Source organism: Scyliorhinus canicula, chromosome 11 (genome assembly GCF_902713615.1).
Source record: "Scyliorhinus canicula chromosome 11, sScyCan1.1, whole genome shotgun sequence".
NCBI classification, from domain to species: Eukaryota; Metazoa; Chordata; class Chondrichthyes; order Carcharhiniformes; family Scyliorhinidae; genus Scyliorhinus; species Scyliorhinus canicula.
In genome coordinates, this window is record NC_052156.1 from 81,161,399 (window position 1) to 81,305,577 (window position 144,179).

The window sequence follows — 144,179 nt, forward strand, 5'->3', positions numbered from 1 at the left end:
TGTTCAGGGTGCTGTGGGTGCTGTTCAGGCTGCTGTTGGTGTTGTTCAGGGTGCTGTGGGTGTTGTTCAGGGTGCTGTGGGTGCTGTTCAGGCTGCTGTTGGTGTTGTTCAGGGTGCTGTGGGTGTTGTTCAGGGTGCTGTGGGTGCTGTTCAGGCTGCTGTGGGTGTTGATCAGTGTGCTGTGGGTATTGATCAGGGTGCTGTGGGTGCTGTTCAGGGTGCTGTGGGTATTGATCAGGGTGCTGTGGGTGCTGTTCAGGGTGCTGTTGGTGTTGATCAGGGTGCTGTGGGTGTTGATCAGGGTGATGTGGGTGTTGATCAGGGTGCTGTGGGTGTTGTTCAGGGTGCTGTGGGTGTTGATCAGGGTGCTGTGGGTGTTGATCAGGGTGCTGTGGGTGCTGTTCAGGGTGCAGTGGGTGCTGTTCAGGGAGCAGTGGGTGCTGATCAGGGTGCAGTGGGTGATGTTCGGGGTGTAGTGGGTGATGTTCAGGGTGCAGTGGGTGCTGTTCAGGGAGCAGTGGGTGCTGTTCAGGGTGCAGTGGGTGATGTTTAGGGTGCAGTGGGTGCTGATCAGGGTGCAGTGGGTGATGTTCGGGGTGTAGTGGGTGATGTTCAGGGTGCAGTGGGTGCTGTTCAGGGAGCAGTGGGTGATGTTTAGGGTGCAGTGGGTGCTGATCAGGGTGCAGTGGGTGATGTTTAGGGTGCAGTGGGTGCTGTTCAGGGTGCAGTAGGTGCTGTTCAGGGTGCAGTGGATGCTGATCAGGGAGCTGTGGGTGATGTTTAGGGTGCAGTGGATGCTGATCAGGGAGCAGTGGGTGATGTTCAGGGTGCAGTGGGTGCTGATCAGGGTGCAGTGGGTGATGTTCGGGGTGTAGTGGATGATGTTCAGGGTGCAGTGGGTGCTGTTCAGGGAGCAGTGGGTGACGTTCGGGGTGTAGTGGGTGATGTTCAGGGTGCAGTAGGTGCTGTTCAGGGAGCAGTGGGTGATGTTTAGGGTGCAGTGGGTGCTGTTCAGGGAGCAGTGGGTGATGTTTAGGGTGCAGTGGGTGCTGATCAGGGTGCAGTGGGTGCTGATCAGGGTTCAGTGGGTGATGTTCGGGGTGTAGTGGGTGATGTTTGGGTGCACCTTGGGTAACCACAAAATCTGATTTCTATCAGTCCCCTCTTTGATTCTTCTAAAGATTAATAAGATGAATCAAAATAACAAAGAGAAATTAAAGAAGAAATGCAACAGGATAGAAATAAGCGCAGGGAGGAACTCATTCACATTGTCTTTAATTGTTGAGGACAGCCTTCAACAATGGAACGGGCAAAGCTCTGCAAGCGTTACAAGTATTCTGGAAGTATTTTATTCAAAAAAGGTGATGATATAGTACAATAACAATTCATTAATAATTGAAGTTGATTCTATGATTCAGTAATGATTGGTTAATAATCCAATAATAATGCAGTAAATAACAGTTCCATAGTATGAGCCTTTTTCAATGTCATGGGCTGTTGGTGCAGTTGGACTACCATGAACCACTTTGATTGGTGGGGCATTATGGGTAGCCATACATTGGTCAACGCATCTGATCAGTGAGATCACTGCGTAAATGACAAGTCCAACTATGCAAAATAAGGGAAGTCCCTGAATGATAGAAATTCCTGTGCCTCCCTACCATCCGGAAACCCATCCCAAAGAGTGTTGTCAGAGGGTTGGTAAAGTTTCCTAACTTCTTCTAGGATATCTGTTGCTAAGCTTTTGATTTCTTCTGAGTTATCTGGGATGGAGGTTCAACACTTTTTCGGCTCGCAAAGAGTCAAGTGCCATCGATTCTGTAAAGCCACAGTTCGAATGGCTAGCATCTCGGCTAAAATGCTACTGAGGGCTTGGGCAGTGTCATTGGCTATTTTCTCTCAGGCTGCGGCCAATTTAATGTATTCTCTGGCCAATACGATGACGCCATAGGCAGGGATAAGAGCAGAGAAGAATTTCTCAGCCCCTGTGATCTTACGTTTAGACCTTTTGATGATATTGGTAGGTAGATATCTGTCAAACTGTGGGATGAGATGTCCATATTTTGAGTTTGCGTTCACAACATCGGCTAGAGAAAGGGAAGGGGAATGGCGGATGAAGGGGACAATGAATCCTAAATAGCATGTGTTGGGTAAGCTGGGTCTACGAGGACTGCGTTTGCTGCAGTAGTGAGAGAGACAGGCTTCCAACACTTGAAGAAATGCAACTCGATTTTATTGAACACTTAACTATAATACATGCTTTAACTGTGGGTTGACACTATGCTGACTTGACTGGAGACCTGAGGCTAACCTGACCAGACTATCTGACTACCACATAGTGTTTGTTCTAGTTACTGCTCACGAGCTCTGACTGTCTCAGAGGCTGGATCCCGAGAGAGCGGGAAAACTAGTACCCTCTGGCTTTATAGTGGTCGTGTCCTGACACGGATGTATATTATGACATCTCCCTCCCGCCCTTTTTTAAAAAATGTGTTCAGGTCAATAAATAGTGAGTATGTGTACAGGAACCTGACTATATACAGAATATTCTAACTTATATACATGGGAAGGTGTCTAGTGCACATAGAGGGCAGATAACACAAAAGAAAAAAAACGATATGTACAGATATGTAAACGATGAGATAACAAGGTAATGCAACATGCAGTCTATAAATTCAGTCTCTGTGGCGGGCGACGAATTCTGGTTGACTGAACGAGCATTTGGCTCTGCTGAGTCGGAGGCCACGCTCGTGGATCCTGTGGAACACCCGCTTGAGGTGATCGATGTGCTCATGAGGAGTTGTGGACCAGATAATGATATCATCGACGTTCCCCGCACCCCCTCGATGCCCTCCATCATTTGTTCCATTATGCAGTGGAACACCTCTGAAGCGGAGATGATGCCAAAGGGCATTCGGTTGTAACAGTAGCAACCAAACGGGGTGTTGAATGTGCACAGCTTTCGACTGGACGCGTCCAGCTGTATTTGCCAAAACCCCTTGGAGGCATCCAGCTTCGTGAAGAACTTGGCATGAGCCATCTCGCTGGTTAGCACTTCTCATTTAGGTATAGGGTAGTGTTCCCTGATGATGTTACGGTTCAAATCTTTGGGGTCGATACAGATTCGAAGTTCCCCTGACGGCTTTTTGACACAAACCATGGAGCTAACCCAGTCCGTGGGTTCCGTGACCTTAGAAATGCGCCCTGGTCCTGGAGGTCTTGCAGCTGCTGCTTGAGGCGGTCCTTAAGGGGTGCCGGCACCCGACATGGTGCGTGGACCACAGGGGTGGCATTTGGCTTCAACAGGATTTTGTATCGGTAAGGGAGTGTGCCCATATCTTCAAACACGCTATGATATTGCGCTATGATGTCATCGAGTTGAGCCTGGAAGTTAACATCTGGCGAGGCCGTTGCCTCTGCGGACGACATGGTGTGAACCCGCTGCACAAGGTTCAGGAGTTTGCAGGCCCGAGCACCGAGCAGGGAAGATCTGTTGGTTCCTACAATTTCAAAGCGCAGCGTTGCTTTTGAAGAACGATGGGATACCACAAGCTGGCATGAGCCACTGGCAGCAATGGCATTGCCATTGTAGTCGAGGAGCTGGCAGGCCGGTGGAAGAATGCTTGGCTTGACGCACATGGTGTCAAGGTCACTTTGAAATGAGGTTTGCTGAAGCGCCAGTGTCCAGCTTGAGGCGTATGCGAGCCTTGTTAACCGTAAGGGTGGCACACCACTCGTCGTCCAGATCAATGCTCATTATTGGGAGTTGTTTCACCATCGTTGCGAAAGGCAGCGTATGCTTGGTGATGATGCCCACCCGGAATGGGGATTTGAGGCCCTCAGTGTCAGGATCTGTAGACTGTCGGAGTCTGTGACGGGTTGCTGTACTGACTGAATGCTCCTGTGCTGTGGCTGGGATCGCTGTGTGTTGGGCAGTGGAGCAGATCTGCAAAGGGCTGCGTAGTGGCCAAGCTTGCCACACTGGACACAGCGTCAAGATTTTGCAGGACATTGCCGCTTTAAATGGGCGGAGCCTCAGTTGGAACACGTCATGGTGCCGATGTCAGGACGTTCCGTGCGCCACCACGCATGCGCAGTGCGGTCGAACGACATACGCGGTCTCGCCGTCACCTCGGTCGTGGCACGCATGCGTTGGATCCTGGGAAAGGTGTGTGAAATGGCCACCCTCATCCAGACTCAGGCCCTGCATTTGATTGATGTCCTGCACCCGTTCCGCATCGTGGGGGTTTTGCCGTGCCGTTTCTGCCGCCCTGATATGGGAGTACCGGTTATTAGCGTGCTCGTGGAGGACGCAGGTCTCGATGGCGATGGTAAGGGTGAGCTGCTTTACTTTTAGGAGCTGCTGGCGAAGAGGATCGGAATGGACCCCGAAAACGATCTGATCCCGGATCGTGGAATCAGTAGTCGAGTCATAGTTGCATTACTGCGCAAGGATGCGGAGATGGGTTAAAAAGGACTGAAAAGGTTCATCCTTACTCTGAAGCCTCTGCTGGAACACATAACGTTCAAAGCTCTCATTGACTTTGATGTCACAGTGGCTGTCGAACTTCAGCAGGACTGTTTTAAACTTTGTCTTGTCTTCGCCTTCAGCAAAGGTGAGGGAGTTAAAGATGTGGATAGCGTGGTCCCCGGCTGTAGAAAGGAAGAGAGCGATCTTCCTGGCCTCTGATGCGGCCTCGAGGTCAGTGTCTTCAAGATACAGCTGGAACTTCTGCTTGAAAATCTTCCAGTTGGCACCGAGGTTGCCGGCGATGCGGAGCTGCTGGGGAGGGCGGACGCTGTCCATGTTACCGGATGGCTGATCGCTGGTCAAAGGCAGATTATCTCAAGGTAGGTCCGTCAAACACGAGCATGACTCACTGGTACCATGATGTGTTGGGTAAGCTGCATCTACGAGGACTGCGTTTGCTGCAGCAGTGAGAGAGACAGGCTTCCAACACTTGAAGAAATGCAACTCGATTTTATTGAACACTTAACTATAATACATACTTTAACTGTGGGTTGACACTATGCTGACTTGACTGGAGACCTGAGGCTAACCTGACCAGACTATCTTACTACCACATAGTGTTTGTTCTAGTTACTGCTCACGAGCTCTGACTGTCTCAGAGGCTGGTGATGTGAAGATAGAGTTTTGTGCAGAGTCCGTTAAAGTGAAATAAAGGTGATTGTGGAAAAGGAGCAGAAACTTTGACTCTTTATACAACAGCAGCTAAACATCTAACACTCCAGTTGGCTCTTTTTGAGATGTCTGATGGACCATGTGACTTTTCCATTCTCAAAATTAAGAGAAGAATTTAATTGAGCTAATATATCCATGCCCCAGGGCCTGGGTTACTGGGTCTATCCAGATGGAGGCCATTAGTTCATGTGGGCCCAATTGAAGCAACTTGGGCTCTGTTTCTTGAAGGGTTAATGGATCACCTTCTGCTGCTTAAGCTTGAATCACTTGTCTTTTTAAGGGAAACAAGTGAGAACATTTTTGCAGAAGACAGGTTAATTCAGCTCCAGCGTCAAGAAGAAATTCTATTTGTTGGCCTCCCACTCTCAATGATATATACAGTCCATCCTTTCTGTTCTCAAGTAAAGCATGTAACGCTACATGAATGGACTCAGTGTGAATGGGATGCGTTAGTTTTTTGCTGCGTCGAGCAGCGCCCTTTTGTGTCGTGGGGCTAATCTAGTGACCCTGTCAATAAAAGCGTCATCGAGTTTGTCTCTGCGTGGTGTAAGTGGGCGGGGCTTATGTTGGTCTCTGTGAGACGTGTTTTGGGGCAGATCCCCGAGTTACGGGGCGGGTCATGGTGAGTCATGGGGCGGATCTCAGTCATATTGAGTCAGGGGGCAGGTCTCAGTAGTATGAGTCACAATTGTAATCATGTCTTTTGTCCCCCTATATCTTGAAACGGCATGATTTTGCCCAATGGTGTTCTTTTACTACAAAAATGGCATTTCCCTATTTCCTTGGAATCCTTTAGCGGAGCAGCAAGAACAAGGGCCGGGGTTGGTGTTATCGGAGGAGGAGGAGTAGGATTTTCTGCTGGGGTTTCTGCGCTACTTGCAGCGGCTGCCGCTATGGGCTAGGGCTGAGGGCTAGGACAGAGAGCTCGGACTTTAATTTCCAAGCCACGGTCCAGTTGAATGCATCATTCTATGAAGGTTCTGAAGGTAGTACCCACTAGTTCCCATTCAGGAAAAAACATGTTTAGGGCATTAGACACTTCAGGTCTCAAACCAGCGACAAAAGCAGTCTTGAATAGTTCTAGGGTACTTGTATTCCAAATCCTCTCTCCTTCCTGGAGTTCCATTCCAGAAAGCTCCTTCCAAACTTTCCTCATACTCTGAGATTCTCCAAATGCTTTTGAACACAGGATGTTATTTTACCCCCGTCAGTTTTAGGTGGGTTGAATCTTAATAGCCACTCTTTAATTGCCTGCCACCCCGCTACCAGATTTTGTAAATCATCGCCAAGGGCTGCCTGAACTTCTTTCGAGAGTATTTGACTATCGCGGGCATTAATCATCATGGACAAAACCTGTACACCATCTGACTAATGGAGACTGTAAATATTCTGTCAGCACTCTAGCTGATCCCAGGTGGATACCCCCCCCCACCCCCATTTTTAGGCTGCGGGAGTTCTTTGGACCATCGATCAACTTTATCGGGGTCTGCCGTATCATGAACACAATGTCGAGTGTATTGAGATTTAGTGATTGTTACATTGTTTTCGGTTGTTTCGGCCTCTTCAACCGTAACCCGTTTGGTGCGTAATAGGGCGATTCGTAATGTTCATGTCCTGCCACTAGGTTCGTTGTTTGCATCACCGTCATCGTCCGAGCTAACTAGTTTGCTTTGTTCAGCGCCTCGTGTAGTGATAACAATCTCGGAGCCTGCTAAAGCTGCCCCGGGAGGCCATCGAATCGGGGTTAGCTGGGTGTTTTGGCCGACTACACTCGCATTGTAGGCGGCTGTGGTGGCAGGCTGAAGTTGAGCGTTCGTGGGAACAAGGGCCATTGAACCCGGAACGGACATGGGGTTTTGTTGGCCGGACCACAGTTGTGGAATCTGTGTCAGAGGATTCATAGTTGCCATGGCAGCAGCGGCTGGCGACAATGCCATTGGATTTAATTTGGTCGCCATGGGCGGACTAGATGTACTAGATGTAGGTATAGTCGGGGTCTGAATTAATCCTGACTCCACATATGGCGGAATTGTTTGGGCTGGAGAATTGAGAAATAGCTGAGGGTTTGCCGGCTTCAGAGCCGCCAAATTTTCTCTCAGCAATCTGTTATGACTCATTATGTCGTCCATTTTAGTCTCCAGAGTATAAGTCTCATTAAATAATTGGGTATTTTCCTTTTGTAGCCCGGCATTTTGGGAATACAATTCATCAATTTGTGATAGTAATTGTTGAACTCTGGAGTCCGAGTCGGTTAATGAAGTTTTAGTTTTTTTGTGTTCGCTCAATACGGTTTCTAATTGTTCAAGCTCAGGTTTTGATTTCTGCAATCGCTCACAGACTACCTGGACTTGACCTTTGGCAGTTTTAAGTTCGCGATCATGCTTTGTGTTGGCGATTGTCTCCTGTCGCCTACTGAGCTGTCCCATTACCGCAAGAAACCATATAACATGCTGATGGACCATTCGGGTAGTTTCCCCCCAAACTCTCTTTATATTTTCAAGGGTCCGTTGGGCCTTGGGAATGTTTCATTTTAATTCAATTTCCGTATTTGTGTCGGACAAATCAAACTGCCGATTAATAGAAGATTTACGATCTCCGAACATATCATCAGTAGACACGTCTGGTGGAACTCGGCTGCCTTTCGAGGTTGTGGGGTGCTCTGCTCCACCCTTGGAAGCAGTGGGGACATTTGTGGGAGAAGTACTCCTGTCGCACTTTGGACTATCGCCCCCCCCATAACTCTTCCGAAAAGGTTTCTGACCTGGGCTGCAAATCGTGGACTCTGTGAGTCGTAGGTCGTAATTTGTATACCTGTAGCGCCGAACCATATACCAAATTACACCGAGATAATACGTCTGATAATAGATTTGCACCTTCACTCAATTGCACAATCTTTTCTTTTAAGGTTCTTTCGTTGGTAGGGGGAAGTTTCGTGAGCCATTGCGGCTTAAGACTTTTAATGAGGTAAAGATGATTTTTGTTTTCATAGAATCATAGAATTTACAGTGCAGAAGGAGGCCATTCGGCCCATCAAGTCTGCACCAGCTCTTGGAAAGAGCACCCTACCCAAGGTCAACACCTCCATCCTATACCCATAACCCCTCCCAACACTAAGAGCAATTTTGGACACTAAGGGCAATTTATCATGGCCAATCCACCTGACCTACACATCTTTGGACTGTGGGAGGAAACCGGAGCACCCGGAGGAAACCCACGCACATACGGGGAGGATGTGCAGACTCCGCACAGACAGTGACCCAAGCTGGAATAGAACCTGGGACCCTGGAGCTGTGAAGCAATTATGCTATCCACAATGCTACCGTGCTGCCTCAATCCCGCCGATCTTTGGATTGAAGTCAAAGTTCGGTCTTCCGGTCAGCGATTCTGCCTTCAGGCCTTGTCGTTAACGATTTGCTTCTCGTCACTGGCACGGTCTTCGGTCCACTTCTCCTGCCATTCGTCTCACAGCTCCAGTTGGCGTGTTCAGCTGCTCGCAGTGCCAGTTGATGGATCTGTGTGTCTATTCGGAACCCTGGAAATGCGTTTTCCCTTCTTAATTCCCAAATAAACAGAGATTCAGGCTGTGATGTTTTGGCAAAGTTATGTTGAACTTTATTGTCAGCTTTTAGTGTCTACTGGTAAACTCTTGGTTACAATGCAAACTTAGGTCAGATTAATTGTCTTTAGCGAATACAGTGGTTGAGTTTAAAATACAAATCGTGGTAATTCTTCAAATCATGATACATAGTACAAAATTACGATTGATTTAAACAAAAGAAAAATGCCGATAGGAAAGGCAGCAGCAAGACATAGGTTTCAGAAAGTGATAGATTTATTCCGGAATGAATTTTTCCATCTCAACAAGAGATTTTTAAGAAGACCATTATCTTAAAGTTTTGCCTTCTTTACAGCTGTGATTGGCTTCAACTAATTTATAATTCACTCAATTCGACTAAACTGTCTGTCTGTCAATTCAAGAGATAAATGTCTTGGTGTAATTTTCCATACCATGGCTTGCCATTTATGCCTCTAACATTAATCAGATTAATACAGTTTTCAAAAAGTCGTTATATGACCCTGACTGACTGTAACGTTGGAAACGCAACTGTCCAGGCCTGGGAAGACAGCTGCATGAAATGAAGTGGAATCTTTTATCACTCGCCTTGGTCTCTGGCCAGTCTAGAGCACATTGCAAAATGTGAGAATTTAGAGCCGCATCTGATTAATTCCCAGCTAGTCAGCTTTCCTCACTAAGATTTCCTTAATAAGATTTAGTCAATTACTCTCAATGATTTCTCAATTAAACCTTTTATTTATCTCATCTATAGCTAACCACAAAATGTGATTTCTATCAGAGCTGTTCAGGTTGCTGTGGGTGACGTTCAGGGTGCAGTGGGTGTTGTTCAAGGTGCTGTTAGTGATGATTAGGGTGCAGTGGGTGTTGTTCAGGGTGCTGTGGGTGCTGTTCAGGGTGCAGTGGGTAATGTTCAGGTTGCAGTGAGTGCTCTTCAAGGTGCTGTGGGTGCCGATCAAAGGGCAGTGGTTGATGTTCAGGGTGCAGTGGCTGTTGTTCAGGGCGCAGTGTGTGGTGATCTAACCACTGTATATATGTGTGCTCGCAGTGGGGGGATGTATGGCCGTACCTGTATTACAGGTTTCTCCGGTCAGCCCCTGCCGGCTAGCTCCGCCCACAGGGAGCTGTATAAATATTCGTAAGTTTCACTGAGATGCCGTGAGGAATAGCATCTCACTGTAATAAAGCCTCTCTTGTACTGCTCTTGAGTCTTTGTGTACAATTGTTAGCGCCACAATTTATTACAGTGAGATTTTCCTTACACCATGGACATCAGGATTAAACCTGACCGCCTGCAGCTGGATCTGCAGTCGCCGCACGCCAGGAAAGACTTTGTTCACTGGCTTGCAGTTTTCGAGGCCTACATCTCTTCAGCGGACCCTCCACCTTCGGAGGCTTAAAAAACGACAGTTTCTTTACTCAAGACTCAGCTCCAGCGAGTTTCCGCTAATTCGAGACACACCTAACTATGCCCGGGCCATGGAACTGCTCAAAGAGAACTACGCACAGTCGGTGAACACCCTGTTTGCGAGACATCTACTCTCTACTCGCGTCCAACAGCCGGGTGAGTCGATTGAGGACTTTTGGAGGGCCCTTATACCTCTAGTACGAGACTGCGACTGCCAGGCCCTCACGGCCACAGAACATTCCGATTTACTCATGCAGGATGCCTTTGTTACAGGCATTGAATCGGACCCCATCCGGCAACGACTGCTGGAAGGGGCCGCTCTCGATCTCGTGGCTACAAAGACCCTGGCGCTATCAATGACGGCCGCCTCCCGTAATGCGTTGTCCTACCCCGCTAGCCACTCGGCCCACTCGTCCTACCCCTCGTGGACCCTGCAACCGCCCCCCCAGCAGCCGCCCCCACGCACTATGCCTGCGCTGCTCGCCGCACCGCGCACCCGGGGGACCCCGCTGCTACTTCTGCGGTCAGCAGAAGCATCCCCGCCAGCGCTGCCCAGCCCGCACCGCGACCTGCAAAGCTTGTGGCAAGAAAGGCCACTTTGCAGCGGTGTGTCAGTCCCGGACGGTTGCCGCTATTGCGCCCGTAACCCCCCCCCTCGCCTCAGCTGATCGCACAATGGGCCCTGCCATCCGCTGCCCCCGACCCCACGTGCGATCAGTGAGCGCCGCCATCTTTCGCCGCCCCCGCTATGTGCGCATCATGGGTGCCGCCATCTACACCCTCCGCCTCCATGTGCATTCCATGGGCGCCGCCATCTTGTCCCGACCCACAATGTGCGCTCCATGGGCGCCGCCATCTTGCCCGCCGCCATCTTGTCCGCCGCCATCTTCTTCCTCACAGGTATTCCAGACGCCGCCATTTTGTCCTCCGCTTGGGACGGGACCACGGGACCCGGGTCGCTGCCGCTACTCGTCGGACTCGTCAGACTCGTCGGCCGATCGCCCGCTACTCGCCTCCATGACGCTTGACCAGTCCCGTCCTCGCAACCTGGCACCCTCTTCCACGACGGTGCTCGTCAACGGCCACATGACCTCCTGCCTCATCGACTCCGGGTGCACTGAGAGCTTCATTCACCCGGACACGGTAAGGCGCTACTCCCTTGCGGTCCGGTTCCCACTCTATCCCGATCCGGGGCTTTTGCCTGTTTAAACTCACTGTACAGGGCGTGGAATTCGACTGTTTCCGCCTGTACATTCTCCCCAACCTCTGCGCGTCACTCTTACTGGGCCTGGATTTTCAATGCAACTTCCAGAGCCTCACCCTCAAATTCGGCGGACCCCTACCTCCACTCACCGTTTGCGGCCTCGCAACCCTCAAGGCTGAGCCTCCCTCGCTCTTTGCCAATCTGACCGCAGATTGCAAGCCCGTCGCCACCAGAAGCAGACGATACAGCACCCAGGACAAGGCCTTCATCAGGTCCGAAGCCCAGCGGCTGCTTCGGGAGGGTATTATCGAGGCCAGCAACAGTCCCTGGAGAGCCCAGGTGGTAGTGGTTAAAAGTGGGGAGAAACACAGGATGGTCGTGGACTACAGCCAGACCATCAATCGGTACGTACTCGACACGTACCCCCACCATGCGGCCGGCCACGTGCGACTCATGGGGGCCGCCATCTTGGACACCATCTTCCTCGCCGCTCACCACGTACGATCCACGGGCCCCATCTGCATCTCCATGCTCAGAAAGCTCATCTGAAGAATACGACTTCCCCGGGCACTCATCACGTGGCCCGCAACTCAGCGCAGCGATCCTGCATCAAGCTCGCCAGAACGTACCGGCATCTACTCGACCGGACGCCCACTCGGAAGACTACGACTTTCCCGGGCACTCATCACGCGGCCTGCAACTCAACGCGGTCACCCTAGATCACTCCCGCCCCAAGCACCTACGAAGTTCGATGGTGGCGGTCCAGATTAACGGGTACAGCACGCCATGCCTCTTTGACTCTGGGAGCATCGAGAGCTTTATACATCCAGAGCTGGTAAGACGCTGTTCGCTTTCTATTTTTCCGGTGAGCCAAACTATCACCCTCGCTTCGGGCTCCCACTCAGTCCAAATCCAAGGACGCACCGTTGCTACTCTCACAATTCGAGGCGCTAGTTATTCGAAATTTAAACTTTATGTCCTGCCCGACCTCTGCGCGCCACTCTTATTAGGCCTGGATTTCCAGTCCAACCTCAAGAGCCTCACCCTCAGCTTCGGCGGGCCCCTTCCCCCACACACTATCTGCAGCCTAGCCACGCTGCGCATCTCCCCCCCTCCTTTCTTCGCCAATCTCACTCCAGATTGCAAACCAGTAGCTACTCGCAGCAGGCGATACAGCCTACAGGATAGGGTCTTTATCCGTTCGGAGGTCCGACGGCTGCTCAGTGAGGGGATCATAGAGGCCAGTAATAGTCCCTGGAGAGCTCAGGTGGTGGTCGTCAAGACCGGGGAATAATTTTGCATGGTCGTCGACTATAGCCAGACCATAAATCGCTTTACGCTCCTAGACGCGTATCCCCTCCCCAGAATTGCAGACATGATTAATCATATCGCCCAATATCGGCTATTTTCCACGGTGGATCTGAAGTCTGCATACCACCAGCTCTCAATCCGCCCGGAGGACCGACACTACACGGCATTCGAGGCCGATGGTCACCTCTTTCATTTCCTCCGGTTCTCTTTCGGCGTCACTAACAGGGTTTCGGTGTTCCAACGAGCAATGGACCGAATGGTAGACCAGTACGGGCTGCGGGCCACGTTTCTGTATCTGGACAATGTTACCATCTGCGGCTATGACCAGGAGGACCACGACGCCAACCTCCACCGTTTTCTCCAAACGGCACAGAAATGAAATCTCACTTATAACAAGGAGAAATGCGTTTTCCGCACAAACAGACTGGCCATCCTCGGCTACGTCATGGAGAACGGAGTCTTGGGTCCAGACCCGGACCGCATGCGCCCCCTCTTAGAACTCCCCTTCCCTCATTGCCCCAAGGCCCTCAAACGGTGCTTGGGGTTCTTCTCATACTACGCCCAGTGGGTCCCTCAATATGCGGACAAAGCCCCCCACTCTTTAAGGCCACACGATTTCCCCTGTCAGCTGAGGCGCGCCAGGCCTTCAGCTGCATCAAGGAGGACATCGCCAAAGCAGCCATGCGGGCGGTGGATGAATCCACTCACTTTCAGGTTGAGAGCGACGCCTCAGAGGTAGCTCTAGCAGCCACTTTAAATCAGGCAGGGAGGCCCGTTGCATTTTTCTCCCGTACCCTACCCGCTTCAGAAGTCCGACACTCCTCAGTCGATTAGGAAGCACAAGCCATCGTGGAGGCTGTTCGTCACTGGAGGCACTACCTCGCAGGTAGGAGGTTCACCCTCATCACCGACCAACGATCGGTTGCCTTTATGTTTGACAACTCGCAAAGGGGCAAAATAAAAAATGATAAAATCCTTCGGTGGAGGATCGAACTCTCCACCTATAGTTACGATATTAAATATCGACCGGGGAAGCTCAACGAGCCCTCGGATGCCCTATCCCGCGGGACATGCGCCAGCGCGCAGATCAGCCGTCTGAAAGCCATCCACGTTGACCTCTGCCATCCAGGGGTTCTAATCCTACAAGCACGTGTCCGTAGATTGGTTGGTTCCAACAATTAGAAAGATTGTTCAGTTCCCGTACAAATTCGGCTAGCGTTTCTGTAGGCCGCTGACGGCGAGTCGTAAACACGTGGCGTGCATAAACCTCGTTAATGGGCCTAAAGTACATTTTGTCCAATATCGCCAGCATTGCGGTGTAAGAACCGGCCGGATTTAGCTGTGTGGAGATTCTGTGGCTTACCCTCGCGTGCAGTAGGCTGAGTTTTTGTTCCTCCATTGTTCTAGCGGCGCTGGCTTCTGCCAGGTAGGCCTTAAAACATCTCAGCCAGTGGAAAAAAATTTCTTTAGCCTCTGCATCCTGCGGGTCGAGTTCTAGGCGTCCGGGCTTGAGGGCTGCTTCCGTGATTTACTTTGACTGTTTCGTAAGTATATTAAATTGATGGAACCATGTGAACTGGCTGGCTGACTCTGTGGCACGGATTTTTATACAGCAGCTCCAGGGCGAGGAGTTCTGGGCGGAGATAAGGGGGGAGCCCAGTACAAACTCTCGAGTACTCCCAGTGCTACCCCCCCTGGTGGTCAGGTAGTGCAACTGCACTTACAATATTTATACATATATATACTTGGAACAGAGTGACATTGGTAACTTATAATACCGTGTGAATCTCATTCACCACAGTTCTTTTCTTACTACGCCCAGTGGCTCCCACAATACGCGAACAAGGCCCGCCCACTGATCCAGTCCACACAAATTCCCCTGACGGCTGAGGCACGACACGCCTTCGATCGTATCCACTCAGACATAGCCAGGGCCGGGATGCACACAGTATGCCCTTCCAAGTAGAGAGCGACGCTTCAGATGTCGCCCTTGCCGCCACTCTAAACCAGGCCGACAGACTCGTGGCATTCTTCTCCCACACATTCCATGCCTCCGCAATCCGACATTCCTCTGTTGAAAAGGAGGCACAGGCAATCGTTGAAGCTGTGCGACACTGGAGGCATTACCTGGCCGGCAGGAAATTCACTCTCCTCACTGACCAACGGTCAGTAGCATGTTTAACAACACGCAGCGGGGCAAGATCAAAAACGATAAAATCGTGTGGTGGAGAATCGAGCTCTCCACCTACAATTACGAGATCTTGTATCGCCCCGGCAAGCTCAACGATCCCCCAGACGCCCTCTCCCGAGGTACATGTACCAGCGCACAAGTGAACCAGCTCCGCGCCTTGCATGAGAGCCTTTGCCATCCAGGGGTCACTCGGTTGTACCACCTAGTCAAAGCCCGCAATCTGCCCTACTCCGTTGAGGAAGTACGGACAGTTACCAGAGACTGCCAGATCTGTGCGGAGTGCAAGCCGCACTTCTACCGGCCAGACCGCCCCTTTGAACACCTCAGCGTGGATTTCAAAGGGCCCCTCCCCTCCACCAACCGCAACACCTACATCCTTAGTGTGGTCGATGAATTCTGTAGGTTCCCCTTCGCCATCCCATGCCCGCATATGACGTCTGCCACCGTCATCAAGGCCCTTGATTCCATATTCGCTCTGTTCGGTTTACCCGACTACATCCATAGTGACAGGGGATCCTCATTCATGAGCGATGAGCTGCGTCAGTTCCTGCTCAGCAGGGGTATCGCCTCCAGCAGGACGACCAGCTACAACCCCCGGAGAAACGGGCAGGTAGAAAGGGAGAATGGGACGGTATGGAGGGCCGTCCAGTTGGCTCTATGGTCCAGGAATCTCCCAGCCGCTCGCTGGCAGCAGGTCCTCCCTGACACGTTCAATTCCATTCGGTCACTGCTGTGCACCGCGACTAACCACACACCCCATGAACGTGTTTTTGCCTTCTCTAGGAAGTCTACATCCGGGGTGTCGCTCCCAACTTGGCTCACGGCTCCGGGCCCGGTCCTTCTTCGTCAGCATGTCAGGCACCACAAGGTGGAACCCCTGGTGGACAAGGTACGCCTGCTCCACGCGAACCCCCAGGATGTCTACGTGGTGTTCCCCGACGGCCGCCAGGACACAGTCTCGCTCTGGGACCTGGCTCCCTCGGGTGCCGATTCCATGCCCAGGCCCCTTCACCCCCCGCGCCACCCTCCTTTCCCCCGGCGCCCCCGTATCCATCCCCACCAGGTCCATCCCTCATTCCCCTGCCCACGCTGGAGGACATGGAAGATTTTGGCTCGCTCCCGGAGTCATTCCGCCATTGGCCAGCACCAACACCGCCAGCACCTGCACCGTCGTCACCAACGCCGCCTGTGCAGACGTCGCCACCACAGCTACGTCGCTCGCAACGGAACGTTCGACCGCCGATCCGACTCAACCTGTGACCGGGTTGCTTATGGACTCGTGGTTTTCTTTTGTTTTGCCCTTTTGTAAATAGATCACTTTATGTATTATAGTTCCACGTCACCCCCGCCGGACTCATTTTTTTTACAGGGGGTGAATGTGGTGATCTAACCACTGTATATATGTGTGCTTGCAGTAGGGGGATGTATGGCCGTACCTGTATTACAGGTTTCTCCGGTAAGCCCCTGCCGGCTAGCTCCGCCCACAGGGAGCTGTATAAATATTCGTAAGGTTCACTGAGATGCCATTCTACAGCTGCCGCCAGTGGAATAGCATTTCACTGTAATAAAGCCTCTCTTGTACTGCTTTCGGGTCTTTGTGTACAATTGTTAGCGCCACACAGTGGGTGCTGTTCAGGGATGCTGTGTGATGATGAGAGTTTTGTGGGTGATGTTAAGGTAGGTTCTGGTCAGGGCGCAGTGGGTGATGATTAAGGTGCAGGGTGATGTTCAGGGTGATCTGGCTCCTAGTGCAGATGTTACGTGCGGAACGTTTGTTTGTGTCTCTTGTTAGGAGGCGGCCGGTTGTGGTGAGGGACAGCTTTCAGCCTGCCACGTCTGAGCGGAAGCGGAAGCGGCTGTGGGACCCGGGTCGGGAGTGGAGCGGCTGCTGGAGGAGCCATGGTGAGTAGTTGTTGGATGGTCCCGATCTACACGGGAATCGGGAGGTCAGAGTGGGGCCGGCCCGGCGGGGGATTCAATCGGAGATCGGACCATGGGGGCGGGGGCGCCGATGAAAAAGTTGTAACCATGGAGTAGAGGGCGAACCCTGGGATCCTGACTCTGCCACCCCCGGGATCCGTGCTCTGCCCCCTCCCCCAGGGGATCCGTGCTCTGCCCCCTCCCCCAGGGGATCCGTGCTCTGCCCCCTCCCCCAGGGGATCCGTGCTCTGCCCCCTCCCCCAGGGGATCCGTGCTCTGCCCCCTCCCCCAGGGGATCCGTGCTCTGCCCCCTCCCCCAGGGGATCCGTGCTCTGCCCCCTCCCCCAGGGGATCCGTGCTCTGCCCCCTCCCCCAGGGGATCCGTGCTCTGCCCCCTCCCCCAGGGGATCCGTGCTCTGCCCCCTCCCCCAGGGGATCCGTGCTCTGCCCCCTCCCCCAGGGGATCCGTGCTCTGCCCCCTCCCCCAGGGGATCCGTGCTCTGCCCCCTCCCCCAGGGGATCCGTGCTCTGCCCCCTCCCCCAGGGGATCCGTGCTCTGCCCCCTCCCCCAGGGGATCCGTGCTCTGCCCCCTCCCCCCGGGGATCCGTGCTCTGCCCCCTCCCCCCGGGGATCCGTGCTCTGCCCCCTCCCCCAGGGGATCCGTGCTCTGCCCCCTCCCCCAGGGGATCCGTGCTCTGCCCCCTCCCCCAGGGGATCCGTGCTCTGCCCCCTCCCCCAGGGGATCCGTGCTCTGCCTCCTCCCCCCGGGGATCCGTGCTCTGCCCCCCCCCCCAGGGATCCGTGCTCTGCCCCCTCCCCCAGGGGATCCGTGCTCTGCCCCCTCCCCCAGGGGATCCGTGCTCTGCCCCTCCCCCAGGGGATCCGTGCTCTGCCTCCCCCCGGGGATCCGTGCTCTGCCCCCCCCCCCCTCCCGGGGGTCCTGACTCTGCCCCCCCCCCTCCCGGGGGTCCTGACCCTGCCTCCCCCCCCTCCCGGGGGTCCTGACTCTGCCCCCCCCCCCCCCCCCGGGGGTCCTGACTCTGCCCCCCCCCCTTCCTGGGGGTCCTGACTCTGCCCCCTTCCTTCCCGGGGGTCCTGACTCTGCCCCCTCCCCCCGGGGATCCAGACTCTGCCCCCTCCCCCCGGGGATCCAGACTCCCGGGGGTCCTGACTCTGGCCCCCCCCCCCCCCCCCCCCTCCGGGGATCCAGACACTGCCCCCCCTCCTGGGGATCCTGACTCTGTTCCCCTGGGGATCCTGACTCTGCCCCCTTGGGACCCTGGCTCTGCACCTGGTGGACCGAGCTCTGACCCTGGGATGGATGACTCTTACCCCCCCTCCCCCGGATCCTAGCTTTGCCCCCAGGTTGGGTGACTGCCTACAGGCTGGGAAGGGATGCTTTGTGTTGATGTGCTGGGGAGCAGGGTCTCCGGCTGAGGGAAATTGGATTCAGTCCCTGTTGTTTACAATTCCTGGTTCGGAGTTTTTTTACACTCTTAAGCCCCTGACACATAATCTCTCCCAGTACCAACTGGCACCTCTCATTCACTGTAACTCCTCAACTGCTTTCTGCCGTCCCCTAACTTCTGCCCCTCTCCTTCTACTCCCCATCAAACAATCCGTCCCATTCCTGACAGATTTCTGATACGAACTCTGTTAAGGTCCCACAATCACAGAAAAAACATCGTCAACATCTCAATGGCTATTCGTAGATCATTACAAGCCAGGGTAACTTCAGGTTCACTTTCTAAGGCAGTACTGTGTTGCTTTATGTGGTGTTGGGCCAATCTTGGACTCAGGAAGGGCAGTGGTAAAAACTCCTAACAACTATCTAGTGATACCTGCACCCAGAGATGAAAGGTAGCTGTCTAACCCATCATGTCCATGCTTTGAGGAAGAAAAGGGAAAGAAATTGTGTCCCATATTCTTAGGACATTCTAGTGTCTTACTCGCCATGGAAGCCCTGAATGGTCGTGGTTTTGAAAGGTTGTGGGTTCAAACCCAGTCCATGACTTGAGGACAAAACTTGGCTGGCACTTCAGTACCACTGCACTGTTTGAAGATCTAGCAAATCAACACTGCAACATATTCACATGGGCACAGAAGAGTGGTGGAAACAGCTTCATAGAATTCTAGAATGAGACAGTGGAAGGAGGTTATTTGGCCCATCATGCTTGTGTCTGTTACTTTCACAAGAGTTTTAGATCTATCCATGCAAAGGAAATATTTGCAGGTCTATGGGGGTGTAGGGATGGATTTACTGAATGACCTAAGTTGAAAGACTGTATTGTATCACTTTGTATTAAGAGGGGCAAGTATCTTGAAGGAATCTTGATAAATCTTATTCCATGGTAGTTTCTGCAGAGTCGGAGGCTTCAGAAATGTAATTCAATGAATCTGTTGGACTCTGGTCTTTCACCAACTGGACAAGCTTCAAATCTTAACTCCCACTGAGGATAAGGGCTTCCTCCGTTGGCAGATGATAAGGGCTCCCTCCGTTGGCAGATGATAAGGGCTCCATGTGAAATGAGTTGATAGGGTAGGTGCAGGCAGGGACAACAGAAATGTTGCTGCTCTTTTGCAGCCTTTTCAGCAAGGCCACAGGATCTCTGGAGTACAAACAAAAGAAATCACACAGGTGAATAGGAAGCACTGTTCTGAGGTTGTAGTCTGGGCATTTAATTGGAAGTGTTAGAAACTGGGACCGGATGGGTGTACCTTGTATGAGAATGGAATAAACATCCTTTGTCTTCCTTAGAAAAGATTCCATTAAAAAATGTTCTGGTCGGGTGGCCATGATTGCTGCCTCACAGCGCCGAGGTCCCAGGTTCAATCCCGGCCCCGGGTCGCTGTCCGTGTGGAGTTTGCACATTCTCCCCGTGTCTGCATGGGTCTCACCTCCACAACCCAAAGATGTGCAGGGTAGGTGAATTGGCCATGCTAAATTGCCCCTTAATTTGGAAAAAAATAATTGGGTACTCTAAATTTAAAAAAAAATGTTCTGGTCATTTCACTAATCTGTCTTTTTAATATTTTTTCATAGGTTTCTGTAATTAATACTGTGGATACATCCCACGAGGATATGATCGTAAGTGGATTTGCCATTCTTATTACAGTGTGAACTCTCAAAAGACTGCAATTTGCTTAAATTGCAACATCCAAATATTCAGAGAATGATTCACTTTATAGGGAGTAGTTGGGATACAGAGGTTTCTTTTAAGATATGCTTGCACGTCTCTAAATGCTTGAATCTAGATATGTGTAAACTTCTGGAATGGAGATTGGGACATTTCCGAATGGTTCTGTTCCTACACTGCAGAGCAAAGTCCTTCAGCAATAAAACTGTTCATACGTATGTGTTTTTAATTGTGTCCTGTGTTTGAATATAGTCGAGCATCTTATCTGGGAATATTTAGGAAGCATAGGAAGCTTTATTCTGTATTCTGTAGACAGAATAAGCAGGTGGTCAAAAATCTGGCAAATGAGAATATTGTGGGAAAATGTAAAATTATCCGTTTTGACAGAAAGAATAAATGAAAAGTATATTATCTAAATGATCAGAGATTGCATAACTCTGAGATGCAGAGAAATCTGGGTGTCCTACTGCATGAATCGCAAAGGCCAATATACAGGTATGGAACGTAATTGGGAAAGCTCATAGAATGTTATCATTTATTACAAGAGGAAATGATTACAAAAGTAGGGGAGGGGATATGCTTCAGTTATACCGAACACTACCGGCCATATCGTGCCCTAATGGAATCTACCCAAGTCCTGTGAGGTGTGAGGATCAGGAACCTGCCCACAATGGGCGGTATCAAGCTGCACTGACGTAAGTCGCCTTAAACTTACTTAAGGCTTACTTACCCTGTATCTACCGGCCTCCCCAGGGAGACCACAGCCAGGCGCCGTTCAGTACTAGTCCACACAAACGTGGAACAGCACCCGGGGATGGGGGGGGGGTCTCCCAGGCCATCAGAGGCTCCTGGGTGGCCAGGGATAATGCAGGGTGGCCCCCTGGCCCTCCCCGTGCAACATGGGCACCGTGGCACTGCAAGGATGGCACCCTGGTACTGCCAAGCTGGGTGGGGCAGTGCCAGTGTGGCACTCCCAAGGGTCAGGGACCGAGAGGGGCCGTGCCCATGAAAGGAGGGTAGGAGGGATATGAATGGAGGGGGGTTGCAGAGCAGGTAAGGGGCCTCTGGGAAGTTTGGGGGGCCTGAAGAGGGGGCCCCCAGGAACCCCGAAGCAGGGCTTCCTCACTTTGGAGGGGGGGTAATGCCCATGTATGTCAGCGGTAACACTGCCCATGGGTGGGGGTCGTGGGGGACCCACAAGCTCACTTAGAAATCGTGACACCGTTTCAAAATGGCAGCCCAATATCGGAGTTCAGCTCTCCAGTGATGAAAAAAATTCAAAGTGTGGGCTAAACCGGTGAGAAACTCACCAGGGCCCAAAAAAGGTGACTAGGTGTCATTAGATAGTGGTGGAAAACGCGCCGGTAGAGCAGGCGGTAAACTCCCAGTAAAACCCACCACAAATGACACTGAGAAACCTTGCCGTTAAATCGCGCCCTATATCTGAAGTAGTATGTGCAGTATTGGTCACCTTATTTAAAGAAGTATGTAAATAGGTTGGAAGCAGTTCAGAAAAGGTCACCACGACTAATACTCAGAATGGCAGATTAACTTACGAGGAAAGGTTGGACAGGCTGGGCTTGATCCTCAGATCCTGAGGAATATTGGCATGGATGTGGAGAGGATGTTTTCTCCTGTGAGAAAATCTAGAACTAGGGCTGGTTGTTGAAAAATAAGGGGTCCCCCGCCCATTTAAAACTGAGATGAGGAGAAATGATTTTTACTCTTGAGGGTCGTGATGTTGTATTCTATATTTTCCCCGCGTCTTGACTGTGATAGAGAAATTCAAACAGCATTCATTAGATAAGCAAAACTGAACTTTATTCACTAATTAGAACTGCTAGCAGAAATTGGCTGATACTTGGAAAGTCGGAAGGCAGTCAATTACAAACTGCGGAGTCCGTCCCAAGTCTGCGATAGTACAGAAAAGAAGGCGATTCTTATACATTATAGGATCAAGATAACATGAATACAGCTTGGTCAGGAATTTGGTCAAAAGTAAAACATAAGTAATAATCGTTACCATGGCGGCACCTTGCTGACCGCCAGGGGACGTGAGTTTCATATTATTATCTTGTCTTTGTTTTAAGTAAGGGAAGAAGTTGTTTAGGAACAGGAAGAGATAGTTGTTCAGCTTGTTATGTATTACGACTACTTCGGGCTCCAAGCCTTATCTAGACTCTCAGAGTCACCCGGTTCCCATAGACAGGCTGTCTCTGTTTCTGTGCCTTAGGTTATATGACATTAGTTTAAATTCACTTGTACCAAGAAAACTTGACTACTTTTCCCATCATGCCATTATTTGCTTCATACAATACCGCACTCCCCCCTTTTGTCATATCATGACAACCAGCTAAATAGGTATATCCATGATTCGTTTGAAAATGCATTTACACAAGCAGGCAAGCAATTCTATCCCTAGTAGTATTAGTAGCAGTAGAAGAAAGGCCTTAAAGATCCAGTCAAATAATCCATGACCCAACCATCCTAGCCAACCCGGCGGGTTATAGTCGTGAAATTCGCTGCCAATTTCCTGAATTTGAGCAGCTTGTTTCCTAATATGGTCGGCCAGGTTAGTGATATTTTCAAAGCCATCTGGAATGTAAGTACAGCACTCTTGGCCTATGATAGCGCACGTTCCTCCCTGCGAGGCTAACAGATAATCCAAAGCCAGTCGATTTTGCAATGCCACGGTCCGGACAGCCACTAGCTCAGCAAGACCTCGGCCAGTGCCTGTCTAGTGTCCCTGGCTTCTGTTGCCGTTACGTTTGCCAGATTTTCCAATGCTGAGGCCATGTAGATCAGTTCGTTCATGCCTTGCCCGTTACGTTTTAGAAATTGTTCTTTTTGCTCGCGAGGGGGAGTGCTTAAGGGTGCTTAAGGGTGGGTCGATGATGCATTTGGGGTATGACATATCCCAAAAAGCAGGATCCTGTCCAATCAATGGGGAGCCACGGATATGCTTTAGTGCCACATATGAAATAGGTTCCATTGTAGGCTGTAAAATCATCAGCTGATGTCATCCAGGGGATTGTATTGGTAGGTTGCATCTACTTTGCCCCATTAACTTTCCTTTCCCTGATTTATTAAAACATATGGAACCTTGAACATTATACGAGTGGACAGTGAGGGAGGGTGGAGTTAGGGCATGATTATAGTTAGGTTGATATGAAGCTGAAAATTTAGTCATGTCATAGCCAGCAGACTTCCATATTTTCATATTCCCCCTATCTCCCCTGATTCCTGTTTGATTTTGTCGTAAAATCCATTCAACTGTTTCTGCGGTATGAAAGGGGAGGGATTGGAGAGGTATTCCTTCCCTTGAATGGACAGGAATGTGGGTACAAACCCAACACTTGCTAATATTCAATTTTTCGGCGTAAAGATATGACATATGTAAATAGGTATTGGAAGGCAGGTCTCGTTTAGTTCGTTTTTTTACTACCGAGTGGCCATTGAGGCTAAATAGTCCAGAAAGTCCAAAAATTATACTGAAGATCTTCATCCTGTGTTCTCGTCTGGATTGGAGACTATCTTCTTGCAATCGGATAGATGTATCCAACTTGAACGTCCTTCAAGTTTGACCGATGTTGGCGTCGTCAGTAGTACGAGGAAGGGTCCGCTCCAGCGTTGTCCTAGTTTCTTTCTGTCCCAGTTTTTCTACCAACACGAGGTCTCTGGGTTTGACCACTGGATATCGAGGGACGGCTGTCCCTGTCATTACTGGTAGATGTACCTGTTTTACCTGTGAGTGAAGAAACTTCAAAGAAAGTGTTAATTGATTCAAATAGTTCTGCATTTGTTCCCCCATCACATGGAGGTCTACTCCCTCTAGGGGTTTTTCATGGGCATCCCAGGGAGTCCTCATTGGCCGACCATAGACTATCTCTGCAGCTGACAGTCCGGTCCGCGAATGGGGAGTCACTCGCATGTGAAACAGCGCCAAGGGTAATACTTTTAGCCAATTTAATCCAGTTTCTTCAGTTAATTTAGATAATTTTTCTTTTAAAGTCCCGTTGGCTCTTTCCAGAATTCCTGCTGCCTGCGGGTGATATGCGCAGTGCAGTTGCTGTTTAATTACAAGGGCTTTGCACAATTCAGTATTAATCCGAGCTACAAAATGTGGTCCATTGTCTGAGCTCACCATTTTGGGTACCCCAAAACAAGGAATGACTTCCGTTAACAACAACTTCACTACTGTATGTGCCGTACAATTAGTGGTGGGGAATGCTTCAATCCATTTACTAAACACATCAATTATTACTAAACAATATTTATAGCACTGTGCTTTTGGCAATTCAATAAAATCAAGCTGTATACAAGCAAAAGGATCATCTGGCAAGGGGGTGGTTCCCGGAGGACCTTTACTCTTATTATGTTTCATGCAAATGACGCATCGATCCAGCGGCGTGTGCGCTGCTGTATTCAAATCTGGGTGCCACCAAGCTTTTAGGAGTAGCTGTACCACTCCCTCCTTACCAAGATGGGTACAAGAATGCAAATAATCAACAAGTAACGGCAATAAAGAATTCGGAATACAAACTTGACCAACTGGAGTCAGCCAGAGGTCTCGTGTCAAGGAGTGCGAACACCTCATTGACTTCCATAGTGTTCACTCAGAATCAGAGGCGTCCCTCTGTAAATTTTGAACTTCAGCTATCTCTGGCATGCCCTTCGTCCGTAATGCAGGTACCTGGTTTAGAGCCTGATTAGCCCCACTGGGAACAATTAAAGAGGTTGATGAAGCTGCAGTTTTAGCAGCTGAATCAGCACGGGCATTTCCTAATTGAACAGGAGTGTCACCCTTCGTGTGCGCAACGCATTTAATAATTGCCAATTGACGGGGAAGCTGAATAGCATCGAGGAGATTTTTAACCCAAAGTGCATTTTGAATGGGAGTTTCCACAGAGGTGAGAAAACCTCGCTGTTGCCAGAGGCGGCCGAAATCATGGGTCACGTCAAAGGCATACCTAGAATCAATGTAAACATTAGTACTTTTGTCTGTGGCTAAAATACATGCTTGAGTAAGGGCGAATAGCTCGGCTTTTTGTGCAGAGACAGGGGTCTGGAAGGCTGCTGCTTCCTGCACGTCAGTGTCGGTTACCACGGCATATTTCGACTGTGGGACGGGAAATGGGGAAATGGAAGAACTGCCATCAACATAAAAAATTAGATCTGGATTATCAATAGGCCTGTCTGTTAAATCCGGGCAAGGTGCAGTAAGGAAGTGCTTCTGAAGCAAACAATCGTGTGGTGGTTAAGGTTATCGGGGGGCTGTTCGAGGAACACAGCAGGATTTAAGGTTGAACAATAATGAAACGAGAGGTAGGGGTTTTGCAATAGTGAAATCTCATAGAAGCTCAATCGCGCTTGAGTCAGATGCTGGGTTTGCTGAGACGTTAGGAGAACCATGATAGAATGTGAAGTATGCACTTGTACTGGTTGGTGAAGGGTTAGATTAGAGGCTGCCTGGACTAACAAATGGACAGCGGTAAGAATTTGGGTGAAAAGGTCTGTCATACATAGGTCGTGTGCTGGGGCGATAGCCAGGGTGTTTTTCAGGGTAATAAAAGATTGCTTTGCTGAATCAGGTAGATCAAACTTAAGAGGAGCATTTTGAGAGGAGTACGGAGTTAATTCTTTAGTATGTACAGTAACATTAGGAATCCATTGTCTGCAAAAGTTCACTAATCCTAAAAAAGCTTGCACCTGCTTGGGCGATGTAGGAAATGGGGTCTGCAATATAGGAGTAATGCGTTCTTGAGTAAGGGAGCGATCAGTAGCACTAATTAGGACATCCAAAAATTTGACTTGTCGTTGGCCTTTATGAACTTTAGCGGGCGGGATCACATATCCCCATGAATGGAGACGGATGAGCAGGTAAAAGGTGTCACGCTGGTTAGCGATGAAATCAGGGCTGGCAAGGAGTAAGTCATCAACATATTGAATGATGGTGGAGCCACCAGGAGGTGCTAATGTCGCTAACTGGGAGTGCAATGCCTGTGAGAAAAGGGTTGGAGAATGAATGAAGCCCTGTGGAAGTCGAGTCCAAGTGTATTGCATCTTCTTAAATGTAAAGGCAAACAAATACTGTGATTCAGGGGCGAGGGGTATTGCAAAAAAGGCATGTTGCAAATCAAGAAGGGTAAAAATAGTCGCTTCCGGTGGGACATTGCTAAGGATTGTCGCTGGATTTGGGACAATGGGATGTAAGGGTTTAATTATCTGATTAATAAGCCGGAGGTCTTGGACTAAACGCTATTCGGATGGTCTTCCTATCTTAGGAACTGGAAGAATCGGGGTGTTACAGGGCGATTGGCACGGTATCAAAATCCCCTGTTGAAGGAACGATTGAATCATGACCGAGACTCCTTTTTCAGCCTCGGGCCGCAAAGGGTACTGTGAAATAGAGGGCAAGGGCATATCAGGTTTGATTCTAATAACAACAGGAGGGACATTAGTGAGACCAACTTCGTGTTTGGAGGCTGCCCATAAATCTGTGGGCAGTTCAGGAGTAGTAGATTGGGTTGAATGATGATGGTGCAGTGTGCCAATGTGGACAAATGGGCGTTTAAAATATTCTAAAGTGCCTGCGGGTAGGGTTTGACTATCATTAAGGAAAGGATCAGCTTGTCCTCGTAGTGCAGCTGCCAGAAATCCCAAGGACTTGGCATTGTAGCCTTCGTTGACAGAAAGGGTCATGTGGGGTGATACAAGTCTCGACTGATGCCATAGGCTGTGGGGTAAATTGACAAGAAAGGCAGACCTTTCTTTTGTCTTGGTAAATGCTCTCCAAATCGGGCGAGGTTACTGTATGATCGTAGCAAAGAGTGACATGTGGATTGGGAATATCTAAGGGAGGTGAAAAGTGTGAGGGATCAAAATCAATCGTCCACCACTGTGGAATAGTGAATAGGGGAAAGTTTCGAAGCTGGGCCTGCGGGATAGGTGATATGGTAATGCCGTTATCAAGTCTTGGGTCACTATATTCTCTCATCTGGACTCTATCGGGTGTTTTAAACAGTGGTACTCAGGGTTAACATTAGCTGCCAGCATAGAACACAGAGCAATCAGGCGCAGGCACAGAAGTTATTAAATTCTGCAGCTGGTGACCTCGTATTTGAGACAGTTCTATAAACATACCATTATCAATGCATGTATTACCGCTCCGAATTTGCAGTGTCTAATCAGCAACTTTCTAATCAAGGTGGATAGCCTAACTTGGTTCTTTTCCATATGCGCATTCCGTTTTCAAGACTTGTCAATTCTCTACTCAATTTTAATTCTTTATCCTGCCAGCTGGCTAACAAGGAAGCATCCTTCAATTTTGGACAATATTCCCTCCATAGAGCAACTAACTTTTTAGCAGTTGACGCCCTATTATTTTCCTAAATCACTTGTTGAGCTTCTATTACTGTTGATAGGCCTTTAGTTGTTCACACAGCGTTTGCAGTACGCTGCCATTTTAAAAAGTTGTATCTAAAGTTTTACCCATTGCACACTTTGTCTGATGCCAGATGGTCCTTCCGATTACAATTTTAACAATTGATTAAGGAAATTACGTGTGTGATGTTTTATGTCAGGGTCCGCACGCTTTTTGCCCTGTTTATGTGTTATTAAGCAGAGTTATCCGCATCTGCAGGAGATTATAATTTAAATCACGGAGTAATCGCGCTCCGTACAAACCAATTAACAGCTCGAAGGTGACACTGTAAAGATTCTATGCCACCCGCCTTACAAAGTTAACAGGAACCTTTTATCGCGAAGGTTTCAGGTAATAACAAGGACCATGTTGGCATCGATATCTCTTTACCTCTTTCAAATCATCACAGCTTGAAACTTAATTTTTAAAGTCAAAGTCTGAAAAATGAAATATGAATTCTTTCCCTCTCTCTCTTATCTATCTCTCTCCCTCTCTACATAACTCTGTCTGTCTTTGGAACTCTTGTTGCTCTTTCTCTTTATCTGCCTACCTCTCCATCTCTGCCTCTCCCGGGCTCGCTCTCTTTCGCTATCTCTAACAGTTCCTGTCTCTTGTCGCTGGCTCTCTCTCTCTCCTTCAATCTCTTTCTCTGTCTCTCTTTCTCTCTCTTGGATTCAGCCCTTGTCCTTGCGGACAAATTTTGAACAAAGATTTTTCATTCTCTTTCGAAAACTTTCTGTGTTATTCCATTTAAGTCAATTTGCACTGATTAATTTTAGAGGTATTAGCTATTCTTTGAGAAGTATTTTTTCTTTGTCAATTCAGAAAAGACCAACTGTCTGTTGAAATGGTTAATGTTTCCTGCAGAATCTAAGGGGTGGAGAACTTGGCGTGATGCCATTTACGTCTTTTCACGCAATCTAAAAACTTATTCATATTTCAATTACTCTTATTTGTAAAGTTACTTTCTTTTAAACTGATATAGTGTGAACTGAACAACTTTGGGAACATTTGCAAGAGGAATTATGAATGTTTTGCCATTAGTTTAAAAACAATTCGAATATGCATATTGTTGTCCTTCAGAAGAACCACTTGTTATCATAATAAGGCCAGTACAACATTCCAAGCAGTAGTTAGTTAACATCATCTGATCTACTAAATTTCATTCAAAAGCAACATTAAACTTTAGTCATTATTGCCAGCATGCTTCTAAATTGGTAACTTATTAACTTCACTTTTATAATTTCCTTATTGTGGATCTTTTAATCAACACCTTTTAGTCAATTATCATGTTTTCCATAGAGAAGGGTTGTTCGATATTTACGGCTTGCGTCTGTGACCGAGTGCGTGTCGCTAAGGGGGATACGTTAGCAGGAGTTTCATTGGTAATGGGATCAGAAGTGGGAGTCAGGACTTAGGACAGTGGAATTGCAAGATCGGGGAGCGCAAAATGAGGGTGGGGTCCAGGGTTCAAATTATCCTCGTCTTCCGTATTGCTTGAATATGGGAACATCGGCATGCCAGAGCAACTGGGAGGATCCTCCTTTCCTATAATCTGATTGGCCAGTCCTACTTTTCTGCCGGCAGGAGATTTGATATTGCCGAATTGCTTTTTATCATTTTGATTGTCTTTATCCCAAAGCTCACATTACAATTTTAAAGTCTCCCAATTTTTCGCTTTACCGTTCACACACTCATTAATATCTCTTTTGCGGGCGTTATCTCTCCAACTCATTGTGATTGTTCGTTGCGTTAAGTGGACTGTTTTTTTTTCCACTGTAAAATTAAACAATTTGAAACCGGCATATTTTTTTTCCAGATTGCTTTTTTCTTCTGCATCAATGTTATTGTCAAAGTTCCAAGTTCCCTGTGTTACCTACTGGCCAGATATCGTTACCTAATTTATTGTTTAAAGCAGCGCTGCAGCCAATCTTCGAATATTACGTTCTTGAGAAGGGGTTTCTAAACACATGAAAAATAGAGGGGAATTGCCGCTAGTTTTGTCTAAAGTTTGTCGCATAATGTCAGTAAAATGTGCCCCAGGCAAAAAAACGCTCAAACAAAATTTCTGGTACCAAATCAAATTGGAGGGTCCCCGACCCCAAAACATTACTGACAGGGTCCCTGACCCGAAAACATTACTGAGAGGGTCCCTGACCCCAAAACTTATTGACAGGGTCCCTGACCCCAAATTTATTGACAGCCTGTATAAATCTGATGCGGATGAAAAACGAGATCAACAAGGTCCCTGACCTGCGGCTAATTACACAAAAAAAATGTACTCACAGTCAAATTTAGATTCGAGAACCGTCACCTGTTTAGTTACTTCCGTCAGGGATGAGGGGTCGCAGCACAGATCCGAGAGAGAGAGAGACCAAGGTCAATCTTACCTTGTGCCGGCGTCTGTCTCTTTACTCCGGTCATGGCTTTGATCACTTTTTCTCAGTCCCTCATGGAAGCTCACTTCAGGATATCGGACTTTTTCTCGCAGCGCCAAATGTTGTATTCTATATTTTCCCCGCGTCTTGACTGTGATAGAGAAATTCAAACAGCATTCATTAGATAAGCAAAACTGAACTTTATTCACTAATTAGAACTGCTAGCAGAAATTGGCTGATACTTGGAAAGTCGGAAGGCAGTCAATTACAAACTGCGGAGTCCGTCCCAAGTCTGCGATAGTACAGAAAAGAAGGCGATTCTTATACATTATAGGATCAAGATAACATGAATACAGCTTGGTCAGGAATTTGGTCAAAAGTAAAACATAAGTAATAATCGTTACCATGGCGGCACCTTGCTGACCGCCAGGGGACGTGAGTTTCATATTATTATCTTGTCTTTGTTTTAAGTAAGGGAAGAAGTTGTTTAGGAACAGGAAGAGATAGTTGTTCAGCTTGTTATGTATTACGACTACTTCGGGCTCCAAGCCTTATCTAGACTCTCAGAGTCACCCGGTTCCCATAGACAGGCTGTCTCTGTTTCTGTGCCTTAGGTTAGATGACATTAGTTTAAATTCACTTGTACCAAGAAAACTTGACTACTTTTCCCATCATGCCATTATTTGCTTCATACAATACCGCAGTGAGACTTTGGAACTCTCGACCTCAAAAGGTGGTGGAAGCAGAGTCTTTGAATATTTTTAAGGCGGGGTGAATAGATTCTTGGTAAGCAAGGGAGTGATAGGTAGGTGGGATGCAGATTTGAGGTTGCTATTAGATCTACCATGGTCTTATTAAATGGCAGAGCAGGCTTAAGGGGCCGAATGACCTACTCCTCTTTGTTCTCATGTTCACCTGCCTGATTTAAAGAAATCTTGATGCTAATATGGGGGGGAGGCGGGTAGTGGAACCAATTTTAATTTCAGCAGGTTACCCTCATTTGGAAGATTGTAAAAGTTCCCAAATTGAGGGAAAAACACAAAAATGGGATGAAACCACCACACGATAATATGTACATAAGTAATAAATAGATGTCTTCTGGTGAGTCAAGAGACTGCAATCTAATCAGGTTTCAGATTGAGACTTCCAGTGGCGGAATGTAGGGAAAGGTTGTGCAATAGGTAGCTCCCACCAGGGCAAGTGTTTCGCCCTCCAGGCTCTGGGAAGCCTCAACGACGGTTATTACAGGAGAGGTAATGGACACAGTCTTGCGGCCATGCTGCGCCTGAAAATCTGTGCGCCGCGTCGCAACGTGTCTGGTAAATGGCGGGAGACCCTACTGCGGGATCTAACCAGCTCGCTATGCCTTGGGGGGGATCCAACATGATCTTGCGAGATGTTGTCATGTGAAGTCCACTCATTGTGGGTGGGATCACTTTTTGGCAAATCTGCATAATTTTAATTTTTTTCTTAATTTAGAGTACCCAATTCATTTTTTCCAATTAAGGGGCAATTTAGTGTGGCCAATCCACCTAGCCTGCACATCTTTGGGTTGTGGGGGCGAAACCCACACAAACATGGGGAGAATGTGCAAACTCCACACGGACAGTGACCTAGAGCCAGGATCAAACCTGGGACCTTGGTGCTGTGAGGCAGCAGTGCTAACCAAATATGCATGTTCGAACAAGACAGCTAGTCTCACTCTAACATGCAGTTCCCTGAGGTAATCAAGGCATTGGGATCTATCCCCTTCACCTTGAAGATCTCGGGCAAGTGCTACTCTCCACAAACGGAGACCAGACAGAACAGCACTTGTGGGGTCTCCCAGGGGATCGGAGGCCCCCAGGTGCTTTCCCTCTGGCACCCAGGCATTTCTGGAGCCTGGCAAGGTACCCAGGTGGCATTGGATGGGGCACTGCCAGGTAGAAGCTACAGGTGTTTAGCACACTGGGCTAAATCACTGGCTTTTAAAGCAGGCCAGCAGCACAGTTCAATTCCCGTACCAGCCTCCCCGAACAGGCGCCGGAATGTGGCGACTAGGGGCTTTTCACAGTAACTTCACTGAAGCCTACTTGTGACAATAAGCGATTTTCATTTCATTCATTTTCATTTCATTCATCTGTTGTCCACGGGCAAGACGGTCAGCCAGCTGCGGCTTTTGAGGTTATTTTTATGAATATGGGTAGAAGGCTACCCGGTTTTAGCCCATCAGCTGAGGTGGCAGGCGGCTTCCCAGGAGATTATTCAGGTTAACGATTCAGGATGCAGCTTGGTTTCCACCCTAAATAAAGTCAATGGTGCGTTTGAGGCTTTCTACATGGATCTCTATGGGCCCGAACCCCTGGTGGGGGGGTTGGACATTTTTAGATGGATTGGCTTTTCCAGTGATGGGGGGGGGGGGTGAGAGACGGAAGGAGTTGGGAGGTCCCGTTAGGCTCTGAGGAGATTTTGATAGATATTGGGCGGATGCAGACTTGTAAAGCTCTTTTCAATGTCTTCCTGTTTTTCTCCCTAAATATTTTTTGTTAAGGTTAATATCATCGTTTATATGGGTGGGCAGGGCCCGAGGATATGCAGGACAGTTCAAAGGGACAAGACAGTTGGTGGGCCTAGCATTGCCCATTGCTTTTTATTATTGGGCGGTCAGTGTTGAGACGTTGCTGGGGTGGTGTATTGATCCGGGTTCCACATGGGGATCGATGACGAGGTCACGTCAGGGATCTAGTTCGGGGGCGTTGGTGATGGCCTCACTTCCGTTTTCTCTGGCACAGTACTTTTCAAACCCAGTGGTTGTGTCCATTCGTAGAAATTGGAGACAATTTAGGCATAACTTTAAGCGTGGATCTATATCGAGGTTGGCCCTTATTTATGCTAATCATTTATTTGAGCCATCAAGACTAGGCTGCAAGGAAGGGAAGGGGCTGGAGAGATTTGGGGATTTGTTTGAGGAGCGACAGTTTGCCAGCTTGGAGAAACTTGCGGTGAAGTTTGGACATTCGGGTTTCTCCAGATCTGGAATTTTGTCCAAAGGGCTTTTCCTGAGGCTCCGTCTCCTTCTCTGCTGGAGAGGATCCTTTCTCTAGTGGGGTCAGTGGAGTGTAGCATGTCTGGCATCAATGGGCGGATCCTGTTGAAGGAATCTCAAAGGGAACAACAATTTACACTGCATGAGAAGTACCAATCAGCCCCAGTTCAACTTAATAAGTAGCGATGAGATGAGCAGTTACAAGCAAACAAAGCTCAAGGAGTTTACAGCAATCTGAAACCTTATAAAAAAATATAGTTTTAGTAAAGATTTTCCATTTACAATAAATTTTATAACAAAGCCAACATTTCAAACAGTGGATGTAACACAGAATGTAACAAAAACACAACCAACCATATGCACCTCACCCACAAAAGAAAGGGAAATTAAAACCCAACCCCCTCCCAAGCAACTTAAAGTAGGCAATGAATGGCTGCCATCTCAGGTAGAATCCCTCAACTGACCCCTAACAGTGTACTTTACTTTCTCGAGGCACAAGAATTCCATTAGGTCACCCAACCATACCGAGGCACTAGATGGAGTAGGAGACCAATAATGAAGGACGTCCGCCGTCACCCGTTTGCAGCCCCGGCGAGTCAGACACCCTGAAAATGGCCACCAAAGGACAAGGGTCAAGATCAATATTCAGAATCGCCAACTTAGTGTTAAAGGAGATCCAAAAGCTCAGCAGTTTTGGACATGACCAAAACATGTGTGTGTGGCTGGTTGGCTCCACGGCGCAAAGAATGAGTGGATGAGGTGAAAATGAACTGGGAGGGGGAGTTGGGAAGCATAGTGGATGATGAAGTGTGGAGTGATGCCCTTCGTAGGGTGAACTTGTGTATTCATGTGCCCGGCTCGACCTAATCTAGCTAAAGGTAGATTAGGCCAAGGCTAAGGTGAGCAGCTTCTTTGCGCCGGGGGGCCAACCAACCACACACACACATGTTTCCGTTGGAATTTTTAAAGACGTCTGCGGACCAGCTTGTAATAATAATTTTTATTAGTGTCACAAGTAGGCTTACATTAACACTGTAATGAAGTTACTGTGAAAATCCCCTGGTCGCCACATTCCGACACCTGAGGGAGAATTCAGAATGTCCAAATTACCTAACAGTATGTCTTTCGGGACTTGTGGGAGGAAACCGGAGCACCCGGAGGAAACCCACGCAGACATGGAGAGAACGTGCAGGCTCCGCACAGACAGTGACCAAGTCGAGATTTGAACCCAGCTGCCTGGTACTATGAAGCAATTACTCTTCGGCCTGGATTCCCTTCCTGTGCTGCTTGGGCAGGCATCCATCTCTCTTCTGAAAAAGGACAAGGATCCCGCGGAATGTTGGTTGTATCATCCTATTTCACTGCTTAACGTCGACACTTAGCTATGAGCTAAGGTTCTAGCATTAAAGTTGGGACCCTGTCTCCAGGAGGTAGTTGGGGAGGACCAAACGGAATTTGTAAAGGGCCAAAGACTGTCGTCAAGTGTGCGGTGACTGTTGAATGTGGTTCTTACCCCAGTGGACTGGCCGGAAATGGAGATAATTGTGTCATTAGATGCAGAAAAGGCATTTGATAGGCTGGAATGGAGGTACCTTTTTGCAGTTTTGGACAAGTTTGGGTTGGACTCCAGGTTTGTGTTGTGGGTATGTCTGCTGTACAAGGCTTCTTTGGCCAGCATTCGTACAAAGACTATGAGTTTGGGGTTTTTCCAGTTGTACAGGAAGATGGGTCGGGGTGTCCTATGTCTCCTCTCCTGTTTGCATTAGCAATTAAGCGACTGGTTATTGCCCTGAGGACTTCGGACAAGTGGAGAGGGATAGTTAGGGGTGGAGTGGAACATAGGGTGTCCCTGTCTTAAATGATCTTTTGTTACATGTGAAGGACCTGGTGCCCACCATAGGGGACATAATGAGGATACTTTGGCTCCTTTTCTGGGGTGGCACAGTGTTTAGCACTGCTGCATTACAGCTCCAGGGACCCGGGTTCAATTCTGGCCTCGTGTGAATGGAGTGGAGGAGGCCTTGTCACAACACAACTCACCTTGATGGGTGAGGAGCTGCAGAGGGCGGTGGACGCCAACAGGAGTCTGTGAGCCAAAGTGGAGGACCTGGAAAACAGCTAGATGGCAAAATCTGAGGATTGTGGGCCTGCCCGAAGGGGTGTAAGGGACTATTTTGCCAAGATGTTGGCGGAGCTGTTGGGGGAGGGGGGAAGATCACTCCTGGGCTCGTAGGGTGTGGAGGCCTGAACCAAATGGCCGCCAAGAGCAGTGATTATTTGTTTCTGTAGGTACCGCGTGAAGGAGAAGGTCCTGAGTTGGGCAAAGCAGAAGTAGGAGGTGCAATGGGCTGTGGTTGTTGTACGTATATACCAGGACTTAACCGTGGAGGAGGCGGGAGGCTTCAGCCGAGTGAAGACGGCACCTATAACAGCGGGCTGCGGTTTGGCATTGTGTACCCAGCTAAGTTGAGGTTGACCTACAACTCCAAAGACTTTTATTTTGAGACGATAGAAACGGCAGAGGTGTTTGTGAAGGCAGAAGGACTGGGGCAGAAGTGAGAAATGGAACTGAGGATTGGTCTTGGACTGGGGGTGGGAGGGGGGGGGGGGGGGGTGGGAGATGCAGTGGAAGGTTGTGTGTGGCTCTTTTTTGTCTCATTTCGTTATATGTGCTAAATGAGTTGAAGTTGCCTATTTGGATAAGGTAGAGTTGGGATTTTCTTTTGTAATGATGGCTCTTTGGCGTTTGTGTGTTTACACTGGGGTTGTGTGTTGAAGGTGATTTCTTTGTTTTCCTCGGGCAGGGAGGGGATTGGAGGGGAGTGGGGCCTGGGCAGAGGCCTCCACATTGGCTACCTCAAGCTGGCCAGTGAACAGGAGTGTGGTGGGGAGAGGGACTGCGGCCATCGAAGCCTGGTAGAACAGGTTTCGATGGGCATAGGAGCTGTTAAAAAGCGGGAGGAGGGGACTGATGGTTGAGGTGTTTTCGAGAGGAAGTGGATGGGAGGATTCTGGGAGGGGTTCGATGGTAACAACGGGACAGGGCGGGCCAAGCCCGAGTGGGCAGGGTCCGGAGGTATGATGATGGCGGACAGGAGGGGGGGGGGGGGGGGGGAAGTGAGAGACCCCCGGTTAGGATAGTTATGTGGAATGTGAGGGGTTTGTTGGAGGGAGGTTTTTCAGAGTCATCTCGGGGGTAATGCTCATGAACGTGGAACCAGGCCCCTTAGAAACCATTTTCGGGGGGGGGGGGGGGGGGGGATTTCTTTGACTCTCGGGAAGGTGAAGTCTCAGCTGGTGGGGATGAAGGAAGGGTTTCACAGTTCATGGGGGCTGTTTACGATGCACTTCCGAGAACTGGTTACTATTGAACATTGGAGGGGGGAAGGGGGGGGGCCTGCGGCATTGTTGTCTTTGGTTACACTGTTTGATTGTTAATTGTTTTTTTCCCTGGACTGTACGGGTGGATGCTTTGGTCTGTATATTGAGCGGGGTGCAGTTGGGGTGTGGGGGATTGTTATTGTATTTATTTTTGTTTGTTTTTTCTCTGGTTGTTTATTGATGAAAATGAGGAGAATAAAAAGATTTATATGAAAAAAAAATAAGTGTATGTAACCGATCTGCTTCACAGGTAGTGCTTGTCACTCCCTGCATCGGCCAATTAATAGCATTCCTGGGGGCGGCCTTGGTTCTCTTTGCAGATGTGACTGGCACCTGGATCTCAGGGAAAATGGAGCATTTGGGGCTGACACTTGTTCTTGTCACTTAAACCCAACTACACTTAAGCCCACACTGCAATTATTTCTAATAGCTGGCTGTCCATTGCATATCCCACAAACTGCAGTGCTGTTTGTCTCATTTCTGTGCATCACAGTACAGGCTCTCACTTTGCGAGAGGGTCTTCTGAGTAATTATTTTCAGTTTTGCCAGCATCTTAAAGGGGGTATCAGGTAGGTGGAATGGTGGTCCAATGAGGGAAATTGGGCACAGATAAATTCAGTAATTTTGGAAAGGGGAGAGTGTTAATTCCTGATTCTTTGTGGCCGGTCTGGACTCAATAAAATCTGAGATGGATTTGCAGGTATCATATCATTTAATAATAACTAACTTGCAAAGCTGACTCAATCCATAGGACCTCAGGACACACACACTGTCTTCTAAGAGCCCAGGATAAAGAGAACCTCAGGACAAAGGAACACTGGAGATATACTTCAAATTACATCAGGATTCGCATACAAACGTCCCATTGGTCATTTTACACACCTCCTGACCTGGCCATATATCCTGATTGGCTCACTTCGCATTTTCCCAATCCTGGCCTCTTGTTACCCAGCATCTTTTTCACTATTCTCTCCACGAGGCAAAGCTCCCCTTCCCCTTCCTAGCCATGCTGTGCTCATCCCTTTGTTCTCTGTCTGTGAACACATTACCCTCAGGGTCCTACTGTCCATCATATTCGTTTGTTCACTTCCTCAAGAGAGGTAACAAACAAACAAATATGATAGCACTCTATAATTTCGCAAGGTTTATAACAAAAATCTCAGCACTCACGCAAGTTCACTTGGTTAAAGGCGATAAGACCCTGAATGAGCTTGACAAGATGGACATGGAAATGATATTTCCTCTTGTGGGTGAGTCCAGAACTCGTGGGGGGCACTGTTTTAAATTCAGGGGTCACCCTTTTAGACAGACATGAGGAGAATTCTTTTCTCTTGAGGGTTGTGCGACTTTGAAACTCTGCCTCAGAAGGCAGTGAGGGTTGGGTCTGAATATCTTTAATGCGGAGGTAGATAGATTCGTGTTAGGCAAGGGAATCAAAGGCTAATGGGAGTTGGATGGAAATATGCAATTAGAAACACAGACAGATCAGGCATGATCCTATTGAATAGCAGGGCGGCACGGTGGCACAGTGGTTAGCACTGCTACCTCACGGCGCCGAGGACCCGGGTTCGGTCCCAGCCCTGAGTCACTGTCCGTGTGAAGTTTGCACATTTTCCCCATGTCTGCATGGGTCTTGCCTCCACAACTCAAAGATGTGCAGGGTAGGTAGATTGACCATGGTAAATTGCCCCTTAATTGAAAAAAAAAGAATTGGATAGTCTAAATTTACTTTAAAAAAATTAATAGCAGAGCAGGCTCAAGAGGCTGAACGGCCTACTTCTGCTCTTGCTCCTTATGTACAAGACCATAAAATAAAGGAGCAGAATTAGCCACCCAGCCCATCAAATCTGCTCTGACATTCAATCATGGCTGATATGTTTCTCATCCCGATTCTCCTGCCTCCTCCCCGTAGTAGAGAGCAGATGCTTGTGTGCAAGAGATATGCTGGAATATATTCGAGATTTTTGCAGTGGTCTATCCAGTGAATACTGGTTGCTCAGGAGTGAGGTGCAGGCTGCGCTGTAATCAGTGATATAAGCAGCTCTGTGATTTTAATACTTGGTCCTCATCGTGAGATTTTAAAAAAACTTGTCAGTCACATCTAGAAAGAGACAAACTCCCGACGAGAATTTTAGACTGAGGAAAGGACCAAAGTGACATGAGCTGTGTGTCACCCCTATCAGTTACCAGCCTGCTCTCACTCTCACAACAGCTACAAGATGTCTTTATACAGTGCCGAAAACACATTAAAACATTCAAAGCTGCTTCACGGGGGCATTAGGAAACAAAACTGAACACCAAACCACGCAAGGAGATATTAGGACAGATGACTAAAGGTTTGGTCAAGAGGTGGGTTTTAAGAAGTGTCTTGAAGGTGGAAAGATAATTGAAGGGCTTAAAGGAGGGAATTCTAGAGCTTAGTACCTGGACAGCTGAAGGCACGTCCATCAGTGGTGGAGCAATCAAAATTGGGGATGCTCGAGGGGTCAGAATTAGGAGCACAGATTAGTGGAGAGTTGTGGAAGCTAGAGTGAATTGCAGAGAAAGAGAGGAGACCATGGATTTTTTTTGAATTGGAAATGTTTTTATTATAATTTTTAACCATTTTAATACAAGGCATGCAATAACAACCAAACAGTAAACCCCCTTTACAACACTATAAGCTCACCGCTAAACCCCCCTCCCTGCCCTAACCCCACGCCCCCTAACAGCGACCAACTCTTTGAAGTACATTATAAACGGCTGCCATCTAAAGTAAAATCCTTCCACCGACCCGTTCATGGTAAACTTGACCTTCTCGAGGCGCAAAAACTCCAAGTCACCCCGCTACGCCGAGGTGCTTGGCAGTGTAGTCAGCTTTCAGCCCAAAAGGATCCGCCTCCTTGCCAAAACCATGGAAGAATTTGAGGATGAGAATCTTATAATAATAATCTTTATTGTCACAAGTAGGCTTAGATTAACACTGCAATGAAGTTACTGTGAAAGCTCCTCGTCGCCACATTCCAGCGCCTGTTCGGGTACACAGTGGGAGAATTCAGAATGCCCAAATCACCCAACAGCACTTTTTTAGGGACTTGTGGGAAGAAACCGGAGCACTCAGAGGAAACCCATGCAGACACAGGGAGAACGTGCAGACTGCACCACACAGACAGTGACCCAAGCCGGGAATCGAACCTGGGACCCTGGAGCTGTGAAGCAACAGTGCTACCCATTGTGCTACCGGGCTGCCTGTGATTGAGCTGTGATATTGAAAAAAATAGGAGTGATCCGTGTTTTTTTGTGAGGCTGGGGGAGGTGTGAAGATTGTTGCGATTAATTTGTACTTGTTTACCATCCCTCATTCTCTCTGGTGTTTATTTACATTGCTCAATAAAGATTAGGACTGCACTACATGGTGCCCCCTTGCAGCACAGTTATTAAGTTTGTAAGTCGAGTGAATGGGGGTTTGTGGACAGAAACTGTGATCATTTCATTGCACAGCCTATTAAATCTTTCCCAATATAGGGCAGCCTAACTTGGCATCATACTGAGCAATGATGAACTTGTCTCTGCCAAAACATCTTTTTTCTCCTTTCCTAAAAGCCCTGGCCAATTTTGCAGTATAATTTCATTGAATGCTATAGTGAACAGCACTGCATGCATATTTCCAGCATCATGGTTGGAAATGGAAGTATTTACTCTTTGTCTTCACCTTCCCTGCCCATTGCAGACATATTAAGACCAACTGTAACTCTTCCTACTGTTTTTCCTGTCAAGTAACTCTGCATAAACCAAGGATTGAATCTGTGACCTACCTCAATACAACACTCGATGCAACCCAACTCAATACACCAGAGTTATATGCTGCTTTCCCATTCATTTGTGAAGTGAACATGAATTGTGATGACACTAACCAGGAGTGATCTAAATGAACCAATGGAAATAGTTTCTCAGATACTGACCTGCATATCTGTGCCCACATCATCCACAGGGAGTTCATCCTCAGCTTCAATGCTTTCATTTTCTTGATGATTCATTTCGTATGTGGGCAGTTCATCCCAAGGCCCACAAATATAATATATACGCAAGCAGTACAGTCAGCATCATAATGTTTGTTCCCATATGTGCTCTTTTGTCACAATTGCACACATATCACTCATCGAAATTTGAGCACAGAAGAGAGCGCATTTTGTGTCCAGGGTCTCAAACTCTAGGAGTTTCATCCCACCACAATGTGACCCCTGCCCATGTTCCCGCCATTGGTCAACGCTTATCCTTGTGGTGCACCCACCCACATCAGTTAGAACTGACTCTTCATCACCGATTGGATGATTTGTGACTGTCAGTGGAATGACTATTTCCTGTCGCTGATATTTTTTTTATAACAAATGAATGGGTTCCAAGAAAATCACTTAAGTCCCCCTTTCGCAACTTGCTCACAGCGTTGCCTAGGAGATTCACCTTCAGTTCCGGCAAACTCCACTGCAATTCTGGAGGGCTGACCACCTTATTTCTGACCTTCATACCTGGGTTTGTCATATGAAGAGAGGTTGAACAGTTTAGGCCTATACTCTCTATAGAGTAGAAAAATGATGGGAGATTAAATTGTGATATACAAGATGTTAAAAGATATGGAGTGGATGCTTCCTCTTGTGGGGCAATCTAGAACATTCTAGGGCCTTTGGATAAGAGGTAGCAAATTTAAAACAGAGTTGAAGAGAAATTACTTCTCCCAAAGGGTTGTGAATCTGTGGAATTCGCTCCCCCAGAGTGTGGTGGATGCTGAAACAGTGAGTAAATTCAATGAGGAGTTAGACAAATGTTTAATTGGTAATGGGTTGAAGGGTTATGGAGAACAGGCAGGATGGTAAAGTTAAGGCCAGGATGAGATCAGCCATGATCGAATGGTGGAGCAGACTCGATCGGCTAAACGGTGTAGTTCTGTTCCTATATCTTATGAAGTTATGTATCACTGCTAGCTCCAATCTGAATCCTCTTCCCTTTCCCTGCTGTTTCCCATTACTTTTAATATTTTTCTGTGTGTTTATCCAGTTTCCTCTTTGCTTATTTCAAATCACCTCAATAGCCACTGCTAATGTATTCCTTATGCCAATAGTTTTTTGCACGGAAAGGAATCTTCCTTTTTGCTTCTAGTACTGATCTTTCATGGCCCATTGTTAGCAATTTTCAGGCAGAGAGAATCAGATAAATGCTTTTAAACCCTTTTGAATATTACTACAAGACCTCTCCTTGATCTTCTGTATGTCAGTAAATAGACCTTTTGGTTTCCAAGTATGTTCTCAGAACCTGTATATTCTCATGCCTGTTATCCTTGGAAATAAATATAAAAGTTAGAAGCTAAAAGTACTTCTGAATAATAATAATAATCCTTATTGTTACAAGTAGGCTTACGTTAACACTGCAATGAAGTTACAGTGAAAATCCCCCAATCTCCACATTCCGGTGCCCGTTTGGGTACACAGAGGGAGAATTCAGAATGTCCAATTCACCTAACAAGCACGTTGTTCTGGACTTGTGGGAGGAAACTTGAGCACCCGGAGGAAATCCATTCAGACAGTGACCCAAGCTGGGAATCGAACCTGGGATCCTGGCGCTGTGAAGCAACAGTGCTAACCACTGTTCTACCGTGCCTGATTGTGACTCTCAAAGCTTCAAACTTGGACTTTTCCAGCCGGAGGAAATCGCATAGGTCCCCCAGCCAGGCCACCACTCCCAGTGGCGTTGTTGACCGCCATTCCAACAGAAAGAGAGGCGAAGGCCACAACATCAGCCCTCCTCCCCTCCATCAGCTTCGGCCTGGCCTTTACCCCCACGATCAGCATCCCAAACACCCCCTCCCAGTATCTCTCCAAGTTCCCGCAGCCCCAGAACATATTGGTGTGATTTGCTGGTCCTCACCCACACTTCTCATACTCATTGGCCATCTCCTGGAAGAACCCAACTCCTCCTCGCCTGAGCACCACTTAAATTGAATCAAACTCATCCTCGCACATGAAGAGGTCGAATTCACCCTGTGCAGTGCTTCACTCAACACTCCCCCAGCCACCCATATATATATTTCCAATCCTGCCCTCCCCTTCCACACCCGGGAGCAGCAAACGCTCCAACAGGGGATACTCCGGTAGCTTGGGAAACCCTCTGCATTCCTCCTGCGTAAAGTCCCTCACTTGCATATACCTGAACTCGCTTCCCTTCGGCAGCCCCACCTTATCCCACAGCTCTTCCAGACCGACAAACCGCTCCTCCAGATATAGATCCCTCGCCCTCACCAGGCCCACCTCCCTCCACTTCCTATAGGTTCTATCAATCTCCCCCAGCTTAAACCCATGGTTCCCACACAATGGTAACAGAACCAACATACCCTCCATCCTAAAGTGTCTCCTCAACTGGTTTCACACCCTAATCATGGACTGTACGACCGGGATCACCGTGAATCTCCCCAGTGCCAGCGGAAGTGACGCCCTCACCATGGCCCTGAGGCTAAACCCTCTACAGGACTCCTCTTCCATCCTAACCCATTCTAACCCTCTCCCTCCCACCACTGCCTCATCGTCTCTGCATTTGCCACCTAGCAGTAATGCAGCAAGTTTGGCAACGCCTCTGCAACAGGGCCCTCTTCACCCTCTTCCTCACCCATATAAACTCTGAATTGCTGCATCCAGTTTCCAGAAAAAGGCCTTTGGGATCAAGATCGGGATGGTCTGGCGTACATACAGGAACCTTGGCAGAACATTCATTTTAACCACTTGGACCCTCCCCGCCAATGTCAGGTGCAGCATACCCCACTTCCTAAAGTCCCCCCTAACCTCCTCCAACAACGTTGTCAGGTTCCACTTGTGCATTGTCGACCACTCCCGTCACCTGAATCCCCAGATACCTGAGCCTGTCCCTGGCAAACCTAAATGGCAAAGCCCCCATATTGACTCCCCTGACCCGCCGCATTCACCGGAAAGACCTCACTCGTTCCGACATTCAATTTATAGCCTGAGAAGGTCCCGAACCTCTCTTGTATGACCAGAATTCTCCCTATACTCTCCAATGGGTCTGGCATGAACAGCAGCAGGTCATTTGCAGCGACATCCGGTGTTCCCTACTCCCCCTCACAATCGCCTGCCACTCTACTGACCCCCTAAGGTCCATCGCCAAGGGCTCTATCGCCAGCGCGAACAACAACTGCGACAGCGGACACCCCTGCCTCGTTCCCCTGTGCAACCCAAAGCTCCGTGACCTCATCTCATTTGTCCGTACACTCACCACTGGGGCCACATACAACAGATGAACTCACACGGCAAACTTTGGGCCAAACCCAAATCTTCCCAGAATATCAAACATGTACCACCACTCTACCTGGTCGAAAACCTTCTCCCTGTCCATAAAGACCACCACCTCCAGTACTCGTTCCTTCAGTGTCATGATCACGTTTATTAGCCATCTGATGTTACTGGAAAGCTGCCATGCCCTTTATGAAACCCGTTTGGTCCTCTGCGACCACCCCCAGAACGCATCCCACCCCCGCCACTAACTTGGCCAACACTTTCACTTCTGTGTTTAGCAGTGAAATGGGCCGATGTGGGCAGCACACTGCAGCGCTTAGCATTGCTGCCTCACGGCGCTGAGGACTCTGGTCAATCCAGACCTCTTGTCACTGTGTAGAGTTTGCACATTCTCTCCGTGTTTGTGTGGATCTCATCCCCACAACCAAAAAAGATGTGTAGGGTAGGTGGATTGGCCACGCTGAAATTGCCCCTTCCTTGGAAAATTAATAAATGGGTACTCTAAATTTAAAGAAAAGAAATTGGCCGGTATGACCCAAACACCAACAGGTCCTTGCCCAGCTTCGGGATTAGTGTGATCAACGCCTGGGTCAGTGTCTTCTGTAGTTCCCCCTTCTCCAGTATCTCGCTAAACATCCCCGGCAAATGTCGTGCCAACTCTGTCGCAAACTCTTTATAGATCTCCGCTGGGTAGCCATCTGGCCGCGGTGCCCTCCCCGACTTCATCCCTTTTATACTATCCATCATCTCTCTCAGCCCTAGCAGTTCCTCCAGCATCTGCCTCCATCCTCATCCAGCCTTGGGAATTCCAGCTCATCCAAAAACGCCCCATCTCCACTTCCTCATCATCTGGCTCAGCCCTATATAACTTCCAGTAATACTCCCTAAACGCCTCATTAAGTTTCCCTGGCTCCGACACTGCCTCCCCTTTCCCTGCCCGAATCCACAGAAATCCCCAGGATGCCGCCTGCCTCCGTAGCTGATGGGAGAGAAAACGACTCACCTTTTATCCATTCCCGCACAGCACCCCCCCCCCCCCCCCCCGCGCACCCTCTGTAGCTCCCCCACTGCCTCCCCGCCATCAACCTATCAAACTGCCCCTGTAACCTCTCACTTCATCAACCCCTTTTTGGTGGGGGGTCTCAAATATTTCCTGTTCACCTTGACTATCTCGTCCAACAACCGTCCATATTCTGTGCGCCTTGAACGGGATAACCTCTCCCCCCCCCCCCCCCCCCCCCTCCCCCCCCCCCCTCCAGTAAAACGCCTTCAACGCCTCCCAAAATGTAGCCATCGATACCTCCCCATTCTGATCCAACTCCACTGTCATGGTTCTGTCCCTTTAAGAAATGTTTTGCATTACCCATGGCTTCAGTGATGTCATTATGGGTGGAGCTCTGAGTTTTACTTTCACTTTGGTTTGGGTTTGTTTTGTGGCCCTGAGTGTTTTGCTTTCATTTTTACATTTGGGTTCTGTATTCAGACAGACAAGTATCTTGGAGTCTCTCTCTGCATTTTAAAAGCTGCTTGCAGATGACTTGATAACTTGAAAATAAATAACTGTTTTCTGGAAGGAATCCAAACCTACTGTTTTGAAAAGAACAAGAAGTATCCATATAAAAGCAAATTACTGCGGGTGCTGGAATCTAAAAGCAAAGAGATTTCAGCATCCGCAGTAATTTGCTTTTATCCAGTGTTTAACTCGCTGCCACTTCTCTTCCAGGAATGCCTACCCTGACGAAGTACTGCTTCTTCTCTCCGACAGGATTTCCATATGTCCCTCCCCCACTATCCACCTTCACTATTTTCCATTTCTCTCTGTTATAGCTTTGACAAAGGGTCATCTGGACTTGAAACGTTAACTCTTTACTCTCCCTACAGATGCTGCCAGACCTGCTGAGATTTTCCAGCATTTTCTCTACGAAGTATCCACATCACACTCTTAAAGATACCAGGTCTTGAGTGCTGTGTGCTGGACCACACCTTTGAAAAGGGGTTTCTGGGATCCTGTTACTAAATTGGAACAGCTTAAAGGGGGAAATTTAGTAAGGGTTATACATAGAGTACTATAGCTGTGTGGGATATTTATGTTTGTAGTTGATAAAAATGCTTACTGGGTGTGTTTATAAAAATGTTAACTAAATTTGCAGAATAAACTTTGTTTTAGATTAAAAGTACTTAAGGCCTCTGTTGAATAACACCTGAAAGGTAGGCCCTTGTGCTCCCTGTAACCAAAATTAATAAACTGTTGTAGGTCAGATGAACTCCATGAGATGCTTTGGAGTTTTCTAAACCCTGGCCGATAACACCACCTAGGGCACGATTCTCCGCTCCCCAGGCCGGGTGGGAGAATCGCGGGAGGGCCCCCCGCGATTCTCCCACCCCCCCACTCGGAAGAATCGGCGCTTGTCGTTTTTCACGGCGACCAGCGATTCTCCGACCCGGATGTGCCGAGCGGCCTGCCGTTCGCGACCGTTTCATGACGGCAGCAACCACACCTGGTCGCTGCCGTCGTGAAAACGCCGTGAGATGCCCGTTTGGGGCTTGTAGGGGGCCTGGTGGTGACTGAGAACCACGACTGTGCTCGGGAGGGGACAGCCCGCTATCGGTTCCCACCGATCGTCGGGCCGGCGTCTCAACGAGACGCACTATTTCCCTTCCGCCGCCCCGCAAGATCAAGCCGACCCATCTTGCGGGGCGGCTGAGGGGAAGACGGCCACCACGCATGCGCGGGTTTGAGCTGTCAGCCGTCGTGACGTCAGCCGCGCATGCACGGGTTGGAGCCGGCCAACCTGCCCATGCGCGGCTGACGTCACATAGGCGCTGCCGTCGCTTCATTCTCGGCGCGCCGCCTTGACGCAAACGTCAAGGCCTGGCGGCCGAGAATAACGGAGCGCCGCTCCTAGCCCCCCGGGTGAGGGTGAATACGGTGAGAGGAGCGGCCGAGTTCATGACGGCCTTCACGATTATTCCCGGGAGCGAAGAATCGCGCCCATAGTCTTTGATCATCAACCACACCTTCTCACAGAACCCCTTGTCCGCCAAAAGCCCCGAATCCAACCTCCATCCCGGCCTCTGCTCCTGCCTCGAGCAAAGTCAACTTCCAGCCAGTGCAACACATGGTCAGAGATCACGATTCTCACCCCCACCAACATCGCTCGGCTCACTACAAAAAAGTCAATTCTAGAGTATACCTTGTACACGTGCGAGAAGAAGGCATACTCCATGTTCCTAAATCTCCTGGGATTCACCCTTCCCATCCTTTCCATAAACCCTCCCAGCTCCATCACCATCCTCAACCTTCTCATTGACTTAGGGCTCAACCTATCCACCCTCGGTTCCAGAGCACAGTTAAAATCACAGCCCATAATCAACCGATGCAAGTCTAGGCCCGGAATCATTCCCAGCAACCCTTTCACAAACCCCACGTCGTCCAATTTGGCACATAAACGTTCACTAGCACCACTGGCGTCCTCTGCAACACCCCGCTCACTATCACATACCTCCCACCCAGGTCCCGCACTTCCTTGGCGCCTACAAACCCGTCCTTTTGCTCAGCAAGATGGACACCTATCTTTGAGTCAAACCAAGAGTGAAATACCTGCCCCACCAATCCCTTTTCAACCTAACCTGATCCTTCACCTAGAGATGCTTCACTTGCAGAGAGACCCCCTCCGACTTCAAGCTCCTCTAGTGCCTGAAGACCCGAGACATCTTCACCGGCACATTCAGTCCCCATATATTCCATGTTCCGAACCGTGCTGGAGGATTGCGCCTCCATTCCACTCTATCATCCGCCATCAATCCCTTCCAATTCTACCACCTTTGATTTCGCCCTGAACCGGGCCCATCCAAGATAGCTCCCTTCTCCGCCCATAACCATGCTCATTCACCATCACTGCCACGTTGCAAACCCCCCCCCCCCCCCCCCCCCCCCGCCCCGCCCCCACTTGGCCATGCCCACAGCCACCTCCCCCACTTCACTTCCGTTCACCAGCATTACCTGTCAGCATGGCAGCTCCTGCCGAAGGCCCGTCTACTTACACCCCCCAACCCTTCTCTTCTTGGTCTGTACAAGAGTCTCCCCGTGGATCCCACCCTCCCGCACACAAAGAAAGACAGTTGGAAAACCACTGGTCACCCCTTTCAAAAAGAAAAACCACACCACAAATGGGGGGGGGGTTGTTAAACTGGTGCACCTCTTCGCCAGCTTTGCTCCGATACCATGATACATCCGGACCCTGTTCCCTTTCCAGTCACAGTTCCATTTTCCCCTAGCCCATCGCAGCATCTTACCCCTCTGTACAAACCTATGGAACCTCACAATCACAGCCTCCAGCGGCTCCCCTGCTCTCAGCTTCTGCCTTGGGGCCATGTGCGCCCCTCCTGCATCTACTTTTGCTGCTGGCCGAAATAATCTCTAATAAATGCCATCAACTGCTCTATTTGGGGTTTTCCAACTTGCGACAACCCCTTCCCCATCACCATCTTCCCAAATGCTACTGCGCCACAGGTCTCCTCCAGTTCCTTGGCCAGATCTTTCACCTCCTTCTGCCGGGTCTGGTAACCAACAGACATGCCACTCATGGGGGGGAACCTCTCCTCCAGACCTTCAGCTACACTTTCCTGTCGAAATTACCCAACATTCGGGTAAAAAGAACTCAAACCAACACCTTTGAGCCGGAGCTGCTCTTTGTGCGACCACTCACTCCATGGCTGCCGCTGCAAGTCTGGTGCTGGGCAATGCTGGCAAAATCACACTTTTGCTCATCTTTTATTGCCCTGATATATTTAAATGATATGTGCTGTAGGAAATCAGACATTTGTAAAAACAATTTTGTGCCCCGCAACTCCTTTCCTAGAGGATTGCAGTGTGCCCTGGGAAATGGTTCCAGAGACACTGGCCACCATTTAGTACCTTACCTGAATTCTCATTTTCCAGCTGCAAACCCAACCAGATCACAATCTCACCCAGCATCCACATCAAAGCACTTTGAGGAAATGTCACTGGTTGGCAGGTAAGTTAGTTACGAATGGGGTGCTGCAAGGATCAATGCTGAAGGCTCACCATTTACAATCTATATTAATGATGTAGAGAAAGGTGGGATTCTATCACCTCACCATTTGTTGAATACTTAGTTCTGGTTAGGTTCCCCTATGCCTCACCACAATGCAATGATATATTCAAATGATATTTAAAAAGTGCCAATTTTTTTGTGGGGGTGAATGGAGACGGATTTGTGTAGGGGCTCGAGTTTACGAGCTTTGGTAACGACTTTACTCCCTTTCTCCCTCGCGAGATATTCCTCGAACTTGGTGGTGATATCTACTTTAAGGATATGGAAGCAGTAATGTGGAGAAGGTGCGGAGCTGGGTCAGAGGGTGGATTCCCAGGGTTAGGTACGTTTTGGCGCAGCCATTTGGGCGCGGCCGTTTTGGCGCCAACCGTTTTGGCGTCAACATGAGGGAGGTGTGTTCATCAAATTTAGTAGTCGCACAAACTTTGTTACATTTTGTTTAAAAACCAGTGTTCTTACTCATACATGATACAGTAGTCCCCCTTTATAACGCGTGTGTTGGGGTCCAAGACAGCCACCCGCGTTGTATCGGAGCCGCGGATATCCATGATGGGTGTTTTAAATTTATTTTAAAATCTATGCATGCGCTTCCCATTGAGAGTCTACGGGGGGGCGGGGGGAGAGGTCAGACCCCCGTAGACTCACAATGGGAAGCGCTAGTATAGATTTTAAAATAAATTTAAAACCCCCATCGTGGATCCAATTAAAATTTCAGCGGCCGGCTCACTTTGATCCGGAGATAGAAGCTGCTCTCACTGAAATCAGCCGGCCGCTGAAATTGACACTGCCCGCTGCTCTCCCTCCAATCCAACTTTTAAGTTTTAATGTTTCTGATTGGAGGGAGAGAGCAGCCGACAGTGTCAATTTCTTTTTTTTTCCTCCGGCTTGCCCCCTCTCCCCCCACATCCTCCAACTAGACCCCTCTCCCCCCACACCCTCCGGCTCGCCCTCATCCCCACACCCTCCGGCTCGCCCCCTCCCCCCCCCCCCTCTCCCCCCCCCCCCCTCTCTTCCCCCGTCCCCCAACACCCGCAGGGCCCCCCTCTCTCCCCCAACACCCGCAGGGCCCTCCCCTCTCCCCCAACACCCGCAGGGCCCTCCTCTCCCCCCCAACACCCGCAGGTCCACCCTCTCTCCCCCACACCCCCAGGGGGGTCTCCCCCACACCCGCCGAACTCCTCTCCCCCCCCCAACACCCGCCCCCCTCCTCTCCCCCCCAACACCCGCCCCCCTCCTCTCCCCCCCCAACACCCGCCCCCCTCCTCTCCCCCCCCAACACCCGCCCCCCTCCTCTCCCCCCCAACACCTGCCCCCCTCCTCTCCCCCCCCAACACCTGCCCCCCTCCTCTCCCCCCCCCAACACCCGCCCCCTCCTCTCCCCCCCCAACACCCGCCCCCCTCCTCTCCCCCCCAACATCCGCCCCCCTCCTCTCCCCCCCAACACCCGCCCCCCTCCTCTTCCCCCCCCAACACCCGCCCCCCCTCCTCTCCCCCCCCCAACACCCGCCCCCCTCCTCTCCCCCCAACACCCGCCCCCCTCCCCTCCCCCCCCAACACCCGCCCCCCTCCTCTCCCCCCCAACACCCGCCCCCCTCCTCTCCCCCCCAACACCCGCCCCCCTCCTCTCCCCCCCCAACAACCGCCCCCCTCCTCTCCCCCCCCAACACCCGCCCCCCTCCTCTCCCCCCCCAACACCCGCCCCCCTCCTCTCCCCCCCCCAACACCCGCCCCCCTCCTCTCCCCCCCCAACACCCGCCCCCCTCCTCTCCCCCCCTCTTCCCCCCCCCCAACACCCGCCCCCCCTCTTCTCCCCCCCAACACCCGCCACCCCCCTCTTCTCCCCCAACACCCGCCCCCCCCTCTTCTCCCCCCCAACTTCTCCCCCCCAACACCCGCCCCCCCCTCTTCCCCCCCAACACCCGCCCCCCCCCTCTTCTCCCCCCCAACACCCGCCCCCCCCCTCTTCTCCCCCCCCAACACCCGCCCCCCCCTCTTCTCCCCCCCCAACACCCGCCCCCCCCTCTTCTCCCCCCCAACACCCGCCCCCTCCTCTTCTCCCCCAACACCCGCCCCCCCCCTTCTCCCCCAACACCCGCCCCCCCTCTTCTCCCCCCCAACACCCGCCCCCTCTTCTCCCCCCCAACACCCGCCCCCTCTTCTCCCCCCCAACACCCGCCCCCCCCTCTTCTCCCCCCCAACACCCGCCCCCCCCCTCTCCCCCCCAACACCCGCCCCCCCCTCTTCTCCCCCCCAACTTCTCCCCCCCAACACCCGCCCCCCCTCTTCTCCCCCCCAACACCCGCCCCCCCTCTTCTCCCCCCAACACCCGCCCCCCCCTCTTCTCCCCCCCAACACCCACCCCCCCTCTTCCCCCCCCCAACACCCCCCCCCCCCTCTTCTCCCCCCCAACACCCGCCCCCCCCTCTTCTCCCCCCCAACACCCGCCCCCCCCCTCTTCTCCCCCCCAACACCCGCCCCCCCCTCTTCTCCCCCCCAACACCCGCCCCCCCCTCTTCTCCCCCCCACCACCCGCCCCCCCTCTTCTCCCCCCCAACACCCGCCCCCCCCCCCTCTTCTCCCCCCCAACACCCGCCCCCCCAACACCCGCCCCCCCCTAACACCCGCCCCCCCCTCGGCAGTGTCAATTTCAGCGGCCGGCTGATTGTTTCAGTGAGAGAGCAGCTTCCCTCTCCGGATCAAAGTGAGCCGGCCGCTGAAATTGACACTGCCGGCTGCTCTCTCCCTCCAATCCAACTTTTAAGTTTTAATGTTTCTGATTGGAGGGAGAGAGCAGCCGGCAGTGTCAATTTCAGCGGCCAGCTCACTTTGATCCGGAGAGGGAAGCTGCTCTCTCACTGAAGCAATCAGCCGGCCGCTGAAATTGACACTGCCGGCTGCTCTCTCCCTCCAATCAGATACATTAAAACTTAAAAGTTGGATTGGAGGGAGAGAGCAGTGGGCAGTGTCAATTTCAGCGGCCGGCTGATTGCTTCAGTGAGAGCAGCTTCCCTCTCCGGATCAAAGTGAGCCGGCCGCTGAAATTGACACAACTGACAGTTCAAAATAGTAAATTGAATGTTTCAACAACAAATACAATAGTTTTCTGAATACAAGAATTTCTGTCGTCTGCGCCCAAACGGCCGCGCCAAATTGGCTGCGCCCAATTGTCCCATGGCGCCCAAACGGCTGCGCCCAAACGGCCGCGCCAAAACGGCCGCGCCCAATTGTCCCATCCCCGGATTCCCAGTGGGTCAGAATGAAGGAGAGTTTGTGTAGGGGGTCGTGATGGAAGGTGAAGGAAGCAACAGTGCCGCTGCCGATGGCCCCGGGGAAATACTCAGGGAGTCCGGTAGTAATAGCATCATTGAGAATTTGGAGGCAGTTTCGCAAGCACTTCAGGTTGGGGGCAGGGTCAAGGGAAATGCCGATTCGGGGAGAATCACAGATTTGAGCCAGGGAGGTGGGATGGGAATTTTCGCAGATGGGAGGAGAAGGGAGTTAAGGCATTAAAGGAATTGTTTCTAGGAGGTCGGTTTGCAGGATTGAAGGAGCTGGGAGCGAAGTATGTGCAGGAGCAGGGGGAAATGTTCAGATACATGCAGGTTCGAGACTTTGCCAGAAAGGAGTTACAGAGCTTCCCGGTGGAGCCGGCCTCCACATTGTTGCTGGAGGAGGTGCTGACGACAGGGGGACTGGAGAAGGGGGTAGTGTCGGCAGTTTACGGGCTTATTTTGGAAAAGGAGAAAGCACCACTGGAAGGGATCAAAGCAAAGTGGGAGGAAGAGTTGGGAAAGGGTATGGGGGGGGGGGGTGTTTCTGGTGCAAGGTGCTCCAGAGTGTGAACGCCTCCATCTTGTGCGTGAGGTTGGGGCTGATACAGCTTAACGTGGTATACAGAGCACATATCACAAAGGCGAGGATGAGTCAGCTCTTTGAGGGGGTAGAAGATGTGTGTGACGTGTGTGTGTGTGTGTGGGGGTGTGTGTGTGCGTGTGTGCGTGTGTGTGTGCGTGCGTGCGTGCGTGCGTGCGTCCGTCCGTCCGTCCGTCCGTCCCCCCCTAAGCTGTCTTGCTGGAACAGGTGATGGCGAAGTGGGAGAGGAGGCTGGGACCTTTGTTAGATGAGGGCATGTGCTGCGAGGCCCTTCATAGGGTGAGCACTACTTCCTCCTGTGCGCGGCTCAGCCTGATTCAGCTTAAGGTGGTGCATAGGGCTCACTTAAATAAGGCTAGGATGAGTGGGTTCTTCACGGAGGACAGGTGTATGGTGTTCTCGTGGGCCCGCTAACCACACCCACACTTTCTAGTCGTGTCCAAGGATGGTAAGCATTTGGGTTTCCTTCTTTAACACCACAGCATGTCAGTGATTCCTAACATTGATCTGGAATCATGTTCGTTGGCCATTTCGGGCTGTCGGACTCGCCAGGGTTGCAGACTGGGGTGAAGGGGGATGTTCTTGCCTTTAGCTTGTTGATAGTTCGGAGGTGAGTTCTGCTGTGATGGGGATCCTCTACTCCGCCCAGCGCCTCGGTCTGGTTGGGTGTCCTCATGGAATTTTTATATCTGGAAAAGGTCAAGTACACTGTTAGGGTTGGTGGAGGGATTCTACCTGAGGTGGCGGCCATTAATTTTTTACTTTAAAGAATTAGTCACCATCAATTATTAATGGGGGTGATGGAGGGGGTGGTTATTTATTATTGGGGTTGGTTATTTATGTCTTGTCTTTCTTTGGATGGATTATCAGATGGTCGGTTATGTGTGTTTTTTTTCTGTACAATGTCGTACCTGTATGACAGTCAATTTCAAATCCAGGGTTACGACCTATGGGTGGGTCATGGGCGGGTGTCGGGAGGGATGCGGGGCCATGCGTCGCAGCAATTCTGATTGTGGGAAATAGTGCCCAACGGCCCCTACCGGCTTTTAAAAATGACGGCTGTGACTGGCTTTCCGGATGCCAGCCGTCGCGCCCATGCGTACCCCCTCAGCAGAGCCCAGCGGGGTAAACTGCCTCCTCCTGACATCAGCACGCTGACCCAGGAGCAGATTTTAAAAAAAAAAAATCGATGGAGCCTTCCTGCCTGGAGCGGTGGCAGAGAGCAGGTCACTTGCCCCATACACTGACTTCACATGCCTTGGGCTGAAGAGAGACTTCTCCGTTTTGTCAGCAGAAAGCAAGTAACAGGATTGAATAATTTAAAATGGATCATTTCGTAATAAGGAAGAGAGGGCCAGAGACAAACAGGCCAGGATATCACAACTAAACCTGCTTGAGACAGTAGCTCAGGCGAATCCACAACAGGACAAAGCAGTGCTGGTGTGAGCTGTTCAAGAGGGTCCACAACAGGACAAAGCAGTGCTGGTGTGAGCTGTTCAGGAGAATCCGCAACAGGACAAAGCAGTGCTGGTGTGAGCTGTTCAGGAGAATCCGCAACAGGACAAAGCAGTGCTGGTGTGAGCTGTTCAGGAGAATCCGCAACAGGACAAAGCAGTGCTGGTGTGAGCTGTTCAGGAGAATCCGCAACAGGACAAAGCAGTGCTGGTGTGAGCTGTTCAGGAGGGTCCACAACAGGACAAAGCAGTGCTGGTGTGAGCTGTTCAGGAGGGTCCACAACAGGACAAAGCAGTGCTGGTGTGAGCTGTTCAGGAGAATCCACAACAGGACAAAGCAGTGCTGGTGTGAGCTGTTCAGGAGGGTCCACAACAGGACAAAGCAGTGCTGGTGTGAGCTGTTCAGGAGAATCCGCAACAGGACAAAGCAGTGCTGGTGTGAGCTGTTCAGGAGGGTCCACAACAGGACAAAGCAGTGCTGGCATGGGCTATTCAGGAGGGTCCACAACAGGACAAAGCAGTGGTGGTGTGAGCTATTCAGGAGGGTCCACAACAGGACAAAGCAGTGCTGGTGTGAGTTATTCAGGAGGGTCCACAACAGGACAAAGCAGTGGTGGTGTGAGCTGTTCAGGAGGGTCTACAACAGGACAAAGCAGTGCTGGTGTGAGCTATTCAGGAGGGTCCACAACAGGACAAAGCAGTGCTGGTGTGAGCTATTCAGGAGGGTCCACAACAGGACAAAGCAGTGCTGGTGTGAGCTATTCAGGAGGGTCCACAACAGGACAAAGCAGTGCTGGTGTGAGCTCCAGGGCCTCTGGTGAATAGCCCATTGAGAAGAAGCTGAAACCAGGGACAAAGCAGTATAAAGCCTATTTTTTTTAAGGTATGGCTTTATTAATTGTGCCAATGCAAATCGGCATGCAACGCCCATGTGTATTGTAAGCTGGGAAATACTGGTAAATGAAAGTTTAAAACCCTCAAAACTTCAAAGACATTGGCGAGTTTGAGTACAAACAGCATGTTTTTTTTTCAACGGATGCAGGGAGAACTTAAATCATAGCTAAAATCCTTAGCAAAAATGTAACATTGAATGACGAAGGAAGTGAGATTGTGAGGACCAAGCAGGCTCACTTGTCACATTAAAGGTAAGTGAAAATGGTGGGTTGGGCAGGTCAGGCGGCGTGGGTCGCAAAGGTCAGCCAGCGTGGGTCGCAAAGGTCAGCTGGCGTGAGGTGTGAAGGTCGACCGGCGTGGGTTACGAAGGTCGGCTGGCGTGAAACCTGAAGGATGCCCAGTTGGTAAAAATGGGTTCGGGCAAGAAATATTTGGAAAAACACTGCTATATGATATTTGTTTTCTGGGGAGTTAATGTCATGTTTGTTATCAATGAAAATTTTCAATAAAAATAAATTTAAAAGTATTAACCTTTTGAGGGAAAAGTTTTTTTAAAAATGTAGTTTAATGCATTCGGCAGATTGCAGAGCTGGCATCTCAGGGTGAGCACCATGTTCCTAATCAAACTGCTTTCATCTGTAGTGAATGTAATCCTGAATTTTTTTAAATGCCAACACAGCAGGATCTTTTTTTTCATTAATTGCCATTTCCTTTGAAATCCTCTGTCCCTTTCTGATTGCATTTTGCTGGAAAATAAGAAAAGATACTTCTTGTTTTAAAAAAAACTTGCCTTGATATCTTGACCTTCATGCCTAAAGTCCTACACAGCTAGAGAAATACATTTGAAGTGCATTCATGTTTATAATGCAGGAGATGTCAATTTGTTCATGGCAAGCTCTCACAAACAGCAATGAGAAAAGTAGCCAGATAACCTGTTTTAGAGAAATTGGTTGATGGATAAATATTGACCAGGACACTGAGGACAACTCCCTGCACTTGCTTGAAACATGTCATGCGACCTTTCACACCCACCTGAGAGAGCAGAGTTCCGGGAGCAATCTGGAAAAATAAATGCTGAGCCTGTGACGGAAATATTAGGGGGATGACCTGAAGTTAAGTCAAAGCACTGTGTCTTTAGGGGGGTCTTAAGGGAGGTGGGGGAGGAAGTTACAGTTCCATAAAACCTAGGAGACTGAAGGTATAGCTCCAACGCAGTGAAGAGGGTGATGATTGGATACCCAAGCAGATGCAGGCAAAGGAATAGATTTTGAGGTGAGCTGTATGGCTGGAGGAATTATTGGCGAAGGAGGAGCAAGGCCACAGGGGACCTCATACAAAAGGATGAGAATTTACATTTTAGATGTTAAGATCCAATCTCCATTGCAGTAGGTGAAGACAGGAGTGATTGTTGAGTGGCACTTGACACAGAATACGACAAGGGCAGCAGAGGTTTGGCTGAACCAAAATTACAGAACATGAAATGGAAGATTGGTGAGCATTGAAACAATTGAGTCGAGAGGCGACAAAGGCATGTTAGCAGCAAACAGATCATTTTTATGAAGTAGACAGAGCTGGTCTTTGTGCTGGAGAGGATATGAGATCGGAATCAATTTGGGTTGAACAAGGCTGAGGTTGTGAACAATCTGGTTTGGCTTGTGACAGTGATCGGGTAGGGTAATGGGAGTACATCATGGTGGTGCTAGTTTGTGACGGGGGCTAGAGATAAGAACATAAGAACTAGGAGCAGGAGTAGGCCATCTGGCCCCTCGAGCCTGCTCCGCCATTCAATGCGATCATGGCTGATCTTTTGTGGACTCAGCTCCACTTTCCGGCCCGAACACCATAACCCTTAATCCCTTTATTCTTCAAAAAACTATCTATCTTTACCTTAAAAACATGTAATGAAGGAGCCTCAACTGCTTCACTGGGCAAGGAATTCCATAGATTCACAACCCTTTGGGTGAAGAAGTTCCTCCTAAACTCAGCCCTAAATCTACTTCCCCTTATTTTGAGGCTATGTCCCCTAGTTCTGCTTTCACCCGCCAGTGGAAACAACCTGCCCGCATCTATCCTATCTATTCCCTTCATAATTTCAAATGTTTCTATAAGATCCCCGCACATCCTTCTAAATTCCAATGAGTACAGTCCCAGTCTACTCAACCTCTCCTCATAATCCAATCCCTTCAGCTCTGGGATTAACCTAGTGAATCTCCTCTGCACACCCTCCAGTGCCAGTATGTCCTTTCTCAAGTAAGCAGACCAAAACTGAACACAATACTCCAGGTGTGGAGCTGGAGACCAATTATAGTTGAAATCGTGATGTAAATGTAGGAGTGATTTGGAGCCCCTTTGGCTATGTGCTATTGAGTCCAGAGGATGGCAGTATTGATCAGGATAGCGAACATCAGGATAGGATGGCTGAGTGCTATCTGTATCATATACTGTAGGTTTCTCTGCTCTTGAGCTATTTGTTGACCATGTATCAAAATTGGATAAGAGTACAAATTCACTTATGCTTTATCATTGTTGATTAGGAAGGGTTATTTACACTTCAAATAAAATTGATCAATTCAGGTTAGCTACAAATCAAAGCGCATTGTGAAATGGAATCAAGGGTGTGTTGATTAAAATGCAGAGAGGAGTCGGATCCATCAATCGTCAGCAATGTTTAGGATTAGCTAATCATCAGCAGCATGACTGTCAATGTGCAGAATTAGCTGATTACATTTATCAGTTTGCACTGACAGCTTGCTCCTCTTTGTTTTCCACCAATCACATCTTTTTCCTTCCAATCATCAAACTTCAAAGGCTTCATTAAGTGGCTCCCTGTTCAAGTTGCACCTTCTAATCCATGCAAGTAACTTGCTCTATGGAATATTGCATTTATATACTTTCATACTTCCCTCTTTGCACCATTGCCTGGTTGGTAACAGCATCATTGGTTTTGCGCTAAAGCCAGACGTGTCACAAGGGCCCTGATTTGATCTTGGTCCAAGCTGACTAAGCAATCACAAGGGTACCATTTGAGGCATCTCAGTTGGCCTCAACCACTCTTGGATATCGAAAGGGATGGAGAAAGAGAAACAGTATTCACTGAATACCCATTGCTAGGAAATACTGTTTGTGTGGGTGGAATGGCTGATAGGATCAAGCTCGGCTGCGACACCTTATATAGTTGAATAGTCTGCTGATGTTGCATGAATAGTGGTCATTTAGCTGAGGAACTGGAGACTAGCCAGAAGATGATCTGTATCCCAACCTGAGCTGGTGAGGAAATGGACAACAAATGCCTCGCTCATCATCTATTTAAAGTTCCAGTCAATAACCAGTCTCTTAAACGTTGATATGCTTTGCAAATGTACCTAAGGAAATGCAGATGTGCTGACTTACCTGCTCTAACCTTTGTACCCAAGGACTTGAAAATAATTGCTTCATATTTTTGTTGGATATGCCTCCATCTCAATAACTGCAATATCCCGACAAGGGATTATTGGTTTATTAAAATTCCTAATCACATTGTTTGCTTTGACAATAGTTACTGATAGAATTCAAACAGTTACGGCATGCAGTGTAATTTACTAACCACTTTCCCCACCTATTTACATGCAGCATGATGCGCAGATGGATTACTACGGAACCCGTCTTGCAACCTGCTCCTCAGACCGATCTGTGAAGATATTTGATGTTAAAAATGGCGGCCAGATCCTTGTTGCTGACTTGAGGGGGTAAGTAGAAAGTTTTGATTATCACGAGGTCTTCATCACCTCGAGATATTAGCATGTGTTCAACTTTATTGAGAGCATTCAGTAACGCACTTACCATTCATTTCCCTTTATTCTGGATAGATTTAACTCCCACAACTTAAACTTACTTCATACGATGATAGTAACTTGTGTTTGTGTAGCGTTTGAACATGATAAAACATTCTAAAACACTTAACAGGAGCATTAAAAGCAAAATTTAACACCAAGCCACCTAAGGATATAATAGGACTGGTGGCCAAACACTAGGTCAAAGGGCGAGGTTTTGAGGAGCATCTTAAAGGAGGAAAGAGGAGAGAAAGGTTTAGGGAGAAAGTTTCTGAACTTAGGGCTTTGGCACTTAAGGGCAAGGCCCCCTGTGGTGGAGCAAATAAATTTGGGATGCACGAGAGACAAGACTTAGAAGATACATAGAACATAGAACAGTACAGCACAGAACAGGCCCTTCGGCCCTCGATGTTGTGCCGAACAATGATCACCCCACTTAAACCCACGTAACCCGTATACCCGTAACCCAACAATCCCCCCATTAACCTTACACTACGGGCAATTTAGCATGGCCAATCCACCTAACCCGCACATCTTTGGACTGTGGGAGGAAACCGGAGCACCCGGAGGAAACCCACGCGCACACGGGGAGGACGTGCAGACTCCACACAGACAGTGACCCAGCCGGGAATCGAACCTGGGACCCTGGAGCTGTGAAGCATTGATGCTAACCACCATGCTACCGTGAGGCCCCTGCAAAAAGAAAAATCAATTGCCAAAGCAATTGCCAAATACATCTGAGGATTGTGCAGCTGGAGGAGATTACAGGGGTAGGTGAGGACAAGGCCGTGTAGAAATCTGAAAATAAAGATGAGAATTTTAATATTGAGGCAATGCTTAACAGGGAACCTTTGTAGGTCAGCGAGCAAAGGGGTAATGAGTAAACAAGACTTGGTTTGAGAAAGGACACAGGCAGCAGAGTTTTGAATGATCTCAAGTTAAGAGAAGGCAGAATCTGGGAGACGGCCAGAAGCGCGTTGGAGTAGAGGTAACAAGGGTATGGATGAGGGCTCCAGAAAGCAGCAAGTTGAGTCAGGTGATGTTACCGAGTTGGCACTAGACAGCCTCAGTGTGCAGCCTGTGGTTGACTCTTAATGGCCTCTGAAGAGTCTCAAAAAGTCACTCAATTGTAAAATTAATTGCTTTTAGGAAAGCCCACTATTGCCTTCCTAGGGCAACAAGCGTGGGCAATCAGTGTGGTCTTGCCAGTGTTGTCCAGACCCTGAGATCTTTCCCATCCCTCTAGGGATACTGTGGTGAATGGGATCTGTCATTTCAAACTATTTGGTTAGTGCCAAATATGTACACGGAACTGTCCAATTTATGGCTTTAGCATTAGTTCGGCTTGAAAGATGAGCATTGTTTGGTTCACATTGTCTAGTTTGGTTCTGAGGGTAGAGCATTCCTGTAAACCCTCCTTGTTCCTCTTCCAGCTGCTTGCCCTCTGCTGAGGGGCATAATCACCTCTTTTTCAAAATATAAACTGCTCCAGCTTTGCCTAGCAATCTACAATGAAACCTTGGGCAGCGAGAAACAGTCCTCCTGCAAAAGGAGTCAAATTGAGCAGACTAGCAGCGGTATCTGGATTGGCTTGATTCTGCTTGAATATCAGGTGAACAATTTGTTATCGGATGCTGATATAATTTGATTCTCATTGTTCTGATATAAGCATCATTGCTGACGGGTCCAACAAAAAGGCTAGTGGAGTGGGTGCCTTCCACTTGAGAATCCCCAAATCTTCAGGCCATGACAGGCAATTATTGCATTGTGCAATCTGGTTATGAGAATTTCCTGCTGTTTAGTATCTTGATCCACCAATCATTGCTTGGGCCAAATTACCTGTTTTCAGTTAAGTGACTGCACACTTGGAGTCCACAGGAGACGTTTCGGCCAAGCTATGTGGAAATGGCTGGTCAAATGACTAGTGTCCAGTTTTGGTTTTAATGGGCAGCACGGTAGCACAGTGGTTAGCACATTTGCTTTACAGCGCCAGAGACCCGGGTTCGATTCCCGGCTTGGATCACTGTCTGTGCAGAGTCTGCACGTTCTTCCCGTGTCTGCGTGGGTTTCTTCCGGGCGCTCCGGTTTCTTTCCATAAGCCCCAAAAGACGAACTATTAGGTAATTTGGACATTCTGAATTCTTCTGCACTGTATGTTCTATGTTCTAATTGTCCCTCAGTGTACCCGAACAGGCGCTGGAGTGTGGCGACTGGGGGATTTTCACAATAACTTAATTGCAGTGTTAATGTAAGCCTACTTGTGACACTAATAAATATTATTATTATTTTTTGTTTGGTTGAAATCAGAACCTTTATCACCTAGCTGTTCCTGGACATGGGTCTGTGTCATGCCCTTTTGTCTCAGAGGCTCAGAACAGTTGAAGTCTTTATTTAAAAATAGGTACATTTGTTTTAAGCGAGTGGAAGACTTCTTGGCATCTTCCCTTCCTCATGACCTTTCCTCTCCGCACTCCACAAGTTAACACAACCAATGGTCCCGTTTTAGGTCCAACACCTTCGTCCTGATTTAGATCACAGAGCTCTAAAAACTTGCGCTGAATTCTTTTCATAGGTTGACGGCTTGACATGTTTGAGAAAGGAACCTGCCCATACTGACTTGGAAACAGAAAATGCTGGTTATACTCAGCAGATCTGGCAGCATCTGTGGAGAGACGCAGAGTTAACTCTTAACAGTTCTGTGGAAGGATCGTTTAGATCCGAAACGTTGACAGTGTTTCTCTCTCCACAGATGCTGCCAGAACTGCTGAATTTATTCACCATTTTCTGTTTTTATTTCAGATTTCCAGCATCTGCAGTATTTTGCTTCTACCTACCCACGATGTACCTGGGGAGCTGTAGTGGGTTGAAGCACCCATTCAACATAAAGCAGTTAATTTATAAACCGGCGTAAATTGAAAACTTGGATCGATTGTATATTTAAATAATTAAATCCTTGTTCAGCCATGAAGGTCCCGTGTGGCAGGTGGCATGGGCTCATCCAATGTACGGCAATATCTTGGCCTCTTGTTCCTATGACCGGAAGATCATCATCTGGAAGGAGGAGAATGGAACTTGGGACAAGATGTATGAATACACAGGCCACGACTCCTCCGGTAAGCTTTGCTGAATATAGAGTAAAAATAGTCTTGGCAAATGCATCATTCCGCCGGGTGCATTTCCTACTGTGTTTTGTGTGAGACTGCTGAGGTGATGCCACTTTTTTGCTAAGTTGGTCAGTTAGCTTGTTGTGGTTGTTTAATGTTTAAACTGACAAAAATCGCTCCTTTGCGCCCATAAGCTGTTGTTTACCTGCACCGGGGTTTAAGTCTTCTAATAAATTGAGGTAACATTTAAGATGGGGGTAAAGAAGAAGTCAATAACTGTATTTTGGATATGTCACCAGAGATCTCCGAATGGCCCATTGACTGCAGTGGTATCTGAGGCCTAAAGACCAGGTCTGTCCCGCGTTAGATCCCAGCTGATCTCAGCTGGATGCTGCGAGGGCTACTGAGGCCAATTATAGCACCTCTAGGGTCAGGGAGGAGAAAATTGACCTGTCTCCTACCCTCGTCCCTATCACGAGTCGTCAATCTTGACTGGAAATTCAACACCCAGCAATGTAACAGGTCCTTTTCTGTTCCTTAACTCTAACCCTCCAGTATATCATTGCCCTGTACAATTTAATATTATCCTTCATCAATACTGCTACCTTCCCCTTCTCTATCTTTTTCCCTCTTGATCCCTCTTGAATATATTATAACCAGGAATGTTTAGTTTCCACTCCTACCAGTTTAAGCCAGATCTCTCTTTTTCGCCACTATTTCATGGCCACACGTGGCAATTTATGCCTGTATTTGTCCATCTTATTTGTGGCACAACTCTCATTGATACTTGCATTCCAAGATCATGCTATTCAGCTTTGCCCTTTCCTGCATGTAATTCCTGTTCCTTTTCATAGAATCATAGAGTTTACAGTGCATAAACAGACCATTCTGCCCATCAGGTCTGCACTGGCCCTAGGAAAGAGCACCCTAATTAAGCCATGCCTCCATCCTATCCTCATAACCTAGTAACCCTAACTAACCTTTTGGACACTAAGGGGCAATCTAGCATGTCCAATCCACCTAACCTGCACATCTTTGGACTGTGGGAGAAAAGCGGAGCACCCGGAGGAAACCCACGCAGACTTGGCAAGAAAGTGCAAACTGAACACTGTTACCCAAGGCCGGAATTGAACTGGGGTCCATGGAGGTGTGATGCAGCAGTGCTAATCACTGTGCCACCGTGCCGCTCCTTACACTGATCTTTTTCCTCGGTTTCAATGCACTTGTTGCTTTCTGTGGCTATGTTCCGATGCTTCTCCCCCTGCCACCACACCACTAGTTAACTTCCCTGTAAGGACATTAGACCTAGCTTTGTTCAGATGCAGCCTGGTGGCTTGCACACGGGGTGTGTCTCTCCCCCCCCCCCCCCCCCCCCCCGGAACAGCCCCAGAGCACAAGGAACCTGAATGCCTCCCCTCTGCCCCGCTTTTTCAGCCATGCTTTCACCTGCACTATCTTCCTGTTTTGTATTTACTGGCATGTGGCACTGCGTAATCCAAAGATTACCATATTTGAGATCCTGCTCTTCAATCTTTTTTTTTCTTTGTTTCTGAAGCTCTGCCTGCAAGACCTCAAGCTGTTTCAATTTGGTCATTGGTTCCAACATGGACTACTATTTCTGGCTGTTCCCCTTTCCTAGCAGAATGTCCTGCACTATAGCATCATATTTAGTATCATATTTATATAGTAATCCATTATAAATATGATGATGCTATAGTGTAGTAGAAAGGTTGAAAGATATGGTCTGCTGTAGTTTTACAAAAGTGTTGAATTGAAGCACAGCGATACAATATTGTCAGTTAACTGAAAGTTCGATTACAAGTTTTCCTGCATGGGAATTGGAAAATGATCACACTTGTATAGTAATAGATGCTTTTCCAAGTAAGGGGCTGAGTAGAGGGAACTTTGAAACTAAAAGCAATTAGCAATAGATAATCTGAACACAAGAAGCTTTATTCTTTAACAATATTGAGCTGACTGGAATGCCTGCTGCCAGCACTACCCAAAGATGTGCAGGTTAGGTGGATTGGCTTAGTGTTATAAAGATATGTGGGTTACATAGGGTTACAGGATAGGATGGGGGAGTGGACCGAGGTGGGGTGATACAGAGATACAGACTCGATGGGCCAAATGGCCTCCTTCTGCACTGTAGGAATTCTATGATTCTATGAATGTGAAGAGGCTATTCCAAAAAAAATTTGTTCTTAAAATAAAAGCACAGATAAGCAAACACGAACATAGATATGCTGAAACAGGAGACTTTGCCAACCATTTATTCTGTGCCAGGAGGGAAGTTGCTATGACCTGCGCATCTTAAAATAACTTCCAGCCAGACTGTGAAAGTAGAAATGAGCTCCGAGGACCCTGCTTATGTAGGTTGTGACACAGCATGGTGTGGCTGTGGAAGGTTCTGATTCCATTGATGCGAAACATTAACTCTGTTTCTCTGTCTCCACAGATGCTGTCAGGCCTGCTGAGTATTTCCAGCACTTTCTGGGTTTCTTTTCAGATTTCCAGCATCTGCAATATTCAGCTTTTTGTACTAAAGATGATCATTGATTATTAAATAATTTGATTTAGGAAGAGTATAAGACATAAAGAGTTTTTAAGAACAGAGGAAATCAATTGGACTCAACACACCTGTTTCTTTGGAGAATGACCCTTCAAACATTCCAGAACCATTTCTCCATCCAAAAAGCCAGCAAGTTGTTTCTAACCCATTTCTACTGTGCACTTAAGTCACCTATCAGCTTGATTACCAACTCCTTCCAATGCCCCTTCTTATTCCTGACTCTCTAATTTTTAACCTCTGCCTCCTGGAATTTGATCACACAACATGGTGAGCAATCGATCTGGATCATTTTGTTAGTTCCTTTCTATCTATTATTTATGGGTGCATCCTTGATCAAAGACATTTCAAAGCCAGGCAAAATGATTATGTTAATATATAGAATATTGATTGAAACCTATAAGATCCTGAGAGACCTTGACCGGATGAATGCTGAGAAGATGTTTTCTCTTGCTGGAGAATCTAGCACTGTTTAAAAATAAGGGGTCATCCATTTAGGGCAGAGATAAGTGGAGAACATTTTTCTCAAGAGGGTCGTGAGTCTGGAACTTTCTTCCTCTAAGGCAGTGGAAGCAGAGGTAGATAGATTCTTAATAAGCAAGAGGGCGAAAGGTTATCGGGGTAGGTGGTGGCAATGTGGATTTGAGGTTACAATTCGATCAGCCATGATCTTATTCAGCAGCTCAGCAGGCTCAAGATATTGAATATCTGTTCCAAAGATGCTCTGAATTAGATTGATTCCTGATACAAGCATATGGAATAGGAGCAGAAGTAGTCCATTTGATAAGACATTGGCTGATCTGTTTGTGTTTCAAATTCTACATTCCCATCAACCCCTAATAACCTTTGATTCCCTTACCTAACAAGAATCTATCCACCTCCACCCTGAAAGTATTTAGTGACCCCATTTCCACCACATTCTGAGGCAGAAAGTTCCAAAATTACATAAGCCTCTGAAATGCAACATGGCGGAAAATGATGTGGCTTGGGATCGGAATCCGGTCATGGAGCTAACTTGATATCAATACCTTCTGCTTTCTTTCGTTAATACCTGACATAAGTAGCTGTTTCATCTAGGTTAGTGCCTGAACAGGCTATTGTCTAAATATTTTATACTTCTGTCCATGCAGGCGCTCCAATGTTATAAGATTAAAGGAGCATGATCTAGAACTGAGAGATTCTGTTTTTTTTTTGTCACAGTCAACTCTTTATGTTGGGCGCCCCATGAGTTTGGTTTGATCCTCGCTTGTGGTAGCTCGGACGGTGCAATCTCAGTGCTTTCGTACCCAGGCGACGGTCAGTGGGAAATGAAGAAAATCAGCAATGCACATACGGTACAAAAATTATTTATTTAGAATGACTGTTAACACGAATGTGTCAATGAGTTGGAGAATGGAGTTACAGATAACAATCTATTTTATAACAAACAGAATCTATTTTATAGCAAGCAGTATATTTACTCAGTCTCTACAAACTATAGAAAACTGAATCTGTGACCGAAACCACAGCAAAATCTCCCAATGAAAACATAATTAATTATCCAGCAAAATGCGATGAGTGAAAGATAGGTACTTGATACATATTATGTGTGGCCGCGCAACGGAGGGCTCCCGATCGGGAACAGCATTTTCGGGGCTTTAAGCCCGGTCCCAAGGTCCACGGAGGCGTCAAAGGCACGGAGAAGGCGCAGAGGAGGCATAGCAGAAGAAGATGTCAAGGGTCAGTGAGAAAACGGCCGTTAAAAGAACAGCTGAACGCCCGTCGGGGAGAGGAGAGGTCACCACGGGGTCACCAGGGAAAAAGGAGGCTGGAGCACCAGGGGAGGCCGAATTGCTGAAGGCTTAAGAAATAACTACGGTAATGGCTGCAGAATTCGAAAGGCAGTTTACAAAACACCTGGAGGAGATGAGGGAGGTTTTGAGTGTGCTGGTCGAGGAGGCGATTTCCCCGGTGACGACGGCGGTGGCGGAGGTGCGGAAGCAAGGGGAGGCGCTGAAGGTAGTGGAGGAAACGGTGGCGCAGCACGGTGATCAACTTACCTCGATGGGGAAGGAGATGCGGAAGGTGATGGAGGTGAACAAGGATCTGCGAGGAAAATTGGAAGACCTGGAAAACAGGTCCAGGTGACAGAATTTGAGGATTGTGGGGCTGCCCGAAGGAGTTGAAGGGCCAAGGCCGACGGAGTATTTTGCCGCTATGCTGGCGAAACTATTGGGGCAGGGGGAGGATCCCTCCCGATGTGAACTGGATCGGAATCATCGGTCGGGGAGGCCTGTACCAAAGGCGGGTGTGCCACCAAGAGTAGTGACTTTGTGCTTCCGTAGGTTCTGTGTGAAGGAGAAGATCCTGTGCTGGGCCAAGCAGAAGCGGGTGGTGCAGTGGGCTGGAGCTGGTATAGGTGTATACCAGGACTTTACGGTGGAGCTGGCGAGGAGGCGGGCTGCTTTCAACTGGGTGAAGAGGGCACTGTACATCAGCAAGGTGCAGTGCGGCATTGTATATCCAGCGAAGCTGAGGGTGACTTATAAGCTCAAGGACTTTTATTTTGGAACGGCGGAAGCAGCGGAGGAGTTTGCAAAGGCAGAAGGTGGCAGAACTGAGAAATTGAGATATGGCCATGTGCCGATGTTTCACTGCGTGCGGGTGTGTATGGGCTAAAGGAGCCAATGTTGTATATATTTGGACAAGGGAAGTGACTTGGGCTTGCACTCGAAGTGAGGGCTCTTTGGGGTGTAGGTGGATATGCGGGGTGTGTGTGCCAAAAGGGGATTTCTGGGTTTTCCTAGGGCCGGGCAAGGGGAAAAGGGACCTGGGCGGGGGCATCCGCGCTGGCCGGTTTAAACAGGCCAGTGAATGGGAGTGAGGTGGGGAGAGGGGCTGCGGCCATCGGAGCCTGGCAGAACAGGGTCCGAGTGGTTTAGCTGGGTGGAAAGTTGGGGGGAAGGAACCAAGGTTGGGTGGAGGAGCTTTACAAGAGACAGTGTGCGGGAGGAGTTGGAGGGGAGGAGAGGTTTACAACTCTTGGGTATCACATACGGTACTCTTTCAGAGGTTGGATGGCGTTGAGTGTGTGTGGGGGTGGTGGTGGATTCTAGGGTGACCATGGGCGGGGGGGGGGGGGGGGGAAGGGGAAAGAGGCGTGGACTCTAGGGTGACTATGGGCGGTCCCAGACTCCTTTCTCTTTTTCTCTTTTGTTTTTTGTTTCCACCATGGGAGGGTTTGTTTTATTGGATGCATATATTGACAGGTGGGCTGTTGTTTGGGGTGGTGGGAGGATGGGATTGTTATTATTGTTAAGGGAATTGACTTTGTATTTGTTATCGTTTACTGTTTGGGGGTGGGGTGTGAATTTTGAAGGAAAATGTGAAAATGGAGAATAAAAACATTTTAAAAAATACATATTATGTGGGAAAAATAAATGCCAGTCAATGGCGGCACAGTTGTTAGCACCGCTGTCTCACAGCACCGGGGACCCAGGTTCAATTCCGACCATGGGCGACTGTGTAGTGTTTGCGCATGCTCCCCATGTTTGCGTGGGTTTCCTCCAGGTGCTCCAATTTCCTCCCAAGATGTGCAGCTTAGGTGGATTGGCCATGCTAAATTGCCCCTTGGTGTCCAAAGTTTAGGCAAGGTTGTGGGGATAGGGCGGGGAATGGGCCTACGTAAAGATGCTCTTTTGGAGGGTTGGTGAAGACACGATGGGCCAAATGACCTCCTGCACTATTAGAGATTCTGACTTAAAAGCAATGCTCTCCAGGTGTGACTGACGAGGGAATTATCCACTCATTTCCATTTTGGCCAGGACTTACAGGGTGACCATTTGTTTTGTGCAGATTGCCAGTGTTGAACCCTGTCTGTTTTAATATAAATTCACAGGAGGCAATTATTTTTCTTTTCCAGTTTGGGGGCAATTTAGCATGGCCAATCCACCTAACCAGCACATCTTTGGGTTGTGGGTGAAACCCACGCAGACACGGGGGGAATGTGCAAACTCTACACGGACAGTGACCCAGGGCTAGGATTTGAACCCGGTCCTCAGTGGCGTAGTCCCAGTGCTAACCATTGCGCCACATGCCGCCCCATTGGACCCTGTCTTAAGTTTTTAGGGGAGGCTGAAGTTCACACTGGGATCTCTTTTGTTTGTCTCTCCCTGCAGATCGGTTGCAATGCTGTCAGTTGGGCTCCTGCAGTTATGCCCGGGAGTCTTGTAGATCAGCCTTCGGGGCAGAAGCCGAACTACGTCAAGCGATTTGTGTCTGGAGGATGTGACAATCTAGTCAAAATTTGGAAGTAAGTTTTGGCCAGTCTCTGTATGCAAGATATTTACTAGTTTGGTTCTGTGCTGCTAAGTGGGGTGTTGCATTAGCATAACACATAAAGTGCAGGGGATACAAAGGCAAATGTTGGTCCAGTATCAGCAGATTCACACCATTCCATGTGGGATTCACACGGGAGATGGAGGAGATTTGCTTCCATTCTTTTCATGTGGTGTTGCAGTATTTTTTCCTGTCTCTAATTTGCTCCACCCTACTTTTATAAAAGAAATATTTAGAGTGTTGCAGCCGAGTCCAGCATTTGTTGCCCATCCCTAATTGCCCTTGAACTGAGGGGCAGCTAAGAGTCAACTACATTGCTGTGGCTCTGGAGTAGGCCAGACCAGGAAAATATGGTAGATTCCCTTCCCCAAAGGATTTAGTGAACTAGATGGTTCTCAAACTATTTGTTATCCTGACCGCTGCCAGTGGTTAATAAATGTCATTGTTACACTTTGGAGTGGAAAGTTAATTTCCTTTGGTTCACATCACTGTTGATTGCCTACCACTCGTAGAAATTTCAGTAAACAGATATGTGAGTCAGGCATCAACCATGGTGGGCACGTGATGTGTTTACAAATCCAGCGGCCAACTTTGTTCTTCCAGACCTGGATTGTGTCGGGGGGAAAACATTTTGAACTTAATAACACTAGGATGCAATGCTGATGGTCACAAACTTCCTATGAGTGATGTTAGTGGTGAGAGTAATGTGAGGTGATGAACGAAGAGCACCCTACCAACAGTAAATTGTAATTTATCAAAGGAATTTGGCCTGAAGCTCAGTGCAGTCTTCCCTCCAGCATAACTGGTCATATGACAGAAAGTTCCATTTAGTGTATTTTGTACATTTGATTTGAACTTATTCCCATAGTAATTTAAAAACAATGTTTCTTCCTACTTGATTTTGTGTTTGCTGCAGGGAAGAGGAAGGTCAGTGGAAGGAGGATCAAAAGCTTGAAGCCCATAGCGACTGGGTTCGAGATGTCGCCTGGGCTCCATCTATTGGACTTCCCACGAGCACCATTGCCAGCTGCTCCCAGGTAAGCACTGTGCATTAGGGATGTACGAGCAAAGCATGGTGAATCAGTACCATCTGGACAGTCTGATAGGAGACTAATAATGATCCCAATGATTTGGGATCTGCTGCTGTGTTTTGTTTGGGGGTGGGATGTGAAGAATAACCAAACTGATCATCTTACACATGCTGGAGATATGGAGATATTTGCAGTTCTATGGCACTTTTTGCTGGTAGTATACATCCCAGCCACATCACAAAGCATGCAGTAAGGTTAAATGAAAACAGCGGCTTTAAGCTGTTATCTTTTGTTTGAGTGGAAACTGGGCAAAGAGCATTGAGTGTTCCTTGTGCTAGCTATCCAGAACCCTGGTTCGTGTTGTTGGGGCTACGGGGGGGGGGGGGGGGGGGGGGGGGGGGGCTCACACTCATGGGATGTTTCCCAGCAGAGGTTGGATGCTTCAACACCCTGGAAATAAATCAATGGTGAAGGAGCTCTAGCAGAGCATGTGGTGCTTTGGGAGATCCTGTACGTGCTATAACATGCCATTCTGTTGATGCTATCAGAGGAAGTTTCAAGATCCACTCTCCAGTCCACGTCAATGAGGTGGAGTGTGGTAATTTGGTTTGCAAGTGCTTCGTTCGTCCAGGCAACCATGTTTTTGAGAATTATTTTAGTTAACAAATTCTTTGGTTTTGATAGATGCTGGAACTCTGAAATAAAACAAAGTTCTGGAACCATGTATGTGCTATCCAGGTTTGTGGAGTGGCAGGGGAGGTTAGTGCCGTGTTATCCAATAAGAAATTCTGATTAGCCACATTCGGTAATCTTAGTGTAAAACACCATGTTCAAATTTGCTCAATGCAGGTAAATATACTCCATGGGTGACACGGCTGCACAGTGGTTAACACTGTTGGTTCACAGTACCAGGAACCCTGGTTTGATTCCCAGCCTGGGTCACTGTTTGTGCGGAGTCAGCACGTTCTCCCCGAGTCTGCGTGGTTTCCGGAGTGCTCCGGTTTCCTCCCAAAAGACATGCTGTTAGATGAATTGGACATTCTGAATTCTCCCTCTGTGTACCCGAACAGGCGCCGGAGTGTGGCGACTCGGGGATTTTCACAGTAACTTCATTGCAGTGTAATGTATGCCTATTTGTGACAATAACAAAGATTATGTGTGTATATTTACTGAACAAACATTAACAAGTAATGCAATCAATGATCAAAAAAACTCACATTTGCTTTTCATATTATTTGATCAACAAATGCCCAAAAGGGCTCACACGCCTACACCATGTGGATGAGTGTGGAGATCACATGCACAATGGCAATTTATTTGGACTTTCAGAAGGCATTTGATAAGTTCCACATAAGAGATTAGCATGTAAAATTAAAGCGCATGGGGTTGTGGGTCGTGTATTGAGATGGATAGAAAACTGGTTGGCAGATAGGAAATTAAAAGTAGAAATAAGTGGATCTTCTTCCAAGTGGCAGACCGTGGTGAGTGGGGTACCACAGGGATCAGTATTAAGACCCTATCTATTCACAATGTATATTAATGATTTAGATGAGGAAAATAAATGTAATATATCCAAATTTGCAGGTAACACAAAGTTGGGTGCACCAGTGAGCTGTGAGGAGGATACAGAGATGCTTTAATGTGATTTGGACAAGTTGAGTGAGTGGGCTAATACATGACAGATGCAATATAATGTGGATAAATGTGAGGCTATCCACTTTGGTCGCAAAAAAAGAGGTAGATTCTTATCTGAACGGCTATAGATTGAGAGAGGGGAATGAGCAACGAGACCAAGGTGACCTCGTACAGTCGCTGAAAGTACGCATGTAGGTACAGCAGGCGATAAAGAAGACAAATGGTATGTTGCCCGTCACAGTGAGAAGATTCAAGTACAGGAGAAGGGATGTCTTGCTGCAATTGTACAGGGCCTTGGTGAGACCACACCTCGAATATTGTGTACATTAAAAAAAAATTTAGAGTACCCAATTATTTTTTTCTAATAATCTTTATTGTCACTGTTGGCTTATATTTACACTGCAATGAAGTTACTGTGAAAAGCCACTAGTCGCCACACTCTGGCGCCTGTTCGGGTACACAGAGGGAGAACTCAGAATGCTCAAATTACCTAACAGCATGACTTTTGGGACTTGTGGGAGGAAACCGGAGCACCCGGAAGAAATCCACATGACTGTGACCCGGGGTCACATTATGAGGATGACCATTTAGGACTGAGATGAGGAGAAATATCTTCACCCAGAGAGTGTGGAATCCTCTTGAGGAATTCTCTGCAGCAGAAATTAGTTGAGGCCAAAACATTGTATTTTAAAAAATAAATTTAGAGTATTCAATTATTTTTTTCCAATTAAAGGACAATTTAGCATGGCGAATCCACCTATACTGCGCATCTATGGGATGTGAGGGCGAAACCCACGCAGACACGGGGAGAACGTGCAAACTACATTACTGGGATAGTGTGGAGGTGTGTGCTCTTTCCAAGGGCCAGTGCAGACTCGATTGGCTGAATGGCCTCCTTCTGCACTGTAAGTTCTATGACATGTGGGGGGGGGGGCGGTTACTGAGTTGGATGATCACCCATGATCATAATGAATGGCAGAGCAGGCTCAAAGGACCAAATCATGGAATTATAGAATTCCTACAAGATAGAAGGAGACCATTCGGTCCATGTGGTTTGCACCGACCCTCTGAAAGAGCAGCGTCTCCTGGCCCACACACCCTTGCCCTATTCCCATAACCCCACCTAATCAGCACATGAAGGGGCAATTTAGCATGGCCGATCCACCTAATCTGCACATGTACTGGACTGTGGAGGAAACCACAGCAACCAGAGGAAACCCACATAGAGATGGGGAGAACGTACAAACTCCACACAGTCACCCAATGTCGGAAATAAACCTGTGTTCCTGGCGCTGTGTGGCAGCAGTGCTAATCACTGTCCCATCATGCCACCCCTGGCCTATCCCTGCTCCTATTTTTCATGCTTCGATGTATCCATTGCTAATCTTACATTTCTGAATCCGTAATGTCTATAGAGTCCCAATTAGCCACATATGGCTAGCCTTTAACACACTGGGCAATGTTGGGTTAGAAAGAGGAGTAGATGAAACCATGATTTGAAAATGGATGTCCTGAACCAGGATTGAAGGCTGCCTGTGTTCAGACTTTAGCCTCACATACTAACAAAGGGGCTGCACTGGAAATCTAAGAGTGTAGTTATTGAAATGTTGGTGTTACTTTTTCAGACATTGGTTTCAGTTTTGCACCCGGTGATACTTTAACGTTCCACTAGAGGTATAAAACTTGGATCACCTTGCTGATTTAGAATTGCAAGTTCTGATGTTTAACTGTGAAAGCAATCCTTTGTCGTCTGTGTGATTTAACACAGGATGAAGGGAGCGATCCCATAGATTTGAGATAATTGGGGAAAAAGTGATGGAAGATGTGGGGCTGGATTCTCCACCGTTCCACATTTCTAATTCAGGATGCCAGCGGGATGCTCCGTTACACCAGCTGGTCAATGGAGTTTCCCATTGTGGGGCAGCCGCATGCCGTCGGGAAAACCCTGGGCTGCCGGCAAAACGGAGCATCCTGCCAGCAGAGAATCCAGCCCTTGATTTTTTTTAACTCAGTGAGTTATGGTTTGGAATGTACTGCCTGAAAGGGTGGTGAAGGCAGATTCAGTACAGCTTTTAAAGGGGAATTGGATGAAGACTTGAAAAAGAGGAATTTGTGGGGCCATGGGGAATGTGTGGGGAAGTGGAAGAAATTGATTGCTTTTTCAGAGAGCCGGTAGAGGGATGATGGATTGAATTGGCTATTTCAGTCTTAATCCATGTCTTTCCTCCCTCTAATCTTGAATATTCTCTGCTTTCCTAACTGACCATCTATATTCTACCCTCTGTAAATTTGATGCCATCCAAAACGCTGCCAGCCAAATCACAGCAAGTATCGTTCTCCATCACCCCGATGCTCAGTGACCTCCATTGGCTCCTGTCTAAATTCCTCAATGACCTCGCCCTTCCTTATCTCTATCATCCCCTCTTCTTGTACAACCCGTTTAAATATCTGTGCTCTTCCGTTTCCAACCTCTCGAACATCCCCGATTTTTTAATTGCTCCACCTTGTTGGCTGTGCCTTTAGCTGCCGTGGCTGTTATCTCTGGAATTCTCTCCCTTAACTTGTCCACCCCTCTCCTTTCAGAAATGCCGTGAAACCTGCCTCTTTGATCACGTTTTTGGTCATCTACCCTAATAGCTCCTTATCTGGTGTGGCGTCATGTTTTAACTTCTAATGCTGCGGAGCTGTTTTATAATATTAAAGGTGCTATATTGATACAGGTTGTTATATGATTCAATAATTAACCTTTGGGTCCTACAGGATGGCAGAGTTTTCATCTGGATTTGTGATGACCCTGCTGGGAACGCATGGACGCACAAACTGTTGCACAAGTTCAATGATGTAGTGTGGCACGTCAGCTGGTCCATCACTGGAAACATCTTGGCCGTCTCTGGAGGTGACAACAAGGTAACAGCTGCTTGCTCTGGACGTGTTTGCTATCCTAATGAACGGCATGTGCAAAATCTGAATTTCAGAAGAGGCACCATCCTGATCTTAATAACTGGGTGGCACTTAAAATGTGCATAAATAGCTGTCCCTGTACACTGAGAAACCCTCATTTTAATCACTGTCATATCTTTGCTTCAATTTCTAAGTATTTTCTGAGGAATCTTGTGTTTCTTGCATTTGCCCCTTTCTTTCCTCTATTTTTTCCATCAGGCTCACTGCTGAATCCCACAGAAATAATGAAATACATGCATATATATTTTTAAATGCACCCTGGATGGATCTGGCTGTGGTAGTCTAATCTTAACGCTGTGGTTCATGATCTAATCCAAATCACCTTGATTTAAATTCCATCCCATAGCACACTCCCAGGGGTCTGTTATTTTGTATGTCATATAAACCATCTTAATGCCTCGATTGAAACTCAAGCCTGTAATTTACTCCTGAGGGTCTGTAACACTGTCTACAATTCACTGAGCTGGGTTACTTTGAGTACTCCACTGATGATTAGGCTGCTATGATCTTACTGTGCCAACATCACACATTTAATCCCTCAATGGTGTCGAATATTTTCATCAGTAAAACAGTTCTGTGTTTTATTTAATACATTATTTAATTTCCTAGATATTCCACAAAAGTCCTTTCACACAACAGAGTAATAAAACCTTTGTGAAGTAGATTGATAGAAACTCCTTTTGCCTACCACAAATACAAAATCAGATGGATGTATACTAAAAATAAAGGCCGGGGGGGGGGGGGGGGGGGGGGGGGGTGTGTGTGTGATTATAATCACATTTTGATAGATGATGGTAGACTTCTGACTACTTACTGCACTTCCTCCTCACATCATGTACACTGTCAGTCGATTTGAAGTATTTGATTTTTGTTATAATGTCCTTTTGAGTGATAGTTCCTTTTTGGATATTCTATAAGATTATAGGTCTCCAATATTATTCTTTTTATCCGAGCAACAATGTTGGGCCGTTCATCTGTGAAGGGCATGCAGCCAAGTTTATCCATGTTCCAGCCCAGTTCCACAGCTTCAGGCAGTGGATCCCTGGGAATTGGGAGTTCTAAAACTCAAGATTAATTACTCTGCACCGGTTGTTGGTGGCGTTCAGGCCTTTGAGGCTCAGCTTGCTCTCCATTGCATACTTGACCACTGAAAGAGCTCAGCTCGGTTTTGGGTTCAAACCCCTCTCATCTAAGCTGACACTCCAGTGCAGCACTGAGTGAGTGAGCGCTACACTGTTGGAGGTTCCACCTTTCAGGTGAGATGCTATGCCATGGCTGCCCTTACAGACAGATGTTAAAGATCGTGTAACATAATTCAAATGAGCTGGGGAATTCTCCCCAGTGTCTCAACCAACATCTCTCCATCAACCAACGTCACTAAAACAGGTTATCTGGTCATTGCCACAGTTGTTTGTGGGGCCTTGCTGGTGAAAATTAGTGCTGCATTTACTACTTTACAACAGTTGTTTCATTGTTTTAAATTGCCGTTGGACATCCTAAGACTGTGAATGGTGCTATATAAATGCAAATGTCTTCCTTACTTAAATTAGCACTGTGCTTTTGTTTTTTAAATATTTTCATTCAAGGCTTTTTACATATATACTTGAAAATATCAGAAGACCAAAACATGAACATAACACCTGAACAGAAACCACAAATCCCCAACCTCCTGAAAACTATGCACTTACGGAGTCCGTATCCTTCCATTCCCACCCTATTTATATATTTGTCTAGATGCCTCTTAATTGGCCCTATCGTACCTGCTCCCACCACCTCCCCAGCATGTTCCATATATTTACCACCCTCTGTGTAAAAAAAACTTGCCTCGCATATCTGTTCTAAACTTCTCCCCATGCACTTTAATCCTATGTCCCCTAGTACTTGACTCTCCTACCCTATAAAGAGCATCTGACTATCCACTCTGTCCATGCCACTCAAAATCTTGTAGACCTCTATCAGGACGCCTCTCAACCTCCGTCGTTCCAGTGAGAACAGACTGAGTTTATCTAACCTCTCCTCCTAGCTAATGCCCTCTATACCAGGCAACATCCGAGAAAACCGCTTCTGCACCCTTTCCAAAGCATCCACATCCTTCTGTTAGTGTGGCGACCAGAATTGTACACAATATTCCATATGAGGCCTAACTAAGGTCCTGCATAGCTGCAACATGACTTGCCAATTTTTATGCCGTGTGCTTTCTTGACCACCTTATCCACCTGTGTTGCCACTTTCAGTGATCGGTGAATATGCACGCCCCAATCTCTCTGCCTGTCAATACTCGCAAGAGTTCTACCATTTATTGTGTAATTCCTGCATGCATTGGACCATCCAAAGTGCATTACCTCACACTTGTCCAGATTAAATTCCATCTGCCATCTATCCGCCCAAGACTCCAACCAGTTTATATCTTACTGTATCCTCTGACAATCACCTTGACGAAATCAATGAACAGTTTCCACCTCCAAGTGAACCCCACCTCTGACCCTCGCAGAGCGAACTTGACCTTCTCCAACCGCTGGAATTCTGTCAGGTCACTCACCCATACTCCTACCTTTGGCGGCTCCGAGTCCCGCCAACACAACACAATCCATCTCTGGCAAAGGCAAAGGCCGATACATTGGCCTCTCCCCCCACCTGGACTCCTGGATTTTCCTACACGCTAAATGTCGCCACCTCGGGACCAGCCCCATACCAGAATCTCAGACAAAACATCCGAGAATCCCTGCCAGAACTCCCTTAGCCTTGGACATGCCAAAAGCATGTGTACATGATTCGTGCACACCACCCCCGCCCCTACACCACCCACACCTATTCTCCACCCCTGCAAAGAACGAGCTCATCCTCACAACCATTATGTGGGCCCAATGCACCACCTTGAACTGAATGAGGCTTAACCGCACACACAACGAGGAGGCGTTCACTCTCTGCAGAGCCTCTTTCCACATCCTGACGCGCACCACCCTCCCAACTCCTCCTCCCATTTGCGCTTAACCTCTCCCCCCCCCCCATCAATTCCCTGTAGATATCCGGCACCTTCCCCTCCCCTATATTGTCCCGCAACACCGGAGGCGGCAGCCCTGGGAAGGACGGCACCTCTCTCCTCACAAAATCACAACAGCGCCTATACTTCCTCAGGAAACTAAGGAAATTCGGCATATCCACATTAACCCTTACCAACTTTTACAGATGCACCATAGAAAGCATTCTATCGGGCTCCATCACAGCCTGGTATGGCAACTGCTCGGCCCAGGACCGCAAGAAACTTCAGAGGGTCGTGAATACCGCCCAGTCCATCACACGAACCTGCCTCCCATCCATTGACTCCATCTACACCTCCCGCTGCCTGGGGAAAGTGGGCATCATAATCAAATACCCCTCCCACCCGGCTTACTCACTCTTTCAACTTCTTCCATCGAGCAGTAGATACAGAAGTCTGAGAACACGCATGAACAGACTCAAAACAGCTTCTTACCCACTGTCGCCAGACTCCTAAATGACCCTCTTATGGACTGACCTCATTAACACTACACCCTGTATGCTTCATCCGATGCCAGTGCTTATGTAGTTACATTGTATATCTTGTGTTGCCCTATTATGTATTTTCTTTTATTCCCTTTTCTTCCCTTGTACTTAATGATCTGTTGAGCTGCTCGCAGAAAAATACTTTTCACTGTACTTCGGTACACGTGACAATAAACAAATCCAATCCAATCCAATCCACCTGCAGGTACCTAAAACCATTCCCTCTGGGCAACTCATACACTTCCTCCAACTCCTCCGGATCTGCAAACTTGCCCCATATGAACAACTCCCTTTAGTATTCTATCCCCATCTGCCGCCCCCCCCCCCCCGGAACCTTGCATCCAACCTTGCCGGCACAAACCTATGGTTGTCACATAGCGGTGCCCACAACGACATGCCCTCCAAACCGAAATGTTGCCTGTTCTGGCTCGGCACCCGTAATGCTGAAACTACCACTGGGCTCACGGAGTACCTGACCAGCGAGAATGGCCTCACCCCTCGCCCCATTCCAGGAACACCAGCCTCATCTGCGGAGTATTCCCCGCCCACACAACCCCCAAATTATCCCGTTAACCTTCCTGAAAAGGGGCTTGGGAACAAAGATAGGGAGGTTCTGGAACACGAACAAGAACCTGGGCAGCACCGTCATTTTAGCCATTTGTTTGTGCCCAGCCAGTGACAGCGGCAACACATCCCATCTCTTGAAATCCGGCTTCATTGTCAAGTTCAATTTGTGCAGCTGGGCCCAGCTCTGTGCTACCTGGGTTCCTAGATATCGAAAACACGCCCCCACCACCCAGAATGGCAACTCTCCTAACCTCCTCTCCTGCCCTCTAGCTTTAATCGCCGCCCGCCCCCCCCCCCCCCCCCCCCAAAAGCGCCATTGCAAATGGCTCTATCTCCATGGCAAAAAGCATCGGGGAGTCTGGGCACCCTTCCTCGTTCCCCGATGTAATCCGACTTACCCCGAACTTGTCCTGATCATCCGAATTCTCGTTATCGGCACCTTGTACAGCAGCCATGGCTCTGACTCATACTGCCTCCTTTAGAAGGCCTCAAATACCCCATTCGTCCCCTCTGGGTCTATCACCACCTTATCTCTCTCGTCCCTCACCCTATCAATCTCCCTTGCCGCTGCCTGCTTCCTCAGATGATGGGCCAATACCCAACTCGCCTTTTCCCCATACTCGTATGCTGCTCCTCTGGTCCTCCGCAACTGCCCTAACGCCTTCTCTGTGGACACTAACCCAAGCTCCATCTGGAGCCTCTGCCTTTCCTTCAACAACCCCTCCTCTGGCGCCACCAAGTACCTCCAATCCCCCCTCAGAATCTCATCTACCAGCCTTGCCCTCTCCTCTCGTTCCACCCTCCCCTTGCGCGCCTGGATCAGAATAAATTCACCCCTAACTACCGCCTTAAGTGCCTCCCATAGCGTGGCAGCCGTGATGTCCCCCGTGCTTTTCAACTCCACAAAATCCCGACTGGCAGCCCTCACCCGCTCACACATCTTCTCATCTGCCAACAGCCCCACATCCAGCCTCCACTCTGGCCATTGGGCCTCCCCCTAAACCATCCACAAATCCACCCAGTGCAGCGCATGGTCAGAGACCATAATCGCCGAGTACTCCGAGTCAGCCACCCCTGCCAGCAGCGCCTTATCCTTCACAAAAAAAAATTGATCCTCACTGCCGACACCCTGGATCATTTGGGACTCGACTGGTCCAAACTTGGATCTAAGACCGTATTGAAAACGCCCCCTGTGTGTGTCCAGATCCGGGATCCTCCCTAACGCCCGCCTCGTAAAGTCCATATCATCCCAGTTCGGGCCATAAGCATTTACCAGGGGAGGCAGTGGTGTAGTGATATTGTCACTGAACTAGCAATCCAGAGACCCAGAGTGATGCTCTGTGGACATGGTTTCAAGTCCCACCAGGACAGATGGTGGAACTTGAATTGAATTTTTAAAAAACCTGGAATTAGAAGTCTAACCGTGTCGATTATTGTAAAAACCCATCTGGTTCACTAATGTCCTTTACGGGCAGAAATCTGTCTTTCTTATCTACACGTGACTCCAGACCCACAGCAACCTCCAGACTCTTAAATGCCCTCAAGGATGGGCAACAAATGCTGGCCCAGCCAGTGATGCCCACATCCCATGAACGAATTAAAAAAAAAGCCAAGACCATTGGCAACCCCTCCAGCTTCTCCTCATCTTCATGTCTAACCCCGAGTGGAACACCTGCCCTACCATCCTTTCCTCAGCCACGTCTGATCATCCAAAACCACAAGTCCACCTTCAACTGGCCCATTCAACCCTTGCATGCTCCAAGTGACCAGTCTGGTCCGGGAGGGGGGGTCCCTCCCGTGCCAATCAGCCATGCCACTTTCTAAGCCAGCCCCTGGCGCCCATGTCATGCACCCCTCAGACCTGGCCCCAGATGTCTGCTGCCATCTCTCCCTCCCCAACTGCTCTATACCCACCATGCCCATGTCAAACCCCCCCCCCCCCCCCCCCCCCCCCCCCCCCACTCACAGACAACCATACAAACAAGGAAAAACCCAATTCCCCCCTTCCCCACACCTTCCTCCTGACAACCATGCACTTCACTCTCGTTAAGTAGCCCGCCCAGCTAGTACGGTGGCTTCCACCCAAGGCCTCTAACTTCCCCTCACCCTCACAGTCCACCCCTCCACCCCAACCCTCCCAACAAAGGGCACACACACCATCACCGCTCCCCTGTCGTAACCTGCCCCAATCCACCCACCCAATGTGCCCACAATTTACACAGAACTCCTCTCCAAAGTTCAACATCCTCACACTCCTCCCAGTCTCTGGTCTCTCATAAAGTCCATCGCCTTCTCCAGTGAGTCAAAATAAAATTCCTACTTTTGATGCATCACCCATAAGCGAGCAGTGTAAAAACCCCAAACTTCACCCACTTCTTGTAGAGGGCAGCCTTTATCCAATTATATCTGGTCCTCGGCTTGGCCAACTCTGCATCCAGGTCGAGGTAAATCCGCAGCTCAGTCCCCTCCCAGTGCATTTCTTGGTCTGCCTCCCCCACCTCAAGATCTCTTTATCCAGGAGCCGATCCAGCCTGACCACCATTGTCCTCGACGGCGCCTTCTTCTGCAGCCTCCTCAGCGCCCTATTCGCCCGATCCACCTCGAGGGGCCGGTCAAAGGCTCCCTCCCGCATCAGCTTCTCCAACATGCTCGCCAAAAACTTGCCGGACTCCGCACCTTCAGTGCCGTCAGATATCCCAACAATCCTCAGATTCTGCCTCCCGGAGCGGATCTCGAGGTCCTCCAATTTCTCTCTCAGCCGCTTCTGGCTGCTCATCACCATTCCCATCTCTGCCTTCAGCGAGGTCAGCCGATCTTCATGCTCCACCACTAATTCCTCCATCTTCTGGATTGCTAGGCTCTGAGCCTCCTGTTTCTGTTCTACCCACTTTATCGCCACCCTAAGCAGCCCCACCACCATTGCCAAATCTTCTCATGCCTCTTTTCTCTGCTGCTGGACTTTGCCATTTCTCCACCAGCTACTCTGTCAACCACTGGGCGGGCAGCAAGGCCCCTTTACTCTCTGCCATCTTCACCTGTGTCGCACCACGAAAACCTTCCTGTTCCAACTGCTCCCTCTTCCTTGTGGTACGCCTCATCCACTGATCCATACACCGACCTCACCAGAGAAGTATTACCTTCCCTGGGCATTCATATGCCTTTTGCCCTCAAACACCACACCGTTTGGGTGGGAAAAGACTGAAAACATCCACCTTGAGCAGGAGCCTCCAAATGTGCGACCAGTCACTCCATGGCCGCCACCGGACGCCACTGTGCTTCTTTATGTCATTAACATCAGTTGTCCAGAGTTATTGACGGCACGGTGGCGTACTGGTTAGCACTGCTGCCTCACGACTCCGAGGTCCCAGGTTCGATCCCGGCCCCGGGTCACTGTCCGTGTGGAGTTTGCACATTCTGCCCGTGTCTGCGTGGGTCCCCCACAATCCAAAAGTTGTGCAGAATAGGTGGATTGGCCACGCTAAATTGCCCTTAATTTGAAAAAAAAAACAATAATTGGGATACTCTAAATTTATTTAAAAAGTTGTCCAGAGTTATGTGTCCACAATTTAATCTGGACATTCAGATGATGTCCACAAATCATGGCTTTGGTACTGCGGTGATTATAGTGCTGAGCAAGCAACCCAGAGATTGAGAGTTCAAATCCCAAGGTAGATTGAGAAATTGAATCCAATAAATCTGGCAATTAGTGGACTGGCCACAGAAGTAGGTTTGTCACTAAAAACCAACTGTGTTGATATGTTTTTCAGCATAAGAAACCCCCATCCACTCTGGCCTACATGTTACTTGCGACTAACATGCCTTACAACGTCTGAAGCAGCCTAAAGCCAGAGCAATACTTCAAGGAGGGACAGTAGATTGGTGGCGGTGGTTGGGAGAGGGGGGTGCACTTTAGAATTAGAATTTGAATTGAACTGGAAAAAATAGAGAAGACGCCTTTCTGCTAGTTAGTGAGTTTAATCTACAAACTAGAGCCGGATGCTTCAGGAGTGCAATTAGGAAAAAGTTAAAACAAAGGGTTGCAGAAGTATGGAATTGTCTTCCATCAATGACAATTGATTGTTGTTAATTTTAAATCTGAGATTAATAGATGTTTGTTATCCTAAGATATTAAGGAGATGGCGTGCATGTGGAGTTAGATCACAGATCAGCCATGATCTCATTGAATGGCCGAACAGGTTTGAGGAGCTAACTAACCCACTCTTCATCCTATATTCCCAAAATCCCAACTAAATTGGGAAGTAGAAAGCTTGTACAGTTCAGAATGACCACGAGCTGTTGGATTGTCATATTATGGCAGCACGGTAGCATTGTGGATAGCACAATCGCTTCACAGCTCCAGGGTCCCAGGTTCGATTCCGGCTTGGGTCACTGTCTGTGCGGAATCTGCACGTTCTCCCCGTGTGTGCGTGGGTTTCCTCCGGGTGCTCCGGTTTCCCCCCACAGTCCAAAGATGTGCAGGTTAGGTGGATTGGCCATGATAAATTGCCCTTAGTGTCCAAAATTGCCCTTAGTGTTGGGTGGGGTTACTGGGTTATGGGGATAGGGTGGAGGTGTTGACCTTGGGTAGGGTGCTCTTACCCGGTGCAGACTCGATGGGCTGAATGGCCTCCTTCTGCACTGTAAATTCTATGATTCTAATGTAATTTAGGGAAGGAAGCCTGTCAGTTGGTAGATACGTGATTTCAGTCCCACACTGGTTACGCTTTAGAAGCAACTTAATGAGGGTGTCAGGAATGGGGAGTAAATGTTGATCTTGCCTGAGAATTAATTTTTAGAAATGAGTTTCCTCCCTTATCATTCCCCCGGTTCTAAATGGTTCTTACAGGAAAGATAATTTTGCAACTGTTTTATCGAAGAATGGGCAGTACGGTAGCACAGTGGTTCGCACTGTTGCTTCACAGCTCCAGGGTCCGAGATTCAATTCCTGGCTTGGGCCACTGTCTGCGGAGTCTGCACATTCTCCTTGTGTCTGCGTGGGTTCCCTCTGGGTGCTCTGGTTTTCTCCCACAGTCCAAAGATGTGCAGGTTAGGTGGATTAGCTATGCTAAATTGCCCTTAGTATCCAAAAAAGGTTAGTTGGGGTTATGGGGATAGGGTGGAGGATTGGGCTTGGGTAGGGTGCTCTTTCCAAGGGCCGGTGCAGACTCAAATGGGTCGAATGGCTTCTTTCTGCACTGTAAATTCTATGATGATACTTTGAACTGTGTATTTTTATTTTTAAAAATGATGCTCACATCTGCTAGAGCCTGTGTACGTTCTAACATAACTTCACCATCACCCTCTTATTTGTTTTTACAGGTCAGCTTGTGGAAGGAGTCGGTGGAAGGCCAGTGGGTTTGCATCAGTGATGTGAACAAAGGCCAGGGGTCAGTGACAAGCATCACAGAGGGCCAACAGAATGAACAGTGAATGGCAAAGAAGTATCACAGCCATGGGGTCCTGAATTGTATATTTGGCAAAATAAAATGGATTACAAGAAACTCGGAGCAAAAGAAATAAGGTGTTTTGTGTCGTGGAGCCCAGTGCTGTTTGGGAGGGAAAATATATTGGTGCAAATCCTGTTGCCAATGCCTTGTAAAGAAGATCTTTTGTAATTACTTGTTCAGAGTACCTTGTAGGAGTGAGTAAGGAGATGCCGTTTGCCTGGTTAGTTGATCAAAAGGCAGATGCAGCGCTAAATGTGTGTCTGAGGTGCTTACGCCAATAAAGTAAAGTCACAGCCCTTGGCTGTGCACTTGACACAAGCCATTAGGTTGTCTTGTCACCATACAATAGCTGACCTCCAGCAGCAGATGGTATAATAGGATCTTAAAAGGAATGTTCAGACAAAATGTTGGCCAATACATCAGGACCACAATACAGAACTACACCACAGAGTTCAAACAACGAGCTTGTTTTTTTTTCCCCTGAGGAATTTCCCTAAATGGAGAACGAGAAAACTGGGAGGCAGGGGTGTCCCTGAATTGCTCTTGCCCATATCTTTTCAGAGTAATGTTGGCAGAATCTGGAGTCGGGTCACCCACTGATCAGTTCATCCTAAGAACGAGGACAAGAGTTGCCGTGCAATAGTACTACACTGTGGATTGGAGTGCATCATTGTTAAAGAAAATGCACTTGTTTCTCCACTAAATGTTCCTCACCACCAAACCTTTTACCCACACCAGAATCATTTTACTGCATGCCCTGAATCTGCCTCGGCACTTTAAATGCCACCGAATATCTTCAAACAATAAAAAAAGGCTCAAATCTTTTTGGAACTGATGACTACTGGAGTTTGCAGCTTCAGAACTTAGAGGATAGCCCATGTGTGGAATTGACCCATTGTAGTATTGGCTTGGTGTATCCTAACTTGTGCCTGCAAAACTTCTATTTCAAAACCCATTCTCCCCCTTCAAACTAGTCTGAACACGTGTACAAGTCTCAGTAAATGGGCCTTTGGCTGAAATCCATTTTCCTCAATATTTTGTTACAAGGAGTAATTCAAGTTGTAAACTAAAGGAGTTGTATAGTGTGAGCACTTTTAAAACCCTTATTACAAAAGAATAGAAATTTAGCCATCTGCTTTAAATATTTAGTGCCTATTTCCTGTGGCTCTCTGACTCACTGGTTTAAATGGAACTGTTTAATAAATTGATATAATATTACTGCTGTATGCGGGAATTTTCTTGATATCTTGTTCTTCAAAATGAGGATCTGCCCTTTAAAGGACTTGATGCCTGAATGTTGGGGAAAGATGGTGGGGCAGTGATAATGTCACTGGACTAGTGATCCAGAGGTTAATGCTCTGAGGATGTAGGTTCAAATCCCACCACCACAGCAGCCGGTGGAATTTAAATTCAATTAATAAAATCTGGAATTGAAAAGCTAGTCTCAGTAAAGTGACCACAAACTATCATTGATTGTTGTAAAAACCAATCTGGTCCACTTTAAATCTGGTCTGGCCCATATGTGATTCCAGCCCCACAGCAATGTGGTTGACTCTTAACTGCCTTCTGAAATGGCCCAGCAATATTGGATTGGATTTATTGTCACGTGTACAGTGAAAAGTATTGTTTTGTGTACAGTTTAGGCAGATCGTTCCATGCATGAAAAAACAGAAAACACAAAAGTGCACAATATAAATACATAGACACAGGCATCAGGTGAAGTATACGGAATGTAATACTACTCAGTTGAGCAGATGTGTGAAGAGATCAGTCCATAAGAAGGTCATTCAGGAGTCCGGTAACAGAGGGGAAAAAGCTGTTTTTGAATCTGTTTGTCCGTGTTCTCAGACTTTTTGTATCTCCTTCCCGATGGAAGAGATTTAAGAGAGAGTAACCTGGGTGGAACGAGTCCCAAGGCAGCGGGAGGTGTAGATGGAGTCAATGGATGGGAGGCGGGTTTGTGTGATGGACTAAGCTGTATTCATGATTCTCTGTAGTTTCTTACAGTCTTGGGCCGAGCAGTTACCATACCAAGCTGTGATGCAGCCAGATAGGATACTTTCTATGGTGCATCTATAAACAATGGTAAGAGTCAATGTGAACATGCTGAATTTCATTAGTTTCCTGAGGAAGTATAGGCGCTGTTGTGCTTTCTTGGTTGTCGCGTCACTGAGGGTGGACCAGAACAGATTGTTGTACACACCTAACTACTAAAGTCAGTTCAAGAGCAATTAGGGAGAGGCAACAAATGCCGGTCTTGACTGTGACGCTTGCATCCCATGAATTTTTTTAAAAAAATGAGACTCTTCTGGAAACCTTAAAGCAGATTTGTCAATAGACAACTGTTTTCCTGTAGGAGGTTTACAAAAATATAGTGCAGACAGCAGAACTGTTGGAAGAGGGTAGGGGTAGAAATTTGGATCAAGAAGAGAGGTGATAGCTAGATTCCGCTTGGGTTTCTGAAACTACAGAGGAAGGTTAGACTGAAGGAGGTACAGCATGTTGTGCATTGAGTCGTGGAACAGACAGTGCGATGAGAGATGATTTCCAATTCCTTCCATAAATGTCACTTTAGATTTGCACAATGTGATAAGGACTGGTTTAACTCAGTGGGCTAGACAGCTGGTTTGTGATGCAGAACAAGGCCAGCAGCGCGGGTTCAATTCCGGTACCAGCTGAGAATTCTGAATTCTCCCTCTGTGTACCCGAACAGGCGCCGGAGTGTGGCCGGAGTGTGGGGACATTTCACAGTAACTTCATTGTAGTATTAATGTAATACTAGCCTACTTGTGACAATAAAGATCATTCAGAATTACCCTCATGAGTGCCGTAGGGATCGCTGATCTATTTCCCCGTGGGCTTTGTAGAATAAGACTTCCCTTGGTGATGGGTGGAGACCTGCCCAGTTGGGGCTCGTTGCCGGGACCTTTAAACGCAGCTCCTCAGACCCGGCATTCCCGATTAAACCTGGCTGGGCGTTTGTTTGTGTGTCGTGGCTGCAGCTTTATTTCAGTTTAAAATAAACCAGTTTGCCATTTCTCTCCACATCTCCTGGAATGATTACACACACCATTTCAAGGTAGATACAAATGAGGATGGCTGTTTGGCTAATTACAGCTCTCGCATCTAAAAAGACTAGTTTACCATCACACACCAATCCCCACCTTCAGTCTGTCCAACTCATTATCCAACTGTTATTTCAAGGGTTTTGCTTCTAACGCTTCCCTATAAGTTAATTTCATTTATTGATCATTCCTTGTGAAGAACTTGCTGATATACATTTTAAATATAAATAGCTTTGAACCTATTCTGACATGGTTAAATTTGAAATAGTATTGCTGACTTATTTATATAATTTACAGTTGTATACTTAGCAAATGTCTCTTCAGCCTCACCACTTCAAGGCTAATAAACAAAATGTTTACAACTTTCTTCTCTACTGCCTTCAGGGCTTTGACGTCCTATGCCTCAGGCAAAGTGAGGAAACAACAGCGAGTTGTTAGGACCTGCACTGCCCGAGGGAATGCTGGAGGCAGATTCACACAGTGAGCGGTTAGGACCTGGAATGCACAGTGTGTGTGTGCTGGAGGCAGGTTCAATCGACGCATTCAAGAGGGAATTAGATCATTATCTGAAAAATAAGAATGTGCAGGGCCACAAGGAGAAAGCAGGGGAGTGGTACTTAGTGAAATGCTCTTTCGGAGAGACACGACTGGTCGAATGGTGTGTGCTTAACCATTCAATGATTGCATTTCACTGATCATTACCGGTTACAGTGTTCGAACTGTAGTATGACCCAGAACATTGTATCATCTGTATTGTTTTGGCCATTTAGTTTGTTATTTAATTGACTTTCTTTGATGTTTACAATGCTTGGAATAGATCATAGAATTTACAGTGCAGAAGGAGGCCATTCGGCCCATCGAGTCTGCACTGGCTCCTGGAAAGAGCACCCTATCCAAGGTTAACACCTCCACCTTATCCCCATAACCCCATAACCTAATTCATCAGATGCCAAACGCATCCCTTTCTGAACCTCTCACACTGCTGTTAATGGTTGCCTCAGTCACAGAAATTGTCTCTCAATTGCAGAAGTGGGCAGCACGGTAGCATGGTGGTTAACATAAATGCTTCACAGCTCCAGGGTCCCAGGTTCGGTTCCCGGCTGGCTCACTGTATGTGCGGAGTCTGCACGTCCTCCCCGTGGGTTTCCTCCAGGTGCTCCGGTTTCCTCCCACAGTCCAAAGATGTGCGGGGTTAGGTGGATTGGCCATGCTAAATTGCCCGCAGTGTCCTAAAAAAGTAAGGTTGGGGGGGGGGGGTGGTTGTTGGGTTACGGGTATAGGGTGGATACGTGGGTTTGAGTAGTGTGATCATTGCTCGGCACAACATCAAGGGCTGAAGGGCCTGTTCTGTGCTGTACTGTTCTATGTTCTATGACCTGACTAGATACTAAAGTTGCACAGAATGGCCAGTTTTTTTTTAAGAACATGCCTTTGACTTGCCCAGATGTCTGTCCACATCATGCAGCACTTGGGTAGCTAACTCCAGGTTTAAACCATAGTTCGGAAGTGACTTGTCCCCTGGCAATAAAAACATTCCAATCACCTTTCTAATCACTTGCTGTGTCTGCAGACTAACTTTGTAATTCATGTACCAGGACACCCAGATCCTTCTGCACCACTGAGTTCTGCAATCTCGCCATGGGTGGCACAGTGGTTAGCACTGCTGCCTTGCAGTGGCAGGGACTGGGTTTGATTCCGACCTCTGGCGACTGTGGAGTTTGCACGTTCTCCCCGTGTCTGTGTGGCTTTCCTCCGGGTGCTTCGGTTTCCTCCTACAGACCAAAGATCTGCAGGTTAGTTGGATTGGCCATGTTTATTTGCCTCTTCGTGTCCAAAGGTTTGGTGGGGTAATGGGATAGGGCGGGGAATTGGGCCGAGGTAGGATGCTGTTTTAGAGGGTTGGTGCAGACTCAATGGGCCAAATGGCTTCCTGCACTGTAGGGATTCTATGATTTAAATAGTGTGCTGCTTTTCTATTCTTCCTGCCAAAGTGAAGACTCCATCTGACACATTTTTGCCCACTCACTTACCATGTCTATGCAGACGCTATCGCCTCCTGACAACTGTTCCACCTATCTTGGCATAATTGGCAAGAAATTTAACAATCATACATTCAGTCCCTTCATCCAAGTCTTGGATATAGGTTGTAAAAAGTAGAGGACCCAGCACTGATCCCTGTGGTAGTCCACTAGTTGCAGCACATCAAAATGGCATTGCCTGTGCTGAAGTGAAAGATTCCTGTTGAAGATGCAGAACCTGCACTCCTATAAGTCTCATAAAGACTTATAAAATTTTAATGGGACGGGACAGGGTAGATGCAGGGAAGATGTTACCAATGATGGGTGTGTCCAGAACCAGGAGTCACAGTCTGAGGATTCAGGGTAAACCATTTCAGACAGAGATAAACATAGAACATAGAACATTAAGGATTCAGGGTAAACCATTTCAGACAGAGATAAACATAGAACATTACAGTGCAGTACAGGCTCTTCAGCGCTCGATGTTGCACTGACCTGTGAAACCCCTTTAAAGCCCATCTACACTATTCCCTTATCGTCTATATGCCTATCCAATGACCATTTGAATGCGTTTAGTGTTGGCGAGTCCACTACTGTTGCAGGTAGGGCATTCCATGCCCTTACTATTCTCTGAGTAAAGAACCTACCTCTGACATCTGTCCTATATCTATCTCCCCTCAATTTAAAGCTATGTCCCCTCGTGCTAGACATCACCATCCGAGGAAAAAGGCTCTCACTGTTCACCCTATATAATCCTCTGATCATCTTGTATGCCTCAATTAAGTCACCTCTTAACCTTCTTCGCTCTAACGAAAACAGCCTCAAGTCCCTCAGCCGTTCCTCATAAGATCTTCCCTCCATACCAGGCAACATCCTGGTAAATCTCCTCTGCACCCTTTCCAATGCTTCCACATCCTTCCTATAATGTGGTGACCAGAACTGCACGCAATACTCCAAAGGCAGCCGCACCAGAGTTTTGTACAACTGCAACATGACCTCATGGCTCCGAAAGTCAATTCCTTTACCAATAAAAGCTAACACACCGTACGCCTTCTTAACAACCCTCTCAACTTGGGTGGCAACTTTCAGGGATCTATGGACATGGACACCAAGATCTCTCTGCTCATCCACACTACCAAGAATCTTACCATTAGCCCAGTACTCTGTCTTCCTGTTATTCCTTCTAAAATGAATCACCTCACACTTTTCTGCATTAAACTCCATTTGCCACCTGTCAGCCCAGCTCTGCAGCTTATCTATGTCCCTCTGTAACTTGTAACATCCTTCTGCACTGTCCACAACTCCACCGGCTTTAGTGTCATCTGCAAATCTACTTACCCATCCTTCTACGCCCTCCTCCAGGTCATTTATAAAAATGACAAACAGCAGCGGCCCCAAAACAGATCCTTGTGGTACACCACTAGTAACTGGACACCAGTCTGAATATTTCCCATCAACCTCCATCTTCTTCCAGCTAGCCAATTTCTGATCCAAACTGCTAAATCACCCTGAATCCCATGCCTCCGTATTTTCTGCAATAGCCTACCGTGGGGAACCTTATCAAACGCTTTACTGAAATCCATATACACCACATCAACTGTTTTACCCTCATCCACCTGTTTGGTCAGCTTCTCAAAGAACTCAATAAGGTTTGTGAGGCATGACCTACCCTTCACAAAACCGTGTTGACTATCTCTAATCAAATTATTCCTTTCCAGATGATTATACATCCTATCTCTTCTAAACCTTTCCAAGACTTTGCCCACAACAGAAGTAAGGCTCACTGGTCTATAGTTACCGGGGTTGTCTCTACTCCCCTTCTTGAACAAGGGGACAACATTTGCTATCATCCAGTCTTCTGGCACTATTCCTGAAGACAGATGACTTAAAGATCAAAGCCAAAGGCTCAGCAATTTCCTCCCTCGCTTCCCAGAGAATCCTAGGATAAATCCCATCCGGCCCAGGGGACTTATCTATTTTAACACTTTCCAGAATCGCTAACACCTCCTCCTTATGTACCTCAAGCCCTTCTAGTCAAGTAGCCTTATCTCAGTATTCTCGACAACATTGTCTTTTTCCTGTGTGAATACAGACGAAAAATACTCATTCAGCACCTCTCCTATCTCCTCGGACTCTACACACAACTTCCCACTACTGTCCTTGACTGGCCCTACTCTTACCCTCGTCATTTTTTTATTCCTGACATATCTATAGAAAGCTTTAGGGTTATCCTTGATCCTACCTGCCAAAGACTTCTCATGTCCCCTCCTGGCTCTTCTTGGCTCTCTCTTTAGATCCTTCCTAGCTAACTTGTAACTCTCAAGCGCCCTAACGGAACCATCACGTCTCATCATTACATAAGCCTCCTTCTTCCTCTTGACAAGTGTTTCAACCATGGTTCCCTCGCTCGACCACTTCCTCCCTGCCTGACAGGTACATACTTATCAAGGACACGCAGTAGCTGTTCCTTGAACATGCTCCACATTTCCATTGTGCCCATCCCCTGCAGTTTTCCTCTCCAGCCGATGCATCCTAAATCTTGCCTCATCGCATCATAATTGCCTTTCCCCCAGATATGACTCTTGCCTTACGGTATATACTTATCCCTTTCCATCACTAAAGTAAACAAAAACGAATTGTGATCACTATCACCAAAGTGCTCACCTTGCTCCAAATCTAACACTTGTCCTGGTTCATTACCCAGTACCAAATCCAATACGGCCTCGCCTCTCGTTGGCCTATCTACTTACTGCGTCAGGAAACCCTCCTGCACACATTGGACAAAAACGGACCCATCTAAAGTACTCGAACTATAGTGTTTCCAGTCAATATTTGGAAAGTTAAAGCCCCCATAACAACTACCCTGTTACTTACGCTCCTATCCAGAATCATCTTTGCAATCCTTTCCTCTACATCTCTGGAACTTTCCGGAGGCCTATAGAAAACTCCTAACAGGGTGACCTCTCCTTTCCTGTTTCTAAACTCAGCCCATACTACCTCAGTAGTCGAGTCCTCATCAAACGTCCTTTCAGCCACCGTAATACTGTCCTTGACTAACAATGCCACCCCTTCCCCTCTCTTACCATCTTCCCTGAGCTTACTGAAATATCTAAATCCCGACACCTACAACAACCATTCCTCTCCCTGCTCTATCCATGTCTCCGAAATGGCCACAACATCGAAGTCCCAGGTACCAGCCCATGCCGCAAGCTCACCCACCTTATTCCGGATGCTCCTGGCATTGAAGTAGACGCACTTTAAACCACCTTCCTTCCTGCCGGTACACTCCTGCAACTTTGAAACCTTACTCATGAACTCATAACTCTTAACCTCTTGTGTACTGGAGCTACAATTCAGGTTCCCAATCCCCTGCTGAACTAGTTTAAACCCTCCCGAAGAGCATTAGCCTTACATCCCTATCCCTTTTCCTACCTATGTCGTTGGTACCTATGTGGATCACGACTTGGGGCTGCTCCCCCTTAAGGATCCCGAAAACACGATCCGAGACATCGCGAACCAAGGCACCTGGGAGGCAACACACCAACCGCGAGTCTCTCGTTCCCACAGAATCTCGTATCTATCCCTCTAACTATGGAGTCTCCAATGACTAATGTTCTTCTCCTCTCCCCCCCTTCCCTTCTGAGCAACAGGGACAGACTCTGTGCCAGAGATCTGTACCCCATGGCTGACCCCTGGTAAGTCCCCCCCCAACAGTACCTGTTAGCAACCGCCCAACTTATATACAGGTACTCACCTTCCCGACAGGCCCCTGCTCCCGTCGAAAATCTGGAGGCCGCTCCCACTGAAAAGCAAGTGAATTTAAAGGCCCACACTCACCTTCCCGAAGGCCCCTGCTCCCGCTGAAAATCCGAAAATAAGGAGACATTTCTTCACACAAAGAGTCGTGAGTCTGTGGAACTCATTCCACAGGAAGTAGTTGATGCTAAAACTTTGAATATATTCAAGAGGCGGCTGGATATAGCACTTGGGGAGAATGGGATCAAAGGCTATGGGGAGAAAGTAGGATTAGGCTATTGAGTTGGATGATCAGCCATGATCGTGATGAATGGCGGAGCAGGCTCGAAGGGCCAAAAGGCCTCCTTCTATGTACCTGGTTTAGTACAGTGGGCTAATACAGCTGGCTTGTAATGCAGAACAAGACTAGTAGTGCGGGTTCGATCCCCATTCCAGACTCTCCAAACAGGCGCCGGAATGTGGCAACTAGGAGCTTTTCACAGTAACTTCATTGAAGCCTACTGTGACAAGTGATTATTATTATTATAGATGTATGTATAACTTCTTGGCTGCAGGATGTCCCAAAATGCTCCACATCCAGTGACATACTTCGTGGAGTGCTCTCAAGCCAATTTGCACATAGATCTCAAAGCAGAAGATGACATGAACAGTTGTCTAATGTGATGTGTAGGCTGGAATGCTGGGAGAATGGCCTGCCCTTTGAATAGTTAGCTGGGATCTTGCACATCCATAGAACTCCAATAACTGGAAGACAGGGGGCTGGATTCTCCGCCCCGCTGTGCCACTTTTCAGCAGGCGGGATTCTCCGTTACGCCGGCTGGTCAATGGGGGTTCCCATTGTGGGGCAGCCCCACGCCGTCGGGAAACCCCCCCCGGGCACCGTCAAAACGGAGAATCCAGCCCAGGGTTTCAATTTAAGTATTGCTGTAAAGGTTTCACCTCTGGTGGAACAAAGCTGATCCCATTTGAATGGACCCTCTACTCGTGATGAATGCTACAACTGATAAATGTAGCTATCTAGAAATGGACCTTGTGGTTACGTTCTGTAGCAAGAGACTTCTGGAATTATGCAATATTGAGTTGTAAATATGGCCCAGGACATTATTGATCCCTATTGAAGCCAATTATACTTTTATCTCCCATTTCCCTTCAAAGCATAGTTAATTCATAAACTTCAGTTGAAAGGGATCACTAATAATCTTTCCCCATCACCCCCAATCCAAGCCTTCCAGCTATTGGAATTCCATACATAAAGAATCATCTGGATTGAATGGTCAGCACAGATTAATACCCACAGGGCTTTAAACAATCAACATAAATCAAGAAGGAGCTAGCTGAGAGGATTCCGATAGTTCATTGTGGCAATGCTGTTAGTTGCTGGGAATGGCCAACATTTGAAACTGAAAGTGTTTTGTCGCAAGGTGCTGCAATTGCCATTTCAGGGATGTGATCAAAACATTTAAAATGTTACAAGATCAAGGACTCGTTTAAAGTTCCCTTGCTCCAAAGTGTGGATGGCAATGAGGGGAATAGCCCACTGGGTGCCCTTTGCAGATAGAAAAATCCCATGGAAGATGTGACATTATCTTCTTCAGGTTGACCCTATATCCCATTTGAATCAAATTCCAAGTTAAAAAGGGGCAGCACGGTAGCACAGTGGGTAGCACTGTTGCTTCACTGCTCCAGAGTCCCAGGTTCGATTCCCGGCTTGGGTCACTGTCTTTGCGGAATCTGCACGTTCTCCCCGTGTCTGTGTGGGTGCGCTCCGGTTTCCTCCCACAAGTCCCAAAAGACATTCTGTTGGGTGATTTGGACATTCTGAATTCTCCCTCTGTGTTTCCAAACAGGCGCCGGAGTGTGGCGACTCGGGGCTTTTCACAGTAACTTCATTGCAGTGTTAATGTAAGTCTACTTATGACAATAAAGATTATTGTTATTATTATTAAATGAAAGGAGCTCATGGCCCCTATAGGCATTACTGTTTAAGGGTCTATGTAAAATGAGTAATCCATCATTTTAAAATCACTGCATTCTGCTTTGCGCACTGGATTGTGGCATCACCATGGACTCCCTTTATATCACTGAGGAAAAAACTAGTTTATTTATCAAGTTTACAAATGTAAATGCAGGACAATCGGTGTATTTTCATGCCTGAGATTGGCATTACTGTGGATTTGAGTACCAGTACAGGATGGGAGGATAGATCCATTTGAGATAAATGTTTGCAGATTGTGCTGTGCCTGGGGGCAGTAAACCTATCGTAAAAGACCAATTTGTAACAAAGGCTGAGAATGTGGGGTAATCATTAAAAGTATGTCATGAAGAAAAGAAGTTGAGAACATGATATTTTACATCGACCTCAGGATATTCTTTTTTAAAATGAATTGAGAAGCAACTAAAAGCAAGTATGAATGATTTTGACGCATGAAGAAAAAAATAACATTATTACTAATGATAACATAGCTGTGTAAACTGATTGCCTTCAGGTTTTCAGACTGCTTGGAAGTTTAATGCATATTGCAATAGAAATGGAATTCCCTGAAGCTGGTGACTAATAAGCTGTGCAAGTGCAACAGCCCTGGGTTATATACAGCAATATAATTTGATGCAGATAACTCACTGGAATATAACCCTAATCTGTGCTTTGTTCAATTAATTCACTCATGCGAATGATCATTTTTGCCAACATAATTAACTGTTGAAGCTAGAACGTGCTGATATATTGGCATTTAATGTTGCATGTTGGGAAAAAAATTAACAAAATTAGATAAATAAATCTTGCATAGCCTATCCGAGTAACAGAAAAGGTGCTGGAAGACTTGAATGAGATGTGATTAAGTGCACTATCCAGAAAATTAATTAAAATTGGACAAGAACCTAAAGAGTTCTTGTGCTGGAGAGATTGTTGTAGTGAATATGAAACTGCCCCTCGACATAAATTTGTTAACAATGTGATACAAAGGGTGGCACGGTGGTGCATTGGTTAGCACTGCTGCTTCACGGCGCTGAGGACCCGGGTTTGACCCCGGTCCCGGGTTAAGGAAAATCCCAAAGCCTTTTATTCGTATATAAGGAGCCAGAGGATAACTAGAGAAAGGATTGGCCCACTCAAAGACAAAAGAGGGAATTTATGCGTGGAGTCAGAGGAAATGAGTGAGATTCTTAATGAGTACTTTGCATCGGTATTCACCAAGGAGAGGGACATGATGGATGTTGAGGCTAGGAATGGATGTTTAAATACTCTAGGTCATGTCGGCATAAGAAAGGGGGAGGTTTTGGGTATTCTAAAAGGCATTAAGGTGGACAAGTCCCCAGGACCGGTTGGGATCTATCCCAGGTTACTGAGAGAAGCGAGGGACGAAATAGCTGGGGCCTTAACAGATATCTTTGCAGCATCCTTGAGCACGGGTGAGGTCCCGGAGGACTGGAGAATTGCTAATGTTGTCCCTTTGTTTAAGAAGGGTAGCAAGGATAATCCAGGGAATTATAGACCTGTGAGCTTGACGTCAGTGGTAGGCAAACTGTTGGAGAAGAAACTGAGGGATAGGATCAATTCACATTTGGAAGAAAATAGACTTATCAGTGATAGGCAGCATGGTTTTGTGCAGGGAGGGTCATGTCTTACAAACCTAATAGAATTCTTTGAGGAAGTGACAAAGTTAATTGATGAGGGAAGGGCTGTAGATGTCACATACATGGACTTCAGTAAAGCATTTAATAAAGTTTCCCATGGCAGGTTGATGGAAAAAGTGAAGTCATATGGGGTTCAGGGAGTACTAGCTAGATGGATAAAGAACTGGCTGGGCAACAGGAGACAGAGAGTAGTGGTGGAGGGAGTGTCTCAAAATGGAGAACGGTGACTAGTGGTGTTCCACAGGGATCCGTGCTCGGACCACTGTTTGTGATATACATAAATGATCTGGACGAAGGTGGAAGTGGTCTGATGAGCAAGTTTGCAGATGATACTAAGATTGGTGGAGTTGCAGATAGCGAGGCGGGCTGTCAGAGAATACAGCAAAATATAGATAGATTGGAGAGTTGGGCAGAGAAATGGCAGATGGAGTTCAATCCAGGCAAATGCGAGGTGATGCATTTTGGAAGATCTAACTCAAGAGCAGACTATATGGTCAATGGAAGGGTCCTGGGGAAAATTGATGTCCAGAGAGATCTGGGAGTTCAGATCCATTGTACCCTGAAGGTGGCAACGCAGGTCGATAGAGTGGTCAAGAAGGCATACAGTATGCTTGCCTTCATCGGACAGGGTATTGAGTACAAGAGTCGGCAGGTCATGTTACAGTTGTATCGGACTTTGGTTAGGCCACATTTGGAATACTGCGTGCAGTTCTGGTCGCCACATTACCAGAAGGATGTGGATGCTTTAGAGAGGGTACAGAGGAGGTTCACCAGGATGTTGCCTGGTATGGAGGGTGCTACCTATGAAGAAAGGTTGAGTAGGTTAGGATTGGTTTCATTGGAAAGACGGAGATTGAGGGGAGACCTGATTGAGGTCTACAAAATTATGAGAGATATGGACAGGGTGGATAGCAACAAGCTTTTTCCAAGAGTGGGGGTGTCAATTACAAGGGGTCACGATTTCAAGGTGAGAGTGGATAAGTTTAAGGGAGATGTGCTTGGAAAGTTTTTTACACAGAGGGTGGTGGGTGCCTGGAATGCCTTGCCAGCGGAGGTGGTAGAGGCGGGTACGATAGCATCATTTAAGATGCATCTGGACAGATATATGAACGGATGGGGAACAGAGAAATGTAGACCTTGGAAAATAGGCAACAGGTTTAGATAAAGGATCTGGATCGGTGCAGGCTGGGAGGGCCGAAGGGCCTGTACCTGTGCTGTAATTTTCTTTGTAAAAAAGCACTGTCCATGTGGAGTTTGCACATTCTCCCCGTATCTGCGTGGGTTTCCTCCGGGAGCTCCGGTGTCCTCCCACAAGTCCCAACAGACGTGCTGTTAGGTGAATTGGACATTCTGAATTCTCCCTCCGTGTACTCAAATAGGGCCGGAGTGTGGGATTTTCACAGTAACTTAATTGCAATGTTAATGTAAGCCTACTTGTGACACTAATAAAGATTATTATTATTAATTGTCCTATTTAACTACATTGCATCACACCATGAAGTGTCAGTCTTGGCCCTTTGAGACACAGGTTTGGGTGTTTCAAGTCCCACTCCAGGATTTGAACATTCTGGGCTGATATCTTAGATGCGGTGTCGAGGAAGTATTGCATTGTTTTTACATAAATTTAGCGTAGCCAATTATTTTTCATTTCCAATTAAGGAGCAATTTAGTGTGGCAATCCACCTAACCAGCATATCTTTGGGTGGTGGGGGTGAAACCCATGCAGACATGGGGAGAATCTGCAAACTCCACACGGACAGTGACTCAGGGTCGGGATTCGAACCTGGGTCTTCAGCACCGCAGTCCTAGTGCTAACCGCTGCGCCACATGCCGCCTGAGTATTGCACTGTTGATAGCGCCATCTATCTGATGCGACATTAAACTGAGGTCCTGTATGCCTGACCAAGGGAACAGAACAGACCCCTTGGCATCACTTAAAAGAGGGAATAATATGAAACAGAAAACGGAAGCCCTCAGCAGGCCAGACAGCATTTGTGAAGAGCAAAACAAAGTTAAGATTTCAGGTGAATAACCTTTCATCAAAAATGAAAGATCACCTGCTGCTACCCCCCAAAACGGGTTCACTAATCATTTCTCTCCGTTGACATTCAATGGCATTACCATCACTAAATTCCACCACTATCAAAATCCCGGAGGTTGCCATCAACCAGAAACTGAATTGGACTAGCCACATAAATACTGTGGCTACAAGAGCAGTTCAGAGACTAGGAATCTTGCAGAAAGTTACTCACTTTCTGTCTCCCCAAATCCTACAGGGCACAATTCAGGAGTGTGATGGAATACTCTCCGCTTGCCTGTATGGGTGTAGCTCCACCCTCACTGAAGAAGCTACACACCATCCAGGACAAAGCAGCCCACTTGATTGGCACCCCTCCACAAACATTCACTCCCTCCACCACCAACACATAGTGGTAGCCATCTCCAAGATGCACTGCAGAAACTCACCAAGGTCCCTTAGCACCTCCCAAATCCATGACCACTGCCACCTAGAAGGACAACAGCAGCAGATGCAACAGCAAAAGCACCGCCACCTGGAGGTTCCCCTCCATTCACCATCCTGACTTGGAAATTTACCTTTGTTCCTTTACTGTGGCTGGGTCAAAATCCTGGAACTCCATCCCTAATAGCACAGTGGGTATACCTACACCATATGCATGCAGCGGTTCGGGACCTTTGGTGGCAGCCATGAGCTGCGCAGTTGCACGAAAGGTGGCTCTCATCTAAGAACTTCGACTCTGGACTTTTAACCCCAACAAACAGGCACCAAAAGTACTCATACTCCCTCAGACTAACACTCCATCGGCCGCACTACCAAACAGGATGGGAAAGAATCCGCCGCCCAGCCGAAAAGCCAGTAAAGACAAGGGGAGGGAATCCTCAGCCTCGAAGCAGGGAAGCACATCTGGAGGCACAGAACCAGTGAGGGCCGACCTGCAGGGCTCCCAGTGCAGACCCAGGCACTGATGGACAAGTTGACGTGCTTCATCATCTACGAGCTCCAGAGACATAGGGAGGAGATGAGAAAAGACCTCCTGGCAGATGTTGAGGTGGCAGTGGAGGATGCGGCGGCCCCTAAGAGGGAGGCAATGGACAATATGGAATAGAGGCTAGAGGTCCAGATAAAGACGACACAGGATCTCGAAAAGGCAGCCACAGACCGAGGGGCTTGGATCACAACACTCAAGGCTGAGGTAATGAGCCTGGTAAAGACCCAGAAGTGGTTGAAAGGTGCATTTGACGACTAAGAGAACTGATCACATTGGCAAAACCTGAGAATTGTGGGGCTGCCGGAGGGAATGGAGGGAAGAGATTCCATAGAATAGGTAGCAGCGATGCTCAGGAATCTGGTTGGTCAGGAGGGCAATGCCAAGCTCCTGGAGGTAGACTGTGCCCACAGGTCGTTTCGACAGCAGCCCACAGCTGGAGAACCACCGCGGGCGATAATTGTGAGGCTGCTCAAGTACCAGGACAAAGAGCGGATCCTGCGGTGGGTGAAGAGTGCGAGAGGGTGTAAATGGGAAGGACATTCCACTCACTTGTACCAGGACATTGGTGCTGACCTGGCCAAGTGCTGGGCAGAATTCGATGGTGCCAAATCCACACTGTGCAAAAGTGGGGTGCGGTTTGACATCCTCTACGATGCCAAGCTATGGGTCATCGACTAGATTAAAGAACACTAATTTGCCACCCCCGAGGAGGCCAACAAGTTTGTCCAGAAAAATGGACTGGGCAACAAATGATAGAGGGCAATAGCCAGAATGCTGACTGCAAGAATTCACGAGGGACAGGGGCGACCACAGGCAGAGGCGTGGAGGAGGGGGTAAGGGGTGGAGAGAGGGAGAGAAAGGGGGTAAAATAGGAGAATCCGACTGTTAGGGGAGCTGCTACACTAGCGAGCCGCCTGGTGTACGGAAGTAAACCGAAGGAGAAGGGTGCGACGTGCCCCCTGGAAGGAGGGAACCTTGGCAGAGGTGAAGGGAAAAACAGAATCTCAGGGGAAACAAAGGGAGAAATGGGGGGGAGGGGTGTTGGAGGAGGTAGAGAAGGGGGTAAAGCCGAGAGGGAGAGGGGAACTAGGTGTAGGGAGCACAAAGATAGGGAGGTTCAGGGGGAGAAACGAGTGGGGGGGGGGGTAGGGGGTAGGGGGAAGGGAGAGGGTAGAGCGCTGTTTGCAGTAGACAACACATGAGGATGCAGAAAATGAGGAAGTAGTCGGCGGCCATCTTGAATGGTCCGTTTGCAAGGACAGGCTCGGACGAACAGGGCCTGGCCCACAGGGTGAGTATGGTTGACCCCACACGAGGAAGGATAGTAGCATGGAATGTGAGGGGCCTCAACGGACCAGTGAAGAGATCCAGAGTCCTCGCCAACCTCAAGAGTCTGAGGGTGGATGTAGCTTTCCTACTGGAGACACACCTACCCAAGAGAGAGGGACCGACTGCGGGTAAAGGAAGGCTGGGTGGGACAAATGTTTCATTCATGTTTCGGCACCAGGACAAGGTGGGGGGGGGGGGGGGGGTCACCATACTAATTAACAGTAGTTTCATTCACACTGACAAGCACAGTGACAGACCCAGGGGAGTGATATGTTATTGTCATTGAGACTCTGGAGGTCTTGGTAAATGCATATACCCTGAACTTGGATGACGCAAAATTCGTCAAAGAAACAATGGCCGAAATCCTGCACCTACCGACGTATTATGGAGGGGAACTTTAATTGAGTTCAGGACCCGACAATGGATAGATCCAACCACAGAGGGGCTTTACCCCGGACGATGTCACAGACCACCATCTCCCTGATATTGAAACAGGACAAAGACCCGGAGGCATGTGGGTCCTATAGGCCGATCTCCCTGCTCAATGTAGATGCTAAAATACCGGCCAAGCTCTTGGCTGCTAGGATTGAGGACTGTGTGCCGGATGTTATTATGGAAGATCAAACGGGGTTTGTCAAGGGCAGGCAGTTGGTGGCCAACGTAAGAAGGTTGCTGAATATGATCATGATGCCCCCAGAGAGTAGGGAGGCAGAGGTAGTTGTGGCCATGGATGCCGAGAAGGCTTTCGACCGGGTTGAGTGGGACTATTTATGGGAGGTGCTGGGACGATTTGGGTTCGGGGAGGGCTTTATCGACAGGGTCAGACTGTTGTACCAGGCTCCGGAGGCTAGTGTAAGGACGAATAGGACGACGTTTGACTATTTTAGACTGTGCCGAGGGACAAGGCAGGGGTGTCCCCTCTCCCCACTGCTGTTTGCGCTAGCATTAGAGCCGCTGGCAATTGCCCTGAGAGCTTCTAGGGGTTGGAAGGGGCTGGTACGGGGTGGGGGTTGGTGGAACACAGAGTTTTGTTGTACGCCGACGACCTGATCTTACACATCATGGATCCAGTGGCTGGGATGGATGAAATCATGGGAATCCTGAGGGAATTCGGCCGGTTCTCGGGGTATAAACTGAACATGGCAAAAAGTGAGTTGTTTGCAGTCCAGATGAGGGGCCAGGAGGGTCGGCTGAGGGGGCTGCCGTTTAGGTTAGTAGGGGACAGTTTTAGATTCTTAGGGATACAGGTGGCGCGGGACTGGGGCCGGCTGCACAAGTTGAACTTATCTCAGTCGGTAGAGCAAATGAGGGCTGAGTTCCGGAGATGGGATGCGCTTCCACTGACACTAGAGGTGAGAGTGCAGATGGTTAAAATGACGATCCTCCCGAGATTCCTGTTCGTATTCCAGTGTCTCCCCATTTTCATTCCGCGGTCTTTTTTCAAGAAGGTCAATATAACGATTATGGGATTTGTGTGGGCGGGAAAGTCCCTGCGGTTGAGGAGATTGATGCTCGTGAGGAACCGAGGGGAAGGGGGGCTGGCGCTGCCAAACTTTAGTAATTACTACTTGGCGGCCAACATAGCTATGATAAGGAAGTGGATGGTGGGTGCGGGGTCGGTTTGGGGGCGAATGGAGGCCGCTTCATGAAGGGGCACCAGTTTGGCAGCCCTGGTTACGGTGCCCCTGCTGCTCCCGTCGGCACGGTACTCCACCAGCCCTATAGTGGTGGCGACTTTGCGGATCGGGGGCCAATGGAGAAGGCATGTGGGGGAAGTGAGAGCATCAGTTTGGTCCCCAATCTGCGACAATCACCGGTTTGCCCCGGGGAATATGGACGGTGGGTTCCGAACATGGCGGAGGACTGGGATTGAGAGGATGGGGGATCTGCGCGGGGGGGGGGGGGGGGGGGGGGTGAGGGCAACGTGAATTAGGGGGTTAGTTGGGCAGGTTCTTGCAGGAGGGTAGCTGGTTTTTGCACTATGTTGATTGTTCTTTGTACACTGTTTTGTATTGTTTACTATGCCAAAATGCCTCAATTAAATTGTTTATGAAAAAACAAATGGGTAGATCCAACCCCAGGATAGGAACTGTGTCAGTATTGAACACCTTTATGGAGCAGATGGGTGGTTGTAGACCCATGGAGGTTCAATCACCCCAGAGAAAGATAATTCTCCTTCTTCTCCCATGTGCACTAGGCCTACTCACGTGTAGACTTATTTGCGGTAGGGAAAGGGTGCTTCAGGGGTAAAAAGGTGGAGTGCTCGCAACTGTAATCTCCAACTATGTGCCACATTACAGCTACGTGTGGTTGGAGAAAGGCCGGGCCCAACATCCCCCATGGAGGCTGGACGCAGCTCTCCTCACCGATATGGAATTCTGTACAAAGATATCCCAAGCCATCAATGGTTATATAACCTGCAACCAGAACAGGGAGGTCTCACCCTCCATGTTCTGGGAGGCCTGAAGGTGGTGATCAGGGGTGAAATCATAGCCTATAGGGCCTTAGGGACAGGAAAGAAAGGGTAGCCAAGCAGCGGCTGGTCGACTCCATACTGGAGGTGGATCAGCGAAACTCCACAGCCCCAACCGTGGAACCGCTGGTGGAGAGGATGGAATTTGATCTGCTCTCCACAAGGAAGGCAGTCCACCAGCTCTACCAGGCATAGGGTGGCCTTCCATGAACATGGAGACAAGGCCAGCCGCATGCTGGCACACCAGCTAAGAATGCAAACAGCCGCAAACAAGATAGCCACAAGTTAGGGACGGAAATGGTAGGATGGTAGCGGACCCAAATGATGTTAACGAGGCCTTTGCAAACTTTTACTGATAGCCAGACACTTCCGAGCACCCGGAGGGGGACAGAGGATGGAACAGTTCCTCGACATACTGGATTATACCAATGGTGGGGGAGGACAGGGTAAAGGTCTTGAAGGACCACTGGAGCTGGGCGAAATCGTGGAATGCATTAATTCCATGCAGTCAGGGAATGCACGGGGACAGGATGGGTTCCTGGTAGACTATTATAAAAAAGTCTGCAGCAGGGCTGACCCCTTGGGGGAGATGTTCAATAACTCACTGTCAAAGGGGACCCTCCACCATGCTGGCCCAGGGCTCGATCTCATTGATACCCGAGATAAGACAAAGACCCAACAGAATGTGGATCATGCAGATCCATCTCTCTCTTTTTAAAAATAAATTTAGTGTACCCAATTCATTTTTCCAATTAATGGGCAATTTAGCGTGGCCAATCCACCTATCCTGCACATCTCTGGGTTGTGGGGGCGAAAATGGGAATACTGGAGGGGGACTGTTGGGCCTGTGGCATCTCACCGCAGCAGAGTAGAGGGCACTGAACATGGTCAGCGGGTTCGAAGAAAGGGCAGTCGCCGGGGCGGGGGTCGGCATTGGGTGAGGAAGTGAGACCCCGCAGAGTTGGGGTTCCCCATGGTACATGTGTCATCCCCCCCACCCCCACCACGATCCCTCCACCCACCCTTACCCACCACCACACCCTCACCACGCCCACACCAACCTCCATTCCACCACCACACTCACACCACCCCAAAACTAGCCCGAGCACCAACCCCACCCTCACCCCCACACCACCACCCCGCTCCACCGCCACCACCACCCCTACAATCCCCACCCCGTCACCCCGGCCCGCGATGCAATCATGCGTCTTGTCTTGTGTCTTGCAGGAGCTGCTGGGTGATGGGTTGGCCCCTCTGGTGTTCCCCGCCCCCGACCCCCGCTACAGCCAGAACCCCAGGTATTGGCCTGCAACAAGGATGAGACAGAGACGGACGGGAGCCCTCAACCCACATCCCGAGACACCCGGAGCTCGAACCCGGGGATGATACTGACTTCCCATGACAGCTATCTCCAACACGCTCCCCCATCCCAGACACACACACCTAAGCTGGGCACTTTAGTGAAGAGGGGTCTAGGACATTATCTGGTGCTCACCACACATACTCCGGTACAACAGGCGGAGGTAGGAACTCCCGAGGTGGTGGACGGTTGGAGGGCAGGTCGACCCCATGGACTAGCTGCCGTCCAGACGGGTTTTGGGTTTTTGGAATGGACAGTCCCATTGATCGTGGAGATGCAGTCGCAGAGTCAGGGACGACATGAGTGGTTGTTGGCGAGCATCCAGCACCTGCAGGTGCAATTGGAGGAGTCCAAACGCATGCAGGAGCAGAGGGTGGTGCTGACCATACATCTCACCCAGGCCAGCACCACACATGTGGCATCCATGGTGGAGGCATTGGGGGCGAAGGTTTCGGTCATGGGTCAACATGTCCAAGGTGTAATCTTTGCAGTCGGTGGCTGAGGCCCAGGGCAGGGCTGCCTTATCACAGGCAGTCATGTGCCAGAACCACCTGGCAGCGATGCTCCTTAGCGTGGGGTGATTGTGGATGTGGGATGCGATGTCTGTGCCCCTGACCAGTCGCTTCCCCCCTCCATACCCCACCCCCCCTCACAGTGGGTGAACCTGGAGGCGATTAGAGCATCCTGTGCGCGTTGGCCCTGGCGTTGGCCCAGTCGTGACCCCCCCCCCCCCCTCCCCCACTTGCCTGGGCCACCTGTCCTGCCCACCTTGGCCCTTCCGCGCATCCTCCTTGTCAGACAAGGACTGGCCTTCACCATCCTCCTCCAGCACGTTGTCCCTCTGCTGTGCGATGTTGTGGAGGACGCAGCAGGCTATTATGATGTGGGTGACCCTCCCTGCGCTATACTGGAGGGCCCCTCCCGAGCAGTCAGGGCACTTGAACCAAACATTCAGGATGCCGAAGCACCGCTTGATCGTGCCCTTGCTCACGGTGTGGGCATCGTTGTAGCAGGTCTCCGCGTCTGTCTATGGCCTCCGGATAGACATCATCAGCCAGGACTGCAGCGGATAACTCCTGTCACCCAGGAGTCAACCCCCGAGCCGGAGGTGCACCTTGAAGAGGCCAGAAATCGTCAAGTGCACCAGAATAAAGGCGTTGTACACACTGCCCGGGTATCGGGCGCAGAGGTGAATGATGTGCAGATTATGGTCACACACCAGCTGCACATCTGGATTGAGGGCACCCATACTCTGCAGAACCAGGGGCTAAGATGCACAGTAAGATGGCTGCATTGAGGCCATAGCAATAGCGTTTCGTGCCTGGACACCGCCCCATTCCCGTGGGGGGTGACCCCGACCCAGACCCCACGGTCCTACCCCACCCCACCTGGTCAGTATCCAGGACCAGCAGCCCTCGGTCGCACCTCTCCGTGTCCTACCTCCTCTCCCTCATCATCCATGGCACCTGGTTCCTGAATTTTAAAAGCAGAAGTTAATCTCGGTCGGAGTTCCCCCCCCGTTGGAGGCAGAGTATCACGGAAACCCGGTAGAATACCGGGTCAGAACCATTAATGATATGCAAACTAAGTTTACTGTACGCAGAGTGGAATGCTTTGATGCCACTGTCGAGGCATCCGGGGAATTGCGATTTGGCGTGAACCCAGAGCCTGCCCTGATTTTGCCGTCAAAATCGATCCTCAGCCTTTCCCAATTTTGGTATCGGCCGACGGAGAATCCCGCCCAAGTTCTTTCTCTTTAAATATTTTGTAAAACTTTGTATCAAGTAGAATGTCATCGTAGATAAAAGCAAATGACTGTCGATGCTGGAGTCTGTAACAAATGTAATTGTGTTGCCCATATTTAGTGGATTTGTTGGATCCCAAAAAACAATGGGCTAAATCTTACCTGAGCAGTTCATGTCATGGCACAGGCTTTATCCCCACCCTTCAGCTCAAAATCTTTTGGCATGCATTGCTGGAAGTGTGAGGGGGTAACAGTATGGCAAGGTGAAATTTGGAACGTCAGTGAACATCAAAACCACTGAGATTAAAGAATTGAAAAAGAACTGGGAACGATGAAGAATGTGGATGAATTAGAGTCAAATCAGGTACAAAGGAGGCAGGCGTGGAACATAAAAGTCAGTATGGACCAGTTGGGCTGAATGGTCTGTTTTTGTCCTATTATACCAATGGAGCAACAAATATGATGATTCCTCTAAAGAGGGAGGAATCCTAGAGGATGCCACCTACCCAGCGCAATTTGAACAGAAATAGATGTGACAACAGGAACAAGTGAACAGACGTTTATACATGCTTGTTCCCTTTTGGTTCCTGTTTAATATTGTTTTTATTGCCTTTTTGGACTTCCAAGTATTCTCAAAATTAAACAGGCTAATTCCACTGCATTCTTATTTGGAGGAGCAAGAATATTGGAAACAAGTCATGTGATCTGACAGCTCACTTATCTCCTTTTTCCAAGTGGCAATGCATGACAACTGAACAAACACGGCCTTAAAGAAAACACAACCAATTATTGCCTTAGCATGCAGGAAGCACAGCAGATACAGCGAGCTTCTGGCTCTGACTCACACAAAGCACGCATGAAAGAATTGTACTTTATCTTGTCTTTATTTATCCCAAGAAGAAATTTTATTTCGATTTCTGTCTGCAGGAGCGAGACGAATTGTTGCGGGTGATAATGCCAGTGGGGAAAGGTGGAATTTATTTGGCTCCTTCCATAGGCATTGTTGATGCTCTGAAGCCTTCCCTGAGAACATGGGTGTGGAGCTTCACAATTAAGCACAATCTCATTCTAACCCAAATATGATGAGAGGAAAGTTTCCGTTCTGTGTCAGAGGGGAAATTTCTGTGTATTGTGGTTTTGAAATGAAAAGACAAATGGAAACCATCTTTCCTTACTCGGCTTCAAACTGGAGAATGAATTCCATTGCTTTTGTCTTTAAAACAGGGCAAATTAATTGAACTGGTCAGTAATCAGATACAATACCTTTCAATGAGGTGAATTTTAAAATGTATAGCTTCAGAGATGAGCAGGCTGAGTGGAGAATACACGGAGTAGATAATGGCAGATAATCATGGGGTGTTTAGACAGCGTAAATAATGGAAGAATTCCTGAGGAGTTTAGACAGTGTAGATAATGGCGGAAATCACAAGAAGTCTAGACAGTGTAGATAATGGCGTAAATCACGAGGAGTCTAGACAGTGTAGATAATGGCGTAAATCACGAGGAGTCTAGACAGTGTAGATAATGGCGTAAATCACGAGGAGTCTAGACAGTGTAGATAATGGCGTAAATCACGAGGAGTCTAGACAGTATAGATAATGGCGTAAATCACGAGCAGTCTAGACAGTGCAGAAAATGGCAGTAATCACGAGGAGACTATACAGATTAGATCATGATGGTAATCTTGAGGAGTCTAGATACAGTAGATAATGGTGGAAATCCTGAGGAGCTTAGACAGAGTAGATTGTGGAGGAAGAGTAGGGAATCAGAACTCATCAATTTAAAAAAAAACTTAAGAGTACACAATTATTTTTTTCCAATTAAGGGACAATTTAGCATGGCCAATCCACCTAGCCTGCACATCTTTGGATTGTGGAGGTGAGACCCATGCAGACACGGGGAGAATGCAAAAACTCCACACAGACAGTGACCCGGGGTCGGGATTGAAGAAATTTAAGGAGTAAGGCAAAAGAACCAAGAGGGTCATGGGAATCTTTTTTAAATTCAGTGTATGTGTCGGATCTGGAATGCACATCGAATGGCGTAGAGGCAGAAACAATTGGGCCTTTCAAAGGGAATAAGCAAGCAGATAGAAATAAACTTTGCAGAGGTATGGTAAAAGGGCAGCAGAGTGAGACTAGCTGAGTTGCTATTGCAGAAAGCCGGCACAAACTCTATGGGCCAAATGGTCTGCTTCTGCACTGGAGCCATTCTATGATCCAATAATGTTTGAGGAATTAACAGACTAAACAGCCAGTGTCTTTGTCCTTGATCAGGATTCTTTTTTCAAAAGTTTATTGTGGGCATTTCTCTCCATATCTTCAGCTCATTCTGACAAATCATCTGAACCCTTAGAGTTGACACAGGAACTGAATTGCTCACGAGGTGCTGCTCTGGAAATATAATCTAAGACTTTTTGACCAAATATTCTGCAGATTATTGGACAATGAAAATAATATATTTTAAAGGGAATATATATTGTATTTTTACTTTCTTGCAATGGTTTTCGGCTTCTGTGTAATTACTTTATTTATACGTAAATCTGACTTGGTTTTAGCGTGAAGGTAACAGTTGGACATTGTAATATTTATCATCTTTCAGCAAAGACAGATCATGCTGAACATTAAACATAATCTGCAATGCATTGTATACTTATTCAGAGAAAATCACAAGTGTCATTGCACACTACTGAATTAACAGCACATGTATGGACCCAGGCATCAGTTGATAATAGACATAACCTGCTTATGGAAGCTGCCTAGTTTTCAATGACTGGAAATCAAATGTATTGGGAGAAAGCGTGCAACTTAAAACTGACACCCAGATATGTGCACTTTCCAGAGCGTGTCACAGGCTAGGGAACAGGAATGCTGGATAATTGACCTTTCCTAGTAAGAGATATTTGATTTGATTTATTGTCACATGTACCGAAGTATAGTGAAAAGTATTTTTCTGCAGCCAAGGGAATGTACACAGTACGTACATAATCGACTGAAAAGAATAACCGACAGAGTACATTGACAAATGGTACATCGATAAACAGTGATTGGTTACAGTGCGGAACAAGGGGCCAAACAAAGCAAATACATGAGCAAGAGCAGCATAGGGCGGCGTGAATAGTGTCCTTACAGGAAACAGATCAGTCCGAGGGGAGTCGTTGAGGAGTCTTGTAGCTGTGGGGAAGAAGCTGTTCCTATGTCTGGATGTGCGAGTCTTCAGACTTCTGTACCTTCTGCCTGATGGAAGGGTCTGAAAGAAGGCAATGCCTGGGTGGGAGGGGTCTCTGATAATGTTGTCTGCCTTCCTGAGGCAACGGGAGGTGTATACAGAATCAATGTGCGGGTGGCAAGCTTGTGTGATGTGTTGGGCTGAGTTCACCACACTCTGCAGTTTCTTGCGATCTTGGGCTGAGCAATTGTTGTGCTTTCTTGACTGTTGCAGCAATGTGAGTGGGCCAGGGCAGACTGTTGTGGATGGTGACCCCCCCGCCCCAACTTAAAACTATCGACCATCTCCACTTCGGAGCCATTGGTTTAGAGGGGGGGGGGTGGGGTTGTATGGTCTTTCCGACATATAGAGAGAGGTTGTATTCAGTACACCATGCAACCAAGTGATCTATCTCCCTTCTGTCGTCTGACTCGCCTTGTTTAAGATACGACTCACCACAGTCGTATCATCCGCAAACATATAGATTATATGAAGATTGTAGTGGCCTATAATCACTGCTCCTGAGGGCAGCATGGTGCCACAGTGGTTACCATTGCTGCCTCACGGCGCCGAAGTCCCAGGTTCGATCCCAGCTCTAGGTCACTGTCCGTGTGGTGTTTGCACATTCTCCCCGTGTTTGGGTGGGTTTCACCCCCACAACCCAAAGATGTGTAGCGTAGGTGGATTGACTTCACTAAATTGACCTCACCAGTCCAAAGATGTGCGGGTTAGGTGGATTGGCCATGCTAAATTGCCCGTAGTGTCCTAATTAAAGTAAGGTTAAGGGGGGGGGTTGTTGGGTTATCGGTATAGGGTGGATACGTGGGTTTGAGTAGGGTGATCATGGCTCGGCACAACATTGAGGGCCGAAGGGCCTGTTCTGTGCTGTACTGTTCTATGTTCTATGTTCTAAATTGCCCCTTAATTGAAAAAATGAATTGGGTACTCTAAATTTATAAAAAGAAGGTATTACATGCGTTCCCCAACCAGAAACTATGGTTTAACCGGGAAATTCACGCCCTACCGAAGGCCAGATCTGAGGCGTTCAAGACAGGCCACCCTGGCCTATACAAGAAATCTAGGTATGACCTCTGCAAAGCCATCGGGGATGCCAAGAGACAACACCGGACTAGGCTAGAGTCACAGACTAGCGACACGGACTCTTGTTGGTTGTGGCAAGACTTAAGCAACATAACGGGCTACAAAGAAAGCCGAGTAGAATCTCCAGCAACAGCACACCCCTCCATGATGAACTCAATGCATGCTTTGCTCGTTTCGAGCAGAAAACCAACAAACTATTGTTAACTGCCCCACCAGCCTCGGACACACCCATATGTGCAGGTTAGGTGAAGTGGCCATGATAAATTGCCCTTAGTGACCAAAAAAGGTTAGGAGGGGTTATTGGGTTACGGGGATAGGGTGGAAGTGAGGGCTTAAGTGGGTCGGTGCAGGCTCGATGGGCCAAATGGCCTTCTTCTGCACTGTATGTTCTGTTCTATGTTCTATACCTACCATCGCCGTCAGTTCAGCCTTCTTGAAAGTGAACCCTCTGAAAGGGCTGGGTCCTGATGGAGTCCCTGGCCGTCCACTCAGATCCTGCGCGGACCAAATGGTGGGTGTGTTCGCGGACATCTTTAATCTCTCCCTCCTTGAAGCAGGTTCCCACCTGCTTCAAGAAGACCGCCAAGATACCGGTGTCAATGAAGAACCAGGCAACGGAAATGACGGTCCTCCCGAGACTTTTGTTTGTTTTCCAGTGCCTATTTATCTTTACCCCAAGGGCCTTTTTCAAACGGGTAAATTGGGTGATCTCTGGTTTTGTGTGGGCGGGTTAAATCCCACGAGTGAAGAAAATGCTGCTGGAGCGTAGTGAGGGGAGGGTGGCTGGCGCTGCCGAACTTTAGCAACTATTACACGGCAGCAAACATAGCCATGATTAGAAAGTGGGTAGTTGGTGGGGGGGTCGGTGTGGGAGTGAGTAGAGGCGGCATTGTGTAAGGTCACAAGTTTGGGGGCATTGAAAACGGCACCTCTGCCGTTCTAACCGTCCCGGTACTCCACAAGCCCGGTGGTAGTGGTGGCCCAGAGAGTCTAGGGGCAATGAAGGAAGCATAAGAAAGTGTAGGGTGTCATAATATCCACTCGTGTATATCATGAGATGCAGACAGGCAGTGATTGACACACAGGATAACCAATGAACACACATGACACAGAACAACCAATCACCAGACAGCACACTACCACTATAAAGCCCACAGGGCATTAAGACTCATTCTCTCTCTCTCTCTCTCTCTCATAGGACACGGCTAATGAGATAGTTGGAGTGCACAAGCCAGTGAACATCATCACCATGTGGTAGAGAGCTAGTCTGGTCAAGCCAGTAGGAGGTTATCAGTTAGATTAATAGAGTGTCAACCCACAGCAGATTATGTACAGCAATCAGCAGATTCAATAAAACAGTGTTGGACCATCTCCTGTGTCGGAAGGCTGTTTCTCGTTTTACTGCATCCAGTTGCAGTCGATGTTAGACCAACACAGATAACACATCAGAGGGAGCATCGGTGTGGGCTCCAATTTGTAACAATCATCGGTTTATACTGGGGAGGTTAGGTGGGGGGTTTTGGAAATGGCAGAGAGCAGGGATTGAGAGGATGGGAGATTTATTTATTGATGGGAGCGTTCCCTGTTTGGAGGATTTGGAGGGGAAGTTTGAATTGCTAGATGATAGATAGATGAGCTAAAGCGCAAATGGGAAGATGGGCTAGCGGGGAGATGGAAGCGGGTCTGTGGGCGGACGCTCTGAGCAGGGTCAACACGTCCTCATCATGTGCCAGGCTCATCGTGATTCAGTTTAAGGTCGTTCACCAGGGTGGCCCGGAAGAGCAAGTTCTTTGGGATAGAGGACAGGTGTGCGAGATGTGTGGGAGGGCCAGCAAACCATGTCCATATGTTTTGGGCATGTCCGAAACGTAAAGGGTTTTGGCAGGGTTTTGCAGATGTCATGTCCACGGTGCTAAAAACAAGGGTTGTGCCAAGTCCAGAGGTGGCAACGTTTGGAATGTTGGAAGATCTGGGAGTCCAGGGGGCGAGAGAGGCTGATGTCTTGGCCTTTGCCTCCTTGGTAGCTCGGAGATGGATATTGCTAGCGTGGAGGGACTCGTAGCCCCCAAAAGCAGAGATCTGGGTTAGCGGCATGGCTGGATTTCTCAGATTTGAGAAAATTAAGGTTGCCTTAAGAGGGTCAATGCTAGGGTTCGTCCGGAGGCGACAGCCATTTGTCAACTTCTTCGGGGAAAACTAAACTGTCAGCAGAGGCAACAAAAGGGGGGTGGGGTAGGGGGGAGTTGGGCTATTTTTTGTTGAGGGTAGGTTGGATTAGCGAGGAATGGCGATGTTTTTAGGCACTATGTTTACATTTGTATTTGTACTGTGTATTGTTATTATAAAATTATAAATACCTTAATAAAATGTTTTAAAAAAAAGAACCAGGCAACGTGCCTCAATGTCTACCGTCCGCTGGCCTTGATATCTATCATTATGAAGTTCTTCGCGGTTGGTCATGAGACACATTAACTCCTACTTCCAGAATGCCTAGATTCACTGCAATCTGCATAACGCCACAACCGGTCTACAGCAGACGCCATCTCCCTGGCCCTACACTCATCCCTGGTGCAACTTGACAACAAAGACTCCTGCGTCAGACTACTATTTATTGACTACAACTCCGCCTTCAACACTATAATCCTAGCCAAGCTCATATGAAAGCTCCAAAACCTGGTACTTGGCTCCTCCCTCTGCAGCTGGTTTCTCGAGTTCCTGACCCATAGACCACAATCAGTAAGGATAAGCAACAACCTCTTTCACGGTAGTCCTCAATACCGGGGCACCGCAAGGCCATGTACTTAGCACCCTACTATACTCCAAATGCACACACGACTGTTGCAAAATTTGGCTCCAACTCCATCTACAAGCTTGCTGATGACACGACTGTAGAGGGTCAGATCTCGAACAATGATGAGTCAGAGTACAGGATGGAGATAGAGAACCTAGTGGCGTGGTGTAACAACAGCAATCTCTCCCTCAATGTCAGCAAAACTAAGGAGCTGGTCATTGACTTCAAGAAGCAAAGTATTGTGCACACCCCTGTCTGCATCAATGGTGGCGAGGTGGAGATGGTTGACAGCTTCAAATTCTTAGCTGTGCACCTCACCAACAATCTGTCGTGATAACCCCACGTCAACGCTACCACCAAGAAAGCACAACAATGCCTTTATGTCCTCAGGAAGCTAAGGAACAGGCACTATCAGTTTCAAAAACAGGCACAAATAGGCAATAAGTACAACTAGTTAAGTATTATCTATCCTCTAACATCTGCACCCCCTCCACCACTTTTAATTCACCCCATCCTCTACAAACTGTAAGGGTTCTTCCTGTTTATTCCCTTATTTCCCCATTCCTTTATTTTGCTGTTATCATTTTTGATCCATGCACGATTAATGGACATAAATAAATATCACTTATTGTCACAAGTAGGCTTCAATGAAGTTACTGTGAAAAGCCCCTAGTCGCCATATTCTGGCGCCTGTTCGGGGAGGCCGGTACGGGAATTGAACCGTGCTGCTGCCTTGTTCTGCATTACAAGCCAGCTATTTAGCTCACTGTGCTAAACCAGCCTCTACAATGTGGGCGCGATTCTCCGCAAATGCGGAGAGTCGTGAAGGCTGCCGTGAAACTGGCCGTGTTTCACGGCAGCCTCCGCGCCCCCTCCCGGGACCCGATTCTGCTCCCCGGTTGGGGCTAGCAGCGGGGCCCCGTAAACCACGGCATCGCAGGCTTAGCGAACTTCGCTAAGCCCACGCGCCAAGGGTAACGGCGGCTGACGCGCACGATGACGTCAGCCGCGCATGCGCGGATTGGACGGCTCCAACCCGCGCATGCGCGGATGACGTCATCACGCATATGCGTGAAACCCGCGCATGTGTGGGCCATCATGCCCCTCAGCCGCCCCGCGGACTGATCCTGCGGGGCGGCGGAGGAACAAAGAGTGCGCGGGGTTCGGACCCGCTGCCTGCGATCGGTGCCCACCGATCACGGGCCCATGCCACCCTTGGCACGGCCGTGGTGCGGCCGTGCCAATCGGTGCCATGGTTCTCCAGAATGGCACTTTGTGGCCGTTTTCACGAACGGTGAGAGCAGGTGTGTTGGAGTTCGTGAAAACGGCCGTAAAGGCCTGGGAAATCGGCCCATCGGATAGGGGAGAATCGCTGTTCGCCGTAAAAAACCGGTGAGCAGCGATTCGTGTCGTGGGGCGGCCATGGGGGGGGGGGGAGAATAGCGGGAGGTCGGGAAAAATGTGGGGAAGGCCCTCCCGCTATTCTCCGACCCGTCGTGGGGGGGCGGAGAATCGCGCCCTGTATCTTTAAGTCAAGCAGCAGAGAGAAGTGAGGAACTCAGAAGTTACAAGAGACAACACTCTGCTAGTTTTGAACAGGAGATCTCAGACTTTTTGGCACCAGAGAGAGATGGGGTGAGACTCGGTTCGATTGATTGGCTGGTGGCCAATGATTTGGCCAGAAAGCTGTACTCTGCCTGGTAACAGGTGGTGATTGGATCCTACCCCAGTGGGATGATTTTCAGAGACCTCAGGGAGCAGTTGAGTCCTAGACACATAGTGACAATGACCTGCTCGCTCTCTCTCCTCCATGTTTTCTCCAGGAAAGCTGTGTAGCTGCTGCATTTCTGAACCTGCAGAGAACCTGAACGAATTAATCCACGGGGTGACTCACCTGATGAAGGAGCTACGCTCCAAAAGCTAGTGATTCCAAAGAAACCTGTTGGACTTTAAACTGGTGTTGCAAGACTATTTAATTATAGTTCTTGTTATTAATAAAAAATAATAATTGTGTTTACATTTACAAACCTGGTGACTGTAATTATTGGGCAGCCAAGGGCCAAAGACTTTGGGTATTTTCTAAGAATTAGACAGCACACACATAGACAAACAAACAGAGGCGAAAGAGGAGTGTACAATAATGATGAAAGTAAAAGATAAGAGTCTTTACTTCAGTTGGACATCTTTCAGTTAGTTCTTCAGTCTCAGCTTTCAGATAGTTGTTATCCTTTCTTTCAGCTTACAATGGTTTCTACTGCACATGTACCCTCAAAAAAATAGCAGACAGCCAGCATGTGTGTGTGTGTTAGAGAGAGAGAGAGAGCGAGAGCAAAATTCTTGTTTCAGTGTTAAGCTTCTGCCTTCAGGCAGAAGGGAGCAGAGCAGAGAGAGCTGCTTCCACTTGGGGGCCCAGGGTCTTCTCCTGGGTGTGTTCTGAAAATCCCCACCTGACAGGCACAGTTACTGGGCAGAATACTGTCCCTGGCCAATCCACTGGCCACCAGCCACCCAATCAAAACAAACCCTTCCAATCTCTTCACTGCCATGAAGTCTGGATTCTTCTGACAGGAACCAATTGCTGTCAATTACTGGACAGAATACTGTCCCTGGCCAGTTCATTGACCACCAGCCAATCAATCGGAACAAATCCCTCCAATCTCTTTGGTGCCATAAAGTCTGGGCTCTTCTGCCCAAAATACAAATCTTTCTAACACAGAGTAACTATTTTGACACTTTGAGTTCCTTACCTCCTCTGATCAACTGACCGGTATGTCTGCATTAACGATCCATGAACCAAAAATGATAAAGACAAAAGAAAAGAAATAGGAACTAAGTGAATCAACAAAAAAGGCCCTTACAACTTCAGTCATACTGGTGGGAGAAAAGCAAAGTTGGTGGAAATCAGCAGAATGTGGCAACGCCTGTGCGTGGGCAATGGTCAACAAAGTGTTTTGTGGGCCGCGCTGCAAGGAACTTGCTAAATCCTTGTCTGTTTCGTGTTTCTTTTTTGAAATTCCTGTCCTGCACAACATTACAGACTTTTTGTTTTGAGATGAACACCCACCCAACTGCAAGCTGCTATGTGGTCTGATCCGCCAGATCTCTTGGATTCAATATGCTCTTTATCAAAGCCCCTGATGTCATTTTGATGGATTCGACTACCAGCCAATCACCTCTTCTGCAATTCTGGACCTTGTTATATTTTCACTGGTGATTGGTCCATCACTTCAGAATGTTCTGGAGAACGGGCAAGCTCCATTTTGTAAAATAGTTTCACTCTTGGGGCATATACCTGGAAGGCAGCAAAAAGCAGATCTCTCTCTCTCTCATCTTGTCAATTTAAACTGGTTACAGCCAGACCTGTGAAATTCTCTACAATTTAAAAGCCTGCAGGCAGTAGTCAGGCCTGTGAAAATTTTAAATCTATGTTTGGGAGGGCTGGTGATGTGACATACTCTTTCTATCAGCTAAGACAGGCAATTAAAGTACCCTCTAGCCGGCCTCTGAATGTCCCACTTCTGCGTGAAAGGCTGGGGAACTGAAACTGACTTTTCTCAACTGATGACCTGTGCAGTCAGTTCAACCTGTGTGCGGAAGGACCGAGATTACCGCCACTTGCAGGAAAAAGGGGTTGTTTAAAAACCTACTAAAATCCTCAGGTGAAGAGTTCTAATATTACCTCAGTGGGTCTGAGGGTTAGACTGGCAGAGGTCCGATAAATGTAAGTGACTCTCTGGAGAGAATTCTCCCACCTCCATGTTCTAATTGAAGACAACCATTAGGAAAGACAAACCAACTGAGGAGTTTGACACTTCGCATCCGTGGAAGATCACGGACCACAAAAACCACAACCTTAGCAGTGTAGGTCCTCAAATCTCTTTATCCCTGTTATTTTTGAACCTTTCCTACCCCTTCACCATGTGTCTGTCTTTTGTGTGCCTGGATGGAGGGTGGGATGGGGTGTTGGGAATAGTTAGACTTAGTAGACCATTGTTCCATTATTTCCATAATATGTTTATCTTTTACTCTTGTTATAATTAAACAGTTCATTAAGGTTTTACTTATAAATCTAGTGCCTGTAACGCAATGGAGCAGTCAAGAATTAAAGATCTCCGAAAAATACACAAATTATTAGTTCACTTATTTTTGGACTCTGGGGTCTGTGGGGCTGGATCTGACCACTCACTCACCCAGGGAATCGTAACAGCACTCAGAGCCCTAAAGGGCCACATATGGCCCCGATGCCACAGGTTGCCTTCCACTGGTCTGCAGCATTCCACAGTAAGCCAACCACACACCATTTTTGCATTTGTAGCATATTGTCTATATTCTAGTTATCTGAGTTTGCAGCAAATATGCTTCCAGCTTTATTGTAATTTTAACTGAATTGGCAAGCATACAGGACAAATTCAGATATTTCACGAGTAGCTTGTGGAACATGCATGGCTTGGGGCTAGCTACTTCAGTTGATAAAAACAAAGGAAAAAGACGAACATCTGTTCCAGTAACAAGCAATGAGTTTAAATGGATGAATTCATGGATCACCCATGGTGTTTCTCACAGGTCCTCCAGCACTGGAGCACAATTGTGATATTTAACTACTAAAGCAGAGTGATGCTTAATTTTACCTTTCTCCTAAAAGTGCACTGTGTGGGCAACTGTTTTAAATAGGCAGTGACAGTTGCAGATGCTTGAGGTCAGCAAACAACTTACATTTTTCCTGTAACCCACTAAAGAAATTTAAGAAGCAATTTTGATGACCTCAGAAAGTCCCAAAGCAACTTACAGCCAATTGTCTTTGTAAGTCACGACTATGATGTAAAAGGCACGGTAGGTGTTATGGGAGAGGTGTTTTCAGAACCCCAAAAATGTATCATGGAGTTCAACCAACCCCCACCTTTAATGGATTGTTGCTTTTGAAGCACACGGCTTGTTCCCCACAGTATTACAATTATGGACACGTGGTTTTTAAAACAAAACAATGTTTATTCCATGAACTCAAATTAACCTTTTAAATAAACATTGGATCTCTTGACTCCCCTTACTTCAACGATAACCCCTAAAAAAATACAACACTACCCAATCCTGCAAACTGTTCCTTTACACATCCAAAAGACTTAACAAATCCTTCAAACAGAAGCACATTAGATGTATATTCTAAACTGAGACCATTTTACAATTCCGATTTCACCACAGGATTAAGAGATAGTCCGTCATGGCAGAGATCACCAGCAATGCAGCTCACAGCCACACCCAAACTGTCGTCAAACTGAAACTAAAACTCCCAAAAAGCAGAAGTGAGCTCAGCTCCCCCCCCGTGACATCACTTCAGTAATATGATCAGCCTCATTTCTTAAAGGTACATTTCTTAAACATCCAATTCTTCAAGGCATTCTCACGTGACAGAAGTGAGTTTGCTCACAGAAAGATCCAAAAAAAAAAGTACCAGGATAATGTTCAGTTAATCTATTTTTGTAGACTCTTTCATCTTCCCACTGTGTGTGCTGCTGGAAGCTTGTGTTTATTTTTTTAAAAAAATTTTTAATAAAGATTTTCACAAAATATAAACAACAAAACAATATTAACAAAACAACCATGGTAAAAACCCAAGAACAACACCCACCCAACTACAAAAGCAACTGCAAACAAAAGAGGAAAAAAAAACAACAAAAGGGAAAGAGATAACACCCGCCACATCCCACAAACCCATGTACACAATTCTCCCTCCCACCGAACCAAACCCCCCCCCTCCCGGGTTGCTGCTGCTGCCGGCCTATTTCCCTACCGTTCCGCCAGGAAGTCCAGGAAAGGCCGCCACCGCCTAAAGAACCCCTGTACTGATCCCCTCAGGGCAAATTTCACCTTCTCCAATTTAATGAACCCCGCCATGTCACTGATCCAGGCCTCCACGCTTGGGGGCCTCGCATCCTTCCATTGAAGCAAGATCCTCCGTCGGGCTACTAGGGACGCAAAGGCCAGAACACCGGCCTCTTTCGCCTCCTGCACTCCCGGCTCCACTGCAACCCCAAAAATTGCAGGTCCCCAGCCTGGTTTGACCCTGGATCCCACCACCCTCGACACCGTCCTTGCTACCCCCTTCCAAAACTCCCCCAGTGCTGGGCACGCCCAAAACATATGGGCGTGGTTCGCTGGGCGTCCCGAGCACCTAGCACACCTGTCTTCGCCCCCGAAAAACCTACTCATCCTCGTCCCAGTCATGTGGGCCCTATGTAGCACCTTGAACTGTATGAGGCTAAGCCTCGCACAGGAAGAGGAGGAATTCACTCTCTCCAGGGCATCCGTCCATGTCCCCTCCTCAATCTCCTCACCCAGCTCCTCTTCCCATTCACCCTTCAGTTCCTCCACCGAGGCCTCGTCTATCTCCTGCATTACCCGGTATGTGTCCGAAATCCTCCCTCCTCCAACCCACACCCCCAAGAGCACCCTGTCCCATACCCCACGTGGGGGCAGCAAGGGGAACCCCTCCACCTGCCGCCTGGCAAACGCCCTGACCTGCATGTACCTAAACATGATCCCTGGGGGGAGCCCAAACTTCCCCTCTAACTCCCCCAAGCTTGCGAACCTCCCCTCCACAACCGGTCCCTCAACCTCCTAACCCCTACCCTGTGCCAGCCCAGAAATCCGCCATCAATGCTCCCTGGGACAAACCGATGGTTCCCCCGTATCGGGGCCTCCATCGAGCCCCCAACTTCTCCCCTATGCCGTCTCCATTGCCCCCAATTTTTGAGGGTAGCCGCCACCACCGGGCTCGTGGTATACCTCGTTGGAGGGAGCGGCAACGGCGCCGTTACCAACGCCTCCAGGCTCGTGCCCACACAGGATGCCACCTCCATCCTCTTCCATGCTGTCCCTTCCCCGTCCATCACCCACTTACGCACCATCGCCGCGTTGGCAGCCCAGTAGTACCCACAGAGGTTGGGCAACGCCAGCCCCCCCCATCCCTGCCCCGTTCCAAGAACATTCTTCCTACCCTCGGAGTCCCATGCGCCCACACAAATCCCGTAATACTCCTGTTGACCCTCCTAAAAAGGGCCTTCGGGATAAAGATGGGGAGGCACTGGAACAGGAACAAAAACCTCGGGAGCACCATCATCTTAACGGACTGCACCCTCCCCGCCAGTGACAGCGGTAATATATCCCACTTTTTGAACTCCTCCTCCATCTGCTCCACCAACCCTGTGAGGTTGAGCTTGTGTAGGGCCCCCCATCTCCCAGCCACCTGGACACCTAGGTACCTGAAGCTCTTCCCTGCCTGCTTCAGTGGGAGCCTACCAATCCCCTCCTCCTGATCCCCCGGGTGCACCACAAACACCTCGCTCTTGCCCAGGTTCAGCTTATACCCAGAGAAGCCCCCGAATTCACTAAGAATCCTCATCACCTCCGGCATCCCCCCACCGGGTCCGCCACATACAGCAACAGGTCGTCCGCATAAAGCGACACTCGATGCTCCTCCCCACCCCGCACCAGGCCCCTCCAGTTCCCTGACTCCCTCAACGCCATGGCCAGGGGCTCAATTGCCAACGCAAAGAGCAAGGGGGACAGGGGACACCCCTGTCTCGTCCCCCGGTACAGCCGAATGTACTCCGACCTCCTCCTATTCGTGGCTACACTCGCCATCGGGGCCTCATAGAGCAGCCTCACCCACCGGATAAACCCCTCCCCAAACCCAAACCTCTCCAACACCTCCCACAGATACCCCCACTCAACCCTATCAAAGGCCTTCTCCGCATCTAATGCCACCACTATCTCCGCCTCCCCTTCCACAGCCGGCATCATAATAATGTTGAGGAGCCTTCGTACGTTTGTATTCAACTGCCTTCCCTTCACAAACCCCGTCTGGTCCTCATGAATGACCCCCGGCACACAATCCTCTATTCTAGTGGCTAGGATCTTTGCCAGCAGCTTGGCGTCTACATTTAGCAGCGAGATCGGCCTATATGACCCACACTGCAGAGGGTCCTTGTCCCGCTTCAGGATCAAGGAAATCAGCGCCCGTGACATAGTTGGCCCCCCCCCCCCCCCCCCCCCCCCCCCCGCCTCGATAAAGGGCCGGACCAACAGGGGGCCCAACAGGTCCGCATACCTTTTATAGAATTCCACCGGAAACCCATCCGGCCCCGGCGCTTTCCCCATCTGCATGCTCCCTATCCCTTTGATCACCTCCTCCAGCTCAATCGGCGCCCCCACTCCCTCCACCAGCCCCTCCTCCACTCTCGGAAATTGCAGCTTGTCCAAGAAGCGCCCCATTCCACCCTCCTCCACCAGGGGTTCAGACAGGTACAGTTCCCCATAGAAGTCCCTGAAGACCCCATTAACATCTACCCCCCTCCGCACCACCTTCCCAGCTCTACCGTCACTCCTCCAATCTCCCTGGCCGCCTCCCGCTTTCGGAGCTGGTGTGCCAGCATCCTGCTCGCCTTCTCCCCATATTGATACAGCGCCCCCTGTACTTTCCTCCACTGAGCTTCCGCCTTTCTGGTAGTCAATAGGTCGAACCTGGCCTGAAGGCTACGCCTCTCCCCCAGCAATCCCTCCTCCGGAGCCTCCGCATATCTCCTATCCACCCTCACCATCTCCCCTATCAGTCTCTCCCTCTCCCTCTGCTCCCCCCTCTCCCTATGGGTTTGGATGGAAATCAACTCCCCTCTAGTCACCGCCTTCAATGCCTCCCAGACCGTCCCCACTCGGACCTCCCCATTATCGTTGGCCTCAAGGTACCTCTCAATACACCCCCGAACCCTCTCAGCCACCTCCTCATCTGCCAGCAGCCCCACCTCCAAGCGCCAGAGCGGACGTTGGTCCCTCTCTTCTCCCAGCCCGAAGACCACCCAGTGTGGGGCATGATCTGAAATGGCAATGGCAGAGTATTCAATATCCTCCACCCTCGAAACCAGCCCCCTGCTCAGGACAAAAAAATCAATCCTCGAATAGGCCTTATGCACGTGGGAGAAAAACGAGTACTCCCTAGCCCTTGGCCTCGCAAACCTCCAGGGATCCACCCCTCCTATCTGGTCCATGAATCCCCTCAACACCTTAGCCACCACTGGCCTCCTACCCGTCCGGGACTTGGATCGATCCAATGGGGGATCCAGCACCGTGTTGAAGTCCCCCCCCCCATGATCAGGCCCCCCACCTCCAGGTCCGGAATGCGGCCCAACATACGCCGCATAAACCCCGCATCGTCCCAATTTGGGGCGTAAACATTCACCAACACCACCCGCTCCCCCTGCAGCTTACCACTCACCATCACATACCTCCCGCCACTGTCAGCCACCACATTTAACGCCTCAAACGTCACCCTCTTTCCCGCCAGGATCGCCACCCCCCGACTCTTCTCATCCAGCCCTGAGTGAAATACTTGGCCCACCCATCCCTTCCTCAGCCGAACCTGGTCGCCACTTTCAGGTTTGTCTCTTGGAGCATGGCCACATCCGCCTTCAGCCCCTTCAGGTGCGCAAACACCCGGGCCCCTTTGACCGGCCCATTCAGCCCCCTCACATTCCAGGTTATCAGCCGGATCAGAGGGTTCCCTGCCCCCTTCCCCTGCCGATTAGCCATAACCCATCCCCTGCCCACCACTGGCCAGCGTCCCCCGCTCGGCCAGTTTCCGCACGGTGGCAACACCCCCCCCCCCCCAGCACCCCCTGCATCCTCCAGCTCCTTCCTGACTGTTTCAGCAGCAACCTGGTACCCCCCCCCCCCCCCCCCCCCACCCCCCCACCCCCGCCCAGGCTAGGACCCTTCCTAGCCGCGCCCCTCCGTTCATAGCACTCCCGTGAGCCAGCTAACTTCTGCTGACCCCGCCGGCTCCCACCCTACCTCCGACTCCACCCCACGTGGGACTACCCCTCCTCCTTCGTGCCCATCAGCAGGCCCTCCTCCCCCCCTCCAGCTCTTGCGCGGGAAAATAACAGTCTGCAACGGCCCGCGCTTCTCTGCCCCGACTTCGCCCCCCACCATCCCACAGCGCGGGAAACCAGAGAAAAGTCCGCACTTTCGCCCTGCCCAGCCCCGCCTCCTCTAGGGCACTCCCATTGCCAGTCCCCCCCACCAGCTCCCCGCACTCCCAGTTTACCCCCCTGCCCGAACCCGTCCACCAGACCCATACAAAAAGACATAACGACATCACCACACCCACCCTAAAGCCAACCCACATCTTGCATTAAACAGAGCAAACACAAGTACATTATCATACAAAATCCCCCATCTTAGACCCTCAGTTTGAGTCCAGTTTCTCGGCCTGCACAAAGGCCCACGCCTCCTCCGGGGACTCAAAATAATGGGGCCGGTCCTTGTAGGTGACCCACAGACGCACCGGCTGCAACATGCCAAACTTCACACTCCGTCTGTGGAGCACCGCCTTCGTCCGGTTAAACCCGGCCCTCCGCCTCGCCACCTCCGCACTCCAGTCCTGGAAGATCCGCACCTCCGTGTTCTCCCACTTGCTGCTCCGCTCCTTCTTGGCCCACCGGAGCACACACTCACGATCCACGAACCGATGGAACCTCACCAACACCGCCCGCGGCGGCTCGTTCGGCTTGGGCCTCCTAGCTAGAATTCTGTGGGCCCCCTCCAACTCCAGGGGCCCCTGGAAGGACCCAGCTCCCATCAGCGAGTTCAGCACAACAACCACGTAGGCCGCCAGGTCCGACCCCTCCAGTCCCTCCGTGAGGCCCAGGATCCGCAAATTCTTCCGCCTCGGCCGGTTGTCCAGCTCCTCGAACCTCTCCTACCACCTTTTATGGAGCGCCTCGTGCATCTCCACCTTCCCCGCGACGGCCACGGCCTCACCCTCCCTTTCGGAGGCCTGCTGCTGCAGCTCCCGGATCGCGGCCCCCTGGGCTGTCTGAGTCTCCATCAGCTCTCTGGTGGTAGCCTTCAGCAACTCCAGCAGCTCCACCTTAAACTCCTGGAAGCAGCGCAGCAGAGTCTCCTGCTGCTCCTGCGCCCACTGCCTCAGCTCCTCAAGGCCTCCGCTGGCCGCCATTTTGTTTTTCTTCCCCTGCTTTTCCAGGGGTGCTTCCACCGTTTTTCATCTTGCCCCACTCCTGGTCCGGACCATAGGACCGTAGGGATCGACTCCAGTCCCCTTCCCATGTCGGGATTCGTCGACGAAGTTCCGTTGGGGGCCCTGAAAAGAGCCCTAAAGTCCGTTATTCGCGGGAGCTGCCGATCGTGCGGCTTAGCTCCGCATTGCCGCCACCGGAAGTCCGAAGCTTGTGCTTATTAACTGTCTGATGCACAGCCCATCCTCCGGATCAATGGTGTTTCTGGATTGATTGGTTTGGGCAGCTGTGACCAGTTTCCGACTGTTTTCTTCAGGTTGTCAGTCACCTACAAATGTTATCCTTTATCTCCCGATCAGACCCGGCACAGTGGCACAGTGGTTAGCACTGCTGCCTCATGCGCCATGGACCAGGGTTCTATTCCGACCTCGGGTGATTGTCTGTGTGGAGTTCGCCCTGTGTCTGCGTGGGTATCCTCTGGGTGCTCCGGTTTCCTCCCACAGTCCAAAGATGTGCAGGTTAGGTGGATTGATCATGCTAAATTACCCCTAGGTGGGGTTGCGGGTATAGGGTGGGGGATTGGGCCTAGGTAGGGTACTCTTCCAGTGGTGCAGACTCGATGTGCCAAATGGCCTCTTTCTGCACCGTAGGGGTTCTATGACCGTGCAACAGTCTCTCTCATGATGTATTTCCTTCTCATTTGCCCATTTGAAAGGGCAGGTGGGCCCTTAGTTTAACATCTTGCAAAAGGCAATACTTCCCAACAGTGCAGCACTCACACTGTCAGCATTGCGTTTGTGCTGAAACCTCTGAACAGAGAATAGAGCGCACATCCTTCTGACCAAGAGACTTGTGTGGTATCACCGATCCACAACTAATCCTCAAGTACTATGGGGGAGGGAAATGAACTGTCAGAGTTTCTGGGTGTGTTTAAACTCTAATCTCATGAGTCTTCTCTCACTTAACATTAATTTGTCCTTTAGAGACTTTGCTCAGTCAGTGAGAGATAGTCCGGTGATGGGCGGCATGGTAGCACAGTGGTTAACACTGTTGCTTAACAGCGCCAGTGTCCCAGGTTTGATTCCCAGCTTGGGTCACTGCCTATGCAGAGTCTGTACATTCTCCCCATGTTTGCGTAGGTTTCCTCTGGGTGCTCCGGTTTCCTCCCACAAGTCCTGAAAGACGTGCTTGTTAGGTGAATTGGACATTCTGAATTTGCCCTCTGTGTACCCGAACAGGCGCCGGAATGTGGCAACTAGGGGCTTTTCACAGTAACTTCATTGCAGAGTTAATGTAAGCCTACTTGTGACAATAATAAAGATTATTATTATATCAGGAAACATTTCTGAAATAATGAAAAGGTATTGCTTAACAAAGTTAGCAGCGCCTTTCCTGCCTTGGCGTAGTTCCTGACTCCCAGACGGGTCTTGACCGCGGCCGATACTTGGGTTAGTTCTTCTCTCTTTGTCTTTGTTCTTTGGTTCTCTGCAGTCTCTCTTCTCTGTAATTTCTTCAATTCTTCACCGTGCCACTCTGAGTGCCCTGCTACTGGTGAAGGTGGAAACTCTTTCTCATGCACCGCCTATCCTCCCGATCAGTGGTCTTCCTGGACTTTGATTGGTTCAGAAAGCATGCAGCCAGTTTCTGACTGGTTTCTTCAGGGTGGCAGTCACCTACAGATGCCATCCTTTATCTCCTGATTGGACCCCTAACTGATACCTCTCTCTCATTAGGATGTTTTCCCCATCCTTTCATTAAATTTTATGTTTTTCTACTAAAATAGTGGGACACCTAACGGTGGTTTCTTTGCTTATTTTTCAAAAATTAATTTACGGGATGTGGGCGTCGCTGGTTAGGCCAGCATTTATTGCCCATCCCTTGTAGCTTTCAGAAGGTGGTGATGAGTCGCCTTCTTGAACCGCTGCAGTCCAGTCTCTGAGGTCAATGCTGGGTGGTCCGCCCAGTTTCATTCCTTTTGTGATTTCTTGTCGCGGTTGAATACAACTGAGTGGCTTGCTAGGCCATAAGAGTCAACCACATTGCTGTGGATCTGGAGTAACATATAGACCAGACCAGGCAAGGATGGCAGATTTCCTTCTTTCCCTAAACGACATTAGTGAACCAGATGAGTTTTTACGACAATCGACAATGGTTTCACAGTCATCATTAGACTTTTACTGAATTCAAATTTCATCATCCGCCAAGGCGGGATTCAAACCCGGGACCCCAGAGCATGACTCAGGGTCGCTGCATTACTGGACCAGCGACAATACCATTATGCCACTGTCTCACTCTAATGTGCAGATTCCTGAGATACCTGAGGCTTTGGGATTCATCCCTTGCCTCGGAGACCTCGGGCAAGCGCCGTTCAGCACTGATTCCCACAAATGGGGACGAGACGCAACGGCACTCCTGGGGGTCTCCCAAGGGATCGGAGGTCCCCAACTGCATGCTGTATGGGCAGGGTGTTCCCCTGGCACTGCTGGTGCCACCCGGGCACCCTGGCAGTACCACTTGGGTGCCAGCCGGGTACTGCCAAGGTGCCAGGTGACACTACCAAGGTGCCAGGTGGCACTGCCAAGGTGCCAAGCTGGCACTTTTTGCACATGCGCAATTGAGCCGTCGTCCCTTCCGTATTGCGTTCGGGCTGGGGGTGGGTTAGGGAGGGGAGGTTGGGGACTGTTTCGGGGGGCCTAGGAAATGGGGACACTGTGTGCGGCCTCAGCTGCATGTTTTCCATTCGAGCCCCTTGTTCAACGTGAGTCACGGGAAACACGCAGCTAAATGTGTTCGTTAGGGGAGTTTGTTCCCTTTTGGGAGAATCGCGGCCAAACGTGCCAAATACAGCGGGATTCATTCAATTGATATATATTCACAAGTAATATGAGCAAAAGAACTAGCTAAAAAAATTCATTAAATAACTAATTTCTTAAGCTCACAGATTCAAAGCAATACTCCGGCTTGTTACATAACTTAAAGTAAAGTGACTGCGTCTTTCGGTCCCGCCGATGCCAGCGGTGTTTTACCTGATTCACTGGCTGTACCGTGAGGAAAACCACCACGTGGGGTCACCATCAGCGGGATTGGAAGATCCTGCCGGACGGAAGGGCTGGAAAATTCAGCCCACGACCTTTCCCATATAACACCAAAACAAAAGAAATTGGGATGCACAGAAGTGATTGAAGGACATACATTGTGATGATGGGCTCGACGAGGTTTCAGTTGCAGGCAGTGGTGAGGCCTTTAATAATAATCTTTATTGTCACAAGTAGGCTTACATTAACATTGCAATTACGTTACTGTGAAAAGCCGCTAGTCGCCTGTTCGGGTTGCACAGAGGGAGAATTCAGAATGTCCAGTTCACCTAACAGCACGTCTTTCAGGACTTGGAAGGGTATGTAAATGAGACCAAGTATTTTGAATTCTATTTGGTGGGGGACAAGCAGCTCAAGGAACTCAATGCGAATAGTGATGAGCAAGCAGCACTTTGTTTCAAACGGCAGAGGTTTGGATGATTTAAACTTGTGTAGGTTTGTGGTGTTCCTTGTGTTGCTAAGATCAGGATGGTTGGCGTAGTGTTCACAAAGACCACAAATACCTTTAAAATTGAACAAAGCTATAGATTTATTAACACTACTTAATTACATTTGACACTTACTCCTATACAATACACAGTTGATAATTAACATAAAATCTACACTCATCTACTACTAATCTGTACACTATTACATTAACTGTGATCTGCTCTCACTCACACCATCTTTCCTTCAGTCTGTACTCGAGCTTTCTTCTCAACCTCTCACTAATATATGTGGTCCATGCACAACTGGGAATAAAGGAAGTTTATCATAATGAGAAGTGCTTTGAAGAAGACTCAACCTTTTAATTTCAAAATGCGTAATTTGTTAAAGAGGAAGAGATGCAAAATCCAAATACAATTAAAGAAAGGTTTAAACATACTTGGTTTTGGGGTCTGACGAGGCCTAGTAAATGTTTGGATATCAGCAGATGATGGAAAGGTATGTGTTCTTTTCTCAGAATGGACAATAATGAAGAAGAATCAAGACAACATTGGAGAAAAGACATTGCATCAAGAAATCAGAAGAGTAGTCATTATGTTATCTCTCTGATTAGACCATAAGACATAGGAGCAGAATTACGCCATTTGGCTCATCAAGTCTGCTCCTTCATTTGATCATGGCTAATATGTTTCTCACCCCCATTCTCCTGCCTTCTTCCAGTAACCCCTAATCCCTTTGTTAATCAAGAACCTACCTATCTCTGTCTTAAAAACACAGTGATTTGGCTTCATTAGCCTTCTGCGGCAATGAGTACCATTGATTCACCATCCTCATCTCAGTTTTAAAGGATCGTCCCTTCAGTCTGAAGCTGTGCCCTCGGGTTCTAGTCTCTCCTACTGGTGGAAATATCTTCTCCATGTCCACTTTATCTAGGCTTCTCAGTATTCTGTAAGTTTGAATGAGATCGCCCCTCAGCCTTCTAAACTCGATTGAGTACAGACTGTCACGGGAGTGTCCCTTTAAGAAAAGTATTTGTCCTATCACATGGCTTCAGTGATGTCATTTTGTGGGTGGAGCTGAGCTGTGGCTATGAGGTTTTTTTTTTAGTTTCATTTTCAGTTTGACTGCTGTGGACTCAGACAGAGAAAAGAAATGTTTTGGCCTGTCTCTCTCTATTTTCATTTGAAATATCTGTTCCAGTAAAAAAAAACATTGATTACAGCTACCTGCTTTGGTAACTTAAAATATATAGTTTGCCTTCTGGAAGGGTTTAAACCTGCTGGTGAGACGGGGTCAGAATCTCAGGGAAAACCAGTTTTATTCAAGTGAGAATGCAGAGTGCTGGGCCACGCCCTAAAACCGGAAATAACCTTTCAGAAAAACAACTTAGGCAGAAACACCGGGAGACACTAAAATAAAAATAAAAATCTCGACAAGATGTTCTGCCAGTCAGTCAATTCTCTATCCATTTAAATATCTTGCCCCTAACACCATACGCTCTGATCTTATTTAGCAGGCTCCTGTACTGCACCTTGTCAAAGACAATAATAATATTTATTGTCACAACTAGGCCCACATTAACACTGCAACGAAGTTACTGTGAAAAGCCCCTTCTGGAAATCCAAATAAATCATGTCCACTGGCTCTCCTTTGCCTAACTTCCTTGTTACCTCCTCAAGTATTTCTAACAGATTTGTCAAGCATAACCTCCCCTTGATGAAGCCATGCTGACCCAGCCCTATTTTACCATTCACTCCTTCAATCTTATCCTTAATAACGGACTCTGAAATCTTACCAACGCCCAAAGTCAGGCTAACCGGCCTATAATTTGCTATCTTCTGCCTCCCTCCCTTCTTAAACAATGGTGTTACATTAGCCATTTCCAGTCCTCTGGGACCCTCCCTGACTCCAGTGATTCCTGAAAGATCACCATCAATATCACCACAATTTCCTTAGCTATCTCTTCCAGAACCCTAGGTGTAGTCCATTGGTCCGGTGAATTATCGACCTTCAGACCTTTCACCTTCCCCTGCACCTTCTCCTTAGTGATGGCCACTACATTCACCTCTGCCCTCTGACTCTCTTGAAGTTCTGGTATGCCACTGGTGTCTGCCACCGTGAAGACTGATGCAAAGTACCTATTCAGTTCCTCTGCCATTTCTTTGTTCCCATTACTACCTCTCCAGCCTCATTTTCCAGTGGTCCAACGCCCATTCTTGTTTCTCTTACCTTTCATATAATCAAAATAACCTTTCAATCTTCTTTTATATTATTAGCTAGCTTACACTCATATTTTATGTTCTCCCTCCTTATTACTATTTTAGTTGTCCCCGACTTGATTTTAAAGGCTTCCCAATCCTTTTGCTTCCCACTAATCCTCGCGATATTGTATGTTTTTTCTTTTAGGCTGTCCTTGACTTCCCTCGTCAGCCATGATCGCCTCATCCTTCCCATAGCATGTTTCCTCCTCCTTGGTAGGAAATTCTGTTGTGCCTCCCGAATAACCCCCAAGAACCCCTGACCTTGCTGTTCCATGTCCTCCCTGGTAGGCTCCCCTTCTGATCAACTCTGGTCAGCTCCTCCCTCATGTCTTTGCAGTTACCAGCTCTTTTATATCTCCACTCTGATTCTTGATTCTAACTCTTTAAATCTCCACTCTAACTCTCAGTTCCTGTTCTTTTTATATCTGCGCTCTGGCTTTTGGCTCCCACGCTTTTTGAATCTTCGATCTGATTCTCAGCTCCCGCTCTTTTTAAATCTCCACCATAACATTCTGACTCTCAGCTCCCACTCTTTCTAAATCTCCGCTCTGACTCCCAGCTCCCGCTCTTTCTAAATCACCGCTCTGAGTCTTGGCTCCCCCTCTTTTTAAATCTTCGCCAAGAGCTCCTGCTCTTTCTAAATCCGCGCTCTGACTCTCAGCTCCCGCTCTTTCTAAATCCTCGCTCTGACTCTCGGCTCCCGCTCTGACTCTCAGCTCCCGCTCTTTTTAAATCCTCGCTCTGACTCTCAGCTCCCGCTCTTTCTAAATCCCCGCTCTGACTCTCAGCTCCCGCTCTGACTCTCAGCTCCCGCTCTTTCTAAATCCCCGCTCTGACTCTCAGCTCCCGCTCTGACTCTCAGCTCTGACTCTCAGCTCCCGCTCTTTCTAAATCTCCACTCTGACTCTCAGCTCCCGCTCTGACTCTCAGCTCCCGCTCTGACTCTCAGCTCTGACTCTCAGCTCCCGCTCTGACTCTCAGCTCACGCTCTTTCTAAATCTCCGCTCTGACTCTCAGCTCCCGCTCTGACTCTCAGCTCCCGCTCTTTCTAAATCTCCACTCTGACTCTCAGCTCCCGCTCTTTCTAAATCCCCGCTCTGACTCTCAGCTCCCACTCTTTCTAAATCCGCGCTCTGACTCTCAGCTCCCGTTCTGAATCTCAGCTCCCACTCTTTCTAAATCCCCGCTCTGACTCTCAGCTCCCACTCTTTCTAAATCTCCGCGCTGACTCTCGGCACCCGCTCTTTCTAAATCTCCGCTCTGACTCTCAGCTCCCGCTCTGACTCTCGGCTCCCACTCTGACTCTCAGCTCCCGCTCTGACACTCGGCTCCCACTCTGACTCTCAGCTCCCGCTCTGACACTCGGCTCCCACTCTGACTCTCAGCTCCCGCTCTGACTCTCAGCTCCCACTCTTTCTAAATCCCCGCTCTGACTCTCAGCTCCAACTCTTTCTAAATCTCCGCTCTGACTCTCAGTTCCCGCTCTTTCTAAATCTCAGCTCTGACTCTCAGCTCCCGCTCTGACTCTCAGCTCCCGCTCTTCCTAAATCCCCGCTCTGACTCTCAGCTCCCGCTCTTTCTAAATATCCACTCTGACTCTCAGCCCCTGCTCTTTCTAAATCCCCGCTCTGACTCTCAGCTCCCGCTCTTTCTAAATCCCCGCTCTGACTCTCAGCTCCCGCTCTTTCTAAATCCCCGCTCTGACTCTCAGCTCCCGCTCTGACTCTCAGCTCCCGCTCTTTCTAAATCTCCACTCTGACTCTCAGCCCCTGCTCTTTCTAAATCCCCGCTCTGACTCTCAGCTCCCGCTCTTTCTAAATCTCCGCTCTGACTCTCAGCTCCCGCTCTTTCTAAATCTCCACTCTGTCTCTCAGCTCCCGCTCTTTCTAAATCCCCGCTCTGACTCGTAGCCCCCGCTCTGACTCTCAGCTCCCACTCTGACTCTCAGCCCCTGCTCTTTCTAAATCCCCGCTCTGACTCTCAGCTCCCGCTCTTTCTAAATCTCCGCTCTGACTCTCAGCTCCCGCTCTTTCTAAATCTCCGCTCTGACTCTCAGCTCCCGCTCTTTCTAAATCTCCGCTCTGACTCTCAGCTCCCACTCTTTCTAAATCTCCGCTCTGACTCTCAGCTCCCGGTCTTTCTAAATCTCCACTCTGACTCTCAGCTCCCACTCTTTCTAAATCTCCGCTCTGACTCTCAGCTCCCGCTCTGACTCTCAGCTCCAGCTCTGACTCTCAGCTCCCGCTCTGACTCTCAGCTCCTGCTCTGACTCTCAGCTCCCGCTCTGACTCTCAGCTCCCGCTCTTTCTAAATCTCCGCTCTGACTCTCAGCTCTGACTCTCAGTTGCCGCTCTTTCTAAATCCCTGCTCTGACTCTCAGTTCCCGCTCTGACTCTCAGCTCCCGCTCTTTCTAAATCTCCGCTCTGACTCTCAGCTCCCGCTCTGACTCTCAGCTCCCGCTCTTTCTAAATCTCCGCTCTGACTCTCAGCTCTGACTCTCAGTTGCCGCTCTTTCTAAATCCCCGCTCTGACTCTCAGTTCCCGCTCTGACTCTCAGCTCCCGCTCTGACTCTCAGCTCCCGCTCTTTCTAAATCCCCGCTCTGACTCTCAGCTCCCGCTCTGACTCTCAGCTCTGACTCTCAGTTGCCGCTCTTTCTAAATCTCCGCTCTGACTCTCAGTTCCCGCTCTGACTCTCAGCTCCCGCTCTGACTCTCAGCTCCCGCTCTTTTTAAATCTCCACTCTGACTCTCAGCTCCCACTCTTTCTAAATCTCCATTCTGACCTTCAGCTCCCCCTCTTTCTAAATCCGCGCTCTGACTCTCAGCTCCCGCTCTTTCTAAATCCCCGCTCTGACTCTCAGCTCCCGCTCTGACTCTCAGCTCTAACTCTCAGTTGCCGCTCTTTCTAAATCTCCGCTCTGACTCTCAGTTCCCGCTCTGACTCTCAGCTCCCGCTCTGACTCTCAGCTCCCGCTCTTTCTAAATCTCCATTCTGACTCTCAGCTCCCACTCTTTCTAAATCTCCACTCTGACTCTCAGCTCCCGCTCTGACTCTCAGCTCCCGCTCTTTCTAAATCTCCGCTCTGACTCTCAGCTCCCACTCTGACTCTCAGCTCCCGCTCTGACTCTCAGCTCCCGCTCTGACTCTCAGCTCCCGCTCTGACTCTCAGCTCCCGCTCTGACTCTCAGCTCCCGCTCTTTCTGAATCTCAGCTCTGACTCTCAGCTCCCGCTCTGACTCTCAGCTCCCGCTCTTTCTAAATCCCCGCTCTGACTCTCAGCTCCCGCTCTGACTCTCAGCTCTAACTCTCAGTTGCCGCTCTTTCTAAATCTCCGCTCTGACTCTCAGTTCCCGCTCTGACTCTCAGCTCCCGCTCTGACTCTCAGCTCCCGCTCTTTCTAAATCTCCATTCTGACTCTCAGCTCCCACTCTTTCTAAATCTCCACTCTGACTCTCAGCTCCCGCTCTGACTCTCAGCTCCCGCTCTTTCTAAATCTCCGCTCTGACTCTCAGCTCCCGCTCTGACTCTCAGCTCCCGCTCTGACTCTCAGCTCCCGCTCTGACTCTCAGCTCCCGCTCTGACTCTCAGCTCCCGCTCTGACTCTCAGCTCCCGCTCTTTCTGAATCTCAGCTCTGACTCTCAGCTCCCGCTCTGACTCTCAGCTCCCGCTCTTTCTAAATCCCCGCTCTGACTCTCAGCTCCCGCTCTTTCTAAATCCCTGCTCTGACTCTCAGCTCCCGCTCTGACTCTCAGCTCCCGCTCTGACTCTCAGCTCCCGCTCTTTCTAAATCCCCGCTCTGACTCTCAGCTCCCGCTCTGACTCTCAGCTCCCGCTCTGACTCTCAGCTCCCGCTCTGACTTTCAGCTCCCGCTCTGACTCTCAGCTCCCGCTCTGACTTTCAGCTCCCGCTCTGACTCTCAGCTCCCGCTCTGACTTTCAGCTCCCGCTCTGACTTTCAGCTCCCGTTCTTTCTAAATCTCCGCTCTGACTGTCAGCTCCCGCTCTGACTCTCAGCTCTGACTCTCAGCTCCCGCTCTTTCTAAATCCCCGCTCTGACTCTCAGCTCCCGCTCTGACTCTCAGCTCCCGCTCTTTCTAAATCCCCGCTCTGACTCTCAGCTCCCACTCTGAATCTCGGCTCCCGCTCTTTCTAAATCTCCGCTCTGACTCTCAGCTCCCGCTCTTTCTAAATCCCCGCTCTGACTCTCAGCTCCCGCTCTGATTCTCAGCTCCCGCTCTTTCTAAATCCCCGCTCTGACTCTCAGCTCTGACTCTCAGTTGCCGCTCTTTCTAAATCTCCGCTCTGACTCTCAGTTGCCGCTCTGACTCTCAGCTCCCGCTCTGACTCTCGGCTCCCGCTCTTTTTAAATCTCCGCTCTGACTCTCAGCTCCCACTCTTTCTAAATCTCCGCTCTGACTCTCAGCTCCCACTCTTTCTAAATCTCCATTCTGACTCTCAGCTCCGACTCTGACTCTCAGCTCCCACTCTGACTCTCAGCTCCCGCTCTGACTCTTAGCTCCCGCTCTGACTCTCAGCTCCCGCTCTTTCTGACTCTCAGCTCTGACTCTCAGCTCCCACTCTTTCTAAATCTCCACTCTGACTCTCAGCTCCCACTCTGACTCTCAGCTCCCGCTCTGACTCTCAGCTCCCGCTCTTTCTGAATCTCAGCTCTGACTCTCAGCTCCCGCTCTGACTCTCAGCTCCCGCTCTTTCTAAATCCCCGCTCTGACTCTCAGCTCCCCCTCTGACTCTCAGCTCCCGCTCTTTCTAAATCCCTGCTCTGACTCTCAGCTCCCGCTCTGACTCTCAGCTCCCGCTCTGACTCTCAGCTCCCGCTCTGACTCTCAGCTCCCGCTCTGACTCTCAGCTCCCGCTCTGACTTTCAGCTCCCGCTCTGACTCTCAGCTCCCGCTCTGACTTTCAGCTCCCGCTCTTTCTAAATCTCCGCTCTGACTGTCAGTTCCCGCTCTGACTCTCAGCTCTGACTCTCAGCTCCCGCTCTTTCTAAATCTCCACTCTGACTCTCAGCTCCCACTCTGACTCTCAGCTCCCGCTCTTTATAAATCCCCGCTCTGACTCTCAGTACCCGCTCTTTCTAAATCCCCGCTCTGACTCTCAGCTCCCGCTCTGACTCTCAGCTCCCGCTCTTTTTAAATCTCCGCTCTGACTCTCAGCTCTGACTCTCAGCTCCCACTCTGACTCTCGGCTCCCGCTCTTTCTAAATCTCCGCTCTGACTCTCAGCTCCCGCTCTTTCTAAATCCCCGCTCTGACTCTCAGCTCCCGCTCTGACTCTCAGCTCCCGCTCTTTCTAAATCCCCGCTCTGACTCTCAGCTCCCGCTCTTTCTAAATCCCCGCTCTGACTCTCAGCTCCCACTCTGACTCTCAGCTCCCGCTCTTTCTAAATCTCTGCTCTGACTCTCAGCTCCCGCTCTTTCTAAATCTCCACTCTGAATTTAAGCTTAATCCTCTAAAACCCCCAGCGGTCAGAGCAAAACGGCACTGATTGAAACCACACTTGGGCAATTGCTTGACATCTAGGCTCTGTTCCCCAGAACCAAGGTTTCCAATTCACATTCCTTACATGGTTTGCATTGAGTTTTCATATCTCCCATTGGCTCCTTTGAATGCCCTCTCCAAGAGTGATTTAACACTATCCATTGTCTTCAAAGTGGTTCAGGCATGCAGGTTTCCATGGTGACCAGTCTTTCCGTTATCTTGCCGAGGAAGCATGACCCAGTAGTCCTTGGAGGCATTCCTTTTCACTTCCATCAATCCTGAGTTTATTTGCTTCCCATTTTTAGACAGAACATTATTTTTAAAGGTGTGATTTTATTGCCTGTCCCAATCTTCTCAAACAGTGGTTTCTTGCAGTTTTACATCTGTGACATTTTTGGGCCAATCATGCAAATGCATGGCCTGAAGTGTAAGGCAGAAAATGCATACTAAGTACATGCACATTTCAAATGCTGGTATCTAGAAATAGTTATTAATAAATTGCCCTTGGATTGCTCAAGGTCGGATGATGAATATGAGAGCTTGTAATCTTCAGGAGCTTACAGAATTGTCTACTGTCCAGATCCGACTACCTTCCGATAGTTGACTGAAATAGGGAAATGTTTAAGAGCAAACTAAAGTGGGCAGAAAAATATGACCAGTAATCATGGCAATAACGTGTAAGGTTTGTAGATGGGAAAAATGTGTCCTAACCAAGATTTTTCTATCAATATATAGTGATAGAGAAATTGCCTATTCCTACAGGTTAATATGCTTTTCCTTCCAAAACATTGCCGCGGGCGTAAATTTAAAACTAATTTACAACATACAAAGTTTTCCTTATAATTAGGATAGGCTACTCTTGCCAGCAATGGGGACACCAGCATAATGACAATGTTACTGGACTAGTAAACCAGACTATTGCCCTGGAGTCCCACCACAGCAGAATTTAAATTAAATTAATAAACCTAGAATGAAATGCTGATCTCATTCGCAATGATCATGGAACTACTGGATTATCATAAAAATCCTCCTGGTTCACAAACTCTCTCTCTTTACCCATCTCCCACGTGTGTGATTCCAAATCTACAGCAAATTGGGCGGTGCGGGGTCTTCCAGTGCTATACCCAGAAGGTCTGATGGTGTGATCCTGAAGAAACCACAAGTCTTCAACTTAAAGCAAACTAATGTATCAAGTAATGATTAATTATAATTGAATTTGACACTCAACAGAACTATCACTAGTAATCAAGTAATTAAATATAAATGTATTAACTGATTCAAAACTACACATGCTAACTATGCTGTGATCTATCTATCATACACTACTGCTGAATAGTTACTCCTGGGTTGAAAGAGACCAAGATCCTCTGGGAGCTGATACTTATAGTGGGATCTAGTGGTGCCCTCTAGTGGTAATGTTACAGCTAGATGTTATAATTAACCCTTTAGTTATCCACATGTATACATATCATTACATTCCCACCTTTTTAACATTTCTTTCTTGCTTTAACAAAGGAAAAAGGTAAAACAATATTAAAACTAAAAACATATGTATAACTTTGTACAGAGCAAAATGAGTAACGATTACACAAATTGACTGTTAAGTATTTACAAGTTCCGTCTGTTTCTTTCGTCGTCTCATTGATCTTCTTAGTGGACAAGATGGTGATACTGATGTCTTGACAGTTCTTTGTGTCAGTGGTACTTTGATTGTTGGTTAGTGTATCTTGAAAGATAGTTTTGCTGAGTTGCAGTTCTGGAAAAGATTTCTGTGGTTGTATTTTTTTAAGTGCTCTACGATTTCTACGTAGGATGTTACCTTCAGCTGTCTTGAATATATATGATCTTGGAGCTGCTTGTCTTATGATTCTGGCAAGAACAGACCAACCTCCATCGGGTATCTTGATCCTAATGGTATCATATGGAGATCATGGAACAGATGACTGAGGGAATAGACGGTGTTTGTGCCTATTTCAGACGCAGAGATTATTCTGAAAGGCTTTCTGTTAGAGACAAATCTGCCAACAGGTGTAATAAAGGTGCAGAACTTTCTGCTTTGGATATTATGTAGAACAGGATGAGACGAAGTTGCAGTATAAATTCGCTGTATTAGGTGTAACTCCTTACAGGGTTGTGTGCCTAAGAGTGATGATTTATTTGACTTGACAATCTCAAATCTTAGTTTTGTTTCAATATCCTTGTTGGAAACTACTAAATAGCATGATCCACTTGACGAGATTGCATTGCCATTGCAGTTTACAGGCAGCTGAAAGAATTTTAGGAGTTTGCTTGGGCCTTGAGAGGTCGAGCTTGGATAGCAAATTAGCTGAATCGCCTATTTACAACTTGAAATTAATTGGGCATTCGTTGACTTTTAACACTGTGTTCCATTCAGTATCGGAAGTAATGAAATTAATTGATTTGGTGGGCGAAGTTACTTCAATGAATTTTTCATATTTTTCAATGATCCCTGCAAAGAATGTATTTTCCAGGGAGTAATTATCTGCATTCTTTTGATTCAACACTGCCAACGTTAATCTGCCTTGAAATCGGTTTGGAAGATCTAAATGCGAGTGTCGATCTGCACTGTGCAGCATAATAATTTAATCTGTCACATTCTGACCTCTGGCAGGGCATATTTTCTGAAAGTGGGAAATTCCACACCTTGAACACATCATTGCGTTGACGTCATGAAGCACGACACTGTGTGTGGGTGGGGGGGGGGGGGGGGGGGGGGGGGGGGGTGGGGGGGTGCCTCCTGTGCCTGGAACCAGAATGGCTGCAGCACCGGCGAACACACACATTTATACGCCGCCTACTGGGCGGAGCCAGCAGGCAGGAATTTACCCATGTACATCTATTATACGCGTCTTACTGTAATACATATAATACTGCTTGTGGTGACTACCACATTCACCCCCTGTTAAAAAACAGAGTCCGGGGGGGTGGTGGAAAAAATTACAAGTTCAGTCTGTCGGGGGCCTTGACCCTCCTCTGCGATCACCTCAGTCCTGGTTGTGATATGGATCCCGACTTGGTGACCTGTGACTCTGAGAGCGTGTTGTCCGCACCTTCGTCATCCTTGGGTGGAACCAGTGGGAGGACGGATCCTCCTGGGGCAGGGGCTGCGGTGAGGTTCACTGGAGGGAGGGTGAGTGGCGCAGGGGTGAATGAGGCAACCTGGGGGGGGGGGCGGTGTCAGTGTTGCGTGTCGGTGTTGCGGTCGGTGGAGGGGAGGAGCCCTTTGAAGTCCATGCTGAGGTGCTCAAAGGGGCGGGAGGCCTTCACCAGGTGCACTCTATCTGGCCGGTAGAAGTGCGGCTTGTACTCCGCGCAGACCTGGCAGTCTCTGGTGACAGTCCTGACCTCCTCAATGCAGTAGGGCAGGTTGCGGGCCTTGATAAAATGGAAGAACCGGGTGACCCACGGGTGGCAGAGGTCATATTGGAGAGCCCGGTGTCGGTCCACTTGTGCGCATACATATGTACCGTGGGATAGGGCGTCAGGGGGCTCGTTGAGCTGCCCCAGGCGATACAAAGTCTCGTAATTATAGGTGGAGAGCTTGATCCTCCACCTCAAGATCTTGTCGTTTTTGACCTTGCCCCGCTGTGTGTTTGATGAGACCATCAGGTCACGTGACACGTGGTTAGAAACGAACAGTGGTTTTAATCGTCTTACAACAGAGCCTGCCTGTGACGAGATGAACTCTAGATGAACTGGCAGGCAGGCTCACAACATCAACCTTTATACTTCCGGTTAGGGGGAGGAGCCATGGGCGGAGCCAAGGGTGGAGTCCAGTACAAGCTCCTCATCTCCCCCTATGGGTAGAGCCGCGCAACTACACATGATCTAGTACAAGGTACAGGCTCAACGCATGTTGCACAATACAGTGTGGATTATTAGTGTTTATAATTCACCACATTCACCCCCTGTGAAAAAATCAAGTCCGGCGGGGGCGATGGCTTACAAATTGAGTCTGTCCGGTGGTCGAGTTGTCCATTGTGATCGGCGGAGCACCGGGGTTGCAGCCTCTTCTGGTAGCTGGACGATCACGGTTGGTTGGGGTGCGATGGCGGACTCCGGGAATGATTCTGTCCGAGCTTCGTACCTGTCTGGTTCGGCTGGGGACTGGGGGTGCTGGAAGCTTATGGGCGTGGGTGCGCGGAACATGTGTAGCAGCCTGGTAGGTGCGGGGGCGTGGGGCGCGATGAGTTGGGTGGGGTGTAGTGTGAGGGGTACCTCGGCGGTGGTAGTGGTGGGATTCGATCCTGCCGGCGCTATGTCCCGGAGGGATACGGTGTCCTGACGGCCGTCAGGGTACTCTATGAAGGCGTATTGGGGGTTTGAGTGTAGTAGAAGCACTTTCTGTATGAGTGGGTCAGTTTTGTGCGCCCTGATGTGCTTCCTCAGGAGTACAGGTCCCGGAGTCTTCAACCATGCCGGGAGCAAGGCCCCTGTGGTAGTGTCCCTGGAAAAAACAAAGAGCCGCTCGTGAGGGGTCTGGTTGGTGGCGGTACATAGGAGGGACCTAATAGCGTGGAGCGTGTTGGGGAGGACTTCCTGCCAATGGGAAACCGGGCGATTCCTGGACCGGAGGGTCAGTAGGACGGTCATCCAGACCATCGCATTCTCCCTCTCCACCTGCCCATTCCCCCTGGGGTTATAGCTGGTAGTCCTGCTCGAGGCGATGCCCTTGTCCAGCAGGTACTGACGCAGCTCGTCGCTCATGAAGGACGAACCCCGGTCGCTGTGTACGTAGCTGGGGGAAACCAAACAGGGTGAAGATGCTATGCAGGGCCCTAATGACTGTGTGGGAGGTCATATCGGGGCACGGGATAGCAAAAGGAAGCGGGAGAACTTGTCGATGACATTCAGGAAGTACAGATTCCGATTATTCGAGGGAAGTGGCCCTTTGAAATCGATAGCGAGGAATCAAAGAGCCGAGAAGCCTTGACCAGGTGGGCCCTGCCTGGTCTATAGAAGTGCGGTTTGCACTCCGCACAGATCGGGCAATCCCTGGTGATGGATTTTACCTCCTCAGTGGAGACAGGTAAATTTTGGGCTTTGACGTAGTGGGCGAGCCGGGTGACCCCCGGGTGGCAGAGGTCATTGTGGATAGCTTTCAGGCGGTCGCTCTCCGTGCTGGCGCACGTGCCACGGGACAGGGCATCTGGGGGCTCGTTGAGCTTCCCCAGCCGATACATGATATCGTATTTGTAGGTGGAGAGTTCGATCCTCCACCTCAGGATTTTATCATTTTTAATTTTGCCCCTTTGCGAGTTGTCAAACATGAAGGCAACCGATCTTTGGTCGGGGATGAGGGTGAACCTTCTACCTGCGAGGTAGTGCCTCCAGTGACATACTGCCTCCACAATGGCTTGTGCTTCCTTTTCGACCGAGGAGTGTCGAAGTTCCGAAGCGGAGAGGGTTCGGGAGGAAAATGCGACTTGTCTCCCTACCTGATTCAATGTGGCTGCAAGAGCTACCTCTGAGGCATCGCTCTCAACCTGAAAGGGACGGATTCATCCACCGCCCGCATAGCCGCTTTGGCGATGTCCTCCTTGATGCAGTTGAAGGCCTGGCGAGCCTCAGCCGACAGGGGGAAAAGTGTGGCCTTAAATAGTGGGCGGGCTTTGTCCGCATATTGAGGGACCCACTGGGCATAGTATGAAAAGAATCCCAGGCACCGTTTGAGGGCCCTGGGACAATGAGGGAGAGGGAGTTCTAAGGTCCGGGTCGGGGCCCAGGACTCCGTTTTCCACGACATAGCCGAGGATGGCTAGCCTGGTCGCGCGGAAAACGCATTTCTCCATGTTGTAAGTGAGGTTGAGTTTCTGGGCCGTCTGGAGAAATCGATGGAGGTTGGCGTCATGGTCCTGCTGGTCATAGCCGCAGATGGTGACGTTATCCAAGTACGGAAACGTGGCTTGCAGTCCGTACTGGTCCACCATTCGGTCCATTGCTTGTTGGAACACCGAGACCCCGTTCGTGACGCCAAAGGGAACCCGGAGGAAATGGAAGAGGCGGCCATCAGCCTCGAACGCCGTGTAGTGGTGGTCCTCCGGGCGGATTGGGAGCTGGTGGTATGCAGACTTCAGATCCACCGTGGAGAAAATACGATACTGACCGATCTGATTCACCATGTCTGCAATCCTGGGGAGGGGGTACGCATCGAGGAGCGTAAACCGATTAATGGTCTGTCTATAGTCCACGACTATGCGGAATTTTCCCGGGTCTTGGCGACCACCACCTGAACTCTCCAGGGGCTATTACTGACCTCTATGATCCCCTCACGTAGGAGCCTCTGGACCTCGGTTCTGATAAACACCCTGTCCTGCAGGCTGTATCGCCTGCTGCGAGTGGCCAAGGGTTTGTAGTCTGGAGTGAGATTGGCAAAGAGTGGAGGGGGGGAGATTTGCAGCATGGCTAGGCTGCAGATGGTGAATGGGGGTAGGGGTCCGCCGAAGCCGAGGGTGAGACTTTTGAGGTTACACTGGAAGTCGAGTCCCATTAAGCGTGGGGCGCAGAGTTCGGGCAGGACGTATAGTTGAAACTTAGAGTAGCTAGCGCCTTGGATCGTTAGGGTCGCGACGGTGCGCCCTTGGAGGTAAACAGAGTGGGAGCCCGAAGCGAGGGAGATAGTTTGCCGTGCAGGAAAAACAGGGAGCGAACAGCATCTTAATTTTCTTTGTTCTTTTATGAACGGGCGGGAACAGAGGGAAGTAGACCTTGGGAAATAGGAGACAGGTCTAGATAAAGGATCTGGATCGGCGCAGGCTGGGAGGGCCGAAGGGCCTGTTCCTGTGCTGTAATTTTCTTTGTTCTTTGTTCTTACCAGATCTGGGTGTACGAAGCTCTCGGTGCTCCCGGAGTCGAAGAGGCACGGTGTACTGTACCCGTTGATTTTAATGGTCATCATGGAGTTGCGGAGGTGTTTTGGATGCGACTGGTCCAACGTGACCGCGCTGAGTTGCGGGTAGTCGGCGGCTCGATCAGCTGTGCTGGAGTGGCCCCGTGATGAATGCCCGCTGAGGTCGCAGTCTTCGATCTGGGTTGCTGAGTTTGGAGAGGATGGAGCCCAAGATGGCCACCCCCGTGGATCGCACGTGGTGGCCGGCGAAGAAGATGGCGTCCAAGATGGTGGCCCCCATGAGTCGCACGTGGCCGGCCGCATGGTGGGGGTTTGCCAAGATGGCGGCCCCCATGGGTCGCACGTGGTGGGTGGGGGCGGAGTCGGAGTACAGGCCGCAGCGTTACGGGGCTTGCGAATTCAGGGGGTGAGTGCTCTGGGCTGTGGGAGGGTTTGAGGCTGGAGCTTTCTTCGCCAGACACACTCTGGCATAGTGTCCTTTGCGACCGCAGCTGCTGCAGGTCACGTTGCGGGCCGGGCAGTGCTGCCGCGGGTACTGGGGCTGGCCACAAAAGTGGCAGGCTGGGGCAGCATAGTGGCTGGGTGGCCGCGCGGCGCAGGCCTGGGGTAGTCGCTGGCCGGGGGCCCATGACGGGGTCGCGGAGTCCGCGGGGAACGAGGTGAGGCTGCGGAACGAGACCTCCATAGTAGTGGCGAGTTCTACAGTGTCTTCTAAGTTTTGGGCCCCCTTCTCAAGCAACCGCTGGCGCACGTAATTGGATCTGAGGCCTGCAACAAATACATCGCAGACAGCAAGTTCCCTATGTTACCAAGTTACCAAGCATTTACAGCTTGGTAATTACAGTCCCGGGATAAGGTTTTTAAGTCTCTTAGGAATTCTTCTAGCGATTCTGTGGGGCGCTGGCGGCGAGTAGTAAAAACGTGGCGCACGTAGACCTCATTGACGGGCCTCACGTACATTCTGTCGAGTAGGGCCAGGGCCTCTGTATATGAGCCGGTACAATTAAGTTGAGTAGATATACGATGGCTCACCCTTGCGTGCAGTAGGCTGAGTTTCTGCTCCTCTGTAGTTTCTGTAGTGCTTGCTTCAGCCAGGTAGGCCTTAAAACATCGGAGCCAGTGTGAAAAGATTTCTTTCGCCTCTGCATCCTGTGGGTCGAGTTCCAGTCGATCAGGTTTGAGGGCTGATTCCATGGTCATTCCTTACTGTTTCTTAAGACGATTAAATTGATGAGACCATCAATTCACGCGACACGTGGTTAGAGGTGAACAGTGGTTTTAATCGTCTTACAACAGAGCCTGCCTGTGACGAGATGAACTCTAGATGAACTGGCAGGCAGGCTCACAACAGCAACCTTTATACTTCCGGTTAGGGGGAGGAGCCATGGGCGGAGCCATGGGCAGAGCCAAGGATGGAGCCCAGTACAAGCTCCTCATCTCCCCCTATGATTGGAGCCGCACAACTACACATGATCTAGTACAAGGTACAGGCTCAACACATGTTGTACAATAGAGTGTGGATTATTAGTGTTTATAATTCACCACAGTGTTATTGAACATGAAGGCAACCGACCATTGGTCAGTGAGGAGAGTGAATATCCTGTCAGCCAGGTAATACCTGCAATGCTGCACAGCTTCCACAATGGCTTGGGCCTCCTTTTCGACAGAGGAGTGCCGAATTTCGGAGGCATGGAGGGTGCGGGAAAAGAAGGCCACGGGCCTCCCCGCCTGGTTGAGGGTGGCGGCCAGAGCTACGTCCGATGCATCGCTCTTGACCTGAAAGGGGAGGGATTCGTCGACCGCGTGCATCGTGGCCTTTGC

The 144,179-nt window shown here is 48.8% G+C and overlaps 1 protein-coding gene across 1 annotated transcript; it reads left to right on the forward strand.

Moving 5' to 3' along the window:
* The first annotated feature begins 16,695 nt into the window (after nucleotides 1-16,695).
* Nucleotides 16,696-84,909, forward strand: sec13 (SEC13 homolog, nuclear pore and COPII coat complex component). Its single transcript, XM_038810784.1, has 9 exons — nucleotides 16,696-16,793; nucleotides 19,856-19,900; nucleotides 58,339-58,454; nucleotides 61,500-61,651; nucleotides 65,412-65,545; nucleotides 68,369-68,502; nucleotides 69,445-69,565; nucleotides 73,955-74,101; nucleotides 83,564-84,909. Exons 1-9 carry the CDS (start codon nucleotides 16,791-16,793, stop codon nucleotides 83,672-83,674), a joined length of 963 nt encoding a protein of 320 aa, XP_038666712.1. The 5' UTR covers nucleotides 16,696-16,790; the 3' UTR covers nucleotides 83,675-84,909.
* The last annotated feature ends 59,270 nt before the right edge of the window (nucleotides 84,910-144,179 follow it).

What these genes read in the sequence shown, in the direction of transcription:
- sec13 (XM_038810784.1), top strand. An exon ending in CATCCCACGAGGATATGATC is followed by an intron (nt 19,901 to 58,338) that starts GTAAGTGGATTT and finishes ATTTACATGCAG; the next exon opens with CATGATGCGCAGATGGATTA. An exon ending in AATCTAGTCAAAATTTGGAA is followed by an intron (nt 68,503 to 69,444) that starts GTAAGTTTTGGC and finishes TGTTTGCTGCAG; the next exon opens with GGAAGAGGAAGGTCAGTGGA.